The sequence below is a fragment of the Schistocerca gregaria genome, chromosome 4 (genome assembly GCF_023897955.1).
Source record: "Schistocerca gregaria isolate iqSchGreg1 chromosome 4, iqSchGreg1.2, whole genome shotgun sequence".
NCBI classification, from domain to species: domain Eukaryota; kingdom Metazoa; phylum Arthropoda; class Insecta; order Orthoptera; family Acrididae; genus Schistocerca; species Schistocerca gregaria.
In genome coordinates, this window is record NC_064923.1 from 460,287,523 (window position 1) to 460,431,701 (window position 144,179).

Here is a 144,179-nt window from a genome sequence, read left to right on the forward strand (position 1 = left end):
ATTATTACACCTCCATGACTGTCACAAACTTTTATAGAGAATAGCAGAGTTGAAAAGGTCGCAAAACAGGAAGAGATAAAACGATGCATCTAGTCAGTTAAGGTTTCAATTGTATTTAAATGAAGTTCTATGTAACTTCATAAGAAAAATTAATACCTTGGTTTAAAATTATACGTTCCCCACTTATTTTTTGGTGTTAAATGTCACATATCCCATTGCAGAATTACTTTGTTGCGGGGCTAATTTTTAAAACTATATACCACTTCAAAACAAAATAAAAATAAAAACAAAAATAGTATTACAACAACCACATTTTTTGATTAAATCCTGAGTATTAAGCTAGTTTTCAATTTGATTTCCACCTACATGAAGACAATTAGCATATGGTATGAGCAGCTTATTAAATTAATTGTTGTGGAAATATGCCATCTGTCAAGCCTGTAAGAAGCTAAGGGTGTTAATTTCATTGTAATTTCATGGCTAAAATTGTTGTCACACAGTAAGGGGGATCCTATAAAATGACACTCATTCACTTACTCCCACTTCATTCGCGTTGACCAATACAATCACTCTCTCACACGCTTTAAGGTAATGGAGAAAGGGTGACAGGTGATATAAGTAGGATTAAAACAGAAGTAAAAGAAGCTTATAGAAAATAGATAGTGTGAGTGGATAACCACTTACAAAATACCTGGATGAGACAGCCAGCCTGTTAACACGTTAAGAACATATTTCTGTTATAGCGTTTGTGATTAGCCAGCAGTTGAAGGTACTTTGCAAGCTTGTGCAGTACGGTGAACGCAAAGCTGCAACAACCATACCTTAAATAAATAAATAAAATAAAATAAAACGCTCCTCCTAGTTTGCTCCCCATATCTAACGTCATATCTAAAAATTTATATGAGATATTCCCTGCAGGTGTACGTTTATCGTGGAATCTGATTGATGAGGAAACCGCTAGCCGGTCTGTTATCGCTAATGAGGCTGTGTTATATTCGAGCACTCAACTCCGCCACCAGCAGTGCTGCAAGAGACGACAACTATGTACGGGCGGCGCGTTCCTCTGCAGCTGCCTGCTGCTTTCGCAGGTAGGACGCATTCCTTCCTATCGTTGTGGCCAGGGAGCAGAAATTACTTGTGACAAATGCCTCGACACGTCACGGGCCATGTAACTTTATTACTGAAGTAATTTACGAAGAGTTTGTCATGAAATTACCCGGTTTCTGTGATACTGGGCATGAAACGTTGTTATACACTCTGTGATACTGGGCATGAAACTTAGTTATACACTGTTCAAGTAGTTCACGGGTGAACTACGAGACGTCTTTGTGATACACTGTTTCTTATGAGAGAATATAGCAATATGGAGGATTTCTTGAGCACAAATAATCTTTACTGCATTGAATGAAATACCTGGGCTGTAAATAAGAAATAGAAAAGAAAAAATAATGTCTATTTTGATGTTCTGCTCTAGTTGTTATTTGTTCATTAACTTACAGTCACAATCACTGTAGTATTTCATATAATATATTATAAGAGTTATGAGAAATGTAGGAGAATAATAATAATGAAAATATTAGAATTTAACAACCGTGTGACTAATAGTCACAGCCTATATGTAAAAGCACAAATACACTTACACTTCTTCTTTGTTCCATTGTTACATCCGGAGCCTTACTGTAGTGTATAGGAGAAACTAATATTTACAACTTGATGATTAAATTAGTTCATTACAATGTGACGGTTTTTGTATGGATTAAATCTATCCGAAAGATCTATTTTATATTTACCAGTGTCTTAACTCCTATTATTAATCAGAACCTGTGTCTGTCTATGAGAGAAGTCCCCGATGAAAGGCAAAAATATTTTAAATATATCCATTTTTTTCAAAACGTGAAAAAAGTGCATTTTCATTATGTTGGCAGCTGCTGTCACACTACGCAGATGACTCAACAAACGACTACAACGCTTGAACAAATCGCTGGTTTAAATAGTAGCACGGTGTTAGGTGGAATGCAATATAAACGTAGTCACTTTTCCTGTTAAAGTGCAGCGTCTTGAATTTCTTCTCGTATCTTTCATTTGGTAAAAGGTGCTTGAATTGCAGTGTACTATGAACTTCTTCGACTGCTGTATTTCCTACTCAGCTTCAGCATCCAAAACTTAAGAAACTGATTACAGTGAGTTAGTGGGTATTCTGCTATTTGTACTTCGGCCGCTAGAGAAGGCCTGTTCTAAAGAAAAGAGCTAACACTATACATGCATCCTTCTCAAACAACATATATCCATTATTGTTAACTGTTTATCTCTGACACAATAATTACATCATAATCTCACGTAAGTAAAGTCATACCTTTTCAGAAATCGTGGGAACTCAGTACGGTATTTAAAAATCCTCGTTGTTCGTTCAGTATGCTGTTTACGTCAGTTCATTCATGTCTGACTTACTCGGCGAACTCATGTATCTTTTACCTGTTCCTCACGCACGAGTGTGCGTATCATTTACATCTAAATAAAATTCTGAAAGAAGCACTTTCCATCATCCTTAAGGCTTGACTAGTTGTCTATTTTTAAACTGAAAATCTCTTTCTCAGTACTCTTTTGACTGTGTTATGCTACTGCATGCTAGTCGATTTCTAACGCTCGACACGTTCTGAACCTCTGACGTATGACCCATGTTACATTGTTAGTTTTAGAGCTGATGAAGATTCATCATAGCGATGATGCTTACTAAAGTTAATAAATCCATCAAGAAAAGTAGGGTAGTATTTATGGAGAAGGATGTACCGAGTAAGTGGAACGAGTGAAAAGACCACAACAAAATTCGGAAAATTCTGAGGAAACAGAGATTCTTGTGCTCTCGGATCAAAAAGAATATGGAAGTGTCGACAGACTACAGTTTCTAGTAATTTTTGTGTCTGTAAAAAGATAGTTACGCGAAGCATACACCTTCAACCGTCATACCTTTAGCGAGGGATCTTATTGAGAACCCAAGTAAATGTCCCATGTAAAATTACGAAGCGGACCGAAAGCTACTATCCAGTCATTCGTCGATCAATCTGGTGTGACAATAGAAGACAGCAAGAGGAAACACAAGTCCCAAATTTCGCATTTATAAAAAATCAATGACGAACGAGGATCGTAGAAGCATACCACCTTTTCATCGTGCGCTAACTCCAGTTTGCACGACTTAGAAATAGAAAACCGGCGTAGAAAAACAACTGAAATAGCTGAAAACATATACCTCGGCAGGAACGGACGGAAACCCGATTTGATTTTACACAGAGCACTCTATGGCATTGACCCCTTAATTAACTTACATATATCCCGAATCACTCCTTGCCCAGTGTTAAGTCCGAAGTGACTGGAAAAAAAAAACACGGGTGACGCCTATATATAAAAAGAGTAAACTAACAGATTCGCAAAAATAGAGACCCAAATCCTTAACGTCCGTTTGCAGCCGAATTCTTGAACACATTTTAAGTTCTAGTGTAATAAATTTCCTTCAGACAGAAAAGATTCTCTTCACAAGTCAGCAGGATTTTAGAAATTATCGGTCATGGGAAATTCAGCTTTCCCTTTTCTCACCTGTGAAGCATGTATGAAGGGCGACAGGAAGATTCTATATTCCTAGATTTCAGGATAGCGTTTGACACGGTGACACACTGCAAATCGTCAACGAAGGTCCAAGCATACCGAATAGGTTTCCAGATACGAGAGTGGCTCGAAGATTTTTCAAGTAATAGAATCCAGTACGTTCTCCACGACCGTTAGTGTTCGCCAGAGACAAGAGTCCAGTCAGGAGTGTCCCGGACAACTGCAACAGGCCTGCCCTTTTTCTCCATGTACATAAACTAGCTTAGAGTCTGCTGCTCACTCGCTTAGACCTTATGACAAAAAACTATTTGATAGCTGTGCGGCGGCGCGGTCCATTGCTGTTACGAATAAGGTTCTGATCACCTCGTGATGAATCTCTTCTCACACACCTCCTTAAAGTTACCCAAATGCAGTTCTCAGCCGGAAAAAAACTACAGAAAAACAGCTGTACCTCGTAACCACAAGTCGCACTAAAATTTGTTTTGTCGGTGGAAGGGACAGTTAAATGTTAGTATTTATGTTGGTAAAATTACACTCTATTAAAAAAGAAATGGTTCAAATGGCTCTCAGCACTACGGGACTTAACATCTATGGTCATCAGTCGCCTAGAACTTAGAACTACTTAAACCTAACTAACCTAAGGACATCACACAATACCCAGCCATCACGAGGCAGAGAAAATCCCTGACCACGCCGGGAATCTAACCCGGGAACCCGGGCGTCGGAAGCGAGAACGCTGCCGCACGACCACGAGATGTGGGCTACACTCTATTACGGTAAGCTTGCATACACCAGTTAGTATCAAGCCTTACTCTTAGTCGTACAAAGTCTAAAAGTCCACACGCACTCATAATTCATAACCGTAGCCACTTTATGGTAATTATTAATTATCCTTTAGCGAAAGTTTGCAAGCCGATTGTTTCTTTTAGAATAGCTCACTCAAACGTTGTTATAATCTTTCTTCCGTGACAAAATGATCACGTTCGCGAGTAAGCTACATGTCATGTGGAATTTAGTTATTCAAAATGTCTTACAAAAGGTTATGAACTTTACACCGTGCGTTAAATCAAACATTTTGGTACCAAAATATCACAATATTAACTAAGTTTGATGGGAGCATTTATCAATAGGTCTGATCACTATGAAATCCAAGACCCAAAACTTCTCATCTTTCTACGCAAAAGAAGTTCTTAGTTCCCAAAATATCTACGAAAATGTTAGCATCTGAGTGGCAGAGGCACATGACAGCCAATCGGTGGGCAGCATCAAACCCCCTCAGACCCGCACTTCTATACAGAACCAATCAACTTGCTTTCAACAAAAGTACATCACCGAAATCATAATCGCATTTCCTCAGTACCAGACACCGATGAAATAGTTTATAGTGAATTACGCTATAAGAATGACTAACAAATACGTCATTCTCGAACATTCCTCACTAGACCAGTTTCTTCAATGTATATATAAAAACTTTACATAAAACATCAGTTCACGTTCACCTATTTATTCAATATGATAACGAAGCACAATAAAATTAGTCACTAACAAACAATTAGAAAAGTAAACAAACACAACTGCAAATAAAGACGACAGTATTTTGACTACAGCTCAAACTGTCGCCGTCAGCTAGTGACCTCTACTAGATCGCATAGAAACTACATACTCTCAGGCATCTGCTCACGCCTGTTCACGGCTGTTAGTCCGATCTCAACAGGCACAATATAAGGGCGGTACGACTCAGATGGAGTCCAAAGTTTTTGTTAATCATGCCATTTTCGTCCTTGTGAAGATGTTTTCATAGCAACATTCTTCCTATAACAAATATTTATACCGAAACGAGAAGGAAAATAGGATTTTCATTTATTTAACTCCAAATTTTTTAATTTAACGAAATATAATCTTTAATTTTTATGCCGTATTGTAGAATCTAGGGGTTTAATTTTCAGAAACTCTGAATACGTATTTTTTTAAATTTCTAACTGAGAATTGAAATACCAGTTGCCATAGATGTAGCCTTAAAAACTTTTTAGTAGTTCACTAGCAATTATTTATCCTCAAAAAACTTTAATCCACTTTTGTACCTCCTTAGTAACTGAATTTTCAAAACTGGTGAAACAGGTGTTTTATTTTCTGACTAAGAAACCAAATACAAGTTTTCGTATTTTTAGCTTCAAAATTCCATTAAGAGCGACATATTTTCAAAAAGCCTTTCCTCCTCTATTTCATCCCCTTAAGAACGGAATTTGAGAATTCCTTCTTGAACGATGCCTACAGTATAAGATCCACACCCTCTGTAAACTTCAAGTTTCTACCCTTAGCGGTTTGGGCTGGGCGATGTTGAGCCAGCGAATCTGTCTGACAGTACTTCACCCTCTTAGGGGATGAGTTTTCAAAACCAATGAGATGTCTATGTTTTCTTTCTAACGACAGATACAAATTTTCATAGATTTAGCTTTGTAAATACTTTTGTTACAAAATGTTTTTGTAAGAAATCTAACCCCGAATTTCATTCCCTTAGAGGTTTAATTTCCAGAAACGCTGAAACACGTATTTCATTATGTCTGACAGAAAAACTAAATATGAAATTCTTCCAGTCCATATGTGGCATACAGCAAACCAGTGCTTAACAGTATTGGTTAAAAACAGTCTTGGTTGCAATTTTAGTTTTTTTATATTTGAACTACGCTTTTCGCCTTATTTAGGCATCTTCAGGTTATCTTAATTTGGTATTTCTTAGAAGGATCCTTTAGTCAGTGTAGCCGAAGGGCATCGTCGAATATATCAGGCCAACATCGCCTTCGTTAAGCTCAGCGAGTGACACCAAGACATGCTTTCCCGTTCACAGGAGCGAGTAACAGAATAAGATGGGGCCCGTCTGTGTTGTTTAGTCTAATTACATTTCACTTCATTCCTATGTGGAAATTGTATTAAACTGCTAATACTCTAGAGCTTTCGTTTTTTGGCGATGGGTCCCTAGGTTTTATGCTCCACAAAATGAAAATGGAGATTTCAATGATCATGTAGTACCTACCGAAAGGAACTGTGACAGTTTTGAAATTTCGGTATTGGAAGTCAAATCTGGAATGGCAGAAACACAATGTAAGCAGGCAAAAGACATGACAAATGGAAAGAGTCATGGTCCTTTACCCAGTTTAAAGACAAACCTAATACGCAAAAAGTATTAGGGTGTAGCAAAACAAAGCCAGCTAAGTGTATCCGAACTGATGTGATAGGTCACTGGCCTCAGGATATAGATATAAGGAGAAAATGCAAAAGATCAAATTGTAAAAGACAGACAATATTCGTGTGTAGTAAGTCAAACGTTCATCTGTGTTTAAACAAGAAAATAAACTGTCCACTATAATTTCACGATTAAGGGTATATAGTATTAAGTAGAATAATTTAAAATGTACATCATCACGTATTTTTCGTTTTCATTCATCTAAATTCTGTCAGTGGAACGCCAAAATGTTAAACAAAAATCACTTACAAGAAAGTGTAAAATTTACCATGTGCCTTTTGTCGCAGATATGCGATACACCCCATTATACCTGACAAGCGTATCTTTTCTTAGATTTGACCTTATGTGCTCTGCAACACTTAATTACTGGTTAAAAAAATATTTTTTTTATATTCTCTTTCATGTAAAATTTTATTAAGGTATTAAGGGATTATTTGGATAGGATAATTCTAATGGTGATGTAGATATTATCGAGCTATATTAGCTATAGATTAGTGTAAGTATTTTGCAGCTGCTTGGAGACAATAAATATATACGGGGGTTGGAACTTAAATAGTGGCAACTATTTATTCACAACCGATACAAAAGAGTTACATGTTTGCACCTTGTACTGTCCTTCAAAGTAGTCACCAGCGTTGCTTAGAACCTGTTGCCAGCGATTTGGAAGGCGTAGTATACCGTTAGCAGAGCCTGTTCTGTTGATGGTGCTAATGGAGCGGTCTGAAGTTATGGTGATTCTCGTGTACAACTGTGGTGGTATTATCCTAACGCATGACGTTCCTCCACGGCAGACCGTCAGTGCACAGTATTACTGTTCATTTTTGGAGCATCACCTGCGATCAGGTTAGCGAAAGAAGAGGCGACACTTTTTGCGCAACCCACTCATCATTTTGCATTTTGCACGACAATACGCAGACAGCGCAGCTCTGTTTTCCACAAAATAAATAAATAACTAAATAAATAAAAATAAAATAAAATGTTGGAAAGATCTGGTTACTAAGCTGATGTGCCTGTACCGTCATTGCATAATGTGATCACTTTGTATGCTGATATTGGACAACTGCAGTGCGCATACACCGAAAATGATGTGTTATGACCACATTTTGACATTCTGAAACGTGTATACCGTTCTATTCCGCTGCGCTTTAATCGTTTCATTGAAAATCTACATTTACATTTAAATTACAAGCAATGGAAGAAATTATGGTAATACAGCAACATCTATTTGTATATAAGTACTAAACGCATTAACGTATATTGTTGCAATCAAATGTTTATCACTCCGCGAAATATGAGCTTTGTGACTCTTGTGTATCTGCTGGTCATAACTGTCTGTTAGAAGACACTGTTGCTTCATTGACTTGTGGCTCCATGATGATTAAATTCGTTAATTTTCAGATGTATTCTGCATTACTAAACGACTGCAACGGTCACCAGTACCAGTTGCAGGTGGCCTACGTAACGGTTCCCTGGCGCAACAAAAATTTAGTTTTCTGTGTTTCATACAATTATTGACTGGATTTAAAAATTTAAAATGCTGCCATAATCCGTGAATTAAAAGGTATAATCTTACGTCAAAATATTTATGGAATCTTTCGTCAGTCCTTGGAGGAACAAAACATATTAAAAATCTTAAATATACAGTATTCACGTTTCACTATCATATTTATTTAACAACTTGTTGTGATGCGGCTTTCGGCTTCTCAGGCCATCATCAAACAACTTAATATCAAACAGATAATCCACATAACTTCAGCAAGAGATCACAGATGCAGAAAGATTTCATGGCCAGTCAGTCTAGTAGTTATAGCCGTACCTAATTGACTTATACGTAGTTTGCCATTCAAATTGCAGGAAATTCTATGGAGACTGAAAAAGAAAGATTCACCTTTGCTGAACACGCTGCGAATGATTGTCGTTCAAAGAATATCGAACGTAACGTTAACCATAGAGGAATGAAAAGCAGAAACTATCGTTACACGAAATTTTGGTCATTAAAAAACACAGAACAAAGAATCAAGACCTGGTCCTTAACGAAAGAACACAATTCAATTACTCGCTTTTACTAAAGTAGCAGCAGCCATTTCTCTCACTATAACAAGCTCGTTATAATTGTTCTACATTCCATAGACTTCTTTCTCCCCTCGCTGTCCCCTGTTTTTGGCCTATTCAACACATTAACAAGTTTGTGCATGGGACATAGTAGCCTGTGTCATTACTGACTCATATATTCAAATTGTTTTAATATTTTAATACACTGTAATATAAGATTCATTTTTCAAAGTCTCTTGTGTTTTGTATCGATATCGTCATAAATGTAACATATCTCGGCACAACAAACTTTTTACAGCTATGAATTGTCGCTGTGTAGTAACAAGTTATCTGACGATCGCCTTAGAACCCGAAAGCCGGTTCATAAGAAACTATTGAAACTGTTTTATTCTGGAACGTTAATGCAATGCATTTAGGATTCTTACGTTAAAGGTTTAAAACAGTTAGTATTAAAGCTAGTAACTGTATATGTGTCTTGAATTAGAGCTGATCACGGCGCGCAAACCACCCAGACTTCATTTATACAGTATTAGACAATGAGAGTACTTAACAACTTCCAACAAATTTTAAATATAATTTCAAACCTTTTGTAAACTTTTTCTTGTTTACATCACCATAAAATAATGAAAGGAAAATAATTTACCACTCACTACATGTTCGTTGTTCATGCCCTAAAAATGTTTTATACATGGAGTTTGATTCATTAAAGAATCAGTGTTGGGGAGTTAGTGGTTGCATGTAAATGCAGATTTTTACAGACCAATGGATTTGATGGGTAACAGAACAGACGCGACTCCATATTTTAATATCACTATTAACAGGTATTAGCTGCTGTGAGCTGGGTATTTTGCTTATCATTGTGACAGTTCACATAATGTTTTATATTTTTTGGAACATTGTTCTTGGGAAACAGCAATCTTTTCCAGGTACATCAATAAAATTTCTCAAAAACAGTCTTGATCGTACAAATATTTCATTTACAGTAGCGACCGGTTTCGATCTATTTTACATAGATCATCTTCAAACTTTGTGCTCCGTGATGGTGTATGGGCTGGTCTGGGTGAATAGGATGCTCTAGAGGGATTTTGTGACCTTCAATTGTCTGCTGGAGAATACCACCCCTACAAACTGAAAGTCTGCAGATTCTCTACGTTCAATGACTTTACGGACAAAATTGGGACGCCACTGGATACAACAATCGATCTCGAGGCCTTCATTCTTAGGGAAATCTGAATATCATCCGCTTCATTAGCGTTGTCATTGATCTTCAGGTATTTCAAGTCTTCCTGACATCTCACTGGAAGTACCTTATTTGTGCTGGTCAATTTCTTACGATATGTAGCCGTGGAGGTAAAAGCCTAGCTCTTGTTACCGAGTATAAGGCGTGAAGATGGTCAGAGTACAAGAGATCGAAACCTGTTACCAGTTTAAATAAAATATTTTTGCGATCAAGAGTGATTTTATAGAAATTTTGTTGATATATATCACGCTTTTAGAGAGAAGTTGTGTAGAGGTATGGATAAACTGCAAAGAAGTAATAACGTGTTGCTGAAAAAGTTTTGATACCTCCTGTTGTTCTCCTTAGTCAGATGATACGGCAGGCGAATGTGCAGATGAGCGAAACAGTGATAACGGTCCATTTTCTAAGAAGGCTACACGCGGAAAGATATTGACCAGCATTAATACCGTACTTTGAGTGAGATATCAGAAAGACGTGAAGTACCTCCGGCTCAATGACATCGTTAATGAAGCGGATGATATTCAGATTGCCATCCGAATCAAGGCTGGAGATCGAGTGTTGAATCCAGTGGCGTCCCACATTTGTCCGTAAAGTCACTAAACAAAGAGAAGCTGCAGACTTCCAGCGTGCAATGCTGCGATTCGCCTGCAGACATCGTAGGTCGCAACTCAGCACGACCGCGGCGATATTTCGCATCCTTTAAATGTCTGCGGCATTTACGGGAAATAGAACCGACACATCAGCATGAGTCTTAAAAGTACATTTCGCAGCGGATTATATTGTTCTGTCAACACGATCAGGCCCACACCCATAGAAGTGCTGAATAGCCATTCCAATACTATTCACATAGTTTTACGGCCCATTGTGATCTTGTGGACATTAGGTCGGTGTTCTCATGACGTATCAGTACCTGCTCCTCATTATGTATACAGTCTTCTTGCATCATTTGTATCCCTGGTACACACCCACCCACCCTCCCACTCACTCACCCCCCCCCCCCCCCCACACACACACACGCACGCTTATATACAGGATGTTTCATCTGCCTCTGTTTTAAGCAACCCACAACACTTTCAAGTACCACACACAAAATTTTCATATTCTCACGCTCGCTATGAGCAAATCACTAGTCTTACAGAAAAAATAAACGGGACCTTTTTAAGGAAATGTAATGTAGTTAAAATTTGTACTGGGACACGTTTTCGCTAGAGGCCATAGTTGAATGAGCCGAAAACCGTGGCTTCCAGTGAAAACGGAGTCCAGTAAAAATTTAAGTACATGAAATTTTTTTCGAAAAGGTCCTATTGATTTTTTCTATTAGATTAATTGTTTATGTATAGTGAGCGAAAGAATATTAAAGTCTCGCTCGTGGAATTGGAAAGCATTGCAGGCTGCATAAAATTCAGTGGTAGGGCAACTGAGTCAGCGTGTGCATCAAATCAAACTTAGGCAGACATCACTGTCGTAGCAGTACGTGACACGATATGACTGCCGCACTTCTCAGATACCGATCATTCTATCCTCTTGGATCCATTCCCGTACTGGTGTTGCGTTCTTTAACTGTGTCGCGGGATTCTTTCAGCTGTTTTCAAGTTTCCACTACGTGCAGCAGCTGTACAACATCTGAGCCACACCTAATACTGAGCAGTCCAGCCTCACCGCTAAGCCAAGATATCGCAATCTATCAGCTACCTTTATCACTTACTGATGGTACACTCTTCAACAAATCTTTCTAGTCTCTACTCTTTCGGGCATTTCTTTTTGTCATTCAGGCGTTAAAACTTACAAGAACGTTAGTTTATGTTCTTTCTGGAAACTAAGCCTTTTCTGTGATTTATACATTCTCTGCCACATCATTGCTTTCGTGTTTGCTTGTAGGTCAGGGGGCGTTCCCTGCAATTTGAATGAGTAATGTTGTTCGGCGTATCCTGAATTGTAAAATCAGAGCATAGTTCACGAAAAGAAAAGGTCTGAATGTAAGCCCCGTCCGGTACATGGTGTATGTACGTCATACATTATCACAACTACGTACACTCCGCTACAAAGGGAAAGATTTATCCTGGAATAAGCTTTTCTTAAGCGCTGTGGTCAGTCATTACTCGTTACAGTAGATGCTCTTTTCTAATTTTAATGCTGACAGTGACAGAAAGTTCTTAGTTAGACCGTCACGTTCTACGAACTACTGCAATATTCCGTATGTAGAAAACACACAGGCTTTCTGTTTTACTTACCGGTGACATCGATGTCGAGGTCGGGATACTAACTCAAATAAATGTGTATGAGAAAAGGTCGACCTTGTGTTTTAGAGGAAATGTCCTAGAATTACATAAAGCAATCTCAGGAAAGCACAGTGTTACTTACCGCTCCTAATGCTTCTTAACTACAATCCCTAAGAAGGTATTAAGCACGGATCTAGAATTGTGAATCGATATGGTCAGAGGGTAGAGCCATACAAGTATGCATTCATACTCAGCAGCTAAACGTGACTTGAGCCTAATTGGCGAACACTAGACGCGTATCGCAATCCTTGTAGGAAAAGCAAGATACAACAACATATGATAGTAATAGTAAAGGGAAAATGCTTATATTGTACTAAATAGCTTGCATAAATACGTGATTAGAAGGGTAATACATTCCCCAAGTACAAGTGCACCATCACCGTTAACAAAATATTCCCCAGCTCATAAATACCATGCCGCTGGCGATAAACATATTAAAACGCTCCAGCTCATCAGTAGATTCCTGCACTCTATCCAGTATTAATTGCAAATGCAACCAAAATAAGTTAAAGTTTAAAGATTCTCATCGTCTAGCACATGCGGAATGTTAAAGTTCCAGCCACCTCTCAGAGGCTAAGTCCCGTAAGGCTTGGGATATTTCTAAGGATGAATGAATGTTAAAGTATTTGTGCCTCTTGCTGCGCAACTTCTATCACTTTTACAAGGTTAAAAATGGTCCATCTGCTCCTCAATAGTGATACGCACAGGCCGAGGGACAAATACAGAAGGTCCACGAAGTGACTGCTCATTCATGCTTGTAAGCCTTCGGTTCCCTCTCAAAATTCACCATGCACTTTAAGTATAGAAAACGGACCACCACTCAAAACATATATAAGTTCTAAGTACGGCAGACATGTTAAATTTAAGATCCTTCCTCCTGCTATCCTTCAGACCATACGTGTTAGTCTGTACTTAACAATTTTAGTTAATTAATTCGAACATAAATTTTGCGCAAGTGCACTTACGACATATAACACAGAAAAATTTGTTGAAACATGTGAAACAATGAAGTCAGCCTGAGCAGTAGAGGAGTCTTTTTATGCTCTGTTCCGTGTTGCTAACAAATCGTGTATGTGAGTTACAGCTTTCAACTGACGAATTTATGTGCTGTAGCTCGAATTAAACATGTGATTAAATGAACTAGAAATCTAGTAATAATATACATACGTATATTGCATAGTGAAGTACTGACAGGTACAAGGAGTGGCATTCTGCCTTCATTTGCTATGTAACTTTGGAGAATATGATCATTTGAACATTTACATTAGTAAAAAGGTACATGTAACGTAATACTGAATAAATGAAATACAGTACATACAAACATCTGCCTTTCAGGGATGTTAGCTAGTGCCGTAAATTATCATCCGATGCCTTACTTGTCAAGTTGCACAAAGCGTTCAGCAATTATTAATTTTTAATTCTTTTTGTATGATTATTCACTTGCTGTGATTAGCCAACTTCATTAGTTTTCATGATTTTCATAACTTTGTATCAATATATTCACCTGTGCTACCAATGTGATTAAGTGACTGGTTTTTTGCTACAATGAAACTGTTGGGTCAAATGGCTCTGAGAACTTAGGTCATCAGTCCCCTAGAACTTAGAACTACTTAAACCTAACTAACCTAAAGACATCACACACATCCATGCCCGAGGCAGGATTCGAACCTGCGACCGTAGCAGTCCCGCGGTTCCGGACTGCAGCGCCTAGAACCGCACGACCACCGCGGCCGGCAATGAAATTGACTTACTATCGAATTTAGAAAAATATTTCAGAGTAGTCACATTCTGTCATGATGCGAAACGCTGCCATCTTTGGAGCCACGTACACACGGAGACCATGCTTTCAGATGGCTAATTGCCTCCGCCAACTGCTGCTGCCACCGGGCTTAGTGCCTAAATCCGTAGCGTTTTTGCATAAGTTTAATAAACACAAGAGATACACATGACAGGGGCTTTAGTCATCAATCGTTATAGGAGATTCTCCTCCACTACTTGCAACAGTCTGGCAACGCTAGGATAACTTTTATATTTCCCGGCTGTAGAATCACGTGATTCTCAGGCGAAGAAAACGTCGGGCCGTGCGGAAAGGAAATACCTTGAAGGTTGTTTGATAGAGAGCGGAAAAGGTGAAAATCTGAGGGCGCAAGATCAAGTGAATATGGTGGGTGTGGAATGCCTTCCCAACACAACTCCTGTATACTATTTTCCGTCAGTCTAGCAGAAAACGGGTGGGCGTTATTGTAGAGTAATGGCACTTCACGCAATCTACCTTGTAGCTGTTCTTTGCCTGCGTCTGCAAGACATCTCAGTTGTTGACAACGAATGTCGGCAGCGATAGTTACACCTCGGGTAAGCAATCTGTAATATACCACACCGTCTCTGTTCCAATAGATGCCCAACATTAGGTTCTTGTACGGAGAGTTGCTGCCTTGTTTGGGCTCAACCACTCCTTTCCTTTCTTTAAGTTAGCATAAACATACCATTTCTTGTCACGAGTAAAGATTCAGGGTAGGGATATTCGGCGTTGTACACGAGCCAATTGGTGACGAGCAAGCAGAGCTGCACATATGGCCACCAGCTGATTTTTGTGGTTTTGGCTTAGAGCATGCGATACCTCGTACACCCAATTTTTCAATATACCCCGCTGCACGCAAATGTCACACGATGGTGAAATGATCGCAGTTTATCACATTTGCCAGTGCTAGAGTAAACTGCAGTAGATAAATATGGGTTAATAGGTTTACATGATCTCCATCAAACCTCTGACGGTGGAGAGTCAATGCAAAATGATCCTTCTTAAAAAGAGAAAACCATTTTTTTGCTCTCGTCTGTGCAATGGTACTATCCCCATACACGGTGCAAATATTTATGGCTACCTCTGCTGCTGTCGCCCCTCTACTGAACTCAAACAGAAGAATATGTCGGAAATGTACCGATTTCTCCACAGGGCACTCCATTTTCTAACGTTCACAGCTCCAGTCACTATCTCCAAACGACAAAATGGTAATGTGTAAACTCAAATAGCAGCAGTGAGCTAAAAAAAAAAAAAAAAAAAAAAAGGCAATAGATAAATAAACCCATAGTAAGCGGGATACCAACATGCAAATTAAGAACGCTTCGAACTTATGGGCGAACCTAACTTCTCGCTGGGCGCACTTCTGCAGGGAATCATGAAGCTCATTGTGGAAGCCCAGCCATAACCCAAATGTTCAAAAGTGTGCGAATTCGTAAGGGATCAAACTGCTGAGGTCATCGGTCCCTAGACTTACATACAACTTAAACTAACTAATGCTAAGTATGCATACAACCATGCCCGAAAGAGGACTCTAACCTACGGCGGGAGGGGCCGTGCAATCCGTGACATGGCGCCTCAAATCACGCGGGCAATGCGCGCGGCCCATCACCCATCGTTCAGGCCGCCATAGCCCAACGAATACAAAATTCTGTGACTCTAAACTTCCACAAGGCTGACAGACCGACCAGCGATTCGTTACAATAGACAATCTAGATAGATGTCTTACTCCAAGTGGAAAATAGTCACGGTTTCTGAATTATAACCTCTTTTACTGCAGTTTATTGTAACTATTCACACAACGATCACTGGTTTCATACTTTACCTAAGACCTTACGGGTTTTTAAAATACACTCCTGGAAATGGAAAAAAGAACACATTGACACCGGTGTGTCACACCCACCATACTTGCTCCGGACACTGCGAGAGGGCTGTACAAGCAATGACCATACGCACGGCACAGCGGACACACCACGAACCGCGGTGTTGGCCGTCGAATGACGCTAGCTGCGCAGCATTTGTGCACCGCCGCCGTCAGTGTCAGCCAGTTTGCCGTGGCATACGGAGCTCCATCGCATTCTTTAACACTGGTAGCATGCCGCGACAGCGTGGACGTGAACCGTATGTGCAGTTGACGGACTTTGAGCGACGGCGTATAGTGGGCATGCGGGAGGCCGGGTGGACGTACCGCCGAATTGCTCAACACGTGGGACGTGAGGTCTCCACAGTACATCGATGTTGTCGCCAGTGATCGGCGGAAGGTGCACGTGCCCGTCGACCTGGGACCGGACCGCAGCGAAGCACGGATGCACGCTAAGACCGTAGGATCCTACGCAGTGCCGTAGGGGACCGCACCGCCACTTCCCAGCAAATTAGGGACACTGTTGCTCCTGGGGTATCGGCGAGGACCATTCGTAGCCGTCTCCATGAAGCTGGGCTACGGTCCCGCACACCGTTAGGCCGTCTTCCGCTCACGCCCCAACATCGTGCAGCGCCCCTCCAGTGGTGTCGCGACAGGCGTGAATGGAGGGACGAATGGAGACGTGTCGTCTTCAGCGATGAGAGTCGCTTCTGCCTTGGTGCCAATGATGGTCGTATGCGTGTTTGGCGCCGTGCAGGTGAGCGCCACAATCAAGACTGCATACGACCGAGGCACACAGGGCCAACACCCGGCATCATGGTGTGGGGAGCGATCTCCTACCTGGCCGTACACCTCTGGTGATCGTCGAGGGGACACTGAATAGTGCACGGTACATCCAAACCGTCATCGAACCCATCGTTCTACCATTCCTAGACCGGCAAGGGAACTTGCTGTTCCAAGAGGACAATGCACGTCCGCATGTATCCCGTGCCACCCAACGTGCTCTAGAAGGTGTAAGTCAACTACCCTGGCCAGCAAGATCTCCGGATCTGTCCCCCATTGAGCATGTTTGGGACTGGATGAAGCGTCGTCTCACGCGGTCTGCACGTCAAGCACGAACGCTGGTCCAACTGAGGCGCCAGGTGGAAGTGGTATGGCAAACCGTTCCACAGGACTACATCCAGCATCTCTACGATCGTCTCTATGGGAGAATAGGAGCCTGCATTGCTGCGAAAGGTGGATGTACACTGTACTAGTGCCGACATTGTGCATGCTCTGTGGCCTGTGTCTATGTGCCTGTGGTTCTGTCAGCGTGATCATGTGATGTATCTGACCCCATGAATGTGTCAATAAAGTTTCCCCTTCCTGGGACAATGAATTCACGGTGTTCTTATTTCAATTTCCAGGAGTGTAAATAATATACTTGCTCAGTTTTATCTGAAGTAAGTAATCTGAAATGCACACATGACAGTTGAAACAGCGCATACGATCCCAAATGAAGTTGCAGGTAATGAGTCGGATTCATACTCTGCACACACCGTCATTAACTGTCTGCTGTAGATAGAATATGACGGCGGGACTTATAAAGACGTGGATGGATGCAAAGTGAATTTCCTATACTTAGTTTTTTTTAAATCTGTTGCTTTATTGTTGCTTTATCTGTCCAGAGGGCCAGCGCTAAAAATATTCCGCTCTCCAGCCAATCTATTAGCTTGTTGCATAAGTTGGTAGCGGTCTTGTTTTGTATGTTGGTATTCGGCTTGCTATGGATTTATTTACGGATTGTCGCTTTTTACTTTTAGTTCACTGTTACTGTTTGAGTACATACATTGTCTTTTGTCATTTGGAGATAGTGAGTGGAGCTGTGGACGCCAGAAAATGGAGTGCCGAGGTATTAGTTTGAGTTCAACAGAGAGGTAACAGAAGCTGAGGCAGCTTGAAACATTTGTGCCGTGTACGGGGATAATGCCACTGGACAGACCACTGCAAGAAAACGGTTTTCTCGTTATAACGTGGATCCTTTTGACATTAGTGATTCGGGTTTCGATGAAAGTCGTCTAAACGCATGCGGCGGTGCGGTGTACTACGAATTGCTTACTCGAGGTGTTACTATCACCGCTGATATTTATTGTCAATAACTGAGACGTCTTGCAGACGCAATCTGGGAACATCGACCAGGAAGACTGCGCGAAGAGCTGCTAGTCTATGATAAACGCCCACCCCCTTTCTGCTAGACTGATAGAAAACACTACAGGATTTGTGTTAGGAAGTCATTCCGCATCCATGTCATTCACCTGTTGTTTTGGACTCCCTTTCCATGTGGAAATACGGTGCGAACATGGCTCTAGAGTTTTTGTCCTTCCAAACCACGTGATTTCTAGTCACGGAATAAAAAAGTTACCCCAGCTTTGGTGGATTGTTGTAAATACTGAAGGACCATTGTTATTCACTACTACAGTCTGTGCTATGGGTATCTGATGTATTTATTACATTTATGGAAATATGTTACTAACCTATGTAACAAGCTAGTACTTAAAATACACATAAAACCGAAAAGACGGAAGACTGAGACTAGCCACATTTTAAAATTTGATGAATGTCATTGGTGGCAGTTACATTAAAATAAACAATTGATTTTCTTAATTTGTTATAAAAAAGTAAAAGGTCAAATAAAAATAATAATGTTTGAAGGGAGTTTTAATTTATTTACATTTGGTTGTTAATACTTTGATTGTTAATTCCTTGGGGCGTATATAGTAGAAGGTAAGTTTTGGCCTGTCATGCCGAGGAATTCTTTATGTGTTAAACTACAGTTATCTTAGCTTCCGTATTTAATCGTATTCCATCAGTCCTCCACAAATAATGCTGCTAGCTCTTTCAAGAAAATCTCAGGGCTTGTAAAACTCAGACACAAGCGTTATTATTATGAATAAACTCTCTTAACATGCCTCATGACAGGTTGTAATAGAAATTATTTGCATGCTGCGTAAGCAAATGTGGCAGTCAGTCCAGCTAAGATTAAATTACTGTTATGCACCTACTTGAGACACGATGCTTTCTGCCAAGACTGCACTTCAGATGAAATGAAACAAATTAATGTTGCGGCGTTCCGCTGAAACGTGATGCTCTGACAGAAAATCTGTAAACTGAATTGCGCATATTGCGGCCGTTAGCCACGGAAGCGCATAGAGATTGTTTTTCTCTCCGCAGCGCTAAAAGTTGAAATCTTAAAGGATTTGACACATGGAGCGCTAATCTTACAAATGATAACAACAATAATACATATTTGAAACCGATTGAATGAAATATTAATATTTTGGCAACAGACCTGAATACAGAGCTGTTTATCGAATGGCGGTCACGAAGGATGAGAGAGAGAATACTTATTAACTTTATACGAAGAAGGACGAAGATAATACTCTGGGCTAGGACATCTTATATATTCTTCGTTTATACATTATCCATTTTTCTCAACACAAATAATTAATTAAAAAAATAATTTTCTTATAAAATGGTGGAAAAACACCACACTCATTTTAAAATTTGTAAAAAAGACGAATTTCTTGTATGGCAGTTACATAAAACTAAACTATTGATTTTCTTTGTTTGTAATAAAAAGTGAAAAGTTAAACAAAAATAATAAAAAAACTTTTAAAGACGCTGCAGACAGGTGACCGTCTTAAAAAAAGCACATCACTAAAAATTGAAATATTTGCACAGGGAAAACATGTAGTGAGGGAGACATTACGAATTCTGTTTAGTTGTAGGGTGTGGGTATGAGCATAACGGTACCAATTGTGATGATGAGCTTAGTTGCAGGGAGGGTACTGAAACAATAGACACAAGGAATATGGGCAGGGCCATAGTATTAAGAGGAAAGCAAGCATTTTCTTTAAGGTTTATGAAGACGTTTTATGAACGTATACCACTGCATACATAAATCTATTAGCCACTACCATATTTTTGATATGTCAATAGCACCAGCTCTGCGACTACGAGACAGTACAACGAAGAAACAGTTCAGGGTTCAAATTTCACTTTTTTTTATTTACTCGATGACTAGTTACTGACCGAGACCTATTTTCAACTCATCGTAACATAACAGAAATTGGCATGCTGGAAGTTCGTGACTGTGACACAGTTCCCAGGAGCGGCGTTAGACAGTGAGCCATACATATTCCTGAGCCTTCTGGTGGGATACAAGTGTGCAAGAGCGCACCCGAAGTGCAGGACTGAGTAACCTGAATTCGAGACGTGAATTATTCTAATTTTAACTTCGAATACTGTTCATAATTTTACAATTGTTGAATTTTTCTTTAACACTTGAAGAGACAAAATGTTTTGTCCAACATAATAGAGAAATACATGCCAATGTGTACTGTTTGGTGATAGTAATGAATAAAACTGCTCAAATAATCATATACGTTTAGATCCACCTGCGTTTTGAGGTGGTAAATATTCGTATGAGTTAATCAAGAGTACAAAATTCTGCTGAAAAAGTTGAAAAAATATGCAGGATACCATCAGAGTCAACTTCTATATGTCCTCAGGAAGAAAAAAAATTCCTTAAATAAGTAGGGTACACAACCAAATTTAGATCATGCATATAAATGCAAATTTCCAGTCTCTTCGGTATAAGAGTCAGTTTCACGACTTTCTTGAAATGATTCTTCAAGCACAGGCAGACAGTTTACCGCACCTGGTGCATCTGTACTTGAACGATTCACTCACTGATCCACTTGGAACTTTTTTACCCAGAGTATCGTCAGTTACATCAGTTACTGAAATATTGTTTTGAAATTTAGAAATACTAGCTACGCCATCTGCATCAGAGTCTCCTCCAAATTCTGCTCGTCTGTAATTCTTCCTAACAGTCACTGTCATTTCAATCTGTCCGCCAGCGGTAACTGAGTGGTCAGCGCGACAGAATGTCAATCGAAAGGGCCCGGCTTCGATTCCCGGCTGGGTCGGAGATTTTCTCCTCTCAGGGACTGGGTGTTGTGTTGTCCTAATCATCATTGTTTCATCCCCATCGACGCGCAAGTCGCCGAAATGGCGTCAAATCGAAAGACTTGCACCCGGTGAACGGTCTACCCGCCGGGAGGCCCTAGTCACACGACATCTACATTTCTATCTTGTGTCTTAGTTTATACATTCCATTTCTGATAATACTAAGGACGGCTATGAATATGCTAAGCTCATCTGTAACATTCTAAATGCCCATTATTATTATAACTGTTATTGTCGTTATTAGTGCCATTTATTATGATCACTGTCATCAGTATTGCTATTATTATTATTATTATTATTATTATTATTAGTGACCCCCAAATGAACCATGGACCTTGCCGTTGGTGGGGAGGCTTGCGTGCCTCAGCGATACAGATAGCCGTACCGTAGGTGCAACCACAACGGAGGGGTATCTGTTGAGAGGCCAGACAAACGTGTGGTTCCTGAAGAGGGGCAGCAGCCTTTTCAGTAGTTGCAAGGGCAACAGTCTGGATGATTGACTGATCTGGCCTTGTAACGATAACCAAAACGGACTTGCTGTGCTGGTACTGCGAACGGCTGAAAGCAAGGGGAAACTACGGCCGTAATTTATCCCGAGGGCATGCAGCTTTACTGTATGATTAAATGATGATGGTGTCCTCTTGGGTAAAATATTCCTGAGGTAAAATAGTCCCCCATTTGGATCTCCGGGCGGGGACTACTCAAGAGGATGTCGTTATCAGGAGAAAGAAAACTGGCGTTCTACGAATCGGAGCGTGGAATGTCAGATCCCTTAATCGGGCAGGTAGGTTAGAAAATTTAAAAAAGGAAATGGATAGGTTAAAGTTAGATATAGTGGGAATTAGTGAAGTTCGGTGGCAGAAGGAACAAGACTCTTGGTCAGGTGACTACAGGGTTATAAACACAAAATCAAATAGGGGTAATGCAGGAGTAGGTTTAATAATGAATAGGAAAATAGGAATGCGGGTAAGCTACTACAAACAGCATAGTGAACGCATTATTGTGGCCAAGATAGATCGGAGCCCACACCTACTACAGTAGTGCAAGTTTATATGCCAACTAGCTCTACAGATGACGAAGAAATTGAAGAAATGTATGATCAAATAAAAGAAATTATTCAGATAGTGAAGGGTGACGAAAATTTAATAGTCATGGGTGACTGGAATTCGGTAGTACGTAAAGGGAGAGAAAGAAACGTAGTAGGTGAATATGGACTGGGGCAAAGAAATGAAAGAGGAAGCCGCCTGGTAGAATTTTGCACAGAGCACAACTTAGTTCACGAATCATAAAAGAAGGCTGTATACATGGAAGAAGCCTGGAGATACTGACAGGTTTCAGATAGATTATATAATGGTAAGACAGAGATTTATGATCCAGGTTTTAAATTGTAAGCCATTTCTAGGGGCAGATGTGGACTAGGACCACAATCTATTGGTTATGACCTGTAGATTAAAACTAAAGAAACTGCAAAGAGGTGGGAATTTAAGGAGATGGGACCTGGATAAACTAAAAGAACCAGAGGTTGTACAGAGTTTCTGGGAGAGAATAAGGGAGCAACTGACAGGAACGGGGGACAGAAATACAGTAGAAGAAGAATGGGTAGCTTTGAGGGACGAAGTAGTCAAGGCAGCAGAGGATCAAGTAGGTAAAAAGATGAGGGCTAGTAGAAATCCTTGGGTAACAGGAGAAATATTGAATTTAATTGATGAAAGGAGAAAATATAAAAATGCAGTAAATGAAGCAGGCAAAAAGGAATACAGACGTCTCAAAAATGAGATCGACAGGAAGTGCAAAATGGCTAAGCAGGAATGGCTAGAAGACAAATGTAAGGATGTAGAGGCTTATCTCACTAGGGGTAAGGTAGACACTGCCTACAGGAAAATTAGAGACCTTTGGAGATAAGAAAACCACTTGTATGAACATCAAGAGCTCAGATGGAAACCCAGTTCTAAGCAAAGAAGGGACAGCTGAAAGGTGAAGGAGTAAATAGTGGATCTATACAGGAGCGGTGTACTTGAGGACAATATTATGGAAATGGAAGAGGATGTAGATGAAGATGAAATGGGAGATACGATACTGCGTGAAGAGTTTGACAGAGCACTGAAAGACCTGAGTCGAAACAATGCTCCCGGAGTAGACAACATTCCATTGGAACTACTGACGGCCTTGAGAGAGCCAGTCCTGACAAAACTTTACCATCTGGTGAACAAGATGTATGATACAGGCGAAATACCCTCAGACTTCAAGAAGAATATAATAATTCCAATCCCAAAGAAAGCAGGTGTTGACAAATGTGAAAATTACCGAACTATCAGTTTAATAAGTCACAGCTGCAAAATACTAACGTGAATTCTTTACAGACGAATGGAAAAACTAGTAGAAGCCGACCTCGGGGAAGATCAGTTTGGATTCCGTAGAAATGTTGGAACACGTGAGGCAATATTGTCCCTACGACTTACCTTAGAAGTTAGAATAAGGAAGGGCAAACCTACGTTTCTGGCATTTGTGGACTTGGAGTAGGCTATTGACAATGTTGACTGGAATGCTCTCTTTCAAATTCTGAAGGTGGCAGGGGTGAAATACACGGAGCGAAGGGCTATTTACGGTTTGTACAGAAACCAGATGGCAGTTATTAGAGTCGAGGGACATGAAAGGGCGGCAGTGGTTGGGAAGGGAGTGAGAGAGGGTTGTAGTCCCCAATGTTATTCAATCTGTATATTGAGCAAGCAGTGAAGGAAACAAAAGAAAAATTCAGAGTAGGTATTAAAATCCATGTAGAAGAAATAAAATTTTTAGGTTCGCCGATGACATTGTAATTCTGTCAGAGACAGCAAAGGACTTGGAAGAGCAGTTGAACGGAATGGATAGTGTCTTGAAAGGAGGATATAAGATGAACATCAACAAAAGCAAAACGAGGATAATGGAATGTAGTCGAATTAAGTCGGGTGATGCTGAGGGAATTAGATTAGGAAATGAGACACTTACAGTAGTACAGGAGTTTTGCTATTTGGGGAACAAAGTAACTGATGATGGTCGAAGTAGAGAGGATATAAAATGTAGACTGGCAATGGCAAGGAAAGTGTTTCTGAAGACGAGAAATTTGTTAACATCGAGTATAGATTTAAGTGTCAGGAAGTCATTTCTGAAAGTAATTGTATGGAGTGTAGCCATGTATGGAAGTAAAACATGGACGATAAATAGTTTGGACAAGAAGAGAATAGAAGCTTTCGACATGTGGTGCTACAGAAGAATGCTGAAGATTAGATGGGTAGATCACATAACTAATGAGGAAATATTGAATAGGATTGGGGAGAAGAGAAGTTTGTGGGACAACTTGACCAGAAGAAGGGATCGGTTGGTAGGCCATGTTCTGCGGCATCAAGGTATCACCAATTTAGTATTGGAGGACAGCGTGGAGGGTAAAAATCGTAGAGGGAGACCAAGAGATGACTACACTAAGCAGATTCAGAAGGATGTAGGTTGCATTAGGTATTGGGAGATGAAGATGCTTGCACAAGAAAGAGTAGCATGGAGAGCTGCATCAAATTAGTCTCAAGACTGAAGACCACAACAACAACAACATTATTAGTGAAAGGGGTTCTAATATATTTGGTATGCCAGGTTACCTTCGATTCAGAAGGCTGTTGCACGCAGCGTCTGTTCCATTGAGTTGTAAATAATATATTCCAGCTATCAGTCGTCCTTTTGAAATTTTATTACAGATCTAGGTTTCAGATAGAAACTAGCCATTCTCAGTGCAGTATCATTTCTGATCAATGCATGTAATGTCTGTTGGTCGGGCTTCATTCACAGTTCATTGAATACATAGTTTGTATGTGTTCAAATATGGCTCTGAGCACAATGGAACTCAACTTCTGAGGTCATCAGTTTCCTAGAACTTAGAACTACTAACCCTAACTAACCTAAGGACATCACACACATCCATGCCCGAGCTAGGATTCGAATCTGCGACCGTAGCGGTGACGCGGTTCCAGACTGCAGCGCCTAGAACCGCTCGGCCACACCGGTCGGCCTTGGTATGTGTTGTTTCTGATCAGATGTAAGAGAGGACTTCAAGGCCCTAATGAGTCATGCTAAATAAGCAATAAATGTATAAAAAAACCAAATAAATTTCACAGCAAATAATTAGTACAATTGGAAGTAGACCCCTAAATAGGAACTGAATCCACAACAATCTGTTTGCATGCACGTATCTCCCAGACGATTGCTAGCTGTAAATAGGTTTAAAAACGATTCCCGTATTCATTTTAAAACTTATAAAGTTTTTGTGAATTGAACTTAGCGCCGTTTATATCTAAAGATTTCAGAAGTACAAACCCACAAGTGACAAATTCCAGCGAAACACAAAACCAGTGAGTGTCAAAGGCCGTCAGTAAACATTAATACCATTTCTCACTTCTTCGCTCATGTCTCAAACCTACCGACTTAAAAATATAAAACTGATATTCACATTTATGAGAGGAACTATTGTGAATGTATTAATAACAATAAATGTAAAATTTTTTACTAAATAAGATGATAAACATGCTGTTCATCAATATTTATCTGAAAAATCCATGGTCTTTAATGGAACAGATTTCAGACAGCCTGTAATATCTGAAGGAGCAGAACGAGTTTTTTTTTTCGCTAGTATAGATGCGGGAGAGGACACACATGTAAAAAATATCTTTGTAAAATGATGGAAAAGAGCATGAAAAACGGACAGGACAAAGTGTGTCCGTCTCTGTCCCTCTGTCTCCATCTCCGAACACACACACACGTGCGCGTGAGTAGACACACGCACAAAATACACACATCACAAAACTTACACACAGCTTGTTGTATGACAGGAACATCATTGTCCCAGAAACAAATGAGACACATCTTCATTCTCTTCTTTCTGACCAAGAGCTTAACATGTCCCCTGGTTTACAAAACTGGAAATCTGCCAATCCATTTCACCTGCTCCAGGGATTTAGATTAAGAAAATGAAGAGTACTAGAAAATTACCCACCCAGCCAACTTCAGTAGTGAATGAAAGGAACGTAAAGGAGTCTGGCAGCTGTGCAAAGCCCGTACTGATGTACCGGAACTGGCAATCCTCTGACACACAAGCGCTGTTTGTATGTGTTTTTTGCAGTTCCTCATGCTGCCTCGGCATTGTTAGCGTTTATCTTATCCATATCAGCCACTTCAGACTCAAGTTATCTTGCACGTGACAGAATATTATCGCATCGAACTCTTTATTATCAGAAGCATACTCTATAGAGTATGATAAAAATCTCAAGTGTTTCTGTCGCATGAAAAGAAAACAGCTGCACGTGATATGTGTCTCAACTGAAATATACGACAGAAAGCCGTAAAGTAGGAGACGCATTCGTATAAACAACAGTACACTACGAGGTGTGTTCAATTTTTTTCTCGGACAATTTTGGTTCAGATTGTGAAATTTGTTGTCGTGCATCATGGAATATTCCCGCTTCAGACACTGTACTTTCATGAAATTCCGATAGGTTGTGGCTCTATACGAAGTCTTCAAAGTGGCTTCTGTACTGGAGGTGCGTTTCAAGCAGGATGCTGTCATTGCGCTCCTTTTGGCGAAAAACCAGAGATCCTGCGACGCCTGAAGTCTGTCTAGGGAAACCTAGAAGTGAGCCGTTGGATGTGGCGTCTGTCACCCTCGCAACAAGGTCGTGCAAACCTGTCCGATCTCCCGCGTGCCGGACGGCCGCACTCCTGCAGTGTAGGAAGGTGCGCATACTATCATTCGACAGGAAACCTGAGAAACGACTTCAGCGTCTTCTTCTAAAAAAAATGCAAAAGAACTTCTGCTCTCCTTCCCATGGCAACGCAAGGCATCACACAATTCTACGCAGCCGAAAGGATATTTCCAAATTTCATTGGACTGTTCTTCCTCATGAACCCTACAGTCCAGATATCGCACCTTCCGACTTCCATCCGTTTGGCCCAATGGTGCATTGCGGGGAAACATTAAGTGGCTAATGGGGAGTTTATTGGCGCAGCAAGACATTGGCTCCATCGTCGACCAGTTGAGTGGTACTACGCACGCTTACGACTCCTACCAATAATGTGGCGTAAGCCGTCTCACTTGCCGGCTGTTGTAGCCGTGCGGTTCTAGGCGCATCAGTCTGGAACCTCGCGACCACTACGGTCACAGGTTCGGTTCCTGCCTGGGGCATGGATGTGTGTGATGTCCATAGCCTCAGTTACGTTTAAGTAGCTCTAAGTTCTAGGGGACTGATGACCTCAGATGTTAAGTCCCATAGTGCTCAGAGGCATTTGAACCATTTGAACCGTCTCATTGAACGGAGATTATGTTGAAAAATAGAGTTTTGTATCTGAAAGAGAGGGGAATACTATAGTTACTGTAATACTGAATAAAACTAACTTGGCTTCAATAAAAAATTGTTTCAATAGTTATTGAACTCTCCTAGTACAAGAAACATGAATACCATTTCACTTCATAACCCAAATGGCCCTAACAGTAGTAAACAGTTGAATATAATACCGCAAAACAGTGTAGCGATTAAGAAACCTCAAAGAAACGCTGTCCGAGCATCCTGAATTAGATTTATAATGTCCCTTATTGCTTTTTATTACTTCACTTATTTTTACAATAATCACGAACTACATTCCATACGGAACATCTTCAAATGTTGACTATGCTGTAAAGGAATTTGCAATTGAGGATTTACGGAAATGGAAATGAATTACGATTTCTAGTATCTGCCTAACCTCTCGGAAACATTTGTCAGAGCAGGAGTTTGGAGCTATTTTTAACTTCTTTCATGGACAATACGTCTCAGTTAAAAGTATGAAAGTATGAAAGCCGAATGTGCCTACGCGCATCTGATTATGTGTAAAATAGCAAAGTTGATAACTCGTTAGACGTGCTGCTGTGTACCTCACCCTCGATACTGCAACGAAAACTTCCAGGAAATGTGATCGAAGAGGAATCTGAGCTATCTCAATTAATTTCTTCCAAAAACCACAGCTATCAAGAACAACTGGATAATAGGATCAGAGCAGGGTAGGGTACGCCGGATCGAAATAAGCGCAGGTCAGAAATGCACCGTTGTGTAGCTGCAGCCATGGAACGAAAGCTAATCAGCGAAGAGCACTTGCCGGTATGTGCAATACACTAACCTGACGCAACTGATACCTACCACGCTAAAGACCTCAGTTACTAATTAAATTAACAGAAGATAGCGATTCCAACAGGACAATCAATGGTAGACAAACTATAAGTTCTAATTCATGGTCGGTTACGTTAGAGGCGAATCTTCTGTAATGTTTACTGTGTAAGGCTTGACTAATAAACAGATATCATAAAAATACTGTAGTATGTTACATTGTTATGACAATAAGATGTAATAAAGAAACAGCAGTGAAGTAAAATACTCAACATGTGGCATTGTGTAAGGACTCTTTACCGTTTCCTGCCTTCTCCAGCATCGCCATTGCATATTTCCGCGTCTCTTTCAGCTTAGTGGAACTTTGACTCTATCGCACCAACGCGCTTCGTAATTTTTGCGTTTATTCTCGACTTGAACTAGAGACATGCCGAACACTCGTTCTCAAGGTTTTCTCGTTTATGTATCAGTTATCAGCAGATTTTGTTTCCTTGAGAATATATTGCAGCCATACGGACGCGGTTGCCAAAAGAACAAGAGTGCCAGAACTATTCGTTTTATTGGAAACATAACAGTGTCAATGTCGCACCGCCATAAACATCTCTCTTCAGCGGATGGTATTTTTAAGGATACATGTCCAGTAACTTAGCAACATTACATAATTATATGAGGTATACGACTTAGTTCCCGCCGTTTTTTCTCGAAGTTCGGTGCTTTATGATGAAAAACTTAGAAAACATTTACAATTCACACTACTGGCCATCACTGGCTACTAATTTCTCCCATCTTTCGGGGACAGAATGCGAATTCCGCAGTGGAAGAAGTGGGCCTCTTTTGAGGAGATACATGAATCCACCCAATTTTGCACTTGCTCATATGACCGGCAACGCACGTCAGCCCAGCCGTGCGCCATTGATAGAAAAAGGCGATAGTCGGAGGGAGAAATGTCTGGAGAATACGATGAGTGGACTTGGACTTCATACTTCAACGTTTCGAAATAGGTATAACCGGTTATGCGCTATGGGGTCGAGAATTGTCATGCTGCAAAATCACCTTTCCATCTCTATCCCTGCATTGTGGCCATTTGTCTTTTTTTAGTGCTCGGCTCAAAAAAAAACATTCTTTCGATGACGACCTCCTGCGATTGTTTCCATGGGTTTCAGTAGCCTTCCATCGCCATGCCGGTCTTCGACGTCAAAATACCGCTCTTGAAGCGCTGAAACCGTTTTATCCCCGTTCCTTTACTAACAGGTGCTTCACCATACGTCTCACGCAGCATTTTATGAGCTTTAGCCGCAGTTTTCTTCATATTCAAACTTCCCACGAATGACGAGAACTGAGCTCGTAAGATGACATTTCCAGTCGAGAATAATTTTACGATGCTATCTCAAATCGACAAATATTTTGATGGTGTTATGTTTACAAATACCTAAGAATGCTGCATAACACTTTCAACCTACCACCTGCATCACCACTTGCCGCTACTGCCATCTACTGCAAAACGGTGAAAGCAAAGTTACAGTTCTAATAGGAGTAGATTTTATGAACCATTGATAGTGGTCAAGACATAACAACTGGAAGGTGCAATGTTATTAATAATAAAATATGAAAGACACATGTTTTAACTTTAGCTGATGTGCAAACAGCATGAATGAACGTTTATTCTAACAAGCGCAGTAGGCTATCTTAGTAAGACATTGCGAAACACACCCAAACTCGTGCGCTTACTGTGCACGCTTCTCCACATTCATCGCTGATTGGTTGCGCTCCACAACAGTTCACTTCAAAACTATGGTTATATGGAAAATTTAGATTAACTCGACGTGCCCTACTCTGACTTTATGATAAATTTGTTTCTCTCCACCGTTTCTACATTTAATTCTATACCCTAGAAGGTAATGCTAAGTGTTCGGGTTGTGATCCATTATAGAGTCAGAGTTTTCAGCCTAATATTACGTTGATGTGGTAGCGGGGCAGAGAAAGTCTCAGTCTGCAACATTCGAGAAGGGTTTACAGTTCTGGCGTTTTCCCCGTAGACAGAGAAACTTAGAAAAAATTTTGTTATAATTTCAAGACTAGATTTTATTACTACTACGAGTCGGCCAAAGGAAAGAATAATTGTTTTGGATTTACTTTTCAGTCTTTACTTTTAAGTTGATTATTATTATTATTATTATTGTTGTTGTTATTATTCAACCTCGGTTTAAGATAGCCTAAAGACGTAATGTATTCAATGTCACTCTTTGTAGGAAATGTGGAAAGAAACCTGAAATTAATTACTGCGATGATCTCGAAGATCTTGTTGATCAGCTGCAAAAATGTTAATGATTGCTCGGCCACCTGAAAAAATTCAAATGTTTATTTTCACTTTAGAACTTTCGGAGACTGCTAGAGCTCAATGCGCTTTACAAATGAAACGTGGATGTCAGTCTGGTAGCGTAGGAAATTCACAGAAAATTATTTATCGTTAATAAACTTATCTATGTATTGACTGCGACCGTAGGTTCGCCAAGGAGCATAAAAAACTAACTGTCCGAAAGCTCCGTAGCAGTAACTGTCGTCCGCAGTTTTATGTTACTCGGTTTAAATGAATACAAAGTATTATCAACCTTTTGACGTGGAATGGTATATTCACATAATTATTACACTCGGTTGTTAAGACAACACTCTGAAACTAGCATAATCAACGCCGTACAATAGCGAATGAAATTCGACAGCTTCTAATGGCTGCCACAACAGTAAGCTTAATTTCGACACGAGATCAACCCCATGAGTGCCCTTTTTCCTTTACATCGGACTAGAGAGAACTGTATGTTATAAAATCGTTGCACTTCTTTAGTATAAAATCCTTGGGAAAGGAGATGATGGGTGTAGAGATGGAGGGTAGTGGGGACTCAACAGTGAAGGCGTGGTAGGGGGCAGGGATGGAAGAGGAGAGGATTAACCAGGGGATGAGGGGATCAAGGCGGCGGGAAGTGTAGAGTATGCGGATATGTTTGAGGAATAGGAGCAGATGGGGGAAAGGAATGAGGTCATAGAGGATCCACATGGAGGCGTATACAGAAGGCGAGGCGGAGTGCCTGACGCTCAAGGATAACCACTTAATGACTCACTTATTTATATGAAGCATTCTTCCTGGTTTATGTCGAGAACAGTATGCATTTGCCTTACTTCCATACAATCGTCGCTTGAATCCTGTAACTGATTATATCCTACCTGTTCATGGATTGTATGGGCAGACTATATAATTTTACTTATTGACTGTTAGTATGTTGTATAAATAGTATGTTGTATAATCGTTTTCTGTGGGGTATATATCAAGATGTATGAAAAGCCCTCTAGTGGTTAAGTTTTTGCGATCGCTGTGAGCCTATGTAACGTCCTGGAGGCCGGGCCAACAGAGGGCGCTGATCATTGATCTGTCTTTTCTTCAGTTATTTTGTCATATAGACATTTCATCTTTCACAGGTAAGTTATAGGTTGTTGTAGGTAGTGTATTACGAATATTTTATTTTTGGCTGTAAATTCACCACAGAAGTGTCCGACCCATTGTCAGCTATTTTAATAATTTTATATAGTTAAGTGTATGTGTATTTCAATTGGTTTCTATAATAGTTATAAAAATTGAAAAGTCTGCTAGAAGTATTTTACCTAATATGTTTTCATCAGATTATGGTTCTTATGTAAATGAAGAATACATCTATGCACACAGCAGCGATATCTATGAAGCATATAGGCAAACAGATATCTGGTAGCTTCTGCACTTCAGTAGGTTTTGTACCGTAAACCCAGTTGCAAAATGACTGGATGGACGATGTGGCTTATTTTACACTATATTTTAGTTCTATGTGACGATTCTTTGAAGATGCCATTACGGCTTTATCACATAACGACATGGTGTAGAAGAGGTACGCTTTACCAGATTTTATCTGTACATTTCGCAGTATGCTGTATTGTTATGAAAGATAGACTGCACACTAGGTATACATTTTTTATATTGTAGATCTGCAGATGGTCATTACTGACAGAAACCGGTTATCGTCGAAGGAATTTATATTGTGATCAAAGACTGGGGAAAAAAAATTGACTGAAGTGTAAATGTGCTGTGTAACCGAGGAACCAGAAATTACAAAGAGCTATCGAAAATTATTCTGTCTGACAGTCTGCTGGAAAATGCTTTACACTGTCGAATAATTCCTTTATTAAGAGGCTAAATGATACTACTAGTTCCAGGTGGAATCCAAATCAAAACAGTCTTTTCGGCCTCTCACCTAAGAATACAAGGGTCGTGATGTTCAGACCAAAAGTCCATCAAAAGCAATGAATTATTTTCTGCAACTGGGAACAAGACGTTTCAGATGTAGTATTGAAAAGCATTCTGACCCATTTTCCAGATTTTCCTACGTCGATTATAAGATTTTTGCAACTGAAGAGTCCATTTTTTAATTTTTTTGCTCAATATGCTTTGTAATTGCTGAAGACAGACAAAAAGCTGCGGAAACTGTAGTCCACTGGTACCGATCACTGGCGTAGTTGTATAAGAAAGTGCCGGAGCATTCATCGACTACACAAACCACCCTACCTTTTCTTCGCTCGAAATGATAAAGCGCGTTTTGCACACAGTTCTTCCACGAAACATGAATTACTTGCTTTATACAAAGCATATTGAGCACAGCAAGAACATGCTGATTTGTCGATAGTAGCGCCCAGTAATAATATCTCCTCTAGACGTTTACTTGAAGTAAACTTCATAATTTTGTGACTTCTTTTTCCTGGTTTTCTGAGTCCAACCATGTTGAGCAAGACTGGAAATCAGTAATGCTCATTTCACCTACAATTCAGTTGACCTTGACTCGTAGATTTCCCTCAGTAACGGTGTGTGAACTCTCACGAGCAGTTCTAAGCCTTTCGAATAGGTTTTCTTTCTTACTTTCACGAGTTTCATTTTGGCGAATGTTCTGTACTTCGTGTAAGTCTGTCTTCCACTTACACAATACCCGTTCAGTTTTACAAAACATAATTTTCAGGCAGCTTAACTTTAAGAGTTTTCTCCCTCCTTCGCTTAATCAAAAAATTTTCTGCCTTTTTTGTCACTGAAAGCTATTACTCTCTATGGTTTCTTTGCGCTAGGAAGGTACTGTATTTCTGCTCTGGACTTTAATTAGCACAACAATCATCGTTCGTACCACAATTCATGGAATCGTCAGAATTACTTCCTCTTTCTTCTAATGCTTCCACAATTTCCAACAAAATGTTGACATCATTCGAATGCAGTCTAAGTAATAAACTAATGAATAACTCATAAGTACGTCTTCAGGAGAATTATGTGATTGAATACCTCTTCTTATCTTATCTTTGTGGGGCTGAAAACATTAATTGAATGCTACATTAATGTGTAACCCTGGAACCTACACAAAGGGACATGCTGTTAGCAAGCACATACAAAGGAAATATAATGAAAATTAATTCAGTTTCATGTCCATTGTTAACACTTAATAATCCTGCAAAGATAACTAGTAATTGTTATGGATATTAAATAAGTTCCAAAATCGAGTGAATAATAACTGAACGATGTGTTAGTAAAACTATCAATGGAGACTGAAATTCGCTTCCACTGGACGTTTTGCACGTGTCTTTCGTATTTCTCACGTCCGCTCTCTCTCACTAACAACCCTAGTGGCATGCTACTTTCCTTTGGTTAGAAATTTTTGCTATACCCAGAGAAAATCATGACCTTGCCATGTCTACTACAGTTCTCTATAACATTGTTTCTATTCATTGTTATAATAAATTTACATAACAATCCTCCAAATTATCGGTATTAACAATGAAACAACAAAAAAAAGTTCAAATGTGTGTGAAATCTTATGGGGCTTAACTGCTAAGGTCATCAGTCCCTAAGCTCACACACTACTTAACCTAAATTATCCTAAGGACAAACACACACACCTATGCCCGAGGGGGGACTCGAACCTCCACCGGAACCAGCCGCACAGTCCATGACTGCAGCGCCTCTGACCACTCGGCTAATCCCGCGCGGCAATGAAACAACAAAAAAGGAATTCATGATCAGAAATTATAATCAAAATCGAGAAAACGAAACAAATGTGAAAAATATAAGGTACCATGTTGTAGTGTTGTAAGAGCAGTAAACAGAACTTTGATACTGTGCTGACAACACTCCCAGTCTCTTGCAAAAACTGCTTGTGCTTTCTGTATGCCAGAATTCATTGTCTGCCGCCACAGTTCTTTAAAGATCACGACTGTGAGATGTTGGAGATATTCCCGTGATCCGAAGTGAACGAACTTGACGAATTCAGTGAACTGTCCTCAGAAGTATAAAAATTCTTTCTAATGTTTCTGGATTGGAGCTCAGTTATTTAATCAGTTGTTCATCAGTTACTGGACAAGAAACAATAAATCTACATGAATTAGTTCCTATTATACGACAGAAAACTACAAATAAAATTTTAAAAGTAATAACTTACATTAAAAGTACGCTACTTCATCTTGGCGTCCTGTCATTGTCGCCAATTTGATAGTGCCCTTCCCTTTCCTATAAAAATTAAGTGTTTATTGAGTTTATCTATTGTAGTCAAAAACTGTTGTCTTTTGCATACTCTATATATGATTTACCACTCTTAAGAAAGTAGCATTAATTTTATTAAGATAAACAGAATAAGGATTTGGAATATGCTGGGGCACCAATGCAGTCATCATGCATGCTGGTATGTTGAGACAGAGTGATTTATTGCAATAGATGAAATAATGTTTTAGACCATGTGAGGCTCGTCCCAATCGGCTCAGTCTTCTTTCTGTTCCATCCTGTGTATTCATGAAACTGATGTAGGTTTAGTTGAAATGAGAATTGAGAAATATTTGTTCCAACCTCATCCTGAATTTTCAGGTGAGCCTTGAATTTATTTTCTTCGTATTATTCAATTATATTCACAATAGTATAATGGCATCGTTTTATTCCATACATTTCCACATCCTAGCAGATCAAATGTAAGTTAACAAGAACATAATAAGAACTTCTTTATCACAAGTGTGCACATCAAGAAAGCCTAGCAGGACAGACAATGCATACAGGTCGCCTAATACGGTTAGCAATGAATTATCATTGACTTCGGCCGTAGTTTGACACTTCACAAGTTCGTAGGTAAGGTGAGTTGAATGACAATTTTTCAAACTCAGAGAAAAGGTTATATTACACAGTAAAACAGCTATGAAGGCTCAATTACAGTATAAAATGCTGATTGGCAATAGCGAGGAGTGTGTTCTTGGAAAGATAAATATGTTAACATAGAAGGAAAATTCCAGAGTTGGGAAGTCTTGTCTGAAACTATTTGTCTGCAGTGTGGTCCTCTAAGGAAGTAAATCGTCGACAAAAAACAGCACAATACAGACAAGAAGAGATGGAAGTGTGACTCCTTGGTTTATCCACACAAACAACTGCACGTAGCCTTTGAGCGTACAAAATTTACATTCACTAGCAAAAAATAAAATACAATAGCATTCCGTTAGAGCAGATAAATCAGAAGTATAGAACGTACAGCTGATGATAAAGATAAAAACACATTTCAGAGAGGTTACATGTAAGGACCGCTAGTCTCACGACACACGAGAACAAAAATGTATCTTTGCTATAGAGATATGTTGCTGCAGAAAAACATTTGAATATTAGTTGAGTGGATCAGATAACAAACGAATAAATAGTGAGCGGAACTGGGAAAAAAAGAAATCTGTGACACAACTTGACCACAAGAGAGAATCGGTTGTAAGGTTTCTATTGCATAATTTCTTTTATTTCAATCTAAAATATTAATTTGGAAATATGAGAATAAACAATGAATATCGAAATGTTGCTGAATGATAGGAGATGAGCGACTAATTGGAAACAAGATGCTACTATTTATAATTTATGAGAATTTTATTTCGTGTTCACTGCTAAGAACTCTTTTAATTTTTGTACATTTTGTGTACAATTGTTTAATGAGAGGCACCGATATCTGCAGAACTTTCTATTCGAGTCAAATGCTAAACTCTAGGACGTCAGTTACGATTTTTATATAGGTAACTTAAATTTTCCAGATTATTTGCATTTTATGCCCCTGTGTTGCGCTGTTTCATCAGAACAAAATTACAAAACAAAGTTACCCTTAGGTGGAACAGCAGCTTTCTGTATTGGAGGCGAATTTGAAGGACATTTAAATAAATTTATGTCTCATTTTAAAGAAACAATCCCATAGCACGGTTGTGAGGACCCATTCAGTGGAATCTTCTGTTTGGAAATGATGTGTTCTGGGAGGGGCGGAGAGAGGGTGGGGATACAGAGGGAGGCTGATGTTTGAGTAGTATAAACAGTTGTAAGTGGATGAAAGCAATGTAGAGGAGCTTCCTGGAAGATTCAAAATATGTATCCAGCAGGACTTGTACCTGCGATGTTTGCGCCTTTGGAAATGTGTTTTGACGACTGAGCTATCGAAGAATGACACAGAAGCTGCCATCACAGTTCTACTTCCGCCAATACCTCATCGCATTGTGAGAGTCGAGCTTGGATATCTCAGTCAGCAGAGCAACTGTCCATGAAAGGCGGAAGACCTAGTTTCGAGTTTCGGGTTAGCACACAGCTCTGATCTGCCAGGAAGTTTGAAATCCGTGCACACTCTGCTCCAGAGTGAAAAATTCTTTCTAAAGATGCAGAGGCTTCCAGAACTGCATGAAACCAGTCTTCTGAGAAGACAACAGACAACAACTGGGCCGTCTCGCTGAGTATTTACCGTTACCCTGTAAGAGCTATAGCCACTTGGATGGTCGTCAGCTATGGTCAGTGGTGGAACGGCTAGTTGGAGGTTGAGATGGCAATACTCCACCACCTAGGCAAGTTAGCGGTGAGGCAGCAAGTGGAAGCCTGACGTCCTACATATCATCATTGACAGAGCGTTCATGAACACACTTTATTATTCAGTACCACGGTAGTTGTGCCGATGCCCAAAGAGGCCAGTGGCCGCGGGGCGTAAGCTGTATGCAGATGTCAGAAACGGCGCAGGTCATCACGTGACTCCGTGATGCCGTTCTCGCGTGGAAGAGATGACACCAACAGTAAGGCTGAGACCAGTTGGCATCCCACTGCTGCAGCCGCACTGCTTCGAGGTGCCCAAGTATCCTCGGACGAGGAGTGCGAGATCATGACGTGGACCCAGTGTATAAGGAGCAGCACAGCACGGTGATGTGTACTAAAAGCGAGGCAGGCAGGATTTTTCCTGCCCATCGATGGCGGATGAGTGCCTGACCGCCAGAAATCTCCAGGGTTGAAGGTTGGCAGTAACTGAAGTAGGCCTGCAAATGGCTACTGTCTATAGGGTACTACGTCGACAGTATCCGACTTAGCATGAGCATCAGCGCTTCAGCCAGGAGAGGCAGAGTCCATAGAGAGTGACTGGTTCAGCCATGTCGACTTCCAGAGTTGTAGACTCATGAACTCGTAGACTTCTGGACTTGTAGACAGACATAGGTCTTTGCTTGGGTTTGGTGTGCATCAGAATGCGATACCTTTGACTACAAAGGAGTAGTATTTATATGGTTCTGTCCTGTGCTTGTTTCGCTACAGCATCAGTTTTTATCATTCAAGCCACAACATGTCATTGACTCAGATGTGAAGTAACCAGGCGACAGACGTTGCAATGGTTCGAGTTCCTGTGACCTGCAATGTAGTAACTGCCTGGCGTCGTAGTGCAATTTTGTTGTAGCAGCAACTGACACCGATGCAATAACTTTTGGTCGCCTCTGGTCTGACACGTCTGACAAGTCTGTGTCGCGGTGTGCCCGCGCAGCGTCGCTGGCGTACCTGTCGGCGGGGCTGTTCATGGGCTGGAACGCGCCGATGCTGCCGCGGCTGCAGCAGAACTCGTCGCACATCGTGCTGACGGAGGACGAGGCGTCGTGGCTGGGCGCCGTCGGCTCGCTGGCGTTGGTGCCGACGGTGGTGGCGGCCGCGGTGCTCGTCAACACGGTGGGCCGCCGCTGGCTGCTGCTCGCGTCCGCCGTGCCGTTCCTGGCCGCCGCCATCTGGGAGCGCTTCGCCACCACCTTCGGAGAGCTCATGGCCGCCGTCGTCGTGGCCAGTCTGGGCATAGGCCTCGTCATACCGGTGAGTGCCCTGCGTGAAGGTTCTTCTGTTGCCATTTGGTGTTTACATCAGGGGGCCACAGACCTGTTGCCAGAAAAAGTCTTAAAGTCTTAATTCACCTTGAAAAATATCAACTTGTGACCATCAGACTTCTTGATGATGTTCGACCGTCTCTACACATTCACCTTACAGTGCTGCACGTTCTTCCCAACCGCGGATGATTGAGAAGAAACCATGGTTGAAGAAGTCTACAAGTATTTCTTGATACTATAATTTACCAACAGCTGTATGCATTGCAGAAATTTATTTTATGAACTTCTTATACGCTACCAGTTTCGGCCTCACATTGATGCCATCTTCAGGCCCCACACATCATAGTCGTAAAATCGCTGTACACCGAAGGAGCCATATAACTGGATCCGTGAATCAAATCACTATGCGTCAACTCTTTGTGGCCTGATGCATAGCGATTTGATTCACGGATCCAGTTATATGGCTCCTTTCGTGTATAGCGATTTTACGAGTATGACATGTGGAGCCTGAAGATGGCATCAATGTAACGCCGAAACTGGTAGTCTATAAAAAGTTCATAAAATAAATTTCTACAATACATACAGCTGTTGGTAAATTATTGTATCATGAAATAGACGCCGGCCGTTTTCCCACAGTCCGTAATGGATCAACAAAGAACTCTACATGTGGACTGTTCAGGAGAAGTCCTATCGAGGAAACAGAGAAAATTCTCTCGATGCTGCAACGGTGCGGTTACTTGTGCTCGTCCTATAGAAAGTGTTCACTCACTTGATGGTGAATTTCTTATTCTATAGTCCGGTCCATAAGCATTCCCTGTTAAAATAAACTATGTTATTCTACTGAAAAAGCTGTAGTAGAACCAGTAGCATTATACGAATCCAACGGGTGCAACAAATGTTTTCTAGTATCAGGTTAAGTGAGAGATTAATTGAGAGGTAGTTTGCGACTGAAAACGTCGATATATTGTCGCTTGTTTGATACAAAACAGCGCCAATCCCATGTTAACCTTAGTTACATTTTCATTCACACGCTGTCATACTCATTCGCAGTAGGAAATTGATGATAACTAATCGAACCAGTTGCCAAAAGGATTAACAAACGAATTGTCTGTCATAGAATGCTCGGTCAGTTATTTTTCAATTTGACCACCACGAATGTTCAGTTTGCTATCGCGCTTCGTATAACATGGCACGTGGATTTTCGTTATTCAAAAGTCGCGGATTACATATTAAAATCGGAATTCAACAAGTTCGGTTTTTCACATGTTCACGCCCACTTTGCGACACGTCGCTGTCAAGTTTTCGCCACTATTCATTAAAGTCTTCACATTTATTCAGGGCTTCTTATATCAACGTCCAAACATGATCACGGCTAAGATCCAAATTCCACTTAGGCTTCACAAAGCAATTCTCTTAGCGCACAAAACACGCGGGAATGTTCTATCCTGTGGTTGGCTTATATACATCGTAACCGAACCAATATTACTATCGAACCGCGAAATACCGCTTCTTTTACATTTGAACAATCATAACTTAATATCTTTTATGAACAGTTTATCAAAAGAACAATTTTATAAAATTCACAAATATCCAGATAGCTTCAGGTACTAAAATTATAGTAAAATGTATCTTGTTTCACCAATCCAATAAACTGGCTAGTTGCAATTTACAATGACCCTGAGTATGATTCTCCCTCTCTGTACCCACTTCCCACGCTAGAATGTACTCCACTAACAGATATAACAATATTCATTTATTATCTTACTTTCCACTCACACCATCATTCACACCAATAAACAAATTAACAATAATTAATAACAGTTGTAATAATCAAATAATTATAGTTTTGTTTCCTAAATGTTTTAGCTACTTGATAATTTCATAGTCAACGGTTCTCTGTAAGAAACCAATCACCGCTTAAATTTTGATTACTAACCAGTACTGGTGGCCGAAGAATTTCGGCGTACGAAGTCACCCTCGTTCTATCAACGGCCTTGTCAAAGAGAGCGGACAGGCGGACAGGCGTTTAGGCCAATCTCTTGTCACTGAGATGAGAAACTGCCCCTAAAGGCAGAAGAATCAGAGATGATCAACGGCACGTGGATGCAGAAGGCGATGGAAACCATAGCATTAAATACACATAACATGTATCCACAGGATATGTGGCCTGTAATTGATCATGTTATGATCTCTCCATTGGCAAAAGATTCCAGAATAGTCCCCCTTCGGATCTCCGGGAGGAGACAGGCAAGTGGGAGATGACCATGACAAAAAAACTGAATGACAAACGAAAGGATAACGTCCTGCGAGTCGAGACACGGAATGTCAAATACCTGAACGTCGTAGGGAAGTTAGAAATTCTGAAAAGGGGAATGCAAAGGCTCAATCTCTATCTAGTAGGGGTCAGTGAAGTGATTTAGAAAGGAGGCAATGATTTTTGGTTAGATGAATATGGGTAATATCAACAGCAGCAGAAAATTTTATAACGAGAGCACGATTCGTTGTGAATAGGAAGTTAGGGCAGAAGTTGTGTTACTGTGAATAGTTCAGGTCAAGTCAACCAACACCGACAAAGGTAGTTCAGATATACATGCCGACGTCGCAAACTGAATATGAAAAGATAGAAAAAGTATATGAGGACACTGAAAGGCTAACACAGTACGTAAGGGAGATGAAAATGTAATAATCATGGGAGACTGGAATACAGTTGTAGGGGAAGGAGTAGAAGAAAAAAACTACAGAAGAATATTGGCTTGGGACTAGAAACGAGAGAGAAGAAAGACTTACTGAGTTCTGTAATATATTTCAGCTAGTAATGGCGAATATTCTGTTCAACAATAGCAAGAGGAGGACGTATACTTGGAAAAGGCCAGGTGATACGGGAAGATTTCAGTTAGATTCCGAAATCTGATACTGGATTGTAAGGCGTACCTAGGAGCACATATAGACTTAGATCACAATTTAGTAATGATGAAGAGTAGACTGAAGTTTAAGAGATTATTGAGTAAGAATCAATGCGCAAAGAAGTAGGATATGGAAGTACCAAGGAATGGCGATGCACGCTTGAAGTTTTCTAAGGCTGTAGATACAGCATTAAGGAATAGCTCAGTAAGCAATACAGTTAAACAGGAATGGACATCTCTAAACAGAGCAAACACAGAAGTTGGACAGAGAAACACAGGTACAAAGAAGGTAACTGCGAAGAAACCGAGGGTAACAAAAGAAATACTTCAGTTGATCTATGAAAGACGGAAGTACAAAAATGTTCAGAGAAATTCAAGAATACAGAAATACAAGCCGATGAAGAATAAAATAAATGGGAAGTGCAGGGAAGCTAAGACGAAAGGGCTGCATGAAAAATGTGAAGAAATCTAAAAAGAAATGATTGTTGGAAGGGCTGACTTAGTATATAGAAAAGCCAAAACAACCTTCGTTGAAATTAAAAGCAAGTGTGATAACATTACGAGAGCAACGGAAATTCCATTGCTGAATGCAGAAAAGACAGTGCATAGGTGGAAAGAGTACGTTGAAGACCTATGTAATATGAAAGATTTGTCTGATGTGATAGAAGAAGAAACAGGAGTCGATTTAGAGGAAATATCAGTGAAGTGGCAACTAAATGACCGTTCACGTTGATGTGCAGATTGTATGACTTTGGCGACATACCATCTGACTTTCGGAAAAATATCCTGCACACAATTCCGAAGGTAGCAAGAGCTGACAAGTGTGCGAATTATAGCACAATCAGCTTAACAGCTCGTACATCCAAGTTGCCTGCAAGAGTTGTATACAGAAGAATTAGAAAAAGAAGTGAGGACATGTTACATGACGATCAGTTTGATTTTAGGAAAGTTAAAGACACGAGAGAGGCATTTCTGACCTTCCGGTTAGTAATGGAAACCAGACTAACGAAACGTAAGACACGTTCATGGGATTTGTTGGCCTGGAAATGCTTTAGACGATGCAAAAGGGTGTAAGATGTTCGATATTCTGAGAAAAATAGGGTAAATATTACAGAGTAATATATAATACGTTCAAGAACCAAGAGGGAATAACAAGAGAGGGAGACCAAAACCGAAGTGTTCGAATTAGAAAGAGTACAACACAGGAGTACAGACCCTACTGTTCAATCTGTACATTGAAGAAACAATGATGGAAATATAAGAAAGGTTCTGGAGTGGAACTAACATTCAAGGTGAAAGGATATCAATGATGAGATTCGCTCGTGACATTGCTATCCTTAGAGAAGCATAGAAGAATATCGTGATCTGCTGAATGGACTGAACAGTCTAATGAGTATAGAATATAGATTGAGAGTAAATCGAAGAAAGACAAAAGTAATGAGAACTAGCAGGAATAGGAAAAGCCAGAAACTTAATATTAGGATTCTGCCAGCCTTCTTGTAGACTATAGTGACCTGTGCTTTTTCTGTTCGATGAACCTGCGATAGATTATAGTCAAAGATGGGCTAATTCATCCGCAAATTCAGTATATAATATGGTATGGATTCCATTGGGCCCTGGAGCTTTGTTCAGTTGTAACTATCACAGCTGGTTCTCAACACCACTGACACAAATATTTATTTGATTCTTCTTTTCAGTTGTACGAGGATTAAATTGGGGCAGTTCTCACGGGTTTTTCTTTGTAAAGGAACATTTCATAACAGAGTTAAGCATTTCAGCTTTTCCTTTGCTACTCTCAGTTTCAGTTCCTATCTCATTCGCTACTGACTGGACGCTAACTTTGGTGCCTCTAACAGCCTTTACATACCAACAAAATTTCTTTCAGATATAGGAAAATATCTTTTGATAATATTCTGCTTCGGTAGTCACTGAAAGCTTCATGCATTCCTCTTTTGACATTCAGCATATCTTTGTCTATAGTCCTAGACTTTGATTTACGCCTACTATGCTGTAATCTCTGTGTCTTTATTAGTTTCTTTACAGTGATTGTACACCATGGAGGGCACCTCCCATTACTAACTGTTATATTGGTACATATCACACCATTGAATGCTGAACCATTCTTTTAATCTTGAGCCACAGTTCTCCTACGTGCTCCTGCCATCCACTGAAAGTTTTAATGTTACTTATTGATTTTTTATGTAGTTCACAAAACACGCATATATTAATGCTTGTTCTAGTAGTCCTTTGTATTTTGGTGATTGTTGTTGCCACAATCGCGTCATGGTCACTGATACCAGTTTCGATGCGAACATCGTCTGCGAGGTCAGGTCTATTTAATTGCTATTAGATCCAATATATTTCCATCACGAGTGCAGTTCCTAACTATTGTAACGTCCCCTTCGAAAAATTACAAAACGACTGTGCTGGGAAACGTCTATGTTATTTGATTTTCAAACAGCTCAGCAAAACTGAACAAACTAAGACATTTCTCTCTTTGCTTATTCTGATCAGCACTAAACTGACACACAATATTTTTAGCGCAACGCAATCTGACTTTTAATAATCCCCACAAAAGAATGGCCCTGACTAACAACAACCTATACCTTTCATAAATCACTTACCTCACAAAAATTTTCGTTATTCGAACTACTGCCATACAGCGAGCGCCAATATTGTCAGCTAAATAAAAGAATCTAACTACTGAAGGCACTAACTACTGACAGGCACTAACTACTGATAGGCGCCAACTACAGTTAGCAAATGAGAACAAACAATGTATTTCTCCCTCTCCACATCCACCACTCCTGGCTGTTCACCACCAACTGAGCAACGCTACGTGCTGTTCCCATCCAACTGCCCAACACTACAATAGCGAATATTCCAACAATGACAACCAGCCACAGGCACTTCACAACACCGTCAGTGATTTTCATACGGAGTGCTACGTGGTGTTGCCAACATAGAAACTTAAACAGCCAACTGACATAGACCTCATGCTCCCCACAAAAATTTTTAGAAATTGTTTTGGCAGTGCAAAACACTGATTTGAAATTTTTTTCATAGTGACAATAACAAAGATTTCAAATGCACACACTTATTGGTACCCTGTTGGTCAAATGCAAAAAATTTTCTCATGAAGACAGTCCTAATCACGCATCAAAGCAGTAAAAGAAAATTCAAACTGAAGTGGTGGATTTCCATGCAGTCTCGAAGAAGTAATGTTGTCCTTTCAATGGAAAGACAGTGCTGACTCTTGACATGCAGACAGGTAATGGGTCACAACAGAGCAACCCACAGCAGAGTCAGTCGAAGTTTTGAAGGATATTGGTAGGTAGGTAATCAGAGAGCAGACCCACTGTAGTTGGTAGAGATTATGGTATTGGTGGGCTACCAAAGGTGCATATCCACTGCAGTCCTTGGGTAGAGATGGCTAGCAGCCTTTCGTTGCCACTGTGTGCGTGCAATCACTATTGAAGAGTCTGGCCGATAACGTAGCAAGTCGATCAACTACCACTTGTGCACTCAACAAACTTTTGGGAATGTCCTTAGAACCAGCAGTTCTGTTAACCAGTCCCTTGCTAAAATATCAACACATGTGCAAACACTAACAGTATACTGTGCATATAATATGAGTAACAGAAATGTGTGCACTGAAATGAATCCCTCTAAGTTACTTAACTTGATGAACTGGAATCAACACCAATTTTATGACATGAGAATACAACTACAAAGGTACGGGAAATATCATTAAAAACATAATAATACAGAAATAATTTGCAGTAATACAGGCTTTACAAAAGAATAGAAATAAATATGTACATCAGTGTTACAAGAATTCTGACATAAGTAAATAAATTACAAAATGAGAAAGGCTTTCGAAACATTAACTTCACACATGAGCATTAAAACAGAACAGAATAAATAATGTCCAAACATCTTTACAAAGTAAATAGCATATTGTTAATGCAGATTATATTTGAGGATAGCAGTATTCCTCACCATAGTGAATGTAGCTTAGTAATAGATAAATTCTACAACATAACGCTTATCAGATAAACTCATAAAGACAGGAAGAACACAAATACACAAGGGTACACAAACACATAGCGAAATAACACAAAAAGAAAGAACAGGATATGTTTTCAGTGTAATATTTGGTACTACAGTCCAACCCAAAACTTCATTCTATAGGTCATTCCTCTTATTTCAACAGTTTCTGCCACAAAAAAATCCTATCCTCATATGCTTTCTGTATTTATATATTCACATATTTCTTACCTCTTTATTTACTTTCCATTACCTTACCTCATCATTTGTTTCCAAGAAAATTTCACCTAAACTGTTGTCCCTAAACCCAAATTTTTTGTTCATATCCTCTTTCCAAATAATTATTCTTCATTGTACACAACTTTTTGGCCAAATCTTTTTCTTTACCTTGTCAATGCATATCTTTCAATTCATCACAACTCGTTCTCTTATATAACCTACCCCCTCTTAAGCTAACTTAACTCAATTGAGCTCAGATATGTATATACTTGAGAATGAGGCAATGCAGCAGCAATTAACACAAACAGCAACGACAAAAAAATGCAAATTGGCGAAGCAAGTAGCAGTATATCTCATTTAGCGAGAAAATGCAAATTTACCACTACTATGAGCCAATGTGCATCAACAATAAAAATAAATCAGTAGTAAAACTGGCTTAATACAATGTAAAATTCAGCAGGACTATGCCTGGCAAATGCAATAACTTATACCTAAACATGATAAAGGTCAAGCAGAAAACATATTATAGTAAAGATAGGAAATGTCTAATACCTACATCAGATCTTAACACTAGAGTGATGCTCCACAATAACTTATTCTACCAAACAAGTTACCAAATCATTGAAAAAAATTATGTATGCAATTCCTGTGAAGTAAGAAAGTATATCATAAAATTATTATTTAATGCATATGTAGAAAGAAAACATTTCTGTTAGTACACCTACTAAATTTTAAGTTAACCAATGCTGCAGCACAGCTAGAAACTAGATGTTCAATAAAATGAGCAAATATATACATAAAGCAAGGCATGAAATGTCATTCACTAGCCGTATGGTATTTCAGTAAATATCAGCAATTGCGAGCTCCAGAGGGTAATTATATGTCTTCAAGTATGAGTGTGCCGTATTTGCGATGCTTTCTACAGAGAACTGTGAACACCGTGGTTAAGGGCCTCTTTTCTTCTCCACATGTGCCCCTGAAAGGCCCACACTAATGGCTTTTCTTCCAGGCAACTGTGGCACAGCTGGGTGCCCACAGTGCATTATGTCAAGGTCATTTGCCTTCTTTATCGAAATATTTACATCAGTTTCTGCTACAGTTTGATACAAATAAAATTTCACATTTCGAGAAATTACAGTAGAAATGTGTAGAAACGAAATCTCATGAATAGCAGTGTTGTGATACATCCACACATGTACACACACATTTCATAACTCTTAAAGTACGGTTCTTGAGTTTCAACATCCTTTTTCACAAACCAGTGTCCCGAACCTCTTCTCATTATTCATATAAATATAAACATACAATCACATTTCTCATATAGCATCATCTTATTGATCATAAACGTATCTCAACAGCATAATACGCATTGTCGTCACAATAATAGCATCATAACACCTCAGTCAAATCTCAAAAACGTCATAGATTTCTGTGATAATTTCAAAACCTAAAAAAAATTCTGTGTCATCTACCTCAAACACACTTAAAAAAAATCATGATTCCATAGCAAATACATCATTCAAAGCTCTCATAGTAACACAATGGTTCCAAAAAAATATGAACAGTTCACAAAGAACAGACAAAATACAATTTCATTCGTATTAATTAATTATACCATGTAATTACATAAATATATGTAACAGAATGTAGTAAAAAATGTTTGTTTCACTCAGTTAAATGAACAGATAGCTGTGTAAATCTGTGTTAGAGAAATATGGTACTGATGTGTGAAGTTGTATAAGCAAATAACATATTAACTAGGGATCCTAGCGCTTACCACACGCTTAGTACACTAAGTAGGAGTGTACCCCCTGAGGATAAATGTAATTATACCCTCAGATGTTACAGATTACAGCAATAGAATGAAATGTATCACCGAAAACCTTCTTTGTATCTTTGTAATTCAAATATATTAAAAGTTAATGTTAAAGTACAAAAATTAATCACTCAAATGCATGTCTTTTAGCGCTAAACTGTGCGTCTTGCTGTGAGATAATTTCTGTCATTACTTGACGGTAAACATGTGCCAAATATCGTAGTTATCGTTCTTTGTAAGCATAGTTCTGCAGAAGTCAATGTACTTACCTAATGATAAACAAAACTGAAATGCTTTGAGTATAGATACCGTAGTTATTTCATACATTACCATTACCAAAGGAGTACTGTACTGTAACGTATTGTTGTGTAACGAAAAATACCTGTCACATTGTAGCTATACCACAAAACGTACTACTAAAACATGTTTTACTTTCCAGGATAATACAGAAAATCTGGGCAGATATAAAACAGTTACAGCCCAAAAGCAACAATGTAAATTGTGTCACTCAGTAGTAGTGTAGTGATATAATCATGCAGCTGTCAAGTAAACCAAATACTAAGTCATCTGTAATCTCACAGAAAGCACTTTAAATCCATAATGTCTTTTCAAGTAAACCAAAATGTTGCATCAAAATCTCATTAGCAGGATATGTTCCAAATATGTAAGCCTTATATCGTTATGTAATCATGCAAGAATGTACACAGAATAATACTGTGTCATCTGTTCACTATAAAAATGCATTTGTTTAAAGTCTAAATAAGTTTCCTAGTTTCTTGCCTGGATAGTTGACTACTAAGCATACACTCCTGTAAATGGAACAAAGAACACATTGACACCGGTGTGTCAGACCCACCATACTTGCTCCGGACACTGCGAGAGGGCTGTACAAACAATGATCACACGCACGCCACAGCGGACACACCAGGAACCGCGGTGTTGGCCGTCGAATGGCGCTAGCTGCGCAGCATTTGTGCACCGCCGCCGTCAGTATCAGCCAGTTTGCCGTGGCATACGGAGCTCCAACGCAGTCTTTAACACTGGTAGCATGCCGCGACAGTGTGGACGTGAACCGTACGTGCAGTTGACGGACTTTGAGCGAGGGCGTATAGTGGGCATGCCGGAGGCCGGGTGGACGTACAGCCGAATTGCTCAACACGTGGGGCGTGAGGTCTCCACAGTGCATCAATGTTGTCGCCAGTGGTCGGCGGAAGGTGCACGTGCCCGTCGACCTGGGACCGGACCGCAGCGACGCACAGATGCACGCCAAGACCGTAGGATCCTACGCAGTGCCGTAAGGGACCGCACCGCCACTTCCCAGCAAATTAGGGACACTGTTGCTCCTGGGATATCGGCGAGGACCATTCGCAACCGTCTACATGAAGCTGGGCTACGGTCCCACACACCGTTAGGCCGTCTATCGCTCACGCCCCAACATCGTGCAGCCCGCCTCCAGTGGTGTCGCGACAGGCGTGAATGGAGGGACGAATGGAGACGTGTTGTCTTCAGCGATGAGAGTCGCTTCTGCCTTGGTGCCAATGATGGTCGTATGCGTGTTTGGCGCCGTGCAGGTGAGCGCCACAATCAGGACTGCATACGACTGAGGCACACAGGGCCAACATCCGGCATCATGGTGTGGGGAGCGATCTCCTACACTGGCCGTACACCTCTGGTGATCGTCGAGGGGACACTGAATAGTGCACGGTACATCCAAACCGTCATCGAACCCATCGTTCTACCATTCCTAGACTGGCAAGGGAATTTGCTGTTCCAACAGGACAATGCACGTCCGCATGTATCCCGTGCCACCCAACGTGCTCTAGAAGGTGTAAGTCAACTACCCTGGCCAGCAAGATCTCCGGATCTGTCCCCCATTGAGCATGTTTGGGACTGGATGAAGCGTCGTCTCACGCGGTCTGCACGTCCAGCACGAACGCTGGTCCAACTGAGGCGCCAGGTGGAAATGGCATGGCAAGCCGTTCCACAGGACTACATCCAGCATCTCTACGATCGTCTCCATGGGAGAATAGCAGCCTGCATTGCTGGAAAAGGTGGATATACACTGTACTAGTGCCGACATTGTGCATGTTCTGTTGCCTGTGTCTATGTGCCTGTGGTTCTGTCAGTGTGATCATGTGATGTATCTGACCCCAGGAATGTGTCAATAAAATTTCCCCTTCCTGGGACAATGAATTCACGGTGTTCTTATTCCAATTTCCAGGAGTGCAGTTGCATGTTAACAGTTTCTAAATGTGGGAAAGTGCACCAGTAACGTGAAGTGAATTTTTTTTTGGCAAAGACTAAGTTAAAAAGCACATTATCTTTCAATATAGGGCTTTACATGTGAAATGTGGTGTAAACCTTTCCTCTTCTAGTACACAATTGTCTGTGGTATACATCAGATTCTGTAAGGTCCATTGTAAATCAGAAAGGCTTTATGACTCAAGTGTTTCTTCTTACGCGACAATGGACGAGCTTTAATGAGAACTTTCTGACCAATATATAGTTTCTTTGCATTTGCGTTACAGTGTACTTTTCTCCTTTTTCTGCATCAGAATTTATGTTTTTAATAGCCAAACCAATTATGTCTTTGTGTCGAAGTTTACGTATATTTGCAACTGGTACAAGCTCTCTGATTCTGTTTGGTGTTTCTTCATTCTTCAGTACAAGAACAGGTGGCAAAGCAGTGGAATCATAAGGCATTAAATTGAGCACAGTTTGAAATAGGTGTAAATATCTGTTGCAATACTGATGCTTTCTGCGACAATAAAGTCTGCAAAGCTTATTGATTTCTTTCGTAATTCGTTCAGACGGGTTACAGTGTGGTGAGTACAATGAAATAAAAACAGGTTTGACTTTACGATTGCGAAGCATGCATGACGAAACAGCAGATCAGAATTAAGGTCCATTATCTGAAATGATATTACTAACGTGTACAACTTCACGTAAGAAATTTTTAACAAAGGCGATGGATAGAGACCGTACAGTGGCTTTATGTAACGGTGTGAAAGAAAAAAAAAATTTGAAGTAAGTTCAACAGCGACTAAAACGTACAAAAATCCATTCGATGTTCTGACAAGAGGTCCCAAGAGATCAACAGCAGCAAATTCTTTTAATTTAAAAGGAATGATAGGAAGCAATGGAGCATGATTTGAGATAGTAGATGGTTTAGCTTTTTAATGAAGTTTACAAATAGAGAAGACTCTTCGAATTCTCTTTTCCCTATTGTTAAAGTAACAAGTCGTTTGAAGAAAATGATCACATTTTCGTGGACCAAAATGTGGTTAGCTGAAATAAATGTACCAAAGAGCTTATTAACAAAATCGTCAGGGGTCTTGTCATCAACAGTGCACTGTTTGAAGAGTATGATGTTACTAACCAGATAATAATGCCGAATCTGCATGTTTGTTCTTTCATCCCTTTTACTTTTGATGTCTTTCCAAATAGTATCCTTATCTTGTTCATAAGCAATGTCTTTTAAAGATGTAGTGATGATTTTTCAAAGGCTACTTACTGAATGTAAAGAGTACTGAATTTGTTTTCGAGGTTAGCTTCTGTGTTGCTTTTCTCAAGCCCAGCCGGTGTACGTGACAGTGTGTTCGCAACAATGTTCTTCTTGACTAGAATATAGACTATTGTGAAGTGGAATTCTTGCAGAAACAATGCCCAACGTTTTAACCTGTCGTGATTTAGTTTTTAAGACCTACTAAATTGTAATGCACGATGATCACTGTATACTTTTACATATTTACCAGAAAGAAAGAAACGGAATTTTTTAAATGCCTAAACGCTAGGTCAAGCTTCACTTCAGTATGGTTCAAAAAATAGTTCAAATGGCTCTGACCACTATGGGACTTAACATCTCAGGTCATCAGTCCCCTAGAACTTAGAACTACTTAAACCTAGCTAACATAAGGACATCACACACATCCATGCCAGATGCAGGATTCGAACATGCGACCGTAGCGGTCGCGCGGTTCCAGACTGAAGCTCCTAGAACCGCTGGGCCACCAGCGGCCGGCTTCTAATTCAGTAACGGAAATTTTTTTTCAGGTTTTGTTAGCACTCGGCTGGCAAAAGCAATGGTTTTATGAACAGTAGTGTCATTTCCTATGGCTTCTTGAAATAAATGGGCACCAAGACCGACTTCAGAAGAATCTGTGCTAAGGCAGAAATCTTGTGATAGATCTGGATGAACTAGTATTGGTGCGTTAAGTAGCGATTCTTTCAAAGAATTGAGTTCCAACTGTGCCTGTTCGTCTCAGTTGCAAATAGTATTTTTTCCAGTGAGAGAACATAGTTTTGGTGTAACCAGAATTAGCATATTCAGAAAACAACGGTAAAAATTTACGAGACCTAGATAACTGCGGACTTGTTTTTTTGTGGATGGAACTGGAATGGTTCTGATTGCTTCTAACTTTTCAGGATACGGCTCAATGCCTTCAGAAAAAATAATGTGTCCCAAAAATTTCACCTTTGACCTACCGAATTCAGACTTTTCCAAGTTAACTGTATTTCCAGATACTACGAAATTACATAATGTACTGTTGAGGATGCGATTATGTTGTTTCCATAAGGCTTCTGCTATTAGAATATCGTCTACATATAAGGTGATCTGACGTTTTAAGAACTCAGGTAATATGGAATTTAGCCCACGAATGAATGCTGCCGATGAAATGTTCAAACCAAAAGAAGTTACAGAAATTTATAACAAACGACGAAACAAAGAAAAGCTGTGTATTTTCTACATTCTGGATGAAGTTCAATCTGATAAAAGCTGGATCTGAGATCAACAGAAGACAACACTTTTACACCATTAAAGTTTTAAAGAAGTTCTTCCAACGTCTGCGGCCTGTCTGTTTCAGGAATGATGATAGTATTGATTTGTTTCGAATCTAAGTCGAGCATGATCGAACCATTTTTCTTCTCAACAACATGAAATGAATTGTTGTATGAGCTTACTGCACGCTCAATAATGCCCTCGTCAAGCACAGATTGTATTTCTGTTCTAGCACTGTCCATATAATGTGCCAGAATTACGTATGGTCTAACGCAAAATTTATTATGCTCACGAACATGAAATTGGCATTGAAATCCCTTGATTGTTCCTGTTTTGTGTTGTTTGAATTTTATTCTGAATTCACTCATTAGTTTGAAATACATCGTCGATGTCGTCCTCGTCAATACTTGCAGAGTGATTGTTAGTGTCAAGTTCCGTCAAAAGTTCCTAACTGTTGTCTAACAAGAGGTAAAGCCGATTAATTTCCTTGTCATGGTTTGAGAGCCAATCTTCAAATTTGAAAGCTATTGACTTACCTTCTTTCTCTAAACTTATTTCAGCATCGTGAAAGTTTAAGATTGCTTTGTATTCATTCAAAAAGTCTACTCTCAATATAATTTCTGTCGACAATAATGGAACAAGAAAGTTCATAGTGAATCTGTGGCTTTGACAAAAGAATTCTAAATTAGTTTGTTAGTGTACATCTACACTTTTTCCAAAAATTTCGCCTTGTAATTTAATCTTACGTAAAGGAGGTGTGGGGCAATCGTTCGATTTGTTGCATTTGCTAAAAACTGTTTCACTAATTACTGAAATGGGACTCCCAGAGTCAAGTACTGCCGTAAATTTTACGTCATTTACTGTGATGTGAATTACAGGATATGCAATGTTGTTGTGTTTTACGTCGTGTTCCTAGAATAAGATGTTCCTAATGTCTTCCATTTTTACGTAATTACTAGCCACGGCAGCTGTATCGTCAGCTTCTTAACCCTCTAAGAGTGAATTTTTATTAGTTACATACAAAATATAAAAATAATTTTATTAATTCACTTATAAGTTGCAGTTTACATTTTATAACATTTATTACAACCAATTTCTCCAATTAAAACATACTCATTATTCACAATATTATGTAAATAGACAATATTTTGACATAAAGTTATTATTCATTGTTCACATAAAATTGCATTTTTCTTAGTTTTCAACGTGTGACAAACAAGAAGCATAATGAACGCCACTATGTTCCTTACAAATGTTAGTTTTACACTTAGTGCATGCCATAGCACTTTTCCTGTGTTTATTATATGGACAATAATTGCATCTTCTTCTTTTCCCTGAAACAGGCAGTTGGTTCGGCAATATGACATCCTTTTGAACACCACATCTTTGCATGGCATCAACGATTTTCTTTGGAAGATTAGGGATCTGAATACGAAGTTCCATTAGTGGTCTTACCATTTCCTCTGCTAAATCTCTTACGAAGAAACGCCATTTATCACTTCTAAAACTATGGTATGTCAGATGTTGGGCAGAAAATAAAATTTCACTGTTCATTGCTGCGACCTCCATCATATTCATCCATAATGCAAATGGCCATCTTCTTGTTTGTCTCTTGCAAGTGTAATAACAAATTTTCTGGTTGATTTGATCTACTCCACCCTTCATACAGTTATAGAACAATATTATATCTGGTTTCTTTTTTCCATGAGTTTCATCAATGTTTCTGTCATGATGCATTGTGCTAATGAGAACTGCCGCCTTTTTCTTTTAGGGAACATAAATCACCATAGTAATGTCACCTCCAAATGCAAACAAAGAGAAATGAATCGCTCTTGAGGCAGATGGTTTCATCTCATTAGGAATTTCTGGTTTATTTTGTTTCATTGTTCCCACCACTGTAATTTGCTTCTGAAGCACCTCTTCTGCCAGATGCACACTAGTAAAGAGGTTGTCAATAGTAATATTTTTTGATGATTCTTCAATGCTTTTAGCAAAATCTTTCACCACATTCAATCCAAGATTTTTCTGAATAGGTTCATGGAGCTTCCTTCCCGTGTAAACAATTCCATCTAAAGCACATGCAGATGTTGTTGTTGTTGTTGTCTTCAGTCCTGAGACTGGTTTGATGCAGCTCTCCATGCTACTCTATCCTGTGCAAGCTGCTTCATCTCCCAGTACCTACTGCAACCTACATCCTTCTGAATCTGCTTAGTGTACTCATCTCTCGGTCTCCCTCTACGATTTTTACGCTCCACGCTGCCCTCCAATGCTAAATTTGTGATCCCTTGATGCCTCAAAACATGTCCTACCAACCGATCCCTTCTTCTAGTCAAGTTGTGCCACAAACTTCTCTTCTCCCCAACCCTATTCAATACCTCCTCATTAGTTACATGATCTATCCACCTTATCTTCAGCATTCTTCTGTAACACCACATTTCGAAAGCTTCTATTCTCTTCTTGTCCAAACTAGTTATCGTCCATGTTTCACTTCCATACATGGCTACACTCCAAACAAATACTTTCAGAAACGACTTTTTGATACATAAATCTATATTCGATGTTAACAAATTTCTCTTCTTCAGAAACGCTTTCCTTGCCATTGCCAGTCTACATTTTATATCCTCTCTACTTCGACCATCATCAGTTATTTTACTTCCTAAATAGCAAAACTCCTTTACTACTTTAAGTGTCTCATTTCGTAATCTAATTCCCTCAGCATCACCCGATTTAATTTGACTACATTCCATTATCCTCGTTTTGCTTTTGTTGTGGTTCATCTTATATCCTCCTTTCAAGACACTGTCCATTCCGTTCAACTGCTCTTCCAAGTCCTTTGCCGTCTCTGACAGAATTACAATGTCATCGGCGAACCTCAAAGTTTTTACTTCGTCTCCATGAATTTTAATACCTACTCCAAATTTTTCTTTTGTTTCCTTTACTGCTTGCTCAATATACAGATTGAATAACATCGGGGAGAGGCTACAACCCTGTCTCACTCCTTTCCCAACCACTGCTTCCCTTTCATGCCCCTCGACTCTTATTACTGCCATCTGGTTTCTGTACAAATTGTATATAGCCTTTCGCTCCCTGTATTTTACCCCTGCCACCTTTAGAATTTGAAAGAGAGTATTCCAGTCAACATTGTCAAAAGCTTTCTCTAAGTCTACAAATGCTAGAAACGTAGGTTTGCCTTTTCTTAATCTTTCTTCTAAGATAAGTCGTAAGGTCAGTATTGCCTAACGTGTTCCAACATTTCTACGGACTCCAAACTGATCCTCCCCGAGGTCTGCCAGTTTTTCCATTCGTCTGTAAAGAATTCGCGTTAGTATTTTGCAGCCGTGGCTTATTAAACTGATAGTTCGGTAATTTTCACATCTGTAAGCACCTGCTTTCTTTGGGATTGGAATTATTATATTCTTCTTGAAGTCTGAGGGTATTTCGCCTGTCTCATACATCTTGCTCACCAGCTGGTAGAGTTTTGTCATGACTGGCTCTCCCACGGCCGTCAGTAGTTCTAATGGAATGTTGTCTACTCCGGGGGCCTTGTTTCGACTCAGGTCTTTCAGTGCTCTGTCAAACTCTTCACGCAGTATCGTATCTCCCATTTCGTCTTCATCTACATCCTCTTCTATTTCCATAATATTGTCCTCAAGTACATCGCCCTTGTATAAACCTTCTATATACCCGTTCCACCTTTCTGCCTTCCCTTCTTTGCTTAGAACTGGGCTGCCATCTGAGCTCTTTTGTTATTCATACACGTGGTTCTCTTCTCTCCAAAGAGCTCTTTAATTTTCCTGTAGGCAGTATCTATCTTACCCCTAGTGAGATAAGCTTCTACATCCTTACATTTGTCCTCTAGCCATCCCTGTTTAGCCATTTTGCACTTCCTGTCGATCTCATTTTTGAGACGTTTGTATTCCTTTTTGCCTGCTTCATTTACTGCATTTTTATATTTTCTCCTTTCATCAATTAAATTCAATATTTCTTCTGTTACCCAAGGATTTCTAGCAGCCCTCGTCTTTGTACCTACTTTATCCTCTGCTGCCTTCACTACTACATCCCTCAGAGCTACCCATTCTTTTTCTACTGTATTTCTTTCCCCTATTCCTGTCAATTGTTCCCTTATGCTCTCTATGAAACTCTGTACAACCTCTGGTTCTTTCAGTTTATCCATGTCCCATCTCCTTAATTTCCCACATTTTTGCAGTTTCTTCAGTTTTAATCTACAGGTCATAACCAATAGATTGTGGTCAGAGTCCACATCTGCCCCTGGAAATGTCTTACAAGTTAAAACCTGGTTCCTAAATCTCTGTCTTACCATTATATAATCTATCTGATACCTTTTAGTATCTCCAGGATTCTTCCATGTATACAACCTTCTTTTATGATTCTTGAACCAAGTGTTAGCTATGATTAAGTTATGCTCTGTGCAAAATTCTACCAGACAGCTTCTTCTTTCATTTCTTAGCCCCAATCCATATTCACCTACTATGTTTCCTTCTCTCCCTTTTCCTACACTCGAATTCCAGTCACCCATTACTGTTAAATTTTCGGCTCCCTTCATTATCTGAATAATTTCTTTTATTTCATCGTACATTTCTTCAATTTCTTCATCATCTGCAGAGCTAGTTGGCATATAAACTTGTACTACTGTAGTAGGTGTGGGCTTCGTATCTATCTTGGCCACAATAATGCGTTCACTATGCTGTTTGTAGTAGCTTACCCGCATTCCTATTTTCCTATTCATTATTAAACCTACTCCTGCATTACCCCTATTTGATTTTGTGTTTATAACCCTGTATTCACCTGACCAGAAGTCTTGTTCCTCCTGCCACCGAACTTCACTAATTCCCACTATATCTAACTTTAACGTATCCATTTCCCTTTTTAAATTTTCTAACCTACCTGCCCGATTAAGGGATCTGACATTCCACGCTCCGATCCGTAGAACGCCAGTTTTCTTTCTCCTGATAACGACCTCCTCCTGAGTAGTCCCCGCCCGGAGATCCGAATGTGGGACTATTTTACCTCCGGAATATTTTACCCAAGAGGATGCCATCATCATTTAATCATACAGTAAAGCTGCATGTCCTCGGGAAAAATTACGGCAGTAGTTTCCCCTTGCTTTCAGCCGTTCGCAGTACCAGCACAGCAAGGCCGTTTTGGTTAACGTTGCAAGGCCAGATCAGTCAATCATCCAGACTGTTGCCCCTGCAACTACTGAAAAGGCTGCTGCCCCTCTTCAGGAACCACACGTTTGTCTGGCCTCTCAACAGATACCCCTCCGTTGTGGTTGCACCTACGGTACGGCCATCTGTATCGCTGAGGCACGCAAGCCTCCCCACTAACGGCAAGGTCCATGGTTCATGGGGGGAGGCATGCAGATGTAGCATCACATAACCAAAATATTTTTATGCCATACTTGGCTGGTTTAGAGGGCATATACTGGGTGAAGCTGCGTCTTCCATGGAACGGGACTAGCTGTTCGTCAACTGTGAGCGAATCATTGGGAATCATTCTATTTCTACACTTGTCAAAAAATAGTTCCCATACATAGCGAACAGCTGCAAGTTTGTCATCTGGAGATCGAGCTTCACAGGTACGCCTGTCATCAAATCTAATCATTCTCCTCATCTCCTCCATTTTATTTACTGACATGGTGCCCTTATATGTAGGATTTGCCTTTTCATCCAAGAATATTTCTCTAATATGGACATCCCAACTCTTCTCAACACCAGTAAGCAGTAAAAGACCAAGAAAACCCTCCATATCAGCAAGCGAAACGTCTTTCCACGTTTTACCACATAAAGCAGCCGCTCTTCTGCCTTCAATATTTGTGCAGTTCATGATTTCCTCTAGTATTTCCTTGGAGATGAAATAGTCCCAAGCATCCTTAGGTTTACAGGTTTTCAAACCATGGGCTGGACCAGGTGCCTTCTTTACGATATTATTGACAGGCGTACGAAAAGTTGCAGATGGATCTAATTTCCAAATCGTTCAATTCCGACTAATGTATGTGTGGTCTTTCATACCTTTTTGTTGTGTTTCTTCATTTTCAGACTCTGAGGAAGTAGTATTATCGGAAGGACTGTCCTCTGCCTCAATATTCACATCTGAAGGTTCATTGTCTGATTCTTCACTACTTGCATCTTCAAAAATATTTCCTTCCTCGCAAGAATCATTTTCTTCAAACCAATGAGTCACGACACTTTCTAAATTAGCTGCATTGGCACATACTGACTCTCTTGCTTTGCGTGTCAAAGCCATAGCAAAAGGCGTGTCTCTCGAACAACAGCTTGTGCAGCACTGAACTAGTCATACTCATAACAATATGGGCCTTGCAGCAACAAACAAACTACCGTAACAATGAGGCTGACAAGAGCACCACAGAATAACAATACTATGCAATAATAAAACATTTGAGAGGAAAAAGGTCAATAATACACCGACATTGCGAGTATGTGAAATTAGTGTGTGTTATTTTTTGGTTGTACTATTACTACTACAGCTACTGCTGCTGTTGGCACTCCTGTTGCTGGAAATACCACTACAGTTATTGTCGAATTAATAATTGCTCCCAAACAAATGTTGAAGGCAATATAGGCTAAAGAACATTTATAAATGTGTGAGGGCTTGTGAAGCCCTGCTTATGCATTCACGGTGTATGGGTAAACATATTGAATTATACGAAAAACTTTAAAAGGTATCTCGTTCAGACTGGATAGGAGGAATGTCACAGTGCTAGTGAAAGAGTACTGGGAAGCAGTTTGAAATCAAACAAAAAATTACAGATTTTTTTTAAAAAAATGAAGACATATAAGGGCCTCGGAGGCCCTGTATATGCATCCTAGGGTTAAGCAAATGCGGATGACTTCTGGGCGGCTGTATGGGTTTGAATGGTGCTGATTCTTGTGCAATATGTTTTCAAAATATTTGACAGGACAGGAGAATCCAGATTGTTCAAAGCGTTTCATCCTTATGATGCTATGTTTTACTCGGACTTGAGTAGCTTCAGACCAGTATGCTGAGACAATGGCAAATGGCTGATCGCATTCTTACAGCTAGTTCATTCTCTAAGTAGCTACATATAAATTGTAATCTGTGCTCTAATGAACAGTTGGGAGGGAAACAATGGGAGAATTGAAGCCATGATTGTGGTGAATGTCGTTGCCAGAATTCTTAAACGTTTTGAATTTACGTGTAGTAATGAACAGCTTATAGTCAAAGTCATCGTGTCGGCGAGTCGCAAATCGGTCATTGTTACGTCGTGGTGGCGGTTCTACCTCAGTATTCGGTGCACCATGCCAATTTCTTTCATAATTTCCGAAATGCCCTGTGTTATTATTTTGTGGCTTTTCAGTATTTCTAAGTCCCTCTTCCCGTGTTGGAGAGCGAGTCTCCGCTGAAATATGTAATTATGAAATTACTTGAGCCAACTGATCTTGTACTTCCCGGATTTCTGTTTGAACTATGTATTGATTTGATTCTGATTTTGTTTAAAATCCTTAATTTGTTCATACTCTTCTGTGTCAGTAATGGCTACCGGTCTCGTGTCATTCTGATCACCATCTACCTTTGTAGATAAGTTAGTGCACTGATCCGAAAGTTCAGCTACTATCTCCAATAATGAACTGATTTCCTCCATGTGTTTTTCTGAACCACGTTTTAGAGCATCTACTGTGTCCTTTAAGTTTTCCTGAGCTTTTGCAAGTTGCGTAACCGAATCTGTAGATGCAACTGAGTCAATTTTATTTGCAAGGTGTCGTGATTTTCATGAACAATAGTTTGCAGTTCTTTTATAGCTACTTCGTGATTCTGTAATGTATTTTTTTTGGCGTGAAAAAATAGGTTGAAAATGTTCAAAAGTTTGTGTTATTACGTATTTACAGATTTTTTGACGTTTAGATTAAATTTTAAGTAACTCCGCAGTTAAACCTACACGCGTTTTTTCAAGCGTTTGTTCCATTAGGTCTAACTTTTGAAGCTGTTGCTATGTTTGTCTCTGATTTTATTTCATTTGTTGCATTAATTTCAGTAATAATGTATTAGTGTCCGGAATCTGTTCCTCTATGCTTTACGGTAGTACATTTGCACCGGCAACATTCGCTTTTTGAAAAGCAGAAAATGTGTCTTGACTTAACTGAGAAAATGGTGAGGACGCAAAGCCTGAGTCTACGGTATTTGCAAGATGGTGTCCTGTCATTTCGAATTCCTGGGGCGAGCTGTTGCTGACCAGTCGATCTACAGTACTAGCCTGTTCACTAATTGTTTCACTGTCTACACCATTATTTGCCGTCTGGTCCACTTACCAATGCACAATTCCCAAATTACTACTTTGAATGTCTGTTAATTCATTACACGCTGGTGCTGATAAGCTACGCTCGTCGTCACTATCGTTTCTCAATTTACTTTGAAGCCTATTATTACGTTTTTCACACGCCATAATTGTCACGTATTTCCCACGATAACAAGAAAAGCACAATTTGAAGAGCAAAGATAAGAAAACACATTAACATGGCACTGAAAATAATATCTAATTAATTACAAGCACAGCTGCGAAATACTTGGTGCAAATCTACATACATGTCACAACTGTTTTACAGTACAACAATGAAAAACTGCAACCACAAAGGAAATTCTTTCTACTAGCAATAAACAATATGTTGTTGTTGTCTTCAGTCCTGAGACTGGTTTGATGCAGCTCTCCATGCTACTCTACCCTGTGCAAGCTGCTTCATCTCCCAGTACCTACTGCAACCTACATCCTTCTGAATCTGCTTAGTGTATTCATCTCTCGGTCTCCCTCTACGATTTTTACCCTTCACGCTGCCCTCCAATGCTAAATTTGTGATCCCTTGATGCCTCAAAACATGTCCTACCAACCGATCCCTTCTTCCAGTTAAGTTGTGCCACAAACTTCTCTTCTCCCCAATCCTATTCAATACCTCCTCATTAGTTACGTGATCTATCCACCTTATCTTCAGCATTCTTCTGTAACACCACATTTCGAAAGCTTCTATTCTCTTCTTGTCCAAACTAGTTATCGTCCATGTTTCACTTCCATACATGGCTACACTCCAAACAAATACTTTCAGAAACGACTTCTTCATACATAAATCTATATTCGAAGTTAACAAATTTCTCTTCTTCAGAAACGCTTTCCTTGCCATTGCCAGTCTACATTTTATATCCTCTCTACTTCGACCATCGTCAGTTATTTTACTTCCTAAATAGCAAAACTCCTTTACTACTTTAAGTGTCTCATTTCGTAATCTAATTCCCTCAGCATCACCCGATTTAATTTGACTACATTCCATTATCCTCGTTTTGCTTTTGTTGTGGTTCGCCTTATATCCTCCTTTCAAAGCACTGTCCAATCCGTTCAACTGCTCTTCCAAGTCCTTTGCTGTCTCTGACAGAATTACAATGTCATCGGTGAAACTCAAAGTTTTTACTTCTTCTCCATAAATTTTAATACCTACTCCAAATTTTTCTTTTGTTTCCTTTACTGCTTGCTCATTATACAGATTGAATAACATCGGGGAGAGGCTACAACCCTGTCTCACTCCTTTCCCAACCACTGCTTCCCTTTCATGCCCCTCGACTCTTATGACTGCAATCTGGTTTCTGTACAAATTGTATATAGCCTTTCGCTCCCTGTATTTTACCCCTGCCATCTTCAGAATTTGAAAGAGAGTATTCCAGTCAACATTGTCAAAAGCTTTCTCTAAGTCCACAAATGCTAGAAACTTAGGTTTGCCCTTCCTTAATCTAGCTTCTAAGATAAGTCGTAAGGTCAGTATTGCCTCACGTGTTCCAACATTTCTACCGAATCCAAACTGATCTTCCCCGAGGTCGGCTTCTACTAGTTTTTCCATTCGTCTGTAAAGAATTCACGTTAGTGTTTTGCAGCTGTGAGTTATTAAACTGATAGTTCCGTAATTTTGACATCTGTGAGCACCTGCTTTCTTTGGGATTGGAATTATTATATTCTTCTTGAAGTCTGAGGGTATTTCGCCTGTCTTATACATCTTGCTCACCAGCTGGTATAGTTTTGTTGTGACTGGCTCTCCCAAGGCCGTCAGTTGTTCTAATGGAATGTTGTCTACTCCGGGGGCCTTGTTTCGACACAGGTCTTTCAGTGTTCTGTCAAACGCTTCACGCAGTATCTTATCTCCCATTGCGTCTTCATCTACATCCTCTTCCATTTCCATAATATTGTCTTCAAGTACATCGCCCTTGTATAAACCTTCTATATACCCGTTCCACCTGTCTGCCTTCCCTTCTTTGCTTGGAACGGGGTTGCCATCTGAGCTCTTGATTTTCATACACGTGGTTCTCTTCTCTCCAAAGGTCTCTTTAATTTTCCTGTAGGCTGTATGTATCTTACCCCTAGTGAGATAAGCCTCTACATCCTTACATTTGTAATCTAGCCATCCATGCTTACCATTTTGTACTTCCTGTCGATCTCATTTTTGAGACGTTTGTATTCCTTTTTGCCTGCTTCATTTACTGCATTTTTATATTTTCTCCTTTCATCAATTAAATTCAATATTTCTTCTGTTACCCAAGGATTTCTAGCAGCCCTCGTCTTTGTACCTACTTTATCCTCTGCTGCCTTCACTACTACATCCCTCAAAGCTACCCATTCTTCTTCTACTGTATTTCTTTCCCCCATTCCTGTCAATTCACTTATGCTCTCCCTGAAACTGTACAACCTCTGGTTCTTTTAGTTTATCCATGGCCCATCTCCTTAAATTCCCACCTTTTTGCAGTTTCTTCAGTTTTAATCTACAGGTCATAACCAATAGATTGTGGTCAGAGTCCACATCTGCCCAGGAAATGTCTTACAATTTAAAATCTGGTTCCTAAATCTCTGTCTTACCATTATATAATCTATCTGATACCTTTTAGTATCTCCAGGATTCTTCCATGTATACAACCTTCTTTTATGATTCTTGAACCAAGTGTTAGCTATGATTAAGTTATGCTCTGTGCAAAATTCTACCAGACAGCTTCTTCTTTCATTTCTTAGCCCCAATCCATAATCACCTACTATGTTTCCTTCTCTCCCTTTTCCTACTGACGAATTCCAGTCACCCATGGCTATTAAATTTTTGTCTCCCTTCACTACCTGAATAATTTCTTTTATCTCATCATACATTTCATCAATTTCTTCATCATCTGCAGAGCTAGTTGGCATATAAACTTTTACTAGTGTAGTAGGCATGGGCTTTGTGTCTGCCTTGGCCACAATAATGCGTTCACTATGCTGTTTGTAGTAGATTACCCGCACTCCTATTTTTATTCATTATTAAACCTACTCCTGCATTACCCCTATTTGATTTTGTATTTATATCCCTGTATTCACCTGACCAAAAGTCTTGTTCCTCCTGCCACCTAACTTCACTAATTCCCACTATATCTAACTTTAACGTATCCATTTCCGTTTTTAAATTTTCTAACCTACCTGCCCGATTAAGGGATCTGACATTCCACGCTCCGATCCATAGAACACCAGTTTTCTTTGTCCTGATAACGACCTCCTCCTGAGTAGTCCCCGCCTGGGGATCCGAATTGGGGACTTTTTTAATGTTGCAAAGCCAGATCAGTCAACCATCCAGACTGTTGCCCCTGCAACTACTGAAAAGTCTGCTGCCCCTCTTCAGGAACCACATGTTTGTCTGGTCTCTCAACAGATACCCCTCCATTGTGGTTGCACCTACAGTACGGCCATCTGTATCGCTGAGGCACGCAAGCCTCCCCACCAACGGCAAGGTCCATAGTTCACGGGGGGAATAAACAATAACAACACTAAATACCGAAACTACAAGAAAAAATCAGATGTTACAGTAAGGTATCCTCGGCTAAGGGTTGAAACATGTAACGTCCCGCCGGCCGGAGTGACCGAGTGTTTCTAGGTGATATAGTCTGGAACCGCTCGACCGCTGCGGTCGCAGGTTCGAATCCTGCCTCGGGCATGGATGTTTGTGATGTCATGAGGTTAGTGAGGTTTACGTAGTTCCAAGTTCTAGGGGACTGATGGCCTCAGATGTTAAGTCCCATACTGCTCAGAGCAATTTTTTTGTAACGTCCCCATAGAAAAATTATAAATGACTGTGCTGGTAAACTTCCTCGTTATTTGATTTTCAAACAGCTGAGAAAAACTGAACGTACTCAGACGTTTCTCTCTTTACTTATTCTGCTCATCACTAAGCTGACACACAATATTTTTAGGTCAACGCAACCTGACTTTTAATAATCCCCACAAAAGAATGGCCCTGAGTAACAATAACCTACACCTTTCATGGATCACTCACAAAATCTTCGTTACTCGAATTACTGCAATACAGCGAACGTCAATACTGCCAGCTAAATAAAAGATTCTATCTACTGAAGGCACTTACTACTGATAGGCATAGTTATCAAATGAAAGATTTTGATAGAGAACAAACGATGTATTTACCTTAATAATGTTCAAAAGTCGTCATAATTCATGACCTCCATCTTTACAAATTTTCTTTTCTGGCGGACACAGTTGCAGGTCGTCCGCTTATAGCAAACTCTCAAAACTCTGGCATCTCTCTCTCCACATCCACCACTGCTGGCGGCTCACCTCCAACTGGGCAACGCTACGCGCTGTTCCCATTCAACTGCCCAACACTGCAGTAGCGAATATTCCAACAATGCCAACCAGCCACAAACTGCACACAGCTCAGTCAGTGATTTTCATACGGAGCGCTTCGTGGCTTTACCAACTTAAAAACCAAAAGAGCCTACTTACACTATCTGTTCTAGATAATTTTCAGAGAAGGCATTTCTTAATGGCTCACAGGCTGTCTTATCACGCCCATCAGTAAAGAAACTGTAATTTGCCCAATTAATTGTTGGATGATTAAAATCTCCAATGACGATAACATATGATTGGGAAACTTACGTAGATGTGAACTGAGGTTTTTTCTAAAGTTTCGTTTACATCAGGAGATTACTTTGGTGAGCGATAGAAGGATCAAATTATCATTTTACGCCCACCCCTCATACTGTGTCGTGCCCGAACAGTCTCACATGCAGCTTCAGTTTCTATGTCGGTGGAACTGAGTTTCTTGTCTATTATGACAATTACGCAACCTTCATTTCTCATTTCCCTATCCTTTCGATATAGACACAGAAGTATTCAGGCACAAAACTCTTTGACAGTCTATTATGGAAATATAATTTCTGTGTTTTTAAGTACAGTTTAAAAACCTTACTTCTAAACAACTTCTTCAATAGCATACACAAGACTTTACTTCTAAACAACTTCTTCACTAGCATACACGAATTCTTGGTTCAAATGGTTCTAAAGGCTATAAGCACTACGAGACTTAACATTTGAGGTCATCAGTCCCCTAGACTTAGAACTATTTAAGCGTAACTAATATAAGGACATCACACACCATTGCCCGAGGAAGGATTGGAACCTGCTACCGCAGCAGCAGCGCGGTTCTGGACTGAAGCGCCTAGAACCACTTGGACACAGTGCCGGAACGAATTCTTGGATAGAGATAATTAGTCATCTTTAAAGGAAAGAACCTGTAAATGGCTAGTATGCTTCCATATAATTATTCAACTTTTTTAAAGATTATGTATAAGTTTCTCCTGTTGATACGTTCCACATCAAAAAATTTGTTGTCTACTTCATGTAACTACACCTAACTACAGCAAATATATTTGCGTGTGTGTCTGTGTGCTGAGTAAGTATCACGCAGATTTTGTTGTTGTTGCTAATTTCAGTTTGGGAAAAAAATCGCGATTTTTGTTTTGTATCTTGAAAAAATATTTATTTAGGAATCACAAATTCGTTTCTATTCATGTGCTACACTCAAAAAGAAACTACACAGCTGACAAATCACTCACAGTACAATTGTATTTTGGCCCAAATATTGTTATGTCGTTAGGAAAGTACCCTGGTCTTCCACTAGCCATTGAGTTGCTCTCTAAAGATGGCCCTAATATTTTCTTTTTGCCTGGCTATAACAAGGAAACTGCCTAGACCGACATGTCGGAAACAGCTTTAATTTTTTATACAGTAAGAATACGCTGAAAGAAACATGAGCTACTAAGACACAATGTAAATAATTTTAAAAAAACGTCGAAATTCGGCAATTTCTTAGCTCACCAGGCAACTAGAGAAATGTACACCCTCTCTGTAGCCGTAGAATACAGTGGTTAGTGGCACATCTGTAAACAGATAAAACGGCACAGCCTGATCATAATTTATAAACCGACATTTTGGTTTTTGTTGATGGTTGCTCTGCCAATTGTCCACAGTTGCTATCCACCTGAATTTGCAACTCATTTAATATCCATAATAATTAGCAGTTGCTTTATCGGAACGCTGAGTGATAACAGTGGGGATAAAACTGAATTGATTTTATCTATGACTTCTTCGTAGATGCTTGATAATAGCCTCTGCCTTTGTGCATGTTCCAGGGTTTCACTGTAATGAAGGATCAATTTTACGTTTTCAACTCTGCAAAGATAAAATATGAAGAATATGGTATGCAATACAAATCACTTACTTCTCCTGAATTAGGTTAATTTCTTGAACATCCATTCCAATGACTTCGACATTTTGTTACAAACTGTGGAAACATTAGAAGAAATAGGAAATAACTTGGCAGACGATTCCGCGAATTGTGGATCGAGAGATGATTGTTGTGCTACCTGATGTCCAGGAAGAAATAGGCTTCCATGCAGACCTAAAAAATTCATGTATAATAATAGCTTTCAGTGAGAAATAAGAGGCTGTGAATTTTTTGGTTAAACAATGCAGGGAGAAAACGCTTAAATTTATGTGGTCAGCAAAGGCGGTTTCGTTTTGGAATATCTGAACGTGAATTGCATAAATGGAAGAAAAATATGTATAAACGAATTGAGCGCCAAATAGAAACTTCCAAAAGTCTGAAAGAAAAACTATTCGAAAGATTTAAAACTCCTCATGAGGGTCAGTGCAGCGTTATCGAGGGAGATCTACAAGAGTGGGTTCTGTGAATTTAAACGAGATAAACATTTCTGGCTTCTTCGAACTGGTTAAACAGATTCTGGAAACAATATGGAAAAGGAAATCAAAAAATCGCGAAGTTTATCTCAAATTAACGTACAGAAGAGTTATCATTAGTAGGTAATACTGCAGTGAAATTCTTAGCTGCCGTGAAGACAAAGCTTCTTGTTATCCTCTAAAAACTGCGTATAAAGTCAATCAGTCAAGTTTCGTGCAAACCACACTATCATTTTGAGCGAAAAAATACAAGGGTCACTTTTGCTGTCGATGACACATTCCTTTATCCCGATACCAATGGTAAGTTATTAGTGGATTAATGTTTCCGCAGTTTTATGTCTGTCTTCAGGCCCACGAAGGCAAATTAGGATCAAATATTTTAAAAAATTAGACTGTTTACTTGAAAGAATCTAGTATTCGACACAGCAAAACCTAGAGATTTTGAAGAGAATAATTTTCAGTCTCATGTTTGAAACATATTGTTATTATTTTCAGAAAATAGTTCACTGGTTTTGTTGGACTCTTGGCCCGGACAGAACATCTCTGCCTTTTGCGGGGGGACGAAAACATTTAATATAATTTGGTTTACAGCAGGAACTAACAGTGTGGCTCAACCTCTCAATGAAAAAAAATCAGCATTGCAAAAAGCATTTTTCAGGAAATTATAAGACAATATAATTTCCGATTGCTCTTTGCCATTTCAGACTTATCAGTGGAACAGTTCTGTTATACTTCAGTCATTTCTGCTTTGTCAGCATGCAACACCACGTTTTACGAATTTGATCGAATATGAAGCACAATATGCAGAACAAAGGCCACGGCTATTTTTTACTCCATTCTAGTTCTGACTAAATAAAATTAGTAACTTCTGTCAAGTGTCTGAATGCATTACTGTTTGTTTCATCAGGCGTGCCTGTTATTAGGGGAAATGTTTGTTTTCATCATTGTTTTTGTGACGAGTACTCGTAATAAATGAGGAACTGTTTCACTGTTAGCAAAATATGCGTTACTGAAAAATTGCCGTAGGAACTATGCTACACGAATTGTTATAAAATATTTCATGCCAACAAATTAAAGTCCCGATTGGTGGAAATCGTCAGTTATGTAACATCATACAGTGGCTTGATATTCTTTCTTCTGCTAGTCTCTTGTTTGACAGTTATATATCCAATGGTTTAGATGTTGATATGAACTGCAAATTATTCAAAAAATTAAGGGTCTGAAACAGTTCTGGTATGAAGTAAATGCAGAAAATTGGCGTGTGGACACTACGCTCTCTTGTAATGGTTGCCTCTGCTTATTCGCCGATTCGCCCTCTATGAAGGAGTAGTGTCTATCTTAAGGACAAAGTTCCCACAAGACTACGTTCTCATTCTCCTCCGAAGCAGAGAAATCAGATAATCCACATCTCGTTCGCGTCTTTAATAATTCGGAATGGAGCTTAAATACATATTATTGTCGTCTAAGTGGTATAGCTACCAGCAAGGATATAAGGGCAAGAAAGTAGACAAGCTGAAACACCAGTTTCAAACTATCCTCACAACTATTGTAGCATCAGGAAGCACAGCTTGCATAATCTTCGTAGACTGTTTGAAGAGGTGGTAACGTGCTCGTATAATTAAGTGTATTTACGTGCAGATTTTTCTATCACTTTTAATAATCACATGACATATGGAGGTGCTTGTATGCTGTGTATTACGTACAGCAACACTAGGAAGTCATTTCCGACAACGTACCATGGCGTGCTTTACAGTTAAGTGTCCAGTTGATATGTGAATGTCAAAACAACTGCTCGTTTGCAATATTTTTCTACAATTCTGAAACGCAATAATTTGAACTTTTTCTAGTAGTATAAGCAGACTCTGACTCAGCGTTCGTTCCGCTCTATATCACAAGATTCTAAATGATGCTTTACTGCATTTGTCTCTTTATGCCTTATTTTTTTGTGAAAGAGTGTTCTAAAAGGGTACTTCGCTGTTCCCAAGGCATAGAGGTTCTCAGTAGACAATGCCTTTACCTCGAACCTAATGGAGATACGCCGAGTACTAGTTGCTGTGATTTTTGGGTATGTTATGTGAAATACCTCCAGATATCGTGGAGTGTTCCTTATCTAACCTGTCATTAGCGCTAGGAGCAAACAGGTACACTGAACTCCTGCACCTCAGACGCTTTATTCTACCTACTGCTGCTTTGGTCCAATCACGAAGGATATCTTGTCAGGGTGTAACAACAAAGGAAGAAACGACGTAACAATCATATTCATAAAACAGACAGCTGAGACACATCCAGCGTGACCGCTACAGAGAAAGAAATTTCTGATGCAAATATTATCTTACTGAGGCTACACTGAAATGTGCTGTAGCACGCACAGGCGGCTAAACATCCTGTCTGGGATCACTAATAAGACTCCTGGAGTGCAGTATAATTTTCACATAAGAGAATGGAAGTTGCAGTTGATAATTTTCTGTGAAGTACACTTGCAAGAATATGGCCCACAAACTCAGTATTTTGCGCACCCGGATCACTGAAGCGCCCCAGCGCTCAGACTGACTCGGCAGAATACTTATACCAGTGCAGTGTAGTCTAAACATCCAACTGGTGTTTTCAGCACATGTTTGATATACAAAATCTATGATGCTGCTGTAGTTATTTATTGTGTTACTACAAAATGTGTGCAAGGAAATCGAAATAACTTGGAGCTCTTTCACCAAGAACCAACAGTGCAGAAAATTCTCTCAATATGTGGTTATTTTACTGAGCTGTAAGTTTTTTTTACTAGCACTTATACATTTTACCTTTTACACAACAACACATTTCTAAGGTGCTGTTGTTCACCAGATCATTACGAGAAGCTTAAAATGAAACTTGAAAATCCTAATAATGGAACTATCGCCCCCAAATATGCATAGGCAAACAAAATCTCAACAGTAAATAAAAACAGTCGACAGACTTTTATTAATGGAACATACCACACAAGGAAATCTACCCAGTTAGCTGCACCAGCTAATTCCACCTTGATGGTAGTGCCTGAACGTCGTGGTGTGACGTCTACTAGGCACTGAATGTGTACGGAGTCCGTCATGACCCCTGATAATGTCTCAGGTGTACAGTACATGATTTAATCCACTTGATCCTGGATGCCACACAAAGCCCGCATATACATGATGTGTTTATGCAACCATTGTGACTCAATCAGGGAGCATGGTGGGTTGTATTATGTGCGAGCTGCTCTAGGCGAAACAACAGATCCATGTGATCAGCCAGTACTTCCCTGTATGTCCCGGTGGTGGGAGACAGGGAGCCCTTTTTATACCACGTTAACATTCTCCACACAAGAATACTTTCACCACCAATCTATGGTGGTGTCGTCTTTTGATGCATCGTATGTCTGTGGCAGTGCTACTCTTTGTTCATTGAAGAAACTCTTGTCGGATTGTTGCTCCTGCACGATATAGCGAAGGGCAGGCTCTGCATTATACAGTTTCTCAACGGTTGTTGCTCTCTAGCAGTAACTGGCAAATGATTTAATGTGGCCCCTGTAGTCGATGGTATAATCTGCTAAAGTTGCCAGTTACCTCTGTGATCACTACTCAGTTATTCCTGGCACTTTGTCATGGCGGCGACGGCAGCGGTATTGCGCACAACATTATTTGGCCCCCACTAGCGCAAAAGACGCGTGTGGCAGGTGACAGCTAAAGATGAAGCTTATGCGCAAATGCATAGTTCCCGTAACTCGTAACAAGCAGCTATGCAGCCTGCAAACAATCGTTTTTACAGGTTACGTGTGTACGACCAACCATCTGACAAATATGCAGGCGGAAAAAGTCAATAGTTTTACACTACAATACCGAAAAAGAAATAGAGTCATAAACAAAGGCTATACCAAAATCCGACGACATGTACTCTGAAGGAAATCACATACAACAAAAAGGGGTAAAATCTATCGTAGCAAACAAAGTTTTTTACTATGATAATGACAAATTGAAATAAAGAACAGAATCACGTGAAAATCATTTCCTTAATAACTCTTTAGGAATATTAAGTTAAAATGAAATTTTCTTCCTCTTGTTCCATGAATTTTCTAAGTGGGAAAGCCTTGGGATGCACATGAAACTAAGCTTTCCTCTTGTTCTGTATTCTCTTTACTGGTTATGTAGGAACAGGTGTTTAACCAAACATTCGAAAGTACCGTTTCTAATGATATTTTTGCTTCCTTGTTTCGTTCTTCCTACGAAACGTTTAGTGTCATTGCATATACTTACGGGTGCCTCATTACGAGTACCTTTTCCTGCACCTGCGGTGCTCAAAGATTGTGGCGTCGGGCTATGTATTGTATTAAAGAGATAACAACGAATACACACTTGAGGTGCGCATGTCGGCTAGCGAGTGTCATCTGAAGTAGCCGCCCCTTCGGTACAACGTGACGGACACGCCCAGTGTTCAGCAGGGGCATGCGTTTCTGTCCAAGTGCCACGTTAATTTGTGCGTGTTGTAATCCCCCCCCCCCCCCGCTCCCTTCAAGACACTGGCAATTACCCATGACACAGTGGATCGTAGAGAGAGCTTTGTGCTTTGAGACTGCTTGTCCCACGTGTCCAGTACCCTCGTTCTGGGCCTTGTGAGTCTTGTCCATCTTGCTTTCGACGCGGCGCCAACAAACAATATAAGGTCTCACAGTATCCCATGTACCGTATTCCTGTGTTTGTTGCGAGATGAGAGCCCGATCTTTAACATAGCATCTGTTTATAATTCACATGATCGTATGTGTGTTTGAACATTAAGTAATGTTACTGTTCATGTCAGTTCCGTAACATGAAGATGTTAAGTAAATCACAATATAAAAAGCCACCACTGCACTACGACAATACGACCTTTATGAGCCGGTTTCCCAGAAAGTAATGCCGAAAATAATGCTACGAATGCGAAACATTATGTATGTATTATATGGAGCCTCCTGAGTGAGCGCGACAAGCTTCCATCACTTCCGACAGATAGCGTAAATACATGACAGTTTCAAAGTGGCGTCTGTAGGTGATGTACGTTACACGGGATCTCCTCCTTACATGGCAGTCGCTCTATCCATCTGAGTCAACGAGGGCATAGAGGAGAGCGCGACTGCAGGGATTTATCGCCGGCACGCTCCCCGTGAGACCCACATTCTCAACTTATAGTCCACACTCTACATTTGTAGTGCCCATGCCATTATACCCATTACTCGCGGCAGAGTCCCGTAAGAGTTCAGGCAAAGCCGGCCGGAGTGACCATGCGGTTCTAGGCGCAACAGTCAGGAACCGAGCGACCGCTACGGTCGCAGGTTCGAATCCTGCCTCGGGCATGGATGTGTGTGATGTCCTTAGGTTAGTTAGGTTTAATTAGTTCCAAGTTCTTGGCGACTGATGAGCTCAGCAGTTAAGTCGCATAGTGCTCAGAGCCATTTGAACCATTTTTTTAGTTCAGGCAAATCGTGTCATCAACCGGTTAGCCTTAAACGATATGAAGATGGCATCTCTTCTTTCGGACATGTCCGAAAGAACAAGATTCCATCTTCATATAGTTTTGGGACTGTGTGTCGTAGGCTGTGGTGTAATATGCTCGAAAGTCTCGCGACCGCCACGTACACAAACACTTACTACGCAGCTCGCCAGCGACTCTGCCGACAGATCATAACTGCCATAGCCCATGCTAATGCACTGCTGAAGCCTAGGATTAAGTTTTACAGATGACGATGCCGCGGCAGCTTTTTTAATCCTGCAAGCAAATTTTTCTAAATGTTTTCTTAGCATGTATCTCTGGTGGGACAAGATTACCAGCCGCGCATTCCACCTAGTGCAGGGGTTTTCAAACTGTGCGTCGTGGCTCTCAGGGATGATGCGCTCTTCACATGCAGATGTGAGAAAAGGAACAGCGTGTGTGCTGTTAATGGTATATAAAGGCCCTGCAAGTAAGTGGTGTTACTATCGAAGCGTAGTACATCGCACGTTGTCAGAAATGAAACATGACCACAGTGCGTCATTTGTTTGAGGTTTCTAGTTACTGAAAGCGTGAATATTAATAGAATGAAACGACATTTGAAGTTAAACCACGGTAGATTGGTAAGCAAACTGCGAAAATACTTTTGCCACAAGTTAACAGAGCAAAACAAAACTTTCACTAAACAAATACGTTTCCTATAGAGCCTCTTCTTTGAACGTAAAAATAGAAGTTGCCTACCTTTGAGAAAAGAGCAATAAACCTCATACCTTAGCGGAAGCCGTTATTTTCCAGCTGCCCTGGAGATGATCAGTCAACTGCCACGCAACTGTTATGTATGCCTTTGTCATACGCGGTATGGCTGATGACATCAATGATTAGTTGTATAGCGATTTCGCTATTCAGTTTGTTGAAGATACAGACAACCACAGAGAAGCGCATCTAATTTGTTACGTGCTGTATACACATTACATGCTGTATACACGTGACAACAAACTTCATGAAGATTTCTTTCCTGCAGGAAAATAACTCTTGGAACAAAAGCAACAGATCTCTCTGAAACACTACATTCTTTTATGGAATAAAACAACATCAATTGGGAAAACTGTGTAGACGTGTCTACATTTTGACGTCGGAGTATTACTATTATGCTAGACAGGACGCTCTGGTCCGTAAAGTGGATGTTCATATCATCAGTACCCAGTGTTTTATCCACCGAGAGATACTATTATCAAAAAGTACGAGCCCTGTCCTTTATGAGATTCTGCAATCAGTGATCGAAGTGGATTAGAGCCGGCCACTTGAGATCTTATCGACAAATATGCGTTGATATGGGGGCTGAGTTCATATCCCTGATTTGTTACGGACATTTTCGCTGGCTTTCACTGTAGAATCTATTCAAAAAGGTGTACGATCGCAGTAATGAACTTAACTCTTACCTAGTTTAAGAGCAACATTTAAGTTCCGAGAAATTCGTAGACAGTGGAATTTTTGGATCTGGTGCATATTTGTGACATCTTTGAAATATTCAATTCATTGAATATATCCCGTCAACGTAACGAGACAGACATTCTGTCGGGCAAAATTTTAGCCTTCAGAGAGAAACTACTATAGCCGAGGAAAAAGTTAGATGACAAAGATATAAATTACGTTTTCCCTGTTGACTTTCAGGTGATTGGAGAATCAAAGTCTGTGTTTGTGGACCATTTAACTAAATTCAATGATAATTCACCGAAGCAGTTTCCAGAAGATGTTGAAAAGCACAATTTGATCAAAGATTCTTTCAGTACAGAACTTCTACCAACACTTACCACTGAAGAACAAGAGCAGTTAGTTAGTGTTTCAGACTCCACATTTAAATCGATGTTCGTTGCGTGATGACAAGCAGAGTATTGCAGCTTGACGAAGCAGGAGTATCCCCAAGTGGTAACAACTCCCTATGAGGCGCTACATTTGCACCATTCTATTGATGTGAGAGCGTTGTCAATCATCACCATGAAATCGATCGAGACTGACTGTCGAGAAAAAGAGGGGAGTCTATTTCTAATCTTGTACCATTTGAAAAACTGCTGAAGAAGCAAGCTCATCATGCCTACTGACTTTTTTCCAGAAATGAGATGTAACAACAGTGGAAGCTGATGAAAACATTTTGTGTCAAGAGTTAATAAACAAATATTCTACTACATTTTTCGAAACGTACTTTTATATAGCCCACAATTCGAGTCAGCTGTCGTGTGTGAAAGGATCTCTGGTGCTTCTGTTTAGGTCAAGGGAACCGTAGACCCAGAAAATTTGAAAACCACTCACCTAGTTGGTTGTGGGAAACCGCCTAAAACCACATGCAGGCTGGTCGTTTGATCGAGCCTCGTCGTTAATCCGCGAGGCGGAATCATCTAATGCCAAAGGGACTGGCAGAGCGGTTTGAGGCACCATGTCACCGATTGCGCGGCCCCTCCCGTCAGAGATTCGAGTCCTCCCTTAGGCATGGGTGTGTGTGTTGTTCTTAGCATAAGGTAGTTTAAGTAGTGTGTAAGTTTAGGGGCCGATGACCTCAACAGTTCGGTCCCTTAGGATTTACACATATTTGAACATTTGGATTCGTCTTCATTTACATCTACTCCGCAAGCTACCGTACGGTGCGTGGCGAAGAGCACACCGTACCAGTACGTCATTTCCTTTCCTGTTCCACTCGAAAACAGAGTGAGAGAAAAACGACTGTCTACAAGCCTCCTTACGAACCCTAATTTCCTTAATCTTATCTTCGTGGTCGTTACGCTAAATGTACGTAGGTGGCGGTACAATAAATCTGCATTCGGCCTCAAATGCCGGTTCCCTAAACAATCACCATAGTGTCTCGCCAAAACCGTAACGTATTCCTTCCAGTGGATGTGGTCGTCGAACCTACAGGCAATAAATCTAACAGCAGGCTCGTGAATCGCTACGACGTCTTTCCTTAATCCGACCTGGCGAGGATCCCAAACACTCAAGCAGTACTCAAGAATGGATCACTCTAGCGTTCTATACGAAGTCTCGTTTATAGCTTTCTTTTATAGATTTCTTTCCAAAAATTCTCCCAATAAAACGAAGTCGAGCATTCGCTTACCCCACTGAAAATGTAATGTGCTCATTCCATTCCATATCGGTTTGTAACATTACGCTTAGATATTTAATCAATATGACTGTCAAGCAGCACCCTACTAATGTTGTATTCGAACGTTACAGGATTTTTTACGCTCCTCATTCGTATTAACTTACATTTTTATACATTTAGAGCTTGCTGCCATTCACAACACGAACTAGAAAGCCTGTTTAAGTCATTTTGTATCCTCCCATAGTCATTCAACGACGACACCTGCCAGAACATCACATCGTCATCTGCAAAACAACCCGAAACTGTCTTCGAGGACAACATGCTGGGTTCTATCACTTAAAAAGTATATGGGCCACTCACATATCTGGGAAGCTAATCCGTGTGCTCGGACCTTAGTCAACAATCTGAAGGGCACCACAGTATCAAACTATCAAACGCTTTCCGGAAATCTAGGAATATGGAATCTGCCCGTTGCCTTTGATTATTAACCCACGGAGGTTCTTTTCCATCCATGCTTGGTTCATGCGTTTCCAGAGTGCGATTTATGATCAGCTTATACTTTGTCATTAATTCCTCTATGCCCATCGTACTAGAACTAACTGATGTCCAGTGCCTAAGCTGGATACTACCAACGACTTATCTGCTTTTTCTAGTATAAATATTATCTTATCCTTTTTGATGAATTTATTAACTTTAGTGAGCATCGTCACTATGATGACCTCGTGATCACTAATCCATATTTCTATACTGATACTGTCTAAAAGGTTAGAACTGTTTGTAGCTAAAAGGTCTAAAATATCTCCATTGCTTGTCTACTGTCGATCACGTTGTTCACGAAACTTCTGTAAAACGTGTTCAAAAGTACCTCACAAGGCCGTCTGAACCACCTGCAGTGAATCCATTGACGTTCCAATCTACACTCGGCAGAGTATCTGGATCAGGGTCGCCTGCCCCTGTTCCGAAAACGACGCGTTAACACCCCCGGCTGTCCGAAGAGGTATACATTTTGTTGATTCTCACAACTCAACTACACTACTTCCTCCATGTGATGCTACTCAAGGGTCTTCAGCAATTTACAACACATAGGATTGTGACATCAGCTACTTTCATGCAGTGTGCATGGAATTTCAGAACCGAGAAATACTTTTTTCTCAACATTTCTAGTACGACTCAACAGATTCCTATTAACTATGAAAATTGTTTAGGAAATCAATCTCTCTAACTTACGATGTTCAGTTTACTTGTCATATACTACCTTTACACAACATCGCAATTGTCGTTAATCTGTTACCGTATTTAACGCGCAGAATCCTTCATGAGTTATCATTGTTATCACCTTGGTGATCTGTCATTTCGTGGTATCCCTCCTCATTTTCTGGATTTTCAGCTACATTTCTGCATCTTATTACTATTTATTAGGTCTGTATATATTGCGCCAACTACGTCTGCAAATAAAAAATGAGTCTGTTAGTTCTTCTGCTGATGGCATACTTTGGGCGCAGCCATATATATATATGGATGCGAGTAGAAAGGTATTAATGACTTTGAGGTTATGTCTGTATGCACTGGATAATGTTTTGCAAAGTCAGTAATGTAATTTTGTTCCGAAATGTTTCCTGTAACATGATTGCTATAGAGGCCATATTGCAGTTTCTGAACGAAATGGCAACAACTCATTCGCAGATGCTTTCAATAGAATTATAAATATAATTACATAAATATTGTGTTAATATCTTAATTCCTATCAAACAACGCAGATAAGTAAGTTGATCTGTGCGCTCTTGAAGAGTACTTTGCTTTATGGGCGGTAAATGGCTAAGTTATCAGAGTTATCAGCGCGCTACTGGACTGTAACAAAGTAGTCGAGATAACAGGCTCCCAAGGTAACAGTGTGTGAAACTGAGATTTGGCATCCCGCAAATGAACACACTTTTACTAATATTTTTTAAAATATCGCCTTCAGTTCCACATTTCGTTAAAATTTCAACTAGAAAAACAAATAGCACTCTATATTGACAGACATGAAAACAAAACAAATATGTAGACTGAGTTATTTCTTTCTTATGTGTATATTGGAATTGGTAACTGTTCATTTATCATTATTTTTATTTCTCTAATGATTTAAAAAGGGTACAGGTACATACTTTTAGATGTACTTTGACCCCATAATTAATTTTTAATACTTTTAGATAAAATACTACGAAGTAATTTCTCATGAGATATGAATCCCATAGTCATTTTTTGATAAACGACGCATTTTAAAAATATTTTTAACTTACGAAGTATTGTTGCTACTGACATTGTCGGGAAATATTAGTTATAACTTGCAGCTACATGCGTTTGCAATTTTAAGGCACCTAGCTTTCTAGTGTAGGCGAGAGTATAAAAGGGTTGCAAGTCGATTGACTGTGGCAGTCGCATTTTTAAAGTTGTAAGGGGTGCGGGAATTACTGGTTGCTGTGGTTCCAATGTGCATCGGTTTAAGTTGGTAACTCTGAGGCAGAACTAATAGCTGGTAGACGATGATGGTTTGATAGCTAGGCCTTCGAGAGCACGTAAATATGTTGTGAAAACAAATGAACGAAGTAAAACTAGAAGAAACAGTCAAACACGGAACAATTTTTAATTCAAATAATAACCTCATTGCAGATTTCATCTCATGTCATCATGCAGTTTACACTCATGAGGTTAGCACTCCATTCATACGTAACATTAAAATCATTACTTCTGAAAACATGGACAAAAGGTTTTACAGTTCACAGTAGCATACTATTATGAACTTCATCAGCTTTTTATTCAGAGCTAACATTTCTTCTGGCTGATTAGTATAAATTGTCAGAGTTCCATTTGGGATAGATTGGATTAGATTAGATTAGTACTTGTTCCATAGATCATGAATACGACACTTCGTAATAATGTGGAACGTGTCAGGTTAATAAAAGGTGTCCATAAAAGGTATTACATTAAACAAAATATTACATGAAAATTCATATTTTTAATTTTTTTGTGGGGTTGGGGAAGTTGCCCACTTATTATATCCAATAATTCATCTAATTAGTAGAAGGAGTTGCCATTAAGAAATTCTTTTAATTTCCTTTTAAATGCTATATGGCTACCTGTCAGACTTTTGATGCTATTAGGTAAGTGACCAAAGACTTTCGTGGCAGCATAATTTACCCCCTTCTGAGACAAAGTTAGATTTAACCTTGAGTAGTGAAGATCATCCTTTCTCCTAGTGTTGTAGCCATGTACACTGCTATTACTTTCGAATTCGTTCGGATTGTTAATAGCAAATTTCATAAGTGAATATATGTATTGTTAGGCTGCAGTGAATATCTCTAGTTCTTTAAATATGTGTCTGCAGGATGATCTTGGATGAGCTCCAGCAATTATTCTGATTACGCGCTTTTGTGCAATGAATACTCTTTTACTCAATGATGAGTTACCCCAGAATATGATGCCATAGGGAAGCAGAGAATGAAAATAGGCATGGTAAGCTAATTTACTCAGATGTATATCGCCAAAATTTCCAATGCCCCTAATAGCATACGTAGTTGAACTCAAACGTTTCAGCAGATTCTCAGTGTGTTTTTTCCAGTTCAACCCCTCATCAATGTATACACCTAGGAATTTTGAATTTTCTACCTTAGCTACCGAGTTCTGATCGAAGTCTACATTTATCAATGGTGTCATTCCATTTATTGTGTGGAACTGCATATACTGTGATTTGTCAAAGTTTGATGAGAGCCCGTTTGGAGAGAACCACTTAATGATTTTCTGAAAAACATCGTTTACAATTTCACTAGTTAATTCTTGTCTGTTGGGTGTGATAGCTATACTTGTATCATTGGCAAAAAGTACCAGCTTTGCATCTTCGTGAATACAGAATGGCAAGTTATTAGTTTATACTAAGAACAGCAGAGGACCCAAGACCGAACCTTGCAGCACCCCATTCTTGATTGTTCCCCAGTTTGAGAAATCACCGGTTTTTTGCGTATTATCTTAACTGCTTATTTCAACTTTCTTCACTCTTACAGTTAGGTATGATTTGAACCATTGGAGCACTGTCCCATTCATACCACAGTACTTGAGCTTGTGTAGAAGTATACACAATCAAAAGCATTTGATAGATCACAAAAAACCCCAACGGTTGACTTCCGGTTACTCAGAGCATTTAAAATTTCATTAGTGAAAGTATATATAGCATTTTACGTTGAAAAACCCTTTTGGAAACAAAACTGACATTTTGTTAAAACTTTATTTTTACAAAGGTGTGAAGCTACTCTACAATACATTACTTTTTCAAAAATTTTCGATAAGGCATACCGGTTCAAGAACCATAAAATAAGACTGTATACATGGAAGAAGCCTGGAGATACTGACAGGTTTCAGATAGATTATATAATGGTAAGACAGAGATTTAGGAACCAGGTTTTAAATTGTAAGACATTTCCAGGGGCAGATGTGGACTCTGACCACAATCTATTGGTAATGACCTGTAGGTTAAAACTGAAGAAACTGCAAAAAGGTGGGAATTTAAGGAGATGGTACCTGGATAAACTAAAAGAACCAGAGGTTGTACAGAGTTTCAGGGAGAGTATAAGGGAGCAATTGACAGGAATGGGGGAAAGAAATACGGTAGAAGAAGAATGGGTAGCTTTGAGGGATGAAGTAGTGAAGGCAGCAGAGGATCAAGTAGGTAAAAAGATGAAGGCTGGTAGAAATCCTTGGGTAACAGAAGAAATATTTAATTTAATTGATGAAAATATAAAAATGCAGTAAATGAAGCAGGCAAAAAGGAATACAGACATCTCAAAAATGAGATCGACAGGAAGTGCAAAATCGCTAAGCAGGGATGGCTAGAGGACAAGTGTAAGGATGTAGAGGCTTATCTCACTAGGGGTAAGATAGATACTGCCTACAGGAAAATTAAAGAGACCTTTGGAGATAAGAGAACCACTTGTATGAACATCAAGAGCTCAGATGGAAACTTAGTTCTAAGCAAAGAAGGGAAGGCAGAAAGGTGGAACGGGTATATAGAAGGTTTATACAAGGGCGATGTACTTGAGGACAATATTATGGAAATAGAAGAGGATGTAGATGAAGACGAAATGGGAGATACGATACTGCGTGAAGAGTTTGACAGAGCACTGAAAGACCTGAGTCGAAACAAGGCCCCCGGAGTAGACAACATTCCATTAGAACTACTGACGGCCATGGGAGAGCCAGTCATGACAAAACTCTACCATCTAGTGAGCAAGATGTATGAGACAGGCGAAATACCCTCAGACTTCAAGAAGAATATAATAATTCCAATCCCAAAGAAAGCAGGTGTTGACAGATGTGAAAATGACCGAACTATCAGTTTAATAAGTCACAGCTGCAAAATACTAACACGAATTCTTTACAGACGAATGGAAAAACTAGTAGAAGCCGACCACGGGGAAGATCAGTTTGGATTCCTTAGAAATGTTGGAATACGTGGGGCAATACTGTCCCTACGACTTATCTTAGAAGCTAGATTAAGGAAGGGCAAACCTAGCATTTGTAGATTTAGAAAAAGCTTTTGACAATGTTGACCAGAATACTCTCTCTCAAATTGTGAAGGTAGCAGGGGTAAAATACAGGGAGCGAAAGGCTATATACAATTTGTACAGAAACCAGATGGCAGTTATAAGAGTTAAGGGACATGATATGGAAGCAGTGGTTGGGAAGTGAGTGAGACAGGGTTTCAGTCTCTCCCCGATGTTATTCAATCTGTATATTGAGCAAACAGTGAAGGAAACAAAAGAAAAATTCGGAGTAGGTATTAAAATCCATGTAGAAGAAAAAAACTGGTTAAGGTTCGCCGATGACATCGTAATTCTGTCAGAGACAGCAAAGAACTTGGAAGAGCAATTGAACGGAATGGATAGTGTCTTGAAAGGAGGATATAAGATGAACATCAACAAAAGCAAAACGAGGATAATGGAATGTAGTCGAATAAAGTCGGGTGATGCTGAGGGAATTAGATTACGAAATGAGACACTTAAAGTAGTAAAGGAGTTTTGCTATTTGGGGAGCAAAATAAGTGATGATGGTCGAAGTAGAGAGGATATAAAGTGTAGACTGGCAATGGATAGGAAAGCGTTTCTGAAGAAGAGAAATTTGTTAACATCGAGTATAGATTTAAGTGTCAGGAAGTCATTTCTGAAAGTATTTGTTTGGAGTGTAGCCATGTATGGAAGTGAAACATGGACGATAAATAGTTTTGACAAGAAGAGAATAGAAGCTTTCGAAATGTGGTGCTACAGAAGAATGCTGAAGAGTAGATAGGTAGATCACATAACTAATGAGAAAGTATTGAATAGGATTGGAGAGAAGTGAAGTTTGTGGCACAACTTGACCAGAAGAAGGGATCGGTTGGTAGGACATGTTCTGAGGCATCAAGGGATCACCAATTTAGTATTGGAGGGCAGCGTGGAGGGTAAAAGTCGTAGAGGGAGACCAAGAGACGACTACACTAAGCAGATTCAGAAGGATGTAGGTTGCAGTAGTTTCTGGGAGATGAAGAGGCTTGCACGGGATAGAGTAGCATGGAGAGCTGCATCAAACTAGTCTCAGGACTGAAGATCACAACAGAAACAACATACCGGTTTGTGCAGCTCGTTCCGGCAAAAATAAAGGTAATTGGAGTTTAAAGTTTCATTAATTTGGAGAAAGTACTATCTCACCTGTTCTGTTGATGAGACAAGAAATCAGCTACCGCCGTCTTCAAGAAACTTCTCTGCATTTACAGAAACAAACTTAAATCTGGGTACCTACACTCATGTTCAGAACACCTTGAATGACTTGAGTCAGGTCATTCATATTCACAGGGCATGGACATTATCTTGTTATGGAGAAATGATTAACATTTGAACCATGTCGACCGCGGTTTCAAGGTCAACATCGATATTGCGGCACAACACCACCTACCGGTAAAATTTACCTCCGACTCTCCTCGCTATAAAAGGAAGGTAATGGAGCAGTGTGACTGGAACAGAAGTGGCTTCACAGGCATATGCGCGAACTGTATCGTCAAATGAGTGGAGTCTGAAAGAGGGCGCATTATTGGTATGCGATAATGCGGTGCTTGCATCCGGGAAATTGCTGTTTGTGTGGGACGAATTCTTTCAGCTGTACAACGGGTGCGTGCAGAATGGTTCGTGGAAGGCCGTAGAACACGACGAGTTGGGCCAGGTCGCACCAATCAGACCACTCCCCAAGAAGATAGACATCTCATACGAATGGCATTGCAGGACAGATCTGCGTCCTACTCGGATCTGGTACAACAGTGGAACAGTGGAACACATCGTGCGCCATTACGAGTGAGAGTCAATCGCCGTTTATTACGGCGTGGGTTACGTGCGTGTCGTCCACTTCTCCGCCAGCCTTTGACGAATGTGAAGGAACAAGCTAGACGACAATGTTGTATGAAACGACGCCATTGGGGACAGAAGAGGCACCAGATAATATTTTTGGACGAATCCAGGTGCCGTTTGTTTGAAAATCATGGTCGCATTTTGGTTCGCCATGGACATGAGAGCGGCTTTACAACGACTTTATTCGGACGAGACATACAGGGCCATCTCAGGACCTTATGGTGTGGGATGCTATGTGGCACGACCACAAATCACGATCTGTGTTTGTCCAGTTCACTGTAACCTGCCTGAGGTATGTGAATAAAATCCTGCGTCTCGTAGCCATACACTTTCTGCACAACGTTCCAGACGCCATTTTTCAGCAAGGATGCACGAACGCTTACTTTCTTGGTGTTGCAGGATATAACATCCTGTCACACAAAGAAGGTACGTATTCATGCAGCAACACGCCCTGGGCCGCTAGATCATCAGACTTGTCGCCAGTCGAAAATGTGTGGAATACGGTGAAACGACGGGAGCAGCGCAGTGACCCAATGCCAACCATCGCAGATACACTTCGGAACCAGGTGAATCGAGCATGGTTGGCTACACCAGAGGACGCCATTTGCAACATATACGCATCGATGCCATCACGTATGGAATAAGTTATCAGGGCCCATGGTGGACCCTGTACCTACTAGGCAACATAACACATACTGAACCGAGATGGCTGAAATGCTGATCATTTCTGCAGAACATACTCATGTACATGTTCTGTGAATATGAACGAACTATCTACAGCCGTTCAAGGTGTTCTGTTTTTTCTGAACGTGAGTCTATTTGGGAATCTGAACTAAACCCATTCCTCTCTCTACTTCGTAGCTTAAAACCGCTGTCACTGTATTTGTTTCTCGAAGATCGATACAGATTCGTGGGAATTGAAACATTACAAAACGCATTTATTCATTGCTGTTCATTGTTCTGGCCTGAAGTCATTCTCCTTACGAAAATTGCGCGTTAATGCTCTTTGGCCGTGACTATGCGCTATTAATCTCAGCTGTAATCCCATTATCTCGAGGACGTGCTCAACTTACAGCTTCGAATGACTTAGTGTTCGATCTTCAAGATAAGCGTCAAGGCTGAGGCCGTTGGCGTAATTTGAGTGTTTGCCCTGATATTCTGTCATTATCTTTAAGATCTTTTGCACTCAATAAACTGTGCAGATACACCTACATCTACAACACATCCTGCGTCTATTGTCCGTAATCCATTTTAAGTGTGCGGTGGAGGGTACTTCAGGTATCGTTATGTTTTACCCACTTCCATATACGCTTGCAGAGCTCAAGAAAGTGACTGTTGGTAAACGTCTGTGTAAGCTCTGACGTCTTTGACAGCTACCTCGGTACTCGACTGGTATCCACAAATACAGATATTTCAAGTTATAAAAACGCATTCAAGTAATCAGCAAAGTCAACCGTGACGTATGGTTAGAATCCACATTGCGATTCTACTGCGAAATTTTTTGAAATTCCCTGGACACACACGGCAGCAAGTCCGAAATCGAAAGTGCAAACGATCGCCTCTCGGGGTAGGGCAGGTGATGGTGCTGGTGTGGATGAAATCTCAGTTCTTCCTCCAGCGTCAGGCGGAGCCCAGGAATTGCCTCAGTACAAAATTACGATTTCTGTATACTCAATGATAGTTACAAAAGATGATGGAAATTTTGATCCTTATTAATTCAAAATTGTAGCAAATTAACATGACAGAAGAATTTCAGAATTTGATTTTTTTAAAATTTTTTAAATGTTTTTTATTTTTTTTTTATTTTTTAGAAGGTCCAATCGGGCCGCAAAATGAAAACGACAGCGAAGGTAAAAACTTATTTAGCTGCACCTGACAACTACTTATCTACATCATCACCGCTCCAACTTATAAATTTTTCGTAGCATGGTACCAGTATTCCGATGCCCTCGTCATAGAGGGCAGCCACATATTCTTCCCTGGTTTGCAGCTAGTTGTCTGTGCCAAGATACTATCCTCATAGACAGGGGTTCATGTGAGCGCAGTGATGAAAATTACAGTACGAGAAGTCCAGGCAGTAGACCTATCGTGGATGATTAAACACTTACCATAAAAAATACTGCAGGTTGTCTTCGTTGTAGCTGCAGTTCGCAGAAGGGCATTTTCATGAAGAAGGACAATACCTGATGACAACATTCCTCTTCGCTTGTTCTGAACTGTACTTCGTAGACGATTTTCACGAATCACTTGATTCACTGGCTGAACAAGGTCATCGATTGAGTCACTTTTCCTTCCTTGACCACTTGCATCGTGAACTTCAGTCTATTTTGTTTCAAAGTAACCGAATCTTTGCTTCACTGTTCTTTCACTCACGACAGTTACCAGGCAGAACTACTCAGCATGATTTTCACACTTGGAGGGAGATTCTATGGTTCTAGGCAAGTTAACGTGCTTACTGTGCTGTGAGAACTGAAGAGTGGGATGTGACACTGTCGACGTGTATACAGGAGACACTGTGCAACTCATTTGTGCAAAGCCTCATTGGATTTTTATTGGGCGTTTAATTTCGCGATCAATCGGACCTTGCAAAAATAATCTCTCTCTTACAAATAATGTCTAACATCTATTACTGCCGTAACCAGTGACACAGCATTCTTGTGGCAATTTAGCTCTCCTTTCTGCACGTGCTTTCAGCTTTGTTTTAAATTTTAAAGGAATTTGAATTAACGGCGATTACTAAAAGAGTAACTGACTGAAAATAAAGTAATCAATTGTGTGAAACATATGTTCCGCATACGGTGGAGATGTTTATGATAGTCCATCAGGCATAGCTATAGTCTTTGATTAATTTAATAGACTTTTGATCAAAATTAAATAAATGCGTTATCTCGGCGCAATGTGATGGTGTTACCAAACGTCTCGCCAAGATATTTAATCTGATATCTTAATAATTCCTGTACCAACTCTTATTAAATACCTTCTTCAAAGACTTGTCCGTTAACACATTCTTCATCATAATCAACTCAGTAAATTTACACATTACTGACACATTTTTGTTTCCAAATATTCAGCTCATCACGCTCTTTAAAATATTTTGTCATGCTTTTCTGTAGTTTGCATAATTGTAGCGATGTAACCAAATAAGCCAGTGAAAGATTTGCAGGAATCGGTCAAACAATTGTTTTGGCCATCTATTTTATGTATGAATTACATTTTCTTTCATATACTTCCAGTGAATTTCAGCCTGACATCCGCTTCTCGTACAATTAATTTTATGTCATCATTCCACTTTAGATCGATCCGAAGATAACTCCTAGTTATTTTACGGGTATTAGTGTTACCAGTTTCATGTGGCCAGTAGCTTACTCGAACAGTAATGGATCTCTTCGCTCAGCTACAAGCCATACATTAAACTTACGAACGTTCGTTGTCATTGACAGTCCCTGTTCCAGCTGTCGATACGCTGCAGGTATTCGTGCATTCAAGAGCAGTGTTTTGGCTTCGTAACTTTCCTGTAGAGAACAACATCTATTTCTCTATTTTGAATAGGCGTGGTACATTATTCCGCTCAGCAAGCTGAAATGGAAAGTGGAGTGAAACAGTTACGAAATGCTACAATATGTTCATTGCGTCTTCTTTTCTTACAAAGTCGAATGACTGTTGCATAGTCTCGGAATTCCACGATTTTTGTAGTGATTTTCTTAAATAATTGCATGGCATCTTAACGTACACCTGTAATAAGGGAGCACAGCTTTTCATGAAGTTGTTAATTCGCTATACCCAACTGGACGCTACTCCGCTAAACGTTGTCTGAATACAGAATTACATAACCTAGAAATTTCGTGAATACGTCTGCCACCATATATATTTTTCTAACACATGCAAATGAATCTGTGACGTGCCTTACATCCGACGCAGTGAAAACACAAAATATATAATTGCAGAGAAACACGTGCTGATATCGACACGAAAACTCGCTGACAAAATCGAATAAGTCTCTTTGAATAATATTAATGTTCTCCGTTACGTAGAAACAATCTCCAAAAGAAGAAAAGGAGGTGGCTTCTCTACTTCCTTGGTAACTACACTCGGCTTACCCAATATGTTTGAGGATCCATTGCTGATTTTAATAAAGGGGATTATTGCTTTCCAATAATGTAAACGTGTGAGTTTAAAACGTTCCATAACTCTACAACAGACTCATGTCAGATACACAGAGTGTCATAGCCAAATTCAAGGGGTTGTAGAGGGTGTCTTGAAGAACAGCTCGATGACATGGCCCATAGTCCAGAAATGTCTTCCAAAGATTTTACAGAGCGTCGAATTTATATGTGCCGGCGCCTATTGCAAGGCTACCCCTATGGCTGTAAACGTCACTTTGTAAGCTGAGGGACCATAGGCCGACCGTATCACGTTGTTGTTTGTTATTCAGTGATTGCGACTGATTGACACGATCACCAGTGGAGAAGATGCAGACAGCTGCTGCGTAGAAAGTTCTTGTCCCCTTAGAATGCGATGCTCTCTTGCCTCGGTCGATGACGATTTTGGACATGGGTTTCCATTTCCACAGCTCATTTTTCCCTTGGAACCCTCTAAAATCTCCAATGGTTTTTTCGGTAGATAAGAGAAAATAAACTGCTGATGGAAACCTGCGTCCTAAACCATCACCCACGAAGGCACACTCCTTGTGCATACCGGGGGGAGTCATTCCAGATGTGGAAAGGGTCCTTCCGGATGCCATGAAGGGTACAGGGTGCACCCATCTGCAGGTGGTCGCTCATGTCGGCACCAATGATGTGTGTCGCTATGGATCGGAGGAAATCCTTTCTGGCTTCCGGCGGCTATCTGATTTGGTGAAGACTGCCAGTGTCGCTAGCGGGATGAAAGCAGAGCTCACCATCAGCAACATCGTCGACAGGACTGACTGCGGACCTTTGGTACAGAGCCGAGTGGAGGGTCTGAGTCAGAGGCTGAGACGGTTCTGCCACCGTGTGGCTGCAGATTCCTCGACTTGCGCCATAGGGTGATGTGGTTTCGGGTTCCGCTGGATAGGTCAGGAGTCCACTACACGCAGCAAGCGGCTACACGGATAGCAGGGGCTGTGTGGCGTGGACTGGGCGATTTTTTTTAGGTTAGATGGCGTCGGGCAAGTACAGAAAGGGCAACAGCCTCAAAGGGTGCGGGGCAAAGTCAGGACATGCGGGGTCCAAGCAGCAATCAGTATTGTAATTGTAAACTGTCGAAGCTGCATTGGTAAAATACTGGAACTTCAAGCGCTGATAGAAAGCACCGAAGTTGAAATCGTTATAGGTACAGAAAGCTGGCTGAAGCCAGAGATAAATTCAGCCGAAATTTTTACAAAGGCACAGACGGTGTTTAGAAAGGATAGATTGCGTGCAACCGGTGGTGGCGTGTTTGTCGCTGTTAGTAGTAGATTATCCTGTATTGAAATAGAAGTGGATAGTTCTTATGAAATATTATGGGAGGAGATTACACTCAACAACCGAGCTAGGTTAATAATTGGCTCCTTTTATCGACCTCCCGACTCAGCAGCATTAGTGGCAGAACAGCTGCAAGAAAATTTGGAATACATTTCACATACATTTTCTCAGCATATTATAGTCTTAGATGGAGATTTCAAGTTACCAGGTATAGACTGGGACACTCAGATGTTTAGGACGGGTGGTAGGGACAGAGCATCGAGTGACATTATACTGAGTGCACTATCCGAAAATTACCTCGAGCAATTAAACAGAGAAACGACTCGTGGAGATAACATCTTGGACCTACTGATAACAAACAGACACGAACTTTTCGACTCTGTAAGTGCAGAACAGGGAATCAGTGATCATAATGCCATTGCAGCATCCCTGAATATGGAAGTTAATAACAATATATAAAAAAGGGAGGGAGGTTTATCTGTTTAGCAAGAGTAATAGAAGGCAGATTTCAGACTACCTAACAGATCAAAACGAAAATTTCTGTTCCGACACTGTCAATGTTGAGTGTTTATGGGAAAAGTTTAAGGCAATTTTAAAATGCGTTTTAGACAGGTACGTGCAGAGTAAAACTGTGAGGGACGGGAAAACCCACCGTGGTTCAACAACAAAGTTAGAAAACTATTTCGGAAGCAAAGAGAGCTTCACTACAAGTTTAAACGCAGCCAAAACCTCTCAGACAAACAGAAGTTAAACGATGTCAAAGTTAGCGTAAGGAGGGCTTTGCGTGAAGCGTTCAGTGAATTTGAAAGTAAAATTCTATGTACCGACTTGACAGAAAATCCTAGGAAGTTCTGGTCTTACGTTAAATCAGTAAGTGGCTCGAAACAGCATATCTAGACACTCCGGGATGATGATGGCATTGAAACAGAGGATGACACGCGTAAAGCTGAAATACTAAACACCTTTTTCCAAAGCTGTTTCACAGAGGAAGACCGCACTGCAGTTCCTTCTCTAAATCTTCGCACAAACGAAAAAATGGCTGACATCGAAATAAGTGTCCAAGGAATGGAAAAGCAACTGAAATCACTCAATAGAGGAAAGTCCACTGGACCTGACCGAATACCAATTTGATTCTACTCAGAGTACGCGAAAGAACTTGCCCCCCTTCTAACAGCCGTGTACCGCAAGTCTCTAGAGGAACGGAAGGTTCTAAATGATTGGAAAAAAGCACAGGTAGTCCCAGTCTTCAAGAAGGGTCGTCGAACAGATGCGCAAAACTAAAGACCTATATCTCAGACGTCGATCTGTTGTAGAATTTTAGATCATGTTTTTTGCTCGAGTATCATGTCGTTTTTGGAAACCCAGAATCTACTCTGTAGGAATCAACATGGATTCCGGAAACAGTGATCGTGTGAGACCCAACTCGCTTTATTTGTTCATGAGACCCAGAAAATATTAGATACAGGCTCCCAGGTAGATGTTATTTTCCTAGACTTCCGGAAGGCGTTCGATACAGTTCCGCACTGTCGCCTGATAAACAAAGCAAGAGCCTACGGAATATCAGACCAGCTGTGTGGCTGGAATGAAGAGTTTTTAGCAAACAGAACACAGCATGTTGTTATCAATGGAGAGACGTCTACAGACGTTAAAGTAACTTCTGGCGTGCCACAGGGGAGTGTTATGGGACCATTGCTTTTCACAATATATATAAATGACCTAGTAGATAGTGTCGGAAATTCCATGCGCCTTTTCACGGATGATGCTGTTGTATACAGAGAAGTTGCAGCATTAGAAAATTGTAGCGAAATGCAGGAAGATCTACAGCGGATAGACACTTGGTGTAGGGAGTGGCAACTGACCCTTAACATAGACAAATGTAATGTATTGCGAATACATAGAAAGAAGGATTCTTTATTGTATGATTATATGATAGCGGAACAAACACTGTTAGCAGTTACTTCTGTAAAATATCTGGGAGTATGTGTGCGGAACGATTTGAAGTGGAATGATCACATAAAATTAATTGTTGGTAAGGCGCGTACCAGGTTGAGATTCATTGGGAGAGTCCTTAGAAAATGTAGCCCATCAACAAAAGAGGTGGCTTATAAAACACTCGTTTGACCTATACTTGAGTATTGCTCATCAGTGTGGGATACGTACCAGATCGAGTTGACGGAGGAGATAGAGAGGATCCAAAGAAGAGCGGCGCGTTTCGTCACAGGGTTATTTGGTAACCGTGATAGCGTTACTGAGATGTTTAGCAAACTCAAGTGACAGACTCTGCAAGAGAGGTGCTATGCATCGCGGTGTAGCTTGCTCGCCAGGTTTCGAGAGGGTGCGTTTCTGGATGAGGTATCGAATATACTGCTTCCCCCTACTTATAACTCCCGAGGAGATCACTCTGCAAGAGAGGTGCTATGCATCGCGGTGTAGCTTGCTCGCCAGGTTTCGAGAGGGTGCGTTTCTGGATGAGGTATCGAATATACTGCTTCCCCCTACTTATAACTCCCGAGGAGATCACGAATGTAAAATTAGAGAGCGCGCACGGAGGCTTTCAGACAGTCGTTCTTCCCGCGAACCATACGCGACTGGAACAGAAAAGGGAGGTAATGACAGTGGCACGTAAAGTGCCCTCCGCCACACACCGTTGGGTGCCTTGCGGAGTATAAATGTAGATGTATATGTAGAACATCGCATGCATGGACCACAACGACTTTCTACGCAGCAGCTAGCTTCGTTCTTCTCCACTGGTAATCGTGGCAATCAGTCGCGATCACTGAATAACAAACAACATTGTGAAACGTTCCACCTACGATTCATCAGCGTACAAAATCATGATTGTTGCCGTAGGCTTGGCCTAGTGCCAGGTACCGGCACCTATGGTTTCGACGCTCCGTAGCGACACTGGATGACGCTGCCGGACGGGAGTCCCTATGTTCGTTTTTTTCCTCAAGACAATCTCTGCATCCCTCGTAGTTTGTCGCAACATTTCTGGGACACCCTGTATAGGCATCTGTCCGACAGCGCATAATGAAAACAAGAATGGTTGGTACCCTTCGACGCTAAAGTGACCAATGACGATGGATCAGATCACCAAATTGACCCTCGAACTGCAAGCAGGATGCCACGTAAGGGTAACAACGCGGCTAGGCAAAGTAATGGTTTATTTGGAACGCTGAGCGGAAGCAATTTCGGTCGCACTATTGCAGAGGAAACGCTTACGCAATCGTGCTGCACATCAACGACACACCAATCTGCTCACAAAACAAATTACTGATTACTTAGTACACAGAATTCACTATTTTCTTAAATATTTGATCAACATTTATATGAAATCGATGTGTAGATTGTGTTTTTATGTGAAAATAAATATAAAGTTTGTGTTTACACGCCACTTAGCCCACGTTAATATGTCTTTTTCCGCATTTTTCCAGATAACCTAAGGTACCGCTTAGTCCGGATGAATAAAGTCCCACTGCACAAACTAAAATTCTGTTTCTGCCACTGATAACACCCTTCCGAGTCGTCCCCGCTATGAAATCGGAATAGATTTCTATATACAAGAGTATATCATCGTGATTAACCTACAGAGTTGAGCTGCGCATCTTCCAGAAATATGTATAACAATTATAGTTTTCCGTTGCTTTTAACCATACACAGTACCAACACAGCAAGGCCTGGCGGCTAATGACACGGATCGCAACTGTCAATCATGCCCTGGAACTGCTGAAGGGGCTGCTGAATCCATTCAGGAACCACATGTTAGTAGAGAAGATATAAAATGCGAAATGACAACAGCAAGACAAACGTTTCTGAAAAAGGATTATTTGTTAACAATGAATGTTCAGTTAAGGTTTAGAAAGTCATTCTGGAAGGTATTTGTCTGGAGAGTAGCACTGAACGGAAGTGAATTGTGGACAACTGATATTTCAGACAAGAAAACAAACGTTTCATGTGTGATGCCACGGAAGGATGATGAAGATTACACGGGTATACTTAGTTAATAGTAAATCAGTGCTTAATCGTATTGGGAAGAAAAGAAATCTATGCCACAGCTTGACAGATACATGAGAGTGAGCACATTCGAATGGCTGTAAGTTACAGTAATTAAGCAGAAACGAAAAAGCTTTCACAGAATGGACTCACGTGGAGAGCAGCAGAGAACCAGTCTTCGAATCGAAGAGTATAACAATAGCACAAATAAAAAACTTGAAGTTTGTTCTGGGAAACGAAATTGTACAGACATTCAGAATTTGGAAATCACAAGGTTTAGTCGTTTTTTAGACTTAGCTTTCCTCAGACGCTCGCTTCGGGTGACGCTTCGTATCATATTAACCCATAATATAATCAGAAACCCAAAATGTGTAGACCGTAGAACTTTATAATGTTTGTTGTTGTTGTTGTTGTTGTCTTCAGTCCTGACAGTGGTTTGATGCAGCTCTCCATGCTACTCTATCCTGTGCAAGCTTCTTCATCTCCCAGTACCTACTGCAACCTATATCCTTCTGAATCTGCTTAGTGTATTCATCTCTTGGTCTCCCTCTACGATTTTTACCCTCCACGCTGCCCTCCAGTACTAAATTGGTGATCCCTTGATGCCTCAGAACATGTCCTACCAACCGATCCCTTCTTCTGGTCAAGTTGTGCCACAAACTTCTCTCCTCCTCAATCCTATACAATACTTCCTCATTGTTTATTTAGCGACGCTATATTTTTATGTGTGGAAGGTTGCGGGTAGTGTTCGAACTTTCCACGGACACATACACTAAATATGATGACCTATAAATTTAATTAAACCATTCTTATACATTAGTACATTATTTAATCTCTTTTACTACTTAAAACTAAATATTTGTTGTTTTGGCTCTTAGCTAGGTTGCCGAAAGATGCCGAGCAAATACCGACCTCTAAGGGGCGAGTAACTGCATGCAGTAGCGACTGAGTAGGAAGAGCTGTAAGTTTCGTTCTTCGCTGTAACTCCCCACTGCAGTATTGTTTCCCCCGACCTAGTTCGTATGGTGTGTTGAATGGAAAAAAGCTGTTATTCCAGTTGCAGGTTTTAACTAGATGCAAGATTACGGTAGATTGCCCTGTTGTCAAGATTTAGATTAAATGCCTACTTTTGTAACTTCCGTATTATTACTGTTTATTGGTCTCCTGAAACTGAAAAATTGTGTGTGTGTACTTAGTTGCTACGTACTTTGAGGCAGTGTTCATTGACAACAATGCTAAGCATAACAGTGCATGGCATTTTTGTTTCAAAGAACTTTTCGAGAGTACTGTGCTCTTCTATTAAGAATCAATAAGACTTCAGAGCCAGGAACTAGAAGACGAGTTTTGCTATTTGGGCACCAAAATAACGCAACGACAGAAGTAAAGGCAATAGGAAATATACGCCAAAACAGTAAGAAAAACGTTTCTTCAAAAGAAAAATATGTTAACATGAAAGATAAATTTGTCAAGAAGTCTCTACTTGAAAGTATTTGTCTAGAGTATAGCGTTATATACAAGTGAGACATGAACAGTTAACAATACAGACAAAAAAGAATTGTAGCATTTGAAATGTGGTATGGAGAAGATTTATCTTGTAACTAATGATGTTTTATTGCTTAGAATTGGAGAGAAAGGTGCATTATGCAACTACTAGACTAAAGGAGGGAACAGCTTGACAGGATTCATGCTGAGGCCTCAGAGAATATTTCATTTGTTACTGTTAAGTTTGGGAGGTAAAATTGTTGAGGCAAACCAAGACTTAAATATAATAAGTGGGTTTATCTGAATGTAGGTCGGGTAGTTATACAGAGCAGTAAATATTTTTACGATAAGGTTAACAGCTCTTAGTCTCGAATTCATTTGTGCTCTAATAATAATCCGCAAATCGTAAGGTTACACAAGCATTAGGAGTGCTCAGTCTACTTCAAAATGGTTCAGATGGCTCGGAGCACTATGGGATTTAACATCAATGGTCATCAGTCCCCTAGAACTTAGAACTACTTAAACCTAACTAACGTAAGGACATCACACAACACCCAGTCATCACGAGGCAGAGAAAAGCCCTGACCCCGCCGGGAATCGAACCCGGGAATCCGGGCGTGGGAAGCGAGAACGCAACCGCAGGACCAAGTCTGCTTCAGACAATACGGGGAAACCAAGCGAATTACGTTACAGTAAAATTCTACAATTCCTTCTTTCCTGTCGAACGGATTTCTTGATTATTTCTTCTTATACTGGTTATTGCAATGTGATGTGTGTACATAATTTTACCTACATGCATTCATCCATTCCTCTCTCCTTCCCAAAATTTTGAGCTATGTATTATCCATAGTCAAAATCTACTTCTACGTCTATATAAATACTCCACAGGCTAATGTACATTGTAACAAAATTGGAGATTTTATTTACTGTTCCATTCGCGTACTGAGCGAAGGAAAAACGGATGCTTGTATGCCTCTGTACGCACTATAAGTTTTCTTACCTAACTCTCACTTCCCCCTACGTGAGATACACTATTGTGGCAACATAATGGTCTACTGTCTTCCTAGTATACAGTATTTCTTAGATTACCCAGCATGGTTTCGTGAAACGAACGTCGCATTCACTCCAAGAGTTCTCACTTAATTTCCCCTCTGCCACTAGAACAATTTCATATTGACTACGACAACCCGTTACTATCTTTGGAACGCTTCTTTGAGTTCGTTATGTGTCTGTTGTAATGACTACTTGGAAAGGATTAAAACGCTGCAACAATAACCAAAAATTCTTCTCAGAAACAGTATCCTTGCCAGGTGCAGTGTAGATCCCTTCCAACAAACGTAAGCTTTCACTTTCCATGATACTGACACTGCGTAATAGTCATATTTAATATACCTTTTCAGTATTATCGCTGAGTTCTTGTTGGTCAGATGTTCACCGCTGAACTTATCTGATAATGTATTCTTTTTTTCTCGATGTTGTAAGGTGTAGAATGTCTTTCCCTAAAGTGCCAGATAGACAGAATGTACCTGTTCATCTGCAATCGCCCTCTGCATGTTATCGTGTATGAATAAAGTAAGCTGAGTTTCATACAAGTATTTAATCAGTGATGATCCTTTGAGAGAGACTTTTTTGCTCCAGCAACTCCATTATGGTTCAGTCTGATAGCTACGTAGTCTTACTTGATATTTCATTCAGAGAGCAGTTGGAAAAGCCGGCCGCGGTGATGTCTTTAGGTTAGTTAGGTTTACGTAGTTCTAAGTCTAGGGGACTGATGACCTCCGATGTTAAGTCCCATAGTTCTTAGAGCCATTTGAACCATTTCAAACAGTTAAAAACTTCAAAGTTCGCTATTAAATCTTTAAAGGTAATGATTTCTGTATAACGCATTAAAGCTAAAATTAATCTTGACTGGCCACACTTTATTCAAGTGTTTACTTATGGCTCACTGTGTCAAAACACTTCAGCATCAGGACGTACATTCTTTGCTCCAAGACAGAAAAATTGCTTACATTTTAGATTTCCCTCGCATTGCTCCATATTTGTAGCGAAAGCGATAATGATACTTCATACGAGAGGCTTTCATATTTGGTCGCCAGAGAGAGTTCCAGAACCCAATCATGGTAGGTATCGGGTTCAGGCTTGTTACGGTCTATCGAAAATGCAACATTTGAAGTGAAATGAACTTCCAGGTTCTGATAGTTACATGAGCATGACTACAGAAGAAAAGAAGAGGTATGGGAATTTCTTACTATTGGATAGCAGCTTATGTATGCCAGGTTCACAATGAAACAGCGCCCCAGTTGTCGAAGGATGGCAGTGTGTCTGGCATAATAATGAACATCATTCTAGCGCAGTCTGCTTTCAGGACATGGTTACAGAAAACTGGCTCTATAAAAATTAATAAAAATCCATATCACCCTGCAGTTGGACCTCCAATCAGAAACTGTTCCTGGTTTTCGGTGAGCAGGTAAGAATACGTACCAACCTCGGATCAATCCATTCCTCTTACGCCGAACATATATCAATGGCTATCCATTTTGCAAATTTTAGGAACAAAAAGAAGGCGTTACAGACCATTTCTGGTATGCAGCAGTTTTTTTCGGAGCATAGCGAATCTTATAAAGACGGAGACACCACTCCCGAAAAGTGCGCCAGTTATAAGTTACTGCCGTCTAGAGTACTCGATAGTAATCATTTCCCTTCAAGTGATGGCCATTTAGGAGGAATCCAACACATGAGAAATAAATGACAAGAATTTATTTGTATTAATATACAAAAGTAAATGACAAGAAAGCAAATAAATAATGTCTGTAAGGGACAAAAAACTTCGATTGTGAAAAACTGAATATCTGTTTATTGTTGCTCGCCTGCTTAACTTGGTGGTAATGTGCTCGCTTTCCGTGCAAGCGGGCCCGGGTTTGATTCTCGGCCGGGTTGGAGATTTTCGCCGCTCGTGGACTGGGTATTGTGTTGTTCTCATCATCATTTCATCTTCCTCACTGTCGCGCAAGTCGTCCAATGTGGCGTCGAATGAAATAAGACTTACACTTGGCAGTCGAACTTACCCGAATGGGGCCTCCTGGCCAACGATGCCATAGGCTCGTTTCATTTTTTGATTATTGTTCAGTTCACTCAGTATATGGAATCCAGGTCTCCAAAAGTTTATCACGTCCATCCGCTTGTGTTGAACGTATGTCGGAAATGTTCATACCCAGATACAGTGCAGGTACCAATTACCGTTCTGCTTTAGTGCGCTGAAATGCCAAAGTTCAGATTCAGACAAACACCAGCACTTCAAAAAATTATAAACAACTAGCCCAAGAAAAAGTGGAATTGAACGACAGGTTACGCATCTAAGTTTTTCTCTTTCACACCGCTATCAAAGTTCAGCAAAAAGTTAAATATCCGTAACATTTACAATAACTGCAGTGCCGTAGAAGTTCAAGCCTACAAAAGAATTAAAGACACACGAACATACAGCTTTCGATACTTTAAAAGTATCGCCGAAAAACAGTGTCTCATGCTGCTACCAAAACTGAGAAACTGAATAGAAGGATGTCAAGTAGGCAAGCCATACAGTTTTCGGTCAACTATTCACATGAGGCACCGTCGATCATTTTTCTTCCTGTCCTATCCCACTGTAGATTTCAGCTTTCTGCAATACAAAATGACCGAGCAAACAGCCTACACGTTGGTGTTACTAATTCTGTAAGTATGGATAAATACTGTTATTATAGCCCTCTTAAGAGGTTACAGATCATTGCACTTCTATTAATTCCGATTGAAATAACCAAAGGATGTATCTTATGAATGCATTCGAACCACTTAAGACAACACAAACTGCCTGGCTGCTCTTGCACCTGGTTGTAGGAGTGTGGAAACGGAGCGCAGTCAAGGGGTTTGCACGCTGCAGGCACCTAGGACTCTGGTCACAGTTTGGCTCTGTATAGATACCTTTTTAAAGTGCTCATCAAAGAGTATTACCGAACTGGGGGCCTTTGAGGGGTCCTTTGCCGTATTATTCATTCATGTGTCAATGTTGCACCTTTCAGTGATCACGCCATAGGAGGACGCAAAACAAGAACGTGAAAAAAAAAAAAAAAAAACGAGCTCCAATTGCTGCTTCGGATCGTATGCAAATTTCGTTTAATGGTTTTATACGGTCCCCACTGGTCACACCCTGTACATCAGAGCAATCACTGCAGTCGCACTGTGATCACGTGTAGTGAGATTTGTGGCCCGCGATGTCCTTTCCAATTCCTGATTATATCCTGATTCTTAAACAGGAACCAAAGTAAGTTGGTACTGAAACATGTCTCGTACAGAAATGTAACATTTATAATAGAATATTATGTGTGATGCAATGAAATTCCTCTGATAACTCACAGAAAATCCGAGCTGGCAATATTTTACCATTTAGAAATTTTATTATGTGCTAAATGAGGGTGTAAAATGATCTATCTTTGTGGCTGTTCTGCAAGAATCTTCAGGACGTATCGTATTGACATTGACGCTGTGTAAACCACGAACATGTGAAAATGACGTCCGGGCTTAGTTACTGAAGCGAATGCAATCGATCGTTTATTTTACGATAGCTAGTAAACGGTTTGAAACTGTCGTTAAGCTACAGGAGCTGTATTCGGAAGGGGCAGTGCTCAAATTTTTGTCTGGTCGTCCGGACTGAAGTTTTCCGTTTTCGTACTAAATCTCTTATCTTAAATTTCGCTGTCTTTCCCTTCAAAAGATCACGGCCGTTTCTCATCTCCACCTTTCTCCAGTCCTGACTCGTATAAACCTTTGTAATGAGAAAGTCGTCAACGGGGTGCCCAAGTCTAATCTCCGACTTTTCCTCCGTTATTTTAAGACGGTTGTCACAACTCGCGGCAGGACGACTTATACATTTTCAGAGCAACGGTTTGTATTAAATATAATCTCTCGTATTAACGAACTTTTCTCTGATATTAATTTATTCTGTAATTAGGCTTTCAGAGTGCAGTATAATCATGCTATTTCGGCCCTTTGTTATTTTGCAACATTCGCTTTAACGAATAATTTAATACTAGGTCTAAATACAGAAAATATAAATAAGTAATTATCTAAAATACGCAAGATACATTCGATTATTAATATGTAAATGCAACTCAAAGCTTAATTAAGCAATTTCAGATTTATAAGGCACTTTCATTTAATATGTATTTTTAATCAGTCGTTACAGATGTTTTTGTTTTCCATAAATCTTTTGTATTAACTCCTTTTTCGCTACTAATTACTTTTATTTCGATCTGAATTGAACTTTTTAGTCTCCACCAGCTCTTAAAAACATTATATAAGATGTTTCGTTCTCAAATGAGAAAGAATTTGTAACTAGACCTCTGTATTTCTGCTTTTCCTAAAGCTTCTCACTTTTTATACTGTTTGCAAGAAATGTGCTTGTGTTTTCTTCATTATGTTATGTTACGTGACACCACATTGGCCAGATGTAAAACCTGCAGACTATAGGATTTTGTATCATATTCTGAATGCATACTAAAAGTAGTCATTAAGACCCAACGTTTGTACCTGATATGTTCCTTTCCATTGGCCAACACTAATAACTACACTCCTGGAAACTGAAATAAGAACACCGTGAATTCATTGTCCCAGGAAGGGGAAACTTTATTGACACATTCCTGGGGTCAGATACATCACATGATCACACTGACAGAACCACAGGCACATAGACACAGGCAACAGAGCATGCACAATGTCGGCACTAGTACAGTGTATATCCACCTTTCGCAACAATGCAGGCTGCTATTCTCCCATGGAGACGATCGTAGAGATGCTGGATGTAGTCCTGTGGAACGGCTTGCCATGCCATTTCCACCTGGCGCCTCAGTTGGAACAGCGTTCGTGCTGGACGTGCAGACCGCGTGAGACGACGCTTCATCCAGTCCCAAACATGCTCAATGGGGGCAGATCCGAAGATCTTGCTGGCCAGTGTAGTTGACGTACACCTTCTAGAGCACGTTGGGTGGCACGGGATACATGCGGACGTGCATTGTCCTGTTGGAACAGCAAGTTCCCTTGCCGGTCTAGGAATGGTAGAACGATGGGTTCGATGACGGTTTGGATGTACCGTGCACTATTCAGTGTCCCCTCGACGATCACCAGAGGTGTACGGCCAGTGTAGGAGATCGCTCCCCACACCATGATGCCGGGTGTTGGCCCTGTGTGCCTCGGTCGTATGCAGTCCTGATTGTGGCGCTCACCTGCACGGCGCCAAACACGCATACGACCATCATTGGCACCAAGGCAGAAGCGACTCTCATCGCTGAAGACGACACGTCTCCATACGTCCCTCCATTCACGCCTGTCGCGACACCACTGGAGGCGGGCTGCACGATGTTGGGGCGTGAGCGGAAGACGGCCTAACGGTGTGCGGGACCGTAGCCCAGATCCATGGAGACGGTTGCGAGTGGTCCTCGCCGATACACCAGGAACAACAGTGCCCCTAATTTGCTGGGAAGTGGCGGTGCGGTCCCCTACGGCACTTCGTAGGATCCTACGGTCTTGGCGTGCATCCGTGCGTCGCTGCGGTCCGGTCCCAGGTCGACCGGCACGTGCACCTTCCGCCGACCACTGGCGACAACATCGATGTACTGTGGAGACCTCACGCCCCACGTGTTGAGCAATTCGGCGGTACGTCCATCCGGCCTCCCGCATGCCCACTATACGCCCTCGCTCAAAGTCCGTCAACTGCACATACGGTTCACGTCCACGCTGTCGCGGCATGCTACCAGTGTTAAAGTCTGCGATGGAGCTCCGTATGCCACGGCAAACTGGCTGACACTGACGGCGGCGGTGCACAAATGCTGCGCAGCTAGCGCCATTCGACGGCCAACACCGCGGTTCCTGGTGTGTCCGCTGTGCCGTGCGTGTGATCATTGCTTGTAGAGCCCTCTCGCAGTGTCCGGAGCAAGTATGGTGGGTCTGACACACCGGTGTCAATGTGTTCTTTTTTCCATTTCCAGGAGTGTATTAAGAAGGTATAATGCTTACCTACTTATAAAGCTTATGACTTTTTCAGTGAAGATGGAGCAAATATAAAACCAAGTATAAACACAGACACAATTGAATTCATCCCTGCCACGAACGATGTACCCGGCCATACAGCAGGTGCAACCACAAAGGGAGGGCATCTGTGGAGAAGCCAGAGCAACTTTTGGTTCCTTTCCAGCAGCCTTTCCAGTAGTTGCAGGGGCAACAGAGTGGATGATTCACTGATAGAACTTTCAAACATTAACCAATATACACTTGCTGTGTTGGCACTGTAGGCAGCTGAAAGAAGGGGGAATATACAGCAGTTACGTTTGCTGATGGCCTGCATCTCTACTATATACATAAATGATGATGGCACATACCAGACATCAGTGAAGTGCGTTTTCCGTAGAACAGGGCCTTCGGTCAGGTTAGTACAGAGCCATAACTACAAAATCAAAATAGCATTATTGCAGAGTAGATTTAATAGTGAATAAGAAAATAGGAAAAATGAATGTCATAGAGAACGTATCATAGTAGCCAAGACAGTACGAAGGCAACATCTCCTTTAGCAGTACAAATCTATATGTAAAATAACTAGGCAGATGATACAGAAATTGAAAGGATGTATGATGAGAAAAGTGAAATTATTCAGGTAATTAAGCGAGACTTAAAGTCGATAGAAGAAAAAAGGAAAGGAGACCAAAGAGTGTGAGATTCTGGGAAAGAAATGAAATGGGAAGTAGTCCCGTAGAGCGTTGCACAGTGCACAATTTAATCACCGCTAACAGTTTAAGAGTCATTGAGGAAATCTGTAGTGATGGAAAACACTTAGGGACACAGGAAGTAACATATTACATAAAGGTAAGGTACATAGTTCAAAGTCAGATTTTAAACTACAAACCGTTTCCAGCGGCAGATGTACACTGAAGTCAACATTTTGTTCTTTAACTGGAGATTAAAACTGAAGAAACTGTAGAAAGGTACTAAATTACGGAGATGAGACATGGATGTATTGGAATAACCAGATATTCTTGAGAATTACTTATGTAGTGTTAAGCAGGGATTGACTGGAAGAGTGGGGAGGAATATAACAATAGACGAATACATAGCTCTGAGAGATAAAACAGAGAGGTAGCAGAGAATCAAGAAGGCTAAAAGACGAGTCCAGACAAATCTTCCGATTTCCGTATAAACGAGGAAAGGAGAAAATATAAAAATTTTGTAAAGGAAAGTCAGATTGACATACAGTTCAAAATATACAAAATGAATCACACGGTAGAAATTAGAAAATAAATGAAAGACTATGAAAGGGTGCATAGCCAAGGGGAAGAAAAATGCCACCTATACGAAAATTAAGGAGTCCCTTGGAGAGAAGAGAAGCAGCTTTATGAATCAAGAGCTCAGGTGGTAGACCAGTACTAAGCAGATAAGTGAAAACTGAAAGGTAGAAGGAAGGAAGATGGAAGGTTAGTGTTTAACGTCCCGTCGACATATAAGCCAGTGGCACGAAACATAATGTCGGATCAACAAAGGATGGGGAAGCAAAACAGCCGTGCCCTTGCAAAGGAACCAGATCGACCTTTGCTTTAAACAGTTTAGGCAAATCGCGGAAAACTTGAATCAGGATTACCGAACGAGGAGTCGTCTCCAGAATGCAACTCTGCTATGCTAATTACAGTGTTACCATGAAAGGGAAATCAAACTTTAAGAAAAGAGATGAACTGGAAACGAAAAACGGCTAAACAGAAGTAGCTAGAGGACAAATTTAAGTCTATAGAAACATGTATGACAGAGGAAAAGACAGATATCGACTGCAGGAAAATTAGAATTTTGGAGAAAAAATAAGCAGCTGCATGAATATCAAAATCTCAGATGGAGTACTAGGCAAATAAGGGAAAGCTGGAAGGTATAAGGATTACATAGATGGGTTATACAAGGGAAATGAACTTGAAGTAGATGTTATAAAAAGATGAGTAAGTAGATGAAGATGAGGCAGAAAATATAACATTGTGAGAAAACTTAGACAAAGCGCTGAAAGACGTTAGTCAAAAAGGCTCTTAGTGCAGATCACATTCCGTCAGCATTTAAGAATTCTTGCGGGAACCGGCCATGACAAAAATATTTCACCTGGTGTGTAAGATTTATGAAACTGATGAAACAGCCTCAGACTTCAAGAAGAATGTAATAGCTCTAATTCCAAAGAAGGCGATAGCTGACTTGTGTGATTATTAACGAACCAACAGTTTAATAGTGTTGGTAGCAATATATGAACACGAATTATTTGTACAAAATCAGACTGCAGTTATAATAGCCGAAAAACTCGAAAGAGCGACATTAGTTGAGAGGGAAGTGAGCTAAACTTGTAGCCTATTCCCACTGTTATTAAATACGTACGTTGAGCTAGCAATAAGGGAAACGAAACAGAAATTTGGAAAGAGGATTTGTGTTCACGAAGAAGACGTAAAGACTTCGAGGTTTACCGACTACATTTTAATTATGTCGGACACGTCAAAGGATCTGAAAGAGTAGCTGAACAGAACGTATAGTCCAGAAGGAGATTTTCAGTCTGCAGGGGAGTGTGCGCTGATGTGAAACTTCCTGGCAGATTAAAACTGTGTGCCAGACCGAGACTCGAGCTCGGGACCTTTGCCTACCGCGGGCAAGTGCTCTACCAACTGAGCTACCCAAGCACGACTCACGCCCCGTCCTCACAGCTTTACTTCTGCCAGTACCTCGTCTCCTACTTTCCAAACTTTACAGAAGCTCTCCTGCGTAACTTGAAGAACTAGCACTCCTGAAAGAAAGGATATTGCGGAGACATGGCTTAGCCACAGCCTGGGGGATGTTTGCAGAATGAGATTTTCACTCTGCAGAAGAGTGTGCGCTGACATGAAACTTCCTGGCAGATTAAAACTAGGTGCCGGTGCGGGACCTTTCATATCAGAGCACACTCCGCTGCAAAGTGAAAATCTCATTCTGGAGGACGGGGCGTGAGTCGTGCTTGGGTAGCTCAGTTGGTAAAGCACTTGCCCACGACAGGCAAATGTCCCAAGTTCGAGTCTAGGTCCGGCACACAGTTTTAATCTGCCAGGAAGTTTCAGAACGTATAGTGTTTTGAAAGGAATTTGTAGCATAAAGAACAACAAATGTCAAATAACGGTTGTGAAGACTAAGGGCCATACAAATCTCCACAAAGAACGTCTTCACAGGAAATTATGTGCGGCAGACAGGAGTGGCCACGATTCCAATAAACACTTTTTTTGTTGTGGGGAAATTTTCCTGTACCTTTTACTTTTGAGTTCTGTATCTTTCGATTCAAAATTTACTGGACTTATATTACGATTTACCTTGAACTGGAATCCTTCCAGTGTAATATTCAGGAACTATACTATCGTTCGCCGGCCGTGGTGGCCGAGCGGTTCGAGGCGCAGATTCGAATCCTGCCTCGGGCATGGATGTGTGTGATGTCGTTAGATTAGTTAGGTTTAGGTAGTTCTAAGTTTTAGGGGACTGATGACCTTAGTCGTTAAGTCTCATAGTGCTCAGACCCACTTGAATCATTTTTTATACTATCGTTCAGTGTTATTCAGTGACTGTCCGATACGTAAAGAAGGAAGATAAAAAGTAACGGGAATATTTCATGATTTAGTTCACCAACATACTTTTCCTGCATTGATTCAGTTTTACTGAAATTTCAGTAATCCTATATATTAATTTTTTAAATATCTGTGTAACGGTTATACCTTTTCCCCTACTTTGCTTCAAAATATACACTGACGGAAGAATAATCGCAACACCAAGAAGTAGTTGCGCTGCTTAAACGACAGTCGGTAGGCGTGTATCTACGTCTGAAAGCTGATGTCTATTCCAATATCGCGCGAGTCGCAAAAGAGTGGCGCTGGCAGCGCCACTACCGGCATGCAGAATAGGTGACACGCTATAACAGCCATGAGCGTTAATTACCTTTGAGTTTGGACATGGCGAGTTCATGTTAGTCAAGAAAGTCCACAAAGACGCCATTATCAACACCTCACTGAATTTGAACCAAGCTGTGTGATAGGGCTATCACAACCTTGATCTTCTTTCTGCGATACTGCCGATGTTGGGCGTATGGCCCTGACGTATCGTACTGCATCTGCAGTAGCAATTTTAACAGCAGTTGGCAGCACAGTTACACAACGAACTGTTACAAATTAGTTACATGACGGACAGCTTCGAGTCAGGTAACCTGTAGCCTGCAGTCTACTGACCCAAAACTACACTCATTTGCGACTTCAGCGGTGTCAAGCTAGAGGTCATTCAAGGGCAAGGTGGAGGTCTGTTGTGTTTTCTGATGAAAACTGGTCCTACCTGTGTGCCAGCGAAAGCTGTTTGTTGGTTAGAAGGAGGCCAGTAGAGGGTCTGAGACACAATGGACCTACACGTGGAGTATGGTATGGGGAGCAATTTTGTTTGACAGCAGGAGCACTAACGTGGTAATCACATGCACACTCTCTCAGAATCTGTACGTAAGTCTGCTGACTCGACATGTTGCGCTACCATTTTTGAACAGCATTCCAGGGGTGTTTTCCAATAGTATAACGCTCACTCTTATACCGCCGTTGTAACCCAACATGCTTTACAGACAGTCAACACGTTGCCTTAGCTAGCTCGATCAGATCCCTCTGCGGTAGAACACATGTAGGACACCATCGGACTACGACTCCACTGTCATCCACAAACAGCATTAATCATTCCTGTATAGACCGACCAAGTGGAACAACTGTGGAACTCAATCCCGATAACAGACATCCGACACCTTTACATGCTTGCTTTCATTGTTCTGGCAGTTACACCTATTATTAATGTACTAACATTTCACATTTTCAAGGGGTTATCTCGCCCTTACATTACCGCTTATCTTGCAAAGTTAATTACTTAAGTATGTTACCTAGACAAATGTATGCCCAAAATGTCATTGCCCTACAGTAATTACACCACTGGCCATTAAAATTGCTACACCACGAAGATGATGTGCTACAGACGCGAAATTTAACCGACAGGAAGAAGATGCGGTGATATGCAAATGATTAGCTTTACAGAGCATTCAAACAAGGTTGGCGCCGGTAGAGACACCTACAACGTAGTGACATGAGGAAAGTTTCCAACCAATTTCTCATACACAAACAGCAGTTGACCGCCGTTGCATGGTGTAACGCTGTTGTGAAGCCTCGTGTATGGAGGACAAATGCGTATCATCATGTTTCCGACTTTGATAAAGGTCGGATTGTAGCCTATCGCGATTGCGGTTTATCGTGACGCGGCATTGTTGCTCGCGTTCGTCGAGACCCAATGACTGTTAGCAGAATATGGAATCGGTGGGTTCAGGAGAGTAATACGGAACGCCGTGCTGGATCCCAACGGCCTCGTATCACTAGCACTCGAGATGACAGACATCCGCATGGCTGTAACGGATCGTACAGCCACGTCCCTGAGTCAACAGATGGGGACGTTTGCAAGACAACAACCATCTGCACCAACAGTTCGATGACGTTTGCAGAAGCATGGACTATCAGCTCGGACACATGACTGCGGTTACCCTTGACGCTGCATCACAGACAGGAGCGCCTGCGATGGTGTACTCAACGACGAACCTGGGTGCACGAATGGCGAAACGTAATTTTTAGAATGAATCCAAGTTGTGTTTACAGCATCATGATTGTCGCATCCCTGTTTGGCGACATCGCTGTAAACGCACATTGAAAGCGTGAATGCGTCATCGCCATACTGGCGCATCACGGGGCGTGATGGTGTGGGGTGCCATTGGTTACACGTCTCGGTCGCCCCTTGTTCGCATTGACGGAACTTTGAACAGTGGACGTTACATTTCAGATTTGTTACAACCCGTGGCTCTTCTCTTCATTCGATCCCTGCGAAACCCTACATTTCAGCAGGATAATGCACGACTGCATGTTTCAGGTCCTGTACGGGCCTTTCTGGATACAGAAAATGTTCGACTGCTGCCCTGGACAGCACATTCTTCAGATCTGTCACCAATTGAAAACGTCTGGTCAATGGTGGCCGAGCAACTGGCTCGTCACAATATGCCAGTCACTACTCTTGATGAACTGTGGTATCGTGTTGAAGCTGCATGTGCAGTTGTACCTGTACACGCCATCCAACCTCTGTTTGACTGAATACCTAAAAGTATCAAGGCCGTTCTTACGGCCAGAGGTGGTTGTTCCTGGTACTGATTTCTCAATATCTAAAGACCTAAACTGCTTGAATATGTAATCACATGTCAGTTCTAGTATAATATATTTGTCCAATGAATACCCGTTTATCATCTGCATTTCTTCTTGGTGTAGCAATTTTAATGGCCAGTAGTGTATTCTTTGGTGTTGTGATTTCTTTCCCATCAGTGTAAGCTAAACTCAGTTAAATATGTGATGGGCTAAGCTGTCAGACAGCAAGGGGGGAGCGTAATGGTAACTTTCACACCAGGAAATTGGGAGGACATCTGTCTAGTGGATGAGCCCACATGCGGAATTAACTGTTCGGTATTTGATTGACCTGTCTGCGCACTTCACTTAGTCTTAATGATTTGTGGAACATAGTGAACTAAGCATATGGTCGACTGACATTGTATCATCCCAACAGGTGTCCCCCGTGTACCTGGCCGACATCGCGGAGGACAGGATGCGCGGCCTGCTGGTCACCATGGGCTCGCTTATGAGCAGCGTCGGCAGTCTCCTGACCAACGCCGTCGCTCCCTACGTGTCGTTCTTCACCCTGTGCGAGGTCCTGATGATCTTCCCTGTCGTCTTCGTGGCCGCCTTCTGGTGGATGCCCGAGAGTCCGTACTTCTTGGTAGTCAAAGGGCGCACTCAGGAGGCTGAGAGAGCGTTGATGAGGCTGAGGGGCAAGGACTCTGCGAAGGACGTGAGCGGCGAGGTGGAGTCCATCCAGAGGGTGATCCAGGAGGAGTCGAAGAACCGCAGAGGCGCCGCCGACGGCCTGCGGGAACTCAGAAGCAGCGCTGTTGCTCGCAAAGCTTTTGCGGTGAGTAATACAAAGTGAGTAGCACTGTGGTTCCCAACATGGGGGTCATTATCCTGTAAGGGGTAAAATGAAATTTTCTGAGGGGTAAAAACCGAACGTTGCAGACACGGAACTAAATTGTTTTCAAAAGGTCATTACTATTATAATAATTTTGTAAGGCTCTGGTACTGATTATGTAAGTTATCAATAATTACTTTTTCTCAATTAGTAGCAGTAACGCGGCGGAGGTTACAGGTTCCTCATATAATCCAATCACTACACATATATGTCGTACTTTGCTCCGCACGTCGTTGATGATAAAAATGAGAGAGATACGTAACAAATGCTAACTATCTCAAGAAAATGTCTTCCCCAACTTGTAGATAGTACCTGTAGTAGACCAGAAATTGCTTCATTACTCGCTTCGAAGCGGAAAAAATAATTAACTGACAGCACGACATAGCAGTAACTGCGTAAGGGCTACCATAGTGGTGGACACAATTTTATTACTATTGTTATTGTTACTATTTGATTGGTTAGACACAAAGCATTAACAGCGTGAAGTCATCCAATTTGTGAAGTGATAAGTATGGTGCACACATCTCAACTTGTTTGATTTTAAATGGTGTTGCGGTGTGCAGGTCAAGAAAGTGTTGCAACAAAGAGGAGTGTTCGAGGGGAAGACCGTCTTGCAACAAGTGTGTACCCACACTGTGGACAGCTAGCTTTCTTTTCTGAGAAGGAGTTGTGGTAGCACTTGCAATGCACCAAGAACCCCTTCGCCATTTATTCTAACACACACACACACACACACACACACACACACACACACACACACACACAAACACACACACACACACACACACACGCACACGCACAAACTAAATATAATTCATCCTTCATCATTCTAAATATAAGTGTTCCAAGAAAAGTCTTTCATTGTACAGTTTATTTAATTGCTACAGTAGGTGATAACGTGGGGAGGAGGGAGTAACAAATTTAGGGGGGGAGGGGGGAGGAAGGGCCTGAATACAATCTTATGTCTGATTGCTCTCAGGGGTATAGGTCTAAGAAAGGTAGGCAACCAGTGGCCTAGTAAGTTAGTGGTTCCGATAAATGCACTAATTGCTCTTATCATGTGCTTCAAGCCAGAATGTTGGTGAGTTCACTGTATCTTCCCAAAACAGACCATGTGGAAACATTACACTGTACTGATACTAAAATGTAGACTTTCACGGCCGGAAATATCATGTCCATTATAATTATCCGGGCTGTTATGCCACGGTCGGTTGATGAATTTTGTCTCAATTCCCAACGTTTCGTCTCCGACTGCGGGAGACATCTTCAAGGGGGTCCGTAGGTCCAACACATCCACTGGCTCAGTCAGTAGCGAGCCAGTGGGTGTGTTGGACCTACGGACCTCCTTGAAGATGTCTCCCGCTCAGAATGGTTGCTGTATTGTAGCTGACCATAATGGTATGCCTCATTAGCGGAGTATGGATGTATATGTATGTGACCTTAGAGCCAGGTATACTGACTGAGACAGAGTGAACTGGCGTCCATATTGCGCCGTAAGGGCTGCCTTGAAAAATAAGGCCCTCTAAATCTATGGGACGCTAATCCTCGATCCTTCTTACATCAGTTTAGTCACTGGACGTCAATTTTGGAAAACTTCACGGCGCCGCAAGCAATTCTTTAGAGATGAAGCACTCAACCTTGATCAATGCAGAGACTTTGCACAGATCCTCGTAACATGTTATCTATAAGAATCACTGTTGCTTTGGCAAGTTTCCTGAGGTATTGGCAAGGACCTCTCCCACTGTCGCAGGTGGTCGCCACGCTCACCACGCTGAACATCTTCTGCGGCAGCCCTGCCATGGGCGCGTACGCGACGCAGATCTTCCTGTGGAGCGGCAGCTCGCTGGACCCCGACGTGTCGACCATCATAGTGAACTCGATCCAGACGATCTCCTCCCTAAGTTCGTCGCTGCTGGTGGACTGCACCGGTCGTCGACCACTGCTGATGTTGTCCTACACAGGCAGCTCGATTTTTATGATTGCTGAGGGAATCTACTTCTACCTCATGGACCATGGCAGCGATGAACTCGTGGAGAGCCTCTACTGGTTGCCTCTCACAGCTCTAATTTCATTCCACGTAAGTGTCCCCAGTATATAATTTCGCTTGCAAAACTTTGAACTTGACAGTGTGCATTACGTCAAGTTAAGTAGGCTATACTAGATTAGTGATGTAGCAACAGCAGCCTCTGTACACATAGCCGATAATACGGTTTTATATATGAAACTGGTATCTGTACAGATACCACTGGTGATGTTGCAGCTTTCTAAGAATGAAATTACAGTGAAATCGGACCTTTAGCTGCGTACAGGCGTTGATAAATATCAAAGGAGGTCCCGGGTTCGAGTCCCAGTAGGGGCACACATTTTTAAACTGCCCCTGTTGATATTTATCAACGCCTGTAAGCAGCTAAAGGTCTGATTTCATTGTAATTTCAAAATTCAATATGGTTTTCTGTTACATCTCGTAAATATAAGCTATTGAAACAAGAGCATAATGACGTAAATATAAGCATAGCGAAAAACTTGATTTCGATAATGGAACAAAGATGTACGGAAAATACGCATTTTATGATGATCGTTATCTTGAAACAATACGGTACATAATTTACAAATTACGTAGTAACCGAGATTTAACTTCTTGCTCTACGTCTTACACTGCTGGAAATTGAAATAATAACACCGTGAATTCATTGTCCCAAGAAGGGGAAACTTTATTGACACATTCCTGGGGTCAGATACATCACATGATCACACTGACAGAACCACAGGCACATAGACACAGGCAACAGAGCATGCACAATGTCGGCACTAGTACAGTGTATATCCACCTTCCGCAGCAATGCAGGCTGCTATTCTCCCATGGAGACGATCGTAGAGATGCTGGATGTAGTCCTGTGGAACGGCTTGCCATGCCATTTCCACCTGGCGCCTCAGTTGGACCAGCGTTCGTGCTGGACGTGCAGACCGCGTGAGACGACGCTTCATCCAGTCCCAAACATGCTCAATGGGGGACAGATCCGGAGATCCTGCTGGCCAGGGTAGTTGACTTACACCTTCTAGGGCACGTTGGGTGGCACGGGATACATGCGGTCGTGCATTGTCCTGTTGGAACAGCAAGTTCCCTTGCCGGTCTAGGAATGGTAGAACGATGGGTTCGATGACGGTTTGGATGTACCGTGCACTATTCAGTGTCCCCTCGACGATCACCAGAGGTGTATGGCCAGTGTAGGAGATCGCTCACCACACCATGATGCCGGGCGTTGGCCCTGTGTGCCTCGGTCGTATGCAGTCCTGATTGTGGCGCTCACCTGCACGGTGCCAAACACGCATACGACCATCATTGGCGCCAAGGCACAAGCGACTCTCATCGCTGAAGACGACACGTCTCCATTCGTCCCTCCATTCACGCCTGTCGCGACACCACTGGAGGCTGGCTGCACGATGTTGGGGCGTGAGCGGAAGACGGCCTAACGGTGTGCGGGACCGTAGCCCAGTTTCATCGAGACGGTTGCGAATGGTCCTCGCCGATACCCCAGGAGCAACAGTGTCCCTAATTTGCTGGGAAGTGGCGGTGCGGTCCCCTAGGGCACTGCGTAGGATCCTACGGTCTTGGCGTGCATCCGTGCATCGCTGCGGTCCGGTCCCAGGTCGACCGGCACGTGCACCTTCAGCCAACCACTGGCGGCAACATCGATGTACTGTGGAGACCTCACGCCCCACGTGTTGAGCAATTCGGCGGTACGTCCACCCGGCCTCCCGCATGCCCACTATACACCCTCGCTCAAAGTCCGTCAACTGCACATACGGTTCACGTCGACGCTGTCGCGGCATGCTACCAGTGTTAAAGACTGCGATGGACCTCCGTATGCCACGGCTAACTGGCTGACACTGACGGCGGCGGTGCACAAATGCTGCGCAGCTAGCGCCATTCGACGGCCAACACCGCGGTTCCTGGTGTGTCCACTGTGCCGTGCGTGTGATCATTGCTTGTACAGCCCTCTCGCAGTGTCCGGAGCAAGTAAGGTGGGTCTGACACACCGGTGTCAATGTGTTCTTTTTTCCATTTCCAGGGGTGTATAATGATAATGATGTAATGAATAACCGATATTCGTAGTTTTTAACTCACCAAGTTACCGTGACAGTGGCGCAATTCTGTCCAGTTTCCCATCGTCACTGTTGTCGGAAACGTCAAAACCGTCTTCATCGTCAATAATAAGACAAATTGTTAGCTGTTCATGGTCACTAACGATACTTTCATTGTCTATTCCGGAGAAATAAGTTTTTCGACGTGCTCGACCTTTTTCCTCCATTGTTGCAAGAGCTCCAAGCAATTGCCATTCCACCTCTGTTATTGTAAAGGACTTGTTATTCTTCCTCACCCGTGCGTTCACATCATTTCATACTAACACAGTGGAGTTGATATGGCAGTGATATCGTGGCAACCTTATGCAGTCTGACGGTGCTCCTCAGCAATTCCGTCTACTTGTAACTTGCACTGTAGGCTTCTTTTTTAACCACTCTTGTGGTTGGGGCTCTGTTCGGAATCACTAAATGAAAAGGAACATTGTCTGTTACAGTTGTTGTAGGTGCAGGTAACTATGTTGATAGGTTCCTGAACCACACAATAAAACGTGCGTGGTTCATGTTAACATGATAATCAACTGCCTGGAGCACAATCAATTTAGCTTCTCTTTCCGTTGGACGATAATCGCTATTGGCTGGAGTGTCACTCATCCAGCACTTCCTGACGCCTTCCCCAGCGTTAACCCACGTTTCGCCTAGCCGTATTATTGAATGAATGTCTTTTCCCACAATGTTGTGTCAGAATATGCTTCGAAGCGTAACAATGTGCGCCTTTTATGACAGTATTTCGCGTCTTTATAGCGCTTTGTGTTGGAAACTCATACTTTTCAGTACAATTTTCGTACGTTTTCCCGCTCCTGGAAAGTGCACTTCCTTCTAACGACACGGTTAACATTGCTAAGATAGTATACTCGTTCCTACTGTAGTAAGTGTAATGTACTTCCGACTTGCATCGGTCTGGAAAGACGGGGTGAGGCTGGTATTTCTCCTTTCCAGGACGCAGTGAAAATATATCTGATCCAGTCGCCTCGGCATTTTGTCGGCTCACGTCTGCATCTTGCAACTTTTGCAATAACACTCCCTTACTTACTAGTGTTCTTGCACTAATTCGAAGAGTTTTTGGTGTGAGTTCCTCAACTTTATCGGCAGGAATTGATGGCTGTCCATCAATACTAACGCATTCTTCCTCCTGCTCGTGAAACTAACGAGTTGTCCGTAGTAACTCCAGTGTCTGGCTGTTTAGAGGTAAAACACAACGAAACTAAACACAGTATAACGCAGGCACTCGTTGTTTATGTCAAAACAAAAAATGTGCCAATACGGGAACTTCTACGTCACTACCGGCAACTATTACTGCTCAGGGGCTGGTTAGCGCGCCAGCCCTAGCGCCTCGTGCTACTCGTTTTTGACTAGTTAAACCGTTGTGCTGCCGAGGCCAAAGTGTCAGCGGCCTGGGATTAAACCATTACATACCCTGAAAACTTGAAGTCCGCAAGACGGCAACTACATCCACCACGGGGGTTGAACTTGATGGCACATTCTACTGCGGTCGATCTCAATTAAGAATTGTTTACGGACATATTTCTGACGGAAGAAACTTTTCTCAATATCTGATCTGTTAGGGAAAGAGAAGAAGGATCGTGCAGTTCCAGAATCCCGGACTGTATGCCATTGTCCTTGGTTTAAGCTAAAACATCTGCAGAGTGTTGTATGTATAAGGGGCGATCAAAAAATTTCCGGTCGAGGGCGTTGCTGCAGCGTATATTCAACAAAGCACAACGCTGTTGCGTGTATTTAAGCACCGACATGTAAGCAAGGGATTAGTGTATGATTCTTGCCTTTCCGACGTGGGTGTGGTAAATGCGGAAACGCGAACTTTGGCGACGTCATTGCGAAATGCGTCAAAACAAGACCAACGCGCTACTGAAGTTTCTTGGCTACCGAAGGACAACCACTAGTATACCATTGTGGAGAACGAAGAATATGTGAGGGGCAGCATGTTTGTCAAAAACCACAGTTGTGCAATGTTGCACTAAGGGGTGCTGCTGCTACGTGAAAAGCCTCGACGTCATTTGAAAATGTTGTAACTCCGAAGTTAAGCTGACTCAACTGGAAGGCACTCGAGCACCTGCCCTATAGTCTTGATCTTTCCGAATGAGATTATGAGACCTTAGGTTGCTTAAAAAGGCCTTTAAGGATACACTACTCCAGTTGCACGAGGATGTGCAGCAAGCAGTTATGGAATTCTTCAAACAACGGGACGCTGTGTTTTGCCAAACGGGTATCTTCAGTCTGGTTCGTCCGTGGGATGATTGCCTCAATGCTCATGACAGTTTCGCCTGATTGGCATACCGATTCTGGACATCCTTATAGTATGATGACAACTTGCTGGGTTGGGACGCATACCAATGTGGCGCCTTTGGTTCATTTCCGTTTTTTTTATTTTTGAGTCCTCAGTCTTCTGACTGGATTCACGCAGCCCTACACGAACTCCTCTCCTGTACCAACCTCTTCATCTCAGAGTAGCACTTAAAAACTAGTCCTCAATTATTTGCTGGATGTATAGCAATCTCTGTCGTCCTCTACAGTTTTTGCCCTCTCGTACTAAGGAAGTCATTCCCTGATGTCTTAATAGACGTCCTATCATCTTGTCCCTTCTCCTCGTCAGTGTTTCCCAAATATTCCTTTCCCCTCCGATTCTGCGCAGGACCTACTCATCCCATACCTTATCAGTCCATAAAATTTCCTGCATTCGTCTGTAGCGCCAAATCTCAAAAACTGCGATTCTCTTCTGTTCCGGTTTTCCCACAGTCCATGTTTCACTACCATACAATGCGATGCTCCTAACGTACATTCCCAGGAACTTCTTTCTCAAATTAAGGCCTATGTTTGATGCTAGTAGACTCCTCTTGGCCAGGAATGCCCTTATTTGTCAATGTTAGTCTGCTTTTAATGTTCTCCTTGCTCATCTCCGTCCGTCATTGGTTATTTTGCTGCCTAGGTAATAAAATTCCTTAACTTCATCTATTTCGTCACCATCAATCCCGATGTTAAGTTTTTTACTGTTCTCATTTCCGCTACTTCTCATTAAGTTCATCTTTCCTCGATTTACTCTCAGTTCATATTCTGTACTCATTAGACTTTTCATTCCGTTCAGAAGATCATGTAATTCTTCTTCACTTTCATTCAGGACAGCAGTGTCATCAGCGAATCGTATCATAGGTATCCTTTCACCTCGAATTTCGGATCCAGTCCTGAATCTGTCTTTTATTTCCATCACTGCTTCTTCGATGTACAGGTTGAACGCTAGGGGAGAAGGACTACCTCCCTGTTTTACACCCTTTTCAATCCTGTTATTCTCTCTTGGCTCTTGTACATATTCTGTATCACCCGATTACCCGCCTCTCCCTATAGCTTACCCCCATTTTTCTCAAGATTTTCAACATCTTGCACCATTTATATCGTCGAATGCTTTCTCCAGGTGGACAATTCCTATGAACTTGTCTTGATTTTTCTTCAGTCTTTCCTTCCATGTAACGTCAGAATTGCCTCTCGGGTGCCTTTATTTTTCCTAAAGCCTAACAGATAGTCGTCTAACATATCCTCAACTTTCTTTTCCATTCTTCTGTGTATTATTCTTGTCAGCAATTCGGATGCATGACCTGTTGAGCTGATAATTCTCGCACTTGTCAGACCTTGCAATCTTCGGAATTGTGTAGATGATATTTTTCCGAAAGTCAGATGGATAGTGGTTTTGTTACCAATTCACCTTATGATTTTAGAAATTCTGATAGAATGCCTTATTTGACTTTAAGTCTTCCCAACCTATTTCCAAATTATGATTCTAATACTTTATCTCCGATCTGTTGTAAATGGACTCCTGTTTCTTCTTCTACTACGTCACACCAATCTTCACCCTCATAGAGGCCTTGAGTATAATGTTTCCACATACCGCACTCTCCTCTACATTTAGCAGTGGGATTCCTACTGCACCCTTAATGTTAGCGGCCTTGCTATTAATTTCACCGAAGCTTGTTTTGACTTTCCTGCACACTGAGTCAGTCCTTCCGACAATCGTTTCTTTTTCGATTTTTTCACATTTTTCATGCAGCCACTTCGTCTTAGGTTCCAAACACTTCCTGTTTATTTCATTTCTCAGTTACTTGTATTTCTGCACTCCTGAATTTTCCTGAACATTTTGGTACTTCATTCTTTCATGGATCAACTGAAGTATTTCTTCTGCTACCCATGGTGTCTTAGCATTTACCTTTCGTGTTCCTTTGTTTGTGATTGCCATTTTTAGAGATGTCCATACTTTTCGGCTGTACTGTCTACTGAGCTATTCCTTATTGTCGTATCTCGCAATTCCATAGTTCTTCTGTATCCCACTTCCTCATGTATCGATCCTTCCTGACTAATCTCTTTAACTTCAGCCTACTCTTCATCAGTACTGCATTGTGATTTGAATCTATATCTGCTCCTGGGGACGCGCTGACGTCCAGTACTTGATTTCGGAATCTCTGTCTGTCCATGATGTAATATAATTGAAATCTTCTTGTATCACCCAGCCTTTCCCAAGTGTACCTCCTCCTCTCGTAATTCTTGAACAGAGTACTTGCTATTACTGAAGTTTATTAGGAAGTAAATTAGTCTTTCTCCTCTCTTATTTCTTGTTCCAAGCCCATATTCTCCGGTAACCTTTTCTTCTACTCCTTCCCCTACAACTACATTCAAGCCCCCATGGCTATTAGAGTTTCATCTCCCTTTACATGCTGTATTACCCTTTAGTACCCCCACATACTTTTTCGATCTCTTCATCTTCAGCTTGCGACCCCGGCATGTATACCCGAACTACAGTAGTCGGTGTTGGTTAGCTGGCGATTCTGATAAGAACAACGCTATTACTGAAATGTTCATAGTAACACACTCTCTGCCTTACCTTCCCATTCATAACGAATACTTTTCTCGTTATAACATTTTCTGCTGCTGTAGATATTACGCTATATTTATCTGACCACAAATCCTTGTCTTCTTTCTATTGAACTTCACTGTATACCTAGATTGAGCCTTTGCATTTCGCTTTTCAGATTTTATAGCTTCCCTATCACGTTCAAGATTCTGACATTCCACGCCCCGACTCGTAGAATGTTATCCTTTCGTTGGTTATTCAATCATTTTCAATTCCTTACAACAACAAAAAACACAATGTTAGGTTGCGGCAGCACTCTTCTCAACCATGCACGTTGTGCAAATAGACACTTTGTAACCTCCCCAGAATAAAATAATATGAGTAATATTCACATTTAGTGTAACCTCCCAACAGAAAAATGCCTAAACCTCTCAACAGTAATTGCGTAACCTATCAATAATACAATATGACTAGCCTCCAGATAAAAGAATGTGACTCATAGATAACCTTTCAATAATTGACTGTGAATTTAAACTGGTAAATTTTGGACGTCAGCAGTGCTGCGTCATGGCCCTGAAAGGTCATTCTGAATAAATAGAAAATTCTTACCTCAATAAGGTCGCCGGATAACGCATCTGTATCTGCTCCTATAAGAAATTTTTCTGGCACAGCCGAGTGCAATGCTGGATGATATATTTGTCATGTGTAAAAAGAACAACTGATTTTTCTTTGCAATAATCGGAATGACCATGGATTGGAGAAATGAGTAAATTCTTTAAATTGAAATGAATGATTGTCAAAAGTTACTTTTTATGAGAAATATTATTATTAAGAGATTTTTTTAAAACATTTACATGGGACTTGATATAACAATACTACATATGTGCGAAGCTGCATTTACCTTATACTATAACGCTCACGCCCCGCCATCGCTCCACCACGAGCGGCCCAGCCAACACGATACACCAGACTTCTCGCTAGCAACAACTTACTCCTACTGCTACACAGTTCCTACTGCAGTCAACACTGCTCGTTGGTCTCAGATTCTCTTATAGCTTACATATCGCAGGCAGGGCGTGAGCAATCCATCGAAATTACATCTGCTCGACTGCGCTAACAACAAAACCTTTAATCATGGATCTCTTACAACTTGTCATATCATCCTTTTGCTGAACATCCCTACAAATGTCAAGTTCAAATCAAATGGCATATTGAGAACTTTATATTATAGTCTGACAAGTAACAAAAACGTCCTAACAGAACTAAAAATTTTAATCCGAATTGAATGTTAATTTAAACACGGATTTTCGCACGTAACATCATATCTTTGTTGTGAAGCAAATCTAGGACTATAGATAAACCATTTTCCGAACTTGTTTTTTATACTATTATCTTGAAAGAATCGTAAATACTGTTTAGTGTTGATTATTTGTGGAGTGTGATATGTGTTTGAAGTCTTTCAGTTTCCAGTGGCACGCAAAAACTACAAAAATATGAGAATAGTGCCTGCAAATGGTTTTCTGTATTAGCAGAGGTACCATATCTAACAATTTCAGTTAAGGACTAATTGCTGGAGAGTATAGGATAAGAACCGTACTGCTACAGGCTTGAGGAGTTTAGCAACCTGCACTACCTAGGTATTACGACAAACTAATTATAAACTGGAGTATACACTAAATACGTTCTACAGTATTATTTATTTTATAATTAGATGTAAATCAATTTTCAGCTTTGTAGGACCTCCTCAGGCAAGTTAAATCTCCATAGATAGTCCACACAACATCAGTTTTTCCAAAGATATATACCAAAAAAATTAGTACATCTTGAAAGAGGAGGTCGATTATGATCAAATGACGGCATATGACACCTGGGGGATAGTAGACTTACTGGTAATGGCTTCGAAGTCATCCGTGAACAGATAGTGTAGTTGCATAGCTAACAGAGCACCTTATAGGTCTACCCTTTAAAAGGGAATGTTCACAGCCAGAAGGCTCAGTGTGTGCAAACGTGTGAAGCAAGCGACCAACGGAGCGAATTTGAAAGGAGTAAAATTATGGCCGTCCGAATGGCAGGATGGTCCTTTCGGAGAAATGACGCAATTGACCCACAAAGTGGACTTTCTGCGTCAGCTGTGCAACTTTGTAGGTATGCGTGGGTACAAGAACACTCTCAAACTTGTAGGCGAGTTTCCCAATGCCCACGCAGGATCATTGTACTGTAAGGTCAGCAGTAACATATCCTACAACTACCACAGCACGGAGATGAGGGATTGTGAGGCCAGACGTGTCAATATGAACTGTAGTGAACCTGTTATTAGCAGTGGAACTACGGGAACGCAAAGCTCTAGCCTAGCATCCACTCACGCCACAGCATCGACGTGCAGGGCTAGACTGGTGCCGTCAGAGGACAACTTGGCAGATGGAATGGCACGCGGTGGTCTTTAGCGATGAAAACGTATTCTGCCTGCACGCAAGTGACTGCCGTTTGCTCGTACGATGTTGACCTGGTGAGTGCTATTTCGTAGAGTGCATTCATCCGTGGCATACAGGCCCCACCCCATAGCCTTACTGTCTGGGGTACGATAGGATTACTGACGAAGCCATCCACATGAAAGTGGGCTTCGTCACTAAACCACGCATGTATGCCCATACTAATTCCCACCCTGCCCCGCGGCCAACCGTGGAGTTTGAACGTCCTAACGGAAATCGTTCAGAAGTTACGTTGATTTTATTTCACATACTTCAGTAACTGCTACCCTGTATCTCTATTAAAAATGATGTGAAGAGTCCCGTTTGAGTGGAAATTCTTATTCTTCCTAGAAAATGATATAAAGAATACAGTTCAGAAAATGAGTTAGCTATAGTTTTTGGTTTTCTCCACAACAGAGATACGTGCAGAAATCCTTGCCAAAATTAACATTCAAGTAGGATGAAAATTGTGGGTTCTATTATAGCTTATTTGATACTTTGCGCTAGAAGTCCTTAACACGCGATTTGACGAAAAGTTTTGTTTGCGCAGAAGTCTTAAAAAAATTTCAGATCGCTCTGAGCACTATGGGACTTAACATCTGAGGTCATCAGTCCTCTAGATCTTAGAACTACTTATACCTAACTAACCTAAGGACATCACACACATTCATGCCTGATGCAGGATTCCAACCTGTGACCGTAGCGGTAGAAGTCTTAAACCCTTCGTCGCCGCTTCTACGTCTAATGCTCGAGCTGCCTCTTTTGGTGCAGCAGCCTGACAAACTTTTGCATCTTTTCTAGCTGCTGTTTAACATCGGCGCCAACGCGCTGATATGGGTGGTGGCCAACGAGCTGGTGCCGGACGGGGTGCGCAGCCTGACCATCTCGTTCATCGCCGTGTGGAACGCGGTGCTCACCTCGGCGACCATCAAGCTCTTCCAGGTGGTGAGATCCGCGCTGGGCACCTACGTCTGCTTCTGGTTCTTCGCGGGCTGCGCCGCCACGGCGCTGCTCTTCACGGTCTTCTTCATCCCGGAGACGAAGGGCCGATCGCTGGAGGAACTCAACACCGAGATGAGGGCTCAGGCCGCTGCGGACCGCGCCAGACACGACGCCAAACACAGATCGTAGGAGAGCCGCGCGGCTTTCATCCGGAATCGCTGCACCAGCAACTGGATGCGCCCAGTGAGCGCCGAGGGTTGCTGCAGTGACAGATGCCGCAGCTATCGAATATAATAAACAGTTTCCATTCTTTGCTGAGAGTACTTCCTTTTGTGTTCTGTATCAGAACCTCAGTGAACTTTCAAAATGATACTTCTGCTTTACGATGGCTTCGCAGTATTTGCTGCTCTTTAAAGCGCGATTACCCGTAGTGAACAATGTAATTGTACACCGTCTGTAGTCGAACATGAATTGTGATCTGGTAAACACTGTACTAGTATCAGCTTTATGCTGATTAACGGTAGAAATAACTTTACCATTACTGTAGATGAACAATGAGCTGAGCTGAAAGAGCAGAAAACGTGTTTTATAATTAACCCAGTATATTCCCAAGATACTCAATATCTCTTTTAGGTTCATTCGTACGACAAGCGCATTTCCAACTGTCCAAGTAATATAATGAGTAGTTTTGTGTTTATTACTTGTGTTTTTGTACCGGAAAGACATTGTGTAATTTTACTGACTTAATAAATTTATATTACTTGTGAATTTCAATCTTAGTTACAAATCCTCCCCATTTTGAATTAACAGATTGCCAGGCAACTAATTTGACGAATCATCTGTTCCAACTTTTTAGAAGATATAAGTTGAACGTAAGATAAACGACACAGCCCTTCCACCACTTAGGCTAAGAGATACACGGTAAGTCAATTACGATATGCGTTTCAATTCTATTAATCTACAGTGCTTGCCAGTCGTTAAATGGCATCATTGTCTTTAGGAGAAGTTATACAAGGAGCTGAAATTCATAGAATACTTTAAGCGCAATGTAAGGACAAGGTGTTTACCACCAGATTGAACTACTCAAAAGCGATAGAATAAGAGTGACTGGCACAGGAAGAAAACGACATCCAATGACATCCGCCACTGATGACAACGTTGAGAAAGTCTCATGATCTGATTCTGAATAATCTACTAGGGGTTTATTGGTTGATCTGGAGGAAGGGACCAAACAGCGTGGTCATCGGTCACATCGGATATGGAGAGCATGGGGAAGGAACTCGGGCGTGTCCGTTGAAAGGAACCATCCCGCAATTTTCCTGAGGCGTTTTAGGAAAATGACGGAAAACCTAAATTAGGATGGCTCGACGCGGGTTTGTACCGTCGACCTCCAAAATGCGAGTCCAGTGCGGTAATCACTGCGCCACCTCGCTCAGTAGTATCAGCTGCTGACGAAGTGGTAATCTCAATGGACGTAAGTCATGGTTCTTCCTGTGACATTGTTCAAAATAGGCTCGTCATCCGGAAATTTTCAGCAAGATGGTTCCCAAAACAATTCAATGTAGGACATAAGTGCAGTTGGGTGAGAGTCGGTAAGTAGCTGTAGGATCAAAGTGTTACACAGGCGAAATATTTTTTAAGGAAATCATCACTGGCTATGATTCAAGAATCCACGTCGAAAGTTGCATCCGCAAAGTCCCACATCCGCCTCAAGGAACACAAGTGAAATGCGCGTTATAAAACAAATATTCGGTCATACAAGACGAACAAGTACAACGCTCGTTCTTTCTTCTTTAGTCACACAAAGTGTTGAGTGCTATCGACAAACAATTGCAAAGTTGTTTCCATATTTCTATATTTCCAGAAGCTTCACAAGCGGTTTGTAGTTAAATTGCGTGCTTATAGAATACGGTCTCTGTTATACGACTGGATTCGTGATTTCCTGTCGGAGAGGTCACGGTCTGTAGTACTGTAATCGAAGGAAAGACTTAGATCAAAACGGAGGTGATTTCTGGCGTTCCCCAAGGTAGTGTCAAAGTCCTTCTGTTGTTTCTTATCTATATAAACGATTTAGGAGACAACAGTGCAGCCTTCTTAGATTGTTTGCTGATGGTGCTATCGTTTATCGTCTAGTAAAGTCATAATATGATCAAAACCAATTGCAAAATGATTTAGAATAGATATCTGTATAGTGCGAAAATTGGCAAATTGACCCGAAATAATGAAAAGTTTGATATCACCGACATGGATGCTAAAAGGAATTCGTTCAACAGCGATTACGCAATAAATCAATCAAATCTAAAGGCCGTAGATTCAATTTACGAATTACAATTACGAACAATTTAAATAGGAAAGAATATATGTAAAATGTTGTGGGGAAGGCCAACCACTGTCTACGTTTTATTGCAGAACACTTAGAAGATGCAACGGATTTGCTAAAGACACTGCCGAAACTACGCTTGTCCGTCTTCTTGAGGAGTACTTCTGCGTGTTCTGGGATCATTACCAGACAAAATTAACGGAGAACATCGAAAAAGTTCAAAGAAGGGCTTCACATTTTTTATAATTGAGATATAGAGGAGAGAGTATCACGGACAGGGTGCGGGACTTGGGGTGGACATCACAGAAACAATGGCGTCTGTCGTGGAGCCACCTTCTTAAGAAATTTCAGTAATCAACTTTCTTCTCGGAATGCGAAAATATTTTGTTGTTGGCGACCCACATAGGGGAAACGACCATCATTATAAAATAATGCAAATCAATGCTGTAACGGGAAGGTATAGGTGTTTCTGTTTTCTGTGTGCTGCTCGAGAGTGGAATAATAGAGAATTTTTGTGAAGGTGGTTCCATGAACTCTCTGCCAGCCACTTAACTGTGATTTTAAGAGTAGACAAACAGATGTAGATGTTGTGCCAAGGAGAATAATTGGATAATCAAAATTTGGTTTGATAGCAACTGTCCTTGTCACACTGGCAGTCCTTGCCGCAGCGTCTAGGCTTTTAATGTCCATGCGGAAAAGGTAAAAACGTCAAACTCATTTATTCTTTAGGGCTGGGTGAGGCGGCACGGCGGCCCCTGGGCACAGCTAGGCCAGGGCAACAGCTCTGTCCACAGTAACGTGGAGCAGGCACCAGATTCACTTCCATGATAACTGCTCATCCCCCTGGGGAGGTGTTCCTCTGCTAATGAGATTCACTTATTTACTGTTACTAGCAACATGACCGTGAGACCACAGTTGTAGTGCACAGTCCAAGAGTAATAAACGATCAGCTTGTCTCACAAGCACACAGGTCCAATACTCCCGGAATAATAACCATGAAATAGTGGCAGAGAGTGAGACAATATCACATAGCGGTATTTGAAAGCCCCTTCATCCCCCTTTGAAAAAGAATAAAACACCATTCACACTGCCATTCTCGTCCATCAACTGTTTAGGCATCGCAGAAATTAGTTAATTCAAAGACTCTCTGGAATTAGAAAAGAGCTCCTAATAATCTTCCATCATGGTGCAGAATATGGCAAGGCAACATGTGAGATATTTGATAACTTAAACATTGTCATGTAAACAACATATGGTACTTCATACGCGTGCATACATAAAATGTGTTTGTGGAATCGTCATACAATACTAAGAATCTTTCCTCCACATAATATTAATCTTAAATTTGTCTTTTAGCCTAGATTCACTGTGCAAGGTTGATACTAGTAGTATAATCTTAACTGATTAATTTAATCATAAAATTCTATGTTACATAACCTAAGATCTGTGTGTAACTTGTATACTCTGTGAACAAGTGTCCACCAATTTTAAACTTATGGTACATGATTACCACTGCAGAAGGATGTTCAGATGTCACACAGTAATGTTCTCCCATGTCAGGATGTCAAAATTACAGTAACAATAAATATAAATCCATCCTTGGTGATTTATTTTCAAAACAGTTTAGTCTGCAAATAATAGCAGAAGCCTTATTAACAGGTTTCGCCTTTTTGACGCGTCTTCAGAGTTTGTTTGGAAACAAATTCTGAAGATGCCTCAAAAAGATGAGACCCGTTAATAAAATTTCTGTCGTGATTTGCAACCTAGCCTGTTTTTATTAATGAAAAATAAAAAAAAATGGTTTGTTTTCAGAAAATTGATACAGGGAAGACTGGCGACTACCAATTTTTTTGTCAGAAGGACATGTATTGAACATCATTGCTCATGAGAGCGCAACAGTGAACATCAACTAACGTAACAACCAATGTTCCCGACAGAAGAAAAAAGGTGTTGATTTGAGTTTACTATTTACAAGTGAAGTAAAGTAGTGATCTAAATGTAAAATGGCACAAAATAAATGAAATAGTTTTAAAATGTAATCTTGTGATAATAACCTAGGGAAAAATGAGTTGCATTGCCAAAAGATATTGTCTGTCATGTGTGCAAATACGTGAGCAAAATATATTATATTACTTGCACTGTCCGTACACTTGAACTGTCACTCACAAAAAACTCGATGAACAGCAAAACCTCTTTTTATCTGATATGCAATTCAGTTTTATAATATTGTTGCGTACAGATGATGTTTTTTTTTTCAATGGACAGCTTCTTCTGTGGCTAAACGTCTGACAAATCTTCGTGTCTGTGACACCTGTGATGCGATAGCTGACACGCTGGGGACGCTGCAGTCCCCACAGAGAGGAAGGGAGTCCTCTGCTACACGTGCTCACTGGCCAGACACTCGTCGCACCTGCTGGCAACATGTTTGCCCCGGAAACAGTCGCACAGCTCAATGAGCAAGTTTTTCCGCTGTGAAGAACTACCAAAGCACATGACAACTTGTTCTGACATTTTGCAACTGTTGAACGTTAGAATGAATGTGACTGTGCAGCCGAGGAAAACTTAATATAAAGTACATTGCCCTGATTTATTCACTCACAAATCAAAGCAAATGAAAATATACTTTCTACAGCAGACGTTAAGTGCAAATATTGAGAAACTCGTTACTCGTTATGTTACTCAATTCTCGTTACTCCGAAAAATTTCCATTTAATAAATTTCTGGCTCACTACCCTAGGTCTGTCCATGTGAGGGACTAAGTGAGATGTGTGCTGTCCATAGTAATTTCAGAGAGAGCAATATGGTCAAAATTATAAACGGTTCCAGCTACTCAGGCCGGTGAACTTGAAGTGGAAGACACAACTCCTAACATAAGTGTGGTCAGGGGGACTCAGCATTCTTGAAATGTTAGGAAGCTTGGAAATAAATTAACCTAGGAAGTTTTTAAGATAGAGAAAAAAAAAACAAGGCGTAATGGGTATTATAACAGGCACTATAATGTAATTAAAACTTACAACAGTGGAAATGACAATATTTATGTAAATATAAAGTTGTTAAGACTTTCGTTGTTAAGACTTAATAAGTCACGGCTGCAAAATACTGATACGAATTCATTATAGACGAATGGAAAATCTGGTAAAAACCGACCTTGGAGAAGATCAGTTTAGATTCCGTAGAAATGTTGGAACATGTTAGGCAGTCTGACCCTATAACGTATCTTAGAAAAGGGATTAGGGAAAGGCAGACCTATGTTTCCCGCATTTGTAGACTTAGAGAAAGCTTTTGACAGTGTTGACTGGAATACTTCGGGTCAAACAGAGGGAGCGAAAGGCTGTGGACAATTTGTACAGAAACCAGATGGCAGTTGTAAGACTCGAGTGGCATGAAAGGGAAGCAGTGGATAGGAAGGGAGTGAGACAGGGTTGTAGCCTACCCCCGATTTTATTAAATCTGTATATTGAGCAAGAAGTAAAGGAAACAAAAGAAAAATTTTGAGTAGGAACTAAAATCCACGGAGAAGAAATAAAAATTTGAAACTTGCTGATGACATTGTAATTCTGTTGGAGACAGCAAAGGACCTGGAAGAGCAGTTGAACGGAATGGACAATGTCATGAAAGGAGGATATAAGATGAACATCATCAAAAGCAGTGCGAGGGTAATGGAATGCTGTCTCATTAAATCAGGGAATTAGTATAGGCAATGAGACATTTAAAGTAGTAGATGAGGTTTGCTATTTGGGGAGCAAAATAACTGATGATGGTCGAAGCAGAGAGGATATAAAATGTAGACGACAATGGCAAGAAAAGCGTTTCTCAAGAAAAGAAATTTTTTAACATCGTTTATACATTTAAGTGTCAGAAAGTTTTTTCTAAAAGTATTTGTATTTAGTGGAGGCATGTATGGATGTGAAACATGGACTACAAATAGTTTAAACAAGAAGAGAATAGAAGCTTTCGAAACGAGGTGCTACAGAAGAATACTGAAGATTAGATGGGTAGTCACATGATTAATGAGGAGATACTGAAAATAATTAGGGAAAAGAGAAATTTGTGGCACACTTTGACTACTGTTGGTACGACATGTTCTGAGGCATCAAGAGATCACCAATGTAGTATTGGAGGGCAGCGTGGAGGGTAAAAATCGTAGAGGGAGACCAAGAGATGAATACACTAAGCAGATTCAGAAGGTGCAGTAGTTACTTGGAGATGAAGAAGCTTGCGCAGGATAGAGTAGGATGGAGAGCTGCATCAAACCAGTCTCTGGAACAACAGAAGGCTTTCGTTGACCTTGTTGGAAAACTGCCTGTTGGCTTCTGTCTCGAGTTCCTCGGCCAACATTCGTCTGATGATTTTTCTGACGTTTCGCCATCACGGGTGGCTCGCATTATCGAAGTTTCACCCTCCATTGCTGGTGGTGGACTGGACCCGAGCTCGTGGCCGCAGACTGTATACGTACCTGGTGCGCCAACGTCCAAGGGCTTCTCCGCGATCATTACAGCTGCGGTTATCCTCATGCTATCTGCAATGGTAGTTCGCTGCGGCATGGAAAGCCATGATCCGTTTATCTTGAAGCTTTCTTCTTACTTGTTGAATCTATCCTCGTGTATGTGTATTTCTTCTCTGAACAAGCGGGTGCGGTAGTTCTTCTCTACAGGCAGAACTTCAGTGTGTGCGAATTTTACTACGTGGTCAGTCTCACACATCGCGTGCTCTGCCACGGCCGAATTCTCCACCGGCCCCAACCTATAATATCGCTCGTGTTTTGTGATCCTGATGTTGATCGATCGTCCAGTCATTCCACCTAAACTTTTCCGCATGTGCATAGTATGCGGTATATACTCGACATTGCAAGTGGATCCGTTTTCTCCTATGACTATGAAATCGGCATAGGAGAAAACGGATCTATCATGGCTTCCTCAACAACGACAGCAAAAATGAGAAACCTGTCAACGCTGAAGGCACAAGCAGTATAAGTCGAGGGAAACAATAATTCTTCAACTGTCGTAAGCGCATCGATTCCACACCCGAAGATAATGAGACAAATGGGATCTCCGTCCTCAGTGAACATCCGCAGTCACCAAGCAGGGTACCAGAAAACACCGAGACCACGAAGGATTGCGCATATCGTCAAGTGAGCTCGGCGAGCGACTCCGTGGCCTCCCGCCGGACACCGAACAGTTGGTAGCCTCGAGCAGAGTGGTTTCATAACCGGCAGGAATCGATTCTAACACGCACACGAGTCAGTTCTATCTAAAAAAGCTGGCGTTTGACAAATCCTCAAAACAATTCAGCAAATGCTCCAGGTTGCAATTTGCAGCTAACAGCGGGCCAAACAAATTACATTATAACTTCTGCATTGCTTTCACTAACTATGCCCAACACAAAATTCTAATCTTCCTCATGCCACACAAAAAAATTCTTCTCTCACATCACAATAAAACGAAACCTATTACACACAATATGGTCAGAAAATCAAAATGAAATAAGGTAAAGCACTGTGAAAATAATTGGAATTTTAGAGGAACGATGAATCACATTTTATCTTACACCCCGATGATTCCGAATGAGAAAAAATATTTTTATAGGCAGTAACTGGTGGCGGTTCTCACTTCACTTCTGCACTTCATTACCTAAAACTATTGCAAAGCATTCATCATGGTCATGAAACAGGGCTCACTGTACAAAGCAATTTTGAGACCGTTGAACATGGACACTCAGATGCTTACGGTTGTTTGACAACAAAAATAAGATTTGCGAAGAAAGTCTAGCCCCAACGTTCTACACATAATTCTGCTCCTTATTTTTCCCCAAGAGAAACAAACATATTTTATTTTAGACCTTAACAAATGTATAGATACATATAACGATTGACTTGATTCTGAATTTAGTAAAAAAAGACTTTTGGTTGCGAATCCACAGAAGACAAAACTTCGTTCTCAGTTTAAACTACTTAAGATTAAATTTTCCAGTTGTGCCCATTGTCAGTTACCGTCAACGTCCTAATTAAGAGATAACGGTTTTTGTAATAACAAGTATAAGGAAATTTTTCTGTTTGATAAAACCTTTACTTTAAGGAATAGCTATGAAATGTCAATGATTATTAGAGAAACTGCTATTCCTGTAGGTGAACTCCTTGCATCCTTTGATATTGCAAATGTTTACACTAACGTTCCGATTAATCAAAACTTGACATTGTACGTAGGAACTTCTTGCAGTATAGAAAACTTATCACATTTAAGGATTATGATTTACTTGAGTTAACACCCCTGTCCCTATATTTTAGCTATTTCACTTTTAATGGTAGGATATACTCTTAAAACATATTTGGGCCATGGGTATCTGCCGGCCGCGGTGGTCTCGCGGTTCTAGGCGCGCAGTCCGGAACCGTGCGACTGCTACGGTCGCAGGTTCGAATCCTGCATCTGGCATGGATGTGTGTATTGTCCTTAGGTTTGTTAGGTTTAAGTAGTTCTAAGTTCTAGGGGTCTGATGACCACAGCAGTTGAGTCCCAAAGTGCTCAGAGCCATTTGAACCATGGGTAGCTGCTTATCGGGTTTTCTTGACAAAATTTTTATTAATAAACTCAAGAATAAATTTTTCAATTCTCATAATGATATGAGAGACAACCTTATATTCTATCGCAGACAGGTAGAAGACATTTTCGTGCTAATCGGAGTAATGGTGATGATATTGTGAATTTTAGGTTAGCTCTCAATCGTACGCACGATAAAAACCAGTTTACCGTGGAAACGGAGGAGGAAGAACGTAAAAATTTTTTTGAATTTGTAGGTAATTAGGGAAGGCTCAAGTTTGACTACTGACGTTTATCGTAAGCAAACTACCACTGATAATGTTATCGATATGGAATCGTGTCACTCCCTCGTTCATACGTGATAATATTTTGTTCAATAGACTAGTTAAACTGCAGCTTAGTGGAGACGCTAGCAAAAAGAGATCGCCATTATAGTTCAGGCTACACTAGTTATAGGTAACACTGAGAACTCCATCCGTGCAACGGGTAGAAAAAATTAGAACATGCACTGGCGTTAAGCCCTACCCTGTGGGTGAAAGAACTGAATACGCTTTGTTGTCTTATGGTGGTGCCTAGCCGGCCGATGTGGCCGAGCGGTTCTAGGCGCTTCAGTCAGGAACCGCGAGACCACTACGGTCGCAGGTTCGAATCCTGTCTCGGGCATGGATGTGTGTGACGTCCTTAGATTAGTTAGGTTTAAGTAGTTCTAAGTTCTAAGGGACTGATGACCCTAGAAGTTAAGTCCCACAGTGCTCAGACCCATTTGAACCATTTTTGTGGTGCCTATTGTGTTAGAATGGGTTACGCGTTTAAGGAGGCCAGTGCAAAAATAATTTTTAGTAAACGTAAGAAACTTGGTTTGCTTTTGCGTCTTTGCCTCGATGTCAAGCCAGATATATTTAAAGAACCAGAGGTATACAAAGTTCGTTGTAGCTCGCGCAGTATTGTCTACAAAGGGCAAACGAGAACGGACTATACGTTAGGTACAGGGAACATAATTACAAATACATTGATGCTCTTGGCTGTCACGAAGAAAATGAAGGCCACGATTTGCCTCCTATAAAAGAGTTAATGGAAGTGCCTAAGGGACGGGAGACGGAAATATATATTCACTGTGCCGCTGATCCTCCTACACTGTCATGAAATGTATTTGCAAACTGCGAATACCGTACCACCACAGCTACACATTTTACTGGAAACAAATGAAAATTTGTACCGAACCAAGACATCACGCTTTACACGTGTCGTCATCTTAACCGTGTTTCTCCTTTCTTTTTGATCGTTATTGTTCTCGGCATTCGGTCTGGACGAACGTCACAACACCTGTTGAAGTTGATCGTTGAATACTTCAGTCGGTTTTTTATTACAAAGGGCAGTCAGCCCTCTGACCAAACACGCTGAGCTACAGCGCTGGCTATCTCGACTACCCAAAGACGCTTCGCGGTCAGACACGAAGTTACACTGCTGCCCACAGTGCTCGCGCAACTATGTGCAGAGACTTATTTAGTTTTCTCGTCACATTGGCTTGTCTTTCGAAAGAAATACATTAGTGCGGTGTTTGGATCTGAAGGTGTCTGTAAAGACTGATGCAATGTTCCTTCAGACAAGCTTGCATCGAACTGTACAGGCACTGTCAAATACAGAGACTACACTAATACCTTCTATAGCGGTTAATGAACGGACAGGTTCCGCTCACCAAAGGTTTTCTAGTATTTTCGATAGTTTGTTGTTGGAATAGCCATCGTCTATGCAGAATTATGTGATAAATCTACATACACGTTTCTGTTATCCGTTTCATTTATATACCTGGCCATGTTTTTACGCTCTCGCTTGACCTTTCATTTCGCACATGGTGATTTCCTTACATGTGGCACATGTCATCCGTATTGAATCTTCATTTTATCTTTTTTCCCTGCTCTTAGATTTATTGCAAAAAAATTAATTTTGAAACATAAAATAGTGATTTTTGGTATACTGCTCACAGGTCATATGGTTCACATTGTTTTTTTATGTGTACGCCGAACATTGTTTTGGTTCACGTTGCTTGTAGTTTTGTAGAATCACTAAATGTTGTATTATTCCTTTTGTCCCGTTGTCCCCCTTCCTGCGTTTTTTGTTTGCCATATTTCTGTATGATGTCCATTTATTTTAGCTGTAATATATGTGCAATTTTAACATTTTTCATTTTTACAGTATTTTGTTTTTAGCGCTACTTATGATCTTCAGTTTGCCTTTTATAACTTTTAAAGACGAGTTTTGTTCATACATATGACATTTTTAATATTATTTTGTGCTTTGTTACAGTTTTATTTCATCAAGCATTTGTTATTTCACACTTTATTTTAATTATTGGCTCCTTTGTTTCACCGTGTCTCCATTAGATGCTCGTAGTGCCATTGCACTCACACACACACGCCGTCTAGAGGTCATTACTGTTAACTTTCTAACTGCCAACTTCACGCTCAGTTTTTCTCTGGAGCATTTGGCTCAGACATGATACCGTAAGTATATGAAGAATTACACTTATGTTCTTATGAACTTTCTTTGGTTTGCTCTTTATGATTTTCCCCTTCTATTTTTTTAAATTGCTAAGATTCTGAAAATCTGTGTTGCTCTGTTGCTCATGGCTCTTTTAATTTTTTGAAAGATATCTTGATGTTGAGTTAATCTGAATACGTGTGAATAAATCTGAATTGCTGAACACCATTAATTTTTTTTTCTTAGCGACCTAACCTGAAGTGTTATGAGGGTATAACTGATAGACAATGGTTACAATCATTCTACGTCACTTCAGGTCGCACCTAAAAAGTAAAATAACTCCCAAGTTGTGTCTCATTATGCCATCCTAAGAGAAGGATATATATACAGTATACAAAAGCCAGAGGTGTGATCCTGGGTAAGGGTCAATATGAAAGATGCGACAGGTGTGTCCCAAATCTGATTCGAGGGGCGCAAGTGCAATCTTCATTACAAAACAAATTATTGATCCTACAAGATGGGTAAGTACAATGCTCAGTCTTTTCTCTGAATTATTGATGTAACTGATTGTTTAATTTTTTCCACTGCACTTAATGAAACAACTGCCGCAAGGATAACGACGAAATGGGTGTACAACTAGATAAATATATTGCTTGTGGTTTGCCTAACAGTGGAAAACTCTTGAAATCTAAGTCTATATCGAGATTGCAGTTATTTAATTTCTCTAATACTTGAAATAAATGTCAATGATATCAATAGAGACCCAAGTTCTACACTCCTGGAAATGGAAAAAAGAACACATTGACACCGGTGTGTCAGACCCACCATACTTGCTCCGGACACTGCGAGAGGGCTGTACAAGCAATGATCACACGCACGGCACAGCGGACACACCAGGAACCGCGGTGTTGGCCGTCGAATGGCGCTAGCTGCGCAGCAATTGTGCACCGCCGCCGTCAGTGTCAGACAGTTTGCCGTTTCATTCGGAGCTCATCGCAGTCTTTAACACTGGTAGCATGCCGCGACAGCGTGGACGTGAACAGTATGTGCAGTTGACGGACTTTGAGCGAGGGCGTATAGTGGGCATGCGGGAGGCCGGGTGGACGTACCGCCGAATTGCTCAACACGTGGGGCGTGAGGTCTCCACAGTACATCGATGTTGTCGCCAGTGGTCGGCGGAAGGTGCACGTGCCCGTCGACCTGGGACCGGACCGCAGCGACGCACGGATGCACGCCAAGACCGTAGGATCCTACGCAGTGCCGTAGGGGACCGCACCGCCACTTCCCAGCAAATTAGGGACACTGTTGCTCCTGGGGTATCGGCGAGGACCATTCGCAACGGTCTCCATAAAGCTGGGCTACGGTCCCGCACACCGTTAGGCCGTCTTCCGCTCACGCCCCAACATCGTGCAGCCCGCCTCCAGTGGTGTCGCGACAGGCGTGAATGGAGGGACGAATGGAGACGTGTCGTCTTCAGCGATGAGAGTCGCTTCTGCCTTGGTGCCAATGATGGTCGTATGCGTGTTTGGCGCCGTGCAGGCGAGCGCCACAATCAGGACTGCATACGACCGAGGCACACAGGGCCAACACCCGGCATCATGGTGTGGGGAGCGATCTCCTACACTGGCCATACACCTCTGGTGATCGTCGAGGGGACACTGAATAGTGCACGGTACATCCAAACTGTCATCGAACCCATCGTTCTACCATTCCTAGACCGGCAAGGGAACTTGCTGTTCCAACAGGACAATGCACGTCCGCATGTACCCCGTGCCACCCAACGTGCTCTAGAAGGTGTAAGTCAACTACCCTGGCCAGCAAGATCTCCGGATCTGTCCCCCATTGAGCATGTTTGGGACTGGATGAAGCGTCGTCTCACGCAGTCTGCATGTCCAGCACGAACGCTGGTCCAACTGAGGCGCCAGGTGGAAATGGCATGGCAAGCCGTTCCACAGGACTACATCCAGCATCTCTACGATCGTCTCCATGGGAGAATAGCAGCCTGCATTGCTGCGAAAGGTGGATATACACTATACTAGTGCCGACATTGTGAATGCTCTGTTGCCTGTGTCTATGTGCCTGTGGTTCTGTCAGTGTGATCATGTGATGTATCTGACCCCAGGAATGTGTCAATAAAGTTTCCCCTTCCTGGGACAATGAATTCACGGTGTTCTTATTTCAATTTCCAGGAGTGTATGTAACTCGAATCACATTGCGAAATTTCTGTGCGAAGCTACCACAAAGTGTGGAAGACTGTATGGAGAAAGCACAAGATCTGCTGACCTGGACGACTCATGAAATCAAATTTGATTATAGAACGAGAGTATACAAGTTATCAACAAATTACACAACACAAGCTACGTGGGATAGGAAGCAAGTACGATGCTGCTGAGAATGTGGATGTAGCTGTTGCAACATACGCCACATAAATTTCTCCAGGCCGGCCGGAGTGACCGAGCGGTTCTAGGCGCTTCAGTCTGGAACCGTGCGAGCGCTACGGTCGCAGGTTCGAATCCTGTCTCGGGGATGGATGTGTGTGATGTCCTTAGGTTAGTTAGGTTTAAGTAGTTGTAAGTTCTAGGGGACTGATGACCTCAGATGTTAAGTCCCATAGTGCTCAGAGCCATTTGAACCAAATTTCTCCAAATCATCTAGCTTGGACCACTCAGCACCAGGCTGACGACACAGTCGACTCACTCTCAACAGCTGTCTGCTCGCTACTTTAAAAAATCTCTACATGGAGGAAACGACTGAATGCTGTTGTCAGTGTGCGCGAAGAGAATATCGCCGCTTATTTCACATCGCACCGTCCCCCCCCCCCCTTCCCCCCATATGTATCCTCTGCTGGTACCAGCCTGGAGGAGGTTTCCTCAATCGGTCGTGCCTTTCACGCCACGCGTGTTGGCGGGGCGACTCATTTTGATTCGACAACCAAAATTTTTAGTCAAAAGCAATCGTAGCTTCACATTGTTAGAGCAGTGTGCGGAGTCGCGATGTTTGATGACCAACCAGAGAAGGCAAAAACGTAAAATTCAGTTATTGTCTAGGGACCACTGCTTCTGCATAATGCTCCCTGCTAACGGCAAGCCATGGTGCCAGCTCTATCGACAATAGCAGTTGCACGAAAACTGATAACTCCGGTATTTAACCATCCAAGGGCACAAAACGCAAAGCATTTCTCCCAAGAACCGATGTCCAGTCAAAACAACAACCATGAAATAGTGGCAGTAAATAAAACAATATTCATACTAATAAGTGACATCATTATCAGAATCACTTTGAATCAAGAGAGCAAATGTCATACCACGAAACGGAATTACCTTGGCTATACAGCCAAAAATATTTAAAGAGTGAACTGTTTGCAAAAAATAGTTAAGGTCACAGTTTTTCTGAGACGCACAAGGATTAGTTCTGGAACACCACCTAGAAAAAGTTTATAGCAAACAATCAACGTTGGAGTGATATGGTTTGCAAAACGTAAGGCCTGTAACTCGAAACGTATGTCAAGATCTTTCATTGTTTGGACGGAAACATAACACTGACAAGCCAAAACATTATGATCACTGTGTACAGTGACGGTTCATCGGGCTTAATGGTTCTGTTGGACGTGACGTGGTTACAAAACTATGTAAGCAGTGCAAACATGGACGCGGGGTAACACAAGCAAAGTATGAGCTGCAAACTGGGAAATCTACTGCAATAAACGACTTTGACAAAGGGCAGATCATTATAACGCAGAGTCTGTGAACGAGTATCTCGAAAACGGCGAAGCTGGTCGAATGTTCACGTGCTACTCTCGTGAGCATCTACGGAAAGAGGTAGGAGATGGTTGGACATCCACCACTCTTCACAGAACGTGGGGTTCGGAGGCTTGTCTGTTCTGTAAAGTAGGATAGATGGTGATCTGTGGCATCTCCGCCGAAAGAGCACAATGTTGGAGCATGTACAAGCATTTCGGAGCACAGCGTTCATTGCAAATTGTTCGAGATGCAGCTCCGCAGCAGACCAACCCTACTTTTTCACAAGTAGACCTAACAACGTCGTCAGTTACGATTACAGTGGGCACGGGATCATCGGGATTCGACCATCGATCAATGAAATCGTGTCGGCTCTTCGGGTTAATCACATTGTTTCAACTCTAGGTCGCTGATCGTCTTCAGTAACGCCGACATTGAGATGAAGGGCGGCTCGAACGTGCAGCGCGCCACGAACGCAGGCAGGTGGAAGCAGTATTATTCGAGACATTATCTTGCTCTTGAATGGAACCTGTGGTGGTAATCGAAGATATCCTGACAGCTGCAAACCACCTACATCCCTTTATGCATGACGTGTTCCCGACGGCCATGACAACTTGTAGCAAAATCACGTTGACTGTCGCCGACCAGATTCGTCTGATGTAAATTCTATGGAAGCCATCTGGGCCGCAATTGGGCGTCACCGTGTACGCAAATCAGCAGGCCGTTATTGACGCAGATTACATGACGTGTACGTAGACATTTAATGCCGCATATATCCACAAATCTACCAAGAAACTGTCCGATCCCTGATGTGCAGATCCAATTATGTGTTTCGTCCCAAAGACGGGCAAAGAAGCTATTAAGCAGATGTTCATAATGTTTTGGCTCATCAGTGTACGTCTATAGAACACAACCCAAAATTTCAAACTCTTCACAATATCTGTTAAGAGGTACTGGTACATCCTGCTGACCCAGCCTTAATGTATTTCCGTTTTCTCTAATCCACTTCCGCCTGCTGAGGAAGGCATCGTAAATGAAGCAGAGCATAAAAAATCGTTCAAATGGCTCTTTGTACTATGGGACTTAACTTCTAAGGTCATCGGTCCCCTAGAAGTTAGAACTACTGAAACCTGATTAACCTAAGGACATCACACACCTCCATGCCCGAGGCAGGATTCGAACCTGCGACTGTAGCGGTTCCGCGGTTCCAGACTGTAGCGCCTAGAGCCGCTCGGCCACCCAGGTCGGCAAGCAGAGCATACATGGCTTGCTGCTTCACCGAAAGCTTTTCTTTTGAGAGCACTGAAAAACTCGTGCAGCGATGGATCATGAGCATTGAAAAAGGGGATGGTTATCTTCAAAAGTGGTATCCTAGTAAACTTTGTTCTGTTGTTCTAATAAATTAACGAAACGTGCAGATACTTTTTGACTATATCCTCGTATTCATAAGCTTCATTATTAAAAAGTATGCATAAATAACTATTAAGAGTAGAAACTTGATTGTAAATATAAACCAACGAAATAGAACGAAAATAATTGGACTGTTTGACGAACTTCGATATGGAAATTATTTTGTGACCGTTCTGCACTGAGCCAGGGTAATTTCAAGATAAGCCTGGAGCCAATCAGATGTCACAGGCTCCTATAACACTGGGTATGGGATGCTTCCACTTGCTGTCAGGAAGAACCTAACTTCGTCTTAAGCCGATAGAGGCCGTATAACATTTTACAAGATCGTGTGAAGACTGTCAGTACGTTGAAGGAGAGAAAGTTATCTAGCATTAGCCGTAGGTCCGGGGAAAGACAAGAGACACACAATGTCGTGGTGAGTCCAAAGGAAATATTGGACGAAGGCAGATGCGAGGAGAATCGGTGGATGAGAGGCAGCTGTGATGTGAAAATACAGCGAGTTCGGTGTACGTGCCACCTATGGAGAGAGAGAAATATTGTTAATTTAATCAGTCAAAGGTAGTGTAAAAACAAAAACACGGACATCGGTGGAGAACAGTTGCCCAGTTGTGATGTTTCTTGATATCTTCCTGTAAGTTGCGTCGAGTAAACTATGACGAGGTGTGACACCTTTCTTACTTCCACTCCCACCTCTTGCTGTCTTTTTTATTTCCATGTTTGCATAACATTTCCAGGAAACTGAGATTCCAATTTAATGGTCATAGACAAACATTGGTGGGCAGAGAATGATCCAAGTGGACGATTTGCCATGACATCATTCTTTCCGGTTGCGGTCATTTGCACAGTGCTAAAGGTAGTACGTTGCAGTAGAAGAATTGCGTTGCTATATCATCTCACGTACAGATAAGCCTCCAGAAAGTGGAAGTCGCAGCAAATGGAGGCAGGCAGAGGATCGTTTTGGTTTGTTGCTAGAGTTTTTCAAATTAACCTGTTCAAAACGAGTATAGATTAGTTGACAACAATTTCGATGTGATACAACTGAGAATTAGAACAAATTTAAGACACTTAGTGCCATTCTCCCAACACAGAGCAACAGATTGCAGCGAAACTAAGGGCTGCTCTCGCATCAACTAAGAAAATTCGTTCTCTCATAATATTGAGTAGATACGACTGCACATCTCTAAAATTGTATTCTTTGGTGCACACTGATTAGTAAAGTAATTCATGAAAACCAGTACAGAGACTCGCAATGGTGGTATATTTATCTTAACGGATAGTGCGTTTCGTCTTCGAGGCTGCTCCTGATACATAAATGTCACCATTACAGTTCCCCCACTGTCTGTCCACCTCCCAAAGAGATTAAGATATGATACCCTTACGCTGCACTTACGGAAACGGAACAGATGTATAAAATATGCCTATTCTCGTCCGTCCACTCATCCTCACGTTGCAAAAGTTTGAGATTCGAAAATGATGCAATTACCGTGCATACGATTACAGAGACTACAATCGGAAAAAAGAAGGAGTATCCGAACGTGGCCCGTAACCTGGTTGAATCACTGTACACAATGTTAATTTGACGGCCCGTGTGACATTTGACTTTAAAATTGGAGGGGAGTGGAAGACGTTCTGCAGTCTACCTTATCAATGAACTCGTTGGACCTTATCAGATGTCGAGACGAAGTTTTGCTCCAGTTTCTAGTCCAGTATTCACGTCTACACTTCTCAGATGCATCAGATGCCGCTCGGACGCCAAAGGGCGGCCTAGCTCTGGGTGGTTGTTGCACATGCCCTGCATGCAAGCCCGAGCAATAGTCGTAAAAGCAAACGACTCCTGCTGTGCGTGTAAACGTTTCGCGCCGTGGGGAGCCGCTGTCACACGGTTAGTGATGCCTCGCACCCTTCCGTGCCTCCACCACACCATTAGCACGGAGGCTGGATATGTGGCTTTCTACAACGTACCACCAGCTAATATGATGGCCCAGTACCGCGTTTTGAGGTGTGAACTTCAGCCCGACTCGTGTATCACGAGATCGTAAACCGATGGCAGACCGGAATTCAGGTCGCATAAAATTTCAGTGAAGAGGACATGTCCCTCACGATGTACCTCATCCCATTTCTCTGACCATGCTCTTTGTAACACCTCGGTTCAGTTTACAGTGATAAAAGCTATATAAAGAATAATTTTAAATTAAAAATAGAATTTTTAGAGCGGAAAAAAGTGTAGAATCAGAGTTAGGTACCTGCACATCAAAATTATAGTGTATCAGCAAGTAGTTTAACGTCTAAGCACAGCAAAGCCACGGAAACTCCGTCATGGAGAAGGCAGTGACGTTAAACTCTTGTGATGAAAAACCTATAAAAATGCCTGATCGTCATTATTGCCGCCTTTTTTCCTTGATTGTTTCGTTAAAGGGCGGGGATCCCGTGTCAGTCATCGAGATTAGATTAAGAATTAGATTGAATTTTATCGTGTTACGATTAACGATAAACTGTTAGAATATTACGGAGATTAAAAGTGATGTAGTGTACAATCTCTGACTGTTGGTAGCAACAGAGTATTAAGGGGATTTTAGGACTTTAGTGCTAGATTGGAACTTTACTGACGTATAGACGACAGAAACTCAAATTATCTGCTGATACGAGTGAATTCAGAGGTACCGGTATTCAGATATTAACTTGTGGACATTTGAAAGTGTCGTGTACCGTTAGTTGCGAATCTGGACGTAGAGCGCGTGCATATCGGCATTTGCAGACTATTTATATTCCTCCATTCTAGGAACCTTTTAAATAGACCATCATCCATCACCATCTTAATCCTTGAATATAGAGTGAAAGTGAAATACATTTACCTAGCACTAATCAATGAAGGTTTTACGGAACCAAAGCTATTCAGCAGTAACCCAGCACCATCTAGCAGAAAGCGTAGGCATTAACTAACACGCTAACTGAAGTGAACGTTTACGTGTTTTATGGACTGCATAATATGAAATTTTTCCGCTCTTTGACGTCCCCACTCCCTCCTAAAGGTGGCGCAGGCTGTCTTAATCATAAAAGAGGAGAGTTTTAGCCGAGAAAATTACTAAATACGAGCGATATTTACACGACTCGCAGTAATAGCAAAACACATGTCCCACACCTCATCGGAGAGTCGTCGCTGTCACGTTGGGAAGTAAAGCCGGAAAACCTACCGACGATACGTATCTACGAGAAGACGTCGACGTGGAGTACCTAAAAAGGGAACCACAAGAGAGTTGGGGATGCTTCATCTTCTATAGCTTTAGCCTTATTTGCTATGGTGGCACTTAAGCTATTCTATTAAAAATTCACCGGCGATAAAATTTCTACGAAGCAAAATTGTTCATTAGGCTGTAGTTAACAACTGTTGCCTCTATTTACGTGTCTACAGAAACTTCTCTCTCTCATCAAATATGGGAAATCATTGGCGTGGGTTTTAATGTACTAAGAGTTCCTATCTTTATCGCTTAAGATCAGCTACCAAAGTCTATGGCAACCAATGGTACGTTTCTGGCAGTGTTTTCTCTTCTTCGAAATGTATGAAAAGATAAAATTACTCTTAAAACAAGATTAATTAACGCTATAAAAATAGCGTCGAAACAAAAAGTTTTGACTTGAGCGTAATGAAATTTATCAGAGTGCTTAACAAACCAACACAAGAAAATTAAAAGTACTCATTTCTAGATAAACAGTTAATCGTCTATATTAGAATTGCAAAAAAGCAATGTGTGAATGTGCCAGTTAGCTGCAGTAGAGCTCTCGACGTAATACGACTATCATATGTAATAATACCCCACATAATTCGATATCTGACGCCCTTAAAAATAGTATCTACAAACCACATGTCAGAAGATACCAAGCATCTCGTCAATAACTGTACCGCATTCCTGGGACAAGGCAACGTGAACTCATATTAAATCTTATATTCACTGTCGTTTATTACATACAATTAATACAAGCAACAAATTTGTGCGTATTCACTGCTACTGTTCTTTAAACATATTCAACTTCTGTATAAATTTTTTTGCAAGTTATCGTTTTTCCATTATTTTGCCTCTTAGAAATGGGAAACAAAATACTTCAGTTGAAACTGAAGCCATTGATTCGACTTTTATTAATAGTCTTGAGAAGCGAAACCAAACAAATTTGACTGAGGCTCTTTTAGTTTTTAGTTTCAGCTCTAAATGTGTCAACATACTCAACTTTCTAGTCAACTTCTTTGTTTTCTCAAATTATTGTTTTCTCGTTATTTTTCCCTGAGATATAGAAAACACTATTCTCTGCCAGAACTGGAGCCACTGAACCAGCTTTTATTAGTGCTGTGAATAAGCTAATAAATAGCTTGAGATACTCCATTTTTCAGATTTAAGACTGCAATAAAATATTTCGTTACAGAAATAATGTAACACACAGTCCAACCATCAACTTAGCCAGTGGACAGAAGTGCAAACTTGATGGAACTCTGTGTGAGATTTTGCTGGACAACCAAATTGATAGCAATCTGACGTGACAACAGCGGTGTACAAACTAAAAAGAACGTCATTTCTGCATGCTTTGCGCTTAGAAGTCCTTTTGTGTACTTTCATCCAGTAGTTTGCTTCTTGGGTAATGCAACTGAAGACAAAAAAATGTTTATTTTACTCAAGTGTAATGCGACTGAAGACACAAAATATTTGTTTTACACAGATGTTTAGTAGTAATATTATGTAAAGATGCTAAGGAAAGCTTTTGCATAAACCTCTGGGGGGACACTGAGATTCTTACATTTACGTGACAGTATGTTTACTTTTTAGTGTTTTGTAAAATAATAACAACTATTTTAGAAAGAAGTATCAAATTCACAACGACGCTAGAAGTAAAAGTACTTCCGTGCTGGACTATATGCCCTTTCCTACAGTACATAAGGGAGTTTTACCCTCTGTTGTAGAGGTCTTCAACAGGTTGCCCCAAGACTCGAGGCCGAATATCATAATACCCCTGTCCTATAATTATCACACTATTTGGATGCCGATATGTAAATTATGATTAACACTAATATGTATATTCTGGAAGTCTTAACTTTTGGAATTGTAGACAGGTGATAGTGTTATCTGTATTTACACAAAACCTCTCTTTGAGAATCTGTTAGGAACTGCAGTCAGGTAGTGTGAGGAGAAAAGCATTGGCATTTTTATAAGTAGTTATTTTTCTATTAAGTTTTAATATTATAGACGTAATTCTCCTTATTATCTACACAGGGTACGTATTTGTTAGCTACCACATTAATTATCGGAATTCTTGTTTAGAAGTTCAGAAAACGTCATCCGCTAGCATTACTTAAGGTGGCCAATGACACGAAATACGTCATAGAGAATCGTGATGCCACAGCATTCACATTATTAGACTTCAGCAAAAAATTTTATAACGTTAAGTTAGATATACTGCTAAAAAATGTGACGTATAACTTTTAGATATTGCTCTGAGATGGTTTATAAGCTGTTTGAAAAACAGACAGCGACTTGTTGTTTGTAGACGTCAGAAGTCGTCCAACAGGCATGTTCTCCGAGAAGCGCCGAAGGACGGAACTTGCATCCAATATTGTTCTCTTTATGTCAATGAAACCTCGTTGGTGCTGTTCTCCTGTGAATATCATTTCTATGCCGCAGACCTGCAGCTATACTTTAGTGCTATCGTTACGATGAAGGATGATCTGGGAAAAACTAGATGCGGAAAAGTCTGAAGTGCTTTTAGCATCACATCAGAAATCATTAGGTTCTAAGAACAAGTTTCCTAATCGTCTCGATGGTATTCCAAAACTATATCAGAAAACGAGGAACGTGGGTGTAACGTTGGACGAGTATCTCACGTGGGCAAGTACTTAGTGTCGCTACATGCAGGAAGACGTCACCTTCCCTCTAAGACTTCAAAAAGTTTAAGAACATATTTCGAGGGGATCTGAAATGTAAATAATACAGTCACACGTTCTACCGAACCTCCACAACGGCGATGTAATCGAACTTATGTTTGTTCAAATGACTCTGAGCACTACGTGACTTAACTTTTGAGGTCATCAGTCCCATAGAACTTAGAACTACTGAAACCTAACTAACGTAAGGACATCACAAACATGCGTAGCGGTCGCGCGGTTCCAGACTGTAGCGCCTAGAACCGCTGGGCCACTCCGGCCGGCGTAATCCAACTCCCCTGTAGCGAGATCACTAGACGGTAAGAACTAACCACGAACGACTGTGTGCGTTACATCTGAATGTCCTTCTACTTGCTTCTACTTGACCATAATAGCGCTTCAATCAGTTACATTGGTTACAGCCAGACTATCATACACTGAATCTACTTCATCGGCTCCTCAGTGTGTATGCATACTAAGATCAAAGGTTAAATATGTACCACCTCGCTGAAACGCAAGATATCACATCTCAAATATTTTAAATATGCACATGCATAAAACAAAAATATTCGAAATTTCCCTCTCTGTTGCTGCATTACGCCTCTGGAACAAGCTACGCTGCGCTCTGCGCACAATCTATGCTGCGCTCAGCGCAAAATTCAGTGCTCCTTTGCTTTTGAGAAAAGGTGTGTTAACCTCCAAAATTGATGCATATGGCCCGGTTTTCTCTCTATCATGCACTAGAGGGAATACTCCCATCTAAGCCCAATAAGATTCTTCTGTTATCTATTATTCAGTGAGTCACACCACTTTCTTTTTCTTATCTGCATTAATTGCGTTTGATTACCTAGCTCTTTCTCTCTCTCTTCCAGCTCTTTTTCTATTGTTCAGCGTTCCTAGCATCACAGTTTAAATCTGTTTTTTGTAATATGTCTTTTATTGCCGTACTTCTCTTAGACCAATGTAAACTGTATTTTTCTCTGCACAATAGTAATTTGTAAATGTTGTATTTTACTTCTATGTAATTTATAATGTGACAATGAATGTAATGTGAAATTTACTATCGTTTTTAAATATATTTCGTATTTATTTGGAAGACGTACCGCTGCTACGAGGGCTATTCGGAAAGTAAGGATCAATAGGTCGCGAAATGGAAACAACAGTGAACATCCATACTGTTTTATTTGCAACAGTTA

General features: G+C 41.1%; 1 protein-coding gene across 1 annotated transcript; it reads left to right on the forward strand.

The window, feature by feature from the left end:
• The first annotated feature begins 1,025 nt into the window (after nt 1-1,025).
• LOC126267109 (facilitated trehalose transporter Tret1-like) lies at nt 1,026-121,371 on the forward strand. Its single transcript, XM_049972009.1, has 5 exons — nt 1,026-1,088; nt 38,066-38,382; nt 107,743-108,144; nt 109,952-110,278; nt 120,463-121,371. The coding sequence occupies exons 1-5, from the start codon at nt 1,043-1,045 to the stop codon at nt 120,790-120,792; spliced, it is 1,422 nt and encodes a 473-aa protein (XP_049827966.1). The 5' UTR covers nt 1,026-1,042; the 3' UTR covers nt 120,793-121,371.
• Nucleotides 121,372-144,179: the final 22,808 nt, after the last annotated feature.

What these genes read in the sequence shown, in the direction of transcription:
- LOC126267109 (XM_049972009.1), top strand. Translation starts at nt 1,043, where the DNA reads ATGTACGGGCGGCGCGTTCCTCTGCAGCTGCCTGCTGCTTTCGCAG. An exon ending in GCTGCCTGCTGCTTTCGCAG is followed by an intron (nt 1,089 to 38,065) that starts GTAGGACGCATT and finishes GTGCCCGCGCAG; the next exon opens with CGTCGCTGGCGTACCTGTCG. An exon ending in GCATAGGCCTCGTCATACCG is followed by an intron (nt 38,383 to 107,742) that starts GTGAGTGCCCTG and finishes TCATCCCAACAG; the next exon opens with GTGTCCCCCGTGTACCTGGC.